The 126,577-nt window shown below is 34.0% G+C and overlaps 16 protein-coding genes, 1 long non-coding RNA gene, 1 other non-coding gene and 4 pseudogenes across 50 annotated transcripts; 15 read left to right on the top strand and 7 right to left on the bottom strand.

Annotated features, from left to right (window-relative positions):
• The first annotated feature begins 8,568 nt into the window (after positions 1-8,568).
• LOC111312706 (uncharacterized) lies at positions 8,569-13,967 on the top strand. The gene is made up of 5 exons (XM_022913226.2): positions 8,569-9,413; positions 10,245-10,306; positions 10,403-12,766; positions 12,870-12,978; positions 13,158-13,967. The coding sequence occupies exons 1-5, from the start codon at positions 9,275-9,277 to the stop codon at positions 13,790-13,792; spliced, it is 3,309 nt and encodes a 1,102-aa protein (XP_022768961.2). The 5' UTR covers positions 8,569-9,274; the 3' UTR covers positions 13,793-13,967.
• A 137-nt stretch (positions 13,968-14,104) lies between these two features.
• LOC111312705 (xanthotoxin 5-hydroxylase CYP82C4-like) lies at positions 14,105-17,181 on the top strand (annotated as a pseudogene). Its single transcript, XR_016346496.1, has 2 exons — positions 14,105-15,556; positions 15,867-17,181. The product of XR_016346496.1 is annotated as a xanthotoxin 5-hydroxylase CYP82C4-like (transcript).
• Positions 17,182-17,616: 435 nt separating this feature from the next.
• Positions 17,617-19,701, top strand: LOC111311390 (strychnine-10-hydroxylase-like; annotated as a pseudogene). The gene is made up of 2 exons (XR_016346177.1): positions 17,617-18,675; positions 18,860-19,701. The product of XR_016346177.1 is annotated as a strychnine-10-hydroxylase-like (transcript).
• A 2,976-nt stretch (positions 19,702-22,677) lies between these two features.
• Positions 22,678-27,029, top strand: LOC111312701 (strychnine-10-hydroxylase-like; annotated as a pseudogene).
• Positions 27,030-31,704: 4,675 nt separating this feature from the next.
• On the top strand, positions 31,705-34,384 carry LOC111312703 (glucan endo-1,3-beta-D-glucosidase-like). The gene is made up of 5 exons (XM_022913223.2): positions 31,705-32,053; positions 32,453-33,117; positions 33,208-33,531; positions 33,628-33,925; positions 34,014-34,384. The coding sequence occupies exons 1-5, from the start codon at positions 31,987-31,989 to the stop codon at positions 34,049-34,051; spliced, it is 1,392 nt and encodes a 463-aa protein (XP_022768958.1). The 5' UTR covers positions 31,705-31,986; the 3' UTR covers positions 34,052-34,384.
• LOC111312704 (protein LIKE COV 1-like) lies at positions 34,054-36,489 on the top strand. The gene is made up of 7 exons (XM_022913224.2): positions 34,054-34,225; positions 34,557-34,771; positions 35,086-35,138; positions 35,334-35,443; positions 35,667-35,834; positions 35,912-36,136; positions 36,245-36,489. The coding sequence occupies exons 1-7, from the start codon at positions 34,054-34,056 to the stop codon at positions 36,346-36,348; spliced, it is 1,047 nt and encodes a 348-aa protein (XP_022768959.2). The 3' UTR covers positions 36,349-36,489.
• Positions 36,490-37,776: 1,287 nt separating this feature from the next.
• On the top strand, positions 37,777-45,128 carry LOC111312699 (glucose-6-phosphate isomerase, cytosolic). 3 transcript variants are annotated; one of them, XM_022913220.2, is made up of 24 exons: positions 37,777-37,909; positions 38,128-38,210; positions 38,298-38,374; positions 38,484-38,565; positions 38,655-38,702; positions 38,855-39,010; positions 39,091-39,187; positions 39,296-39,338; positions 39,750-39,817; positions 39,932-40,016; positions 40,421-40,469; positions 40,838-40,910; positions 41,045-41,105; positions 41,733-41,799; positions 42,153-42,209; positions 42,299-42,352; positions 42,456-42,584; positions 43,185-43,248; positions 43,373-43,446; positions 43,605-43,658; positions 43,739-43,807; positions 44,026-44,115; positions 44,265-44,372; positions 44,870-45,128. In XM_022913220.2, the coding sequence occupies exons 2-24, from the start codon at positions 38,160-38,162 to the stop codon at positions 44,918-44,920; spliced, it is 1,707 nt and encodes a 568-aa protein (XP_022768955.2). In that variant the 5' UTR covers positions 37,777-37,909; positions 38,128-38,159; the 3' UTR covers positions 44,921-45,128. The 3 variants fall into 3 exon arrangements, with proteins under 3 accessions (XP_022768955.2, XP_089624405.1, XP_022768956.2); XM_089768279.1 differs by lacking the exon at positions 37,777-37,909 and adding an exon at positions 37,956-37,992; XM_022913221.2 differs by lacking the exons at positions 37,777-37,909; positions 38,655-38,702 and adding an exon at positions 37,956-37,992.
• A 472-nt stretch (positions 45,129-45,600) lies between these two features.
• On the bottom strand, positions 45,601-46,644 carry LOC111312700 (deoxyuridine 5'-triphosphate nucleotidohydrolase-like). The gene is made up of 3 exons (XM_022913222.2): positions 46,253-46,644; positions 46,071-46,162; positions 45,601-45,969 (listed from the first exon to the last, which is right to left on the bottom strand). The coding sequence occupies exons 1-3, from the start codon at positions 46,513-46,515 to the stop codon at positions 45,725-45,727; spliced, it is 600 nt and encodes a 199-aa protein (XP_022768957.1). The 5' UTR covers positions 46,516-46,644; the 3' UTR covers positions 45,601-45,724.
• Positions 46,645-47,335: 691 nt separating this feature from the next.
• On the top strand, positions 47,336-55,932 carry LOC111312697 (protein ESSENTIAL FOR POTEXVIRUS ACCUMULATION 1-like). Of its 2 annotated transcripts, XM_022913211.2 has the most exons (10): positions 47,336-47,466; positions 48,421-48,509; positions 48,735-49,655; positions 49,733-49,853; positions 49,942-50,076; positions 50,550-51,302; positions 51,495-54,198; positions 54,698-54,891; positions 54,988-55,047; positions 55,319-55,932. In XM_022913211.2, the coding sequence occupies exons 1-10, from the start codon at positions 47,397-47,399 to the stop codon at positions 55,705-55,707; spliced, it is 5,436 nt and encodes a 1,811-aa protein (XP_022768946.2). In that variant the 5' UTR covers positions 47,336-47,396; the 3' UTR covers positions 55,708-55,932. The 2 variants fall into 2 exon arrangements, with proteins under 2 accessions (XP_022768946.2, XP_022768947.2); XM_022913212.2 differs by lacking the exon at positions 49,942-50,076 and having other exon boundaries at positions 49,733-49,883.
• A 119-nt stretch (positions 55,933-56,051) lies between these two features.
• On the bottom strand, positions 56,052-60,713 carry LOC111312698 (uncharacterized). Of its 4 annotated transcripts, XM_089768301.1 has the most exons (4): positions 58,396-58,660; positions 57,640-58,035; positions 57,331-57,546; positions 56,052-56,448 (listed from the first exon to the last, which is right to left on the bottom strand). In XM_089768301.1, exons 2-4 carry the CDS (start codon positions 57,898-57,900, stop codon positions 56,374-56,376), a joined length of 552 nt encoding a protein of 183 aa, XP_089624427.1. In that variant the 5' UTR covers positions 57,901-58,035; positions 58,396-58,660; the 3' UTR covers positions 56,052-56,373. The 4 variants fall into 4 exon arrangements, with proteins under 4 accessions (XP_089624427.1, XP_022768953.1, XP_089624436.1 ...); XM_022913218.2 differs by lacking the exons at positions 57,640-58,035; positions 58,396-58,660 and adding an exon at positions 60,529-60,713; XM_089768310.1 differs by lacking the exon at positions 58,396-58,660 and having other exon boundaries at positions 56,104-56,747.
• On the bottom strand, positions 60,207-60,291 carry LOC149520607 (small nucleolar RNA R16). The gene has a single exon (XR_016326595.1). It is a non-coding gene; the product is annotated as a small nucleolar RNA R16 (small nucleolar RNA).
• Positions 60,714-61,469: 756 nt separating the features above from the next.
• LOC111310848 (DUF620 family protein (DUF620)) lies at positions 61,470-64,139 on the bottom strand. The gene is made up of 3 exons (XM_022910231.2): positions 62,995-64,139; positions 62,556-62,894; positions 61,470-62,239 (listed from the first exon to the last, which is right to left on the bottom strand). Exons 1-3 carry the CDS (start codon positions 63,289-63,291, stop codon positions 61,748-61,750), a joined length of 1,128 nt encoding a protein of 375 aa, XP_022765966.2. The 5' UTR covers positions 63,292-64,139; the 3' UTR covers positions 61,470-61,747.
• A 733-nt stretch (positions 64,140-64,872) lies between these two features.
• LOC111312696 (uncharacterized) lies at positions 64,873-66,858 on the top strand. Its single transcript, XM_022913210.2, has one exon. The coding sequence runs from the start codon at positions 65,599-65,601 to the stop codon at positions 66,712-66,714; it is 1,116 nt and encodes a 371-aa protein (XP_022768945.2). The 5' UTR covers positions 64,873-65,598; the 3' UTR covers positions 66,715-66,858.
• A 748-nt stretch (positions 66,859-67,606) lies between these two features.
• On the bottom strand, positions 67,607-72,970 carry LOC111312695 (uncharacterized). Its single transcript, XM_022913209.2, has 6 exons — positions 72,543-72,970; positions 69,624-71,572; positions 69,470-69,545; positions 68,500-68,891; positions 68,207-68,305; positions 67,607-68,040 (listed from the first exon to the last, which is right to left on the bottom strand). Exons 2-6 carry the CDS (start codon positions 71,523-71,525, stop codon positions 67,888-67,890), a joined length of 2,622 nt encoding a protein of 873 aa, XP_022768944.2. The 5' UTR covers positions 71,526-71,572; positions 72,543-72,970; the 3' UTR covers positions 67,607-67,887.
• A 2,688-nt stretch (positions 72,971-75,658) lies between these two features.
• Positions 75,659-78,105, top strand: LOC111312694 (outer envelope pore protein 24A, chloroplastic). The gene is made up of 3 exons (XM_022913208.2): positions 75,659-75,959; positions 76,060-76,416; positions 77,818-78,105. The coding sequence occupies exons 1-3, from the start codon at positions 75,762-75,764 to the stop codon at positions 77,896-77,898; spliced, it is 636 nt and encodes a 211-aa protein (XP_022768943.2). The 5' UTR covers positions 75,659-75,761; the 3' UTR covers positions 77,899-78,105.
• A 634-nt stretch (positions 78,106-78,739) lies between these two features.
• LOC149520606 (uncharacterized) lies at positions 78,740-80,112 on the bottom strand. The gene is made up of 2 exons (XR_016346483.1): positions 78,900-80,112; positions 78,740-78,824 (listed from the first exon to the last, which is right to left on the bottom strand). It is a non-coding gene; the product is annotated as an uncharacterized LOC149520606 (long non-coding RNA).
• A 163-nt stretch (positions 80,113-80,275) lies between these two features.
• On the top strand, positions 80,276-85,010 carry LOC111312692 (uncharacterized; annotated as a pseudogene). The gene is made up of 11 exons (XR_016346472.1): positions 80,276-81,095; positions 81,204-81,257; positions 81,368-81,467; positions 81,576-81,792; positions 82,079-82,132; positions 82,216-82,355; positions 82,757-83,327; positions 83,451-83,565; positions 83,684-83,733; positions 84,243-84,386; positions 84,489-85,010. The product of XR_016346472.1 is annotated as an uncharacterized LOC111312692 (transcript).
• Positions 85,011-85,836: 826 nt separating this feature from the next.
• Positions 85,837-88,208, top strand: LOC111312689 (putative membrane protein At1g75140). Its single transcript, XM_022913202.2, has 2 exons — positions 85,837-86,117; positions 86,202-88,208. Exons 1-2 carry the CDS (start codon positions 86,099-86,101, stop codon positions 88,043-88,045), a joined length of 1,863 nt encoding a protein of 620 aa, XP_022768937.2. The 5' UTR covers positions 85,837-86,098; the 3' UTR covers positions 88,046-88,208.
• A 2,116-nt stretch (positions 88,209-90,324) lies between these two features.
• On the top strand, positions 90,325-100,367 carry LOC111312688 (Protein kinase superfamily protein). Of its 11 annotated transcripts, none has more exons than XM_089768136.1 (19): positions 90,325-90,436; positions 90,578-90,856; positions 91,594-91,685; positions 91,797-92,012; positions 92,484-93,737; positions 94,145-94,317; positions 94,409-94,661; positions 95,114-95,206; positions 95,459-95,599; positions 95,681-95,773; positions 95,926-96,118; positions 96,202-96,287; positions 97,720-97,808; positions 97,928-97,979; positions 98,098-98,154; positions 98,624-98,773; positions 99,254-99,361; positions 99,674-99,755; positions 100,017-100,363. In XM_089768136.1, exons 2-19 carry the CDS (start codon positions 90,640-90,642, stop codon positions 100,049-100,051), a joined length of 3,384 nt encoding a protein of 1,127 aa, XP_089624262.1. In that variant the 5' UTR covers positions 90,325-90,436; positions 90,578-90,639; the 3' UTR covers positions 100,052-100,363. The 11 variants fall into 11 exon arrangements, with proteins under 11 accessions (XP_089624262.1, XP_089624272.1, XP_089624285.1 ...); XM_089768146.1 differs by having other exon boundaries at positions 99,254-99,328; positions 100,017-100,362; XM_089768159.1 differs by lacking the exon at positions 91,594-91,685 and having other exon boundaries at positions 100,017-100,362.
• Positions 100,368-100,653: 286 nt separating this feature from the next.
• On the bottom strand, positions 100,654-103,837 carry LOC111312693 (COP9 signalosome complex subunit 4). Of its 3 annotated transcripts, none has more exons than XM_022913205.2 (14): positions 103,688-103,837; positions 103,445-103,596; positions 103,095-103,198; positions 102,933-102,993; positions 102,677-102,769; positions 102,489-102,589; positions 102,132-102,240; positions 101,998-102,042; positions 101,841-101,909; positions 101,661-101,752; positions 101,529-101,571; positions 101,286-101,345; positions 101,074-101,133; positions 100,654-100,984 (listed from the first exon to the last, which is right to left on the bottom strand). In XM_022913205.2, exons 1-14 carry the CDS (start codon positions 103,815-103,817, stop codon positions 100,910-100,912), a joined length of 1,194 nt encoding a protein of 397 aa, XP_022768940.2. In that variant the 5' UTR covers positions 103,818-103,837; the 3' UTR covers positions 100,654-100,909. The 3 variants fall into 3 exon arrangements, with proteins under 3 accessions (XP_022768940.2, XP_089624311.1, XP_022768942.2); XM_089768185.1 differs by having other exon boundaries at positions 102,534-102,589; XM_022913207.2 differs by lacking the exons at positions 101,529-101,571; positions 101,661-101,752; positions 101,841-101,909.
• An 11-nt stretch (positions 103,838-103,848) lies between these two features.
• Positions 103,849-106,412, top strand: LOC149520605 (uncharacterized). 8 transcript variants are annotated; one of them, XM_089768191.1, is made up of 5 exons: positions 103,849-104,210; positions 104,467-104,543; positions 104,758-104,851; positions 105,203-105,275; positions 106,097-106,412. In XM_089768191.1, the coding sequence occupies exons 1-5, from the start codon at positions 104,036-104,038 to the stop codon at positions 106,116-106,118; spliced, it is 441 nt and encodes a 146-aa protein (XP_089624317.1). In that variant the 5' UTR covers positions 103,849-104,035; the 3' UTR covers positions 106,119-106,412. The 8 variants fall into 8 exon arrangements, with proteins under 8 accessions (XP_089624317.1, XP_089624323.1, XP_089624327.1 ...); XM_089768199.1 differs by having other exon boundaries at positions 104,097-104,215; positions 106,083-106,412; XM_089768205.1 differs by having other exon boundaries at positions 104,097-104,215; positions 104,736-104,851; positions 106,083-106,412.
• An 866-nt stretch (positions 106,413-107,278) lies between these two features.
• On the top strand, positions 107,279-113,678 carry LOC111312686 (alpha-1,6-mannosyl-glycoprotein 2-beta-N-acetylglucosaminyltransferase). Of its 5 annotated transcripts, XM_089768129.1 has the most exons (17): positions 107,527-107,645; positions 107,962-108,060; positions 108,415-108,614; positions 109,381-109,517; positions 109,595-109,705; positions 109,818-109,919; positions 110,114-110,222; positions 110,317-110,517; positions 110,746-110,914; positions 111,010-111,091; positions 111,178-111,271; positions 111,570-111,666; positions 112,041-112,134; positions 112,212-112,284; positions 112,734-112,907; positions 113,009-113,131; positions 113,336-113,678. In XM_089768129.1, exons 3-17 carry the CDS (start codon positions 108,417-108,419, stop codon positions 113,495-113,497), a joined length of 1,926 nt encoding a protein of 641 aa, XP_089624255.1. In that variant the 5' UTR covers positions 107,527-107,645; positions 107,962-108,060; positions 108,415-108,416; the 3' UTR covers positions 113,498-113,678. The 5 variants fall into 5 exon arrangements, with proteins under 5 accessions (XP_022768923.2, XP_022768922.2, XP_022768921.2 ...); XM_022913188.2 differs by lacking the exon at positions 107,962-108,060 and having other exon boundaries at positions 107,279-107,645; XM_022913187.2 differs by lacking the exon at positions 107,962-108,060 and having other exon boundaries at positions 107,505-107,645; positions 108,403-108,614.
• The last annotated feature ends 12,899 nt before the right edge of the window (positions 113,679-126,577 follow it).

Raw genomic sequence — 126,577 nt, 5'->3', positions numbered from 1 at the left:
TGTGTCTGGAGCTAAGCCATGTTGCGCCAACTCTCCAGCCGAGCCTTTTTTTTGTATTTTCCTTTATATTTTTTTATTTTTTTATGTGTTTGTTTATTTTTAAGAGTATTTTTGTATGAATAAATTTTAAATAAAATAAAATAAAATATTCAAAAAATATATTTTTAAGAAAAAATTGAAAGTATCAATTTTTCTTGAAAATAAAATTTTTAAAAAATATTTTTTAAGGAAAAGTTAAAAGTATCAATTTTCTTTAAAAATAAAATTTTTTAAAAATGCTTTGAGGAAAAGTTGAAAGTATCAATTTTTCTTGAAAATAAAAATTTTTAAAAAATGCTTTAAGAAAAAGTTAAAAGTATCAATTTTCCTTGCATAAAAGCATTGAATTTTTTCTTATAAAACCTAAAAAAAAAAATCTATATCAAAAGTCAAATTCATTTTGGAAAATTTTAATGTTAAATAATCCGACAATGAAGTATGTACAAGTGAAATAGTAGTTTTCTTGTATACTCTTGAAGTGAAAAAATTTTCTTAATTTTTTACCAAAAGTATTGGAGTCAATTAAAGATAATTTTTAATAATTAAATAATCGGTAAAACTTTTAAGGCTTAATGGATAATATGAAATTGAGCTAGTACCATCTTTCGATGGTCATTATGAGGGTGCTATAACCTTCCTCACTCGTAACTGAACTCCCAAACCCTATTCTGGTTAATAGACTCAAACTTATTCTTTTAGGGGCCTTTAGTTAAGCTTAGGTGTTCTTTGAAATGATAGATTCTTTAGGTAGCCAATCACACCTAAATAAAAAAGATTGGTGACAACTTCTTAAGTCAATGCCTAGCGGTAGGTCTTCGAATCTAAATGTTATGATAATGTGGCGACTCCATTGGAGATAACCGAGAGCCAAACCAACAAATAAATTCATGTTTTTCAAAAAGCCTAATAAAATTAAAGTTTTTGTAAGGATTTTTTTTCTTTCTCTTTCTTTTTCATTCATTTTATTTATTTATGTTGCAAACTATGTCATTCATATGCATAATATGAGCTTTATACCCAAGTTTCATCCATCTAGGAGGAAGTAAAGTATCTATGCTTTCATAAGGTTATAATGTCTCCGTAGTGGCTAGCGAAATACTCTTACTCAAATTGAATCATTTTTGTTGGTAGCCTATGATGGGTGAGGTTTGGATTGCCTTACTAGTCTGTGATGAACGATGATGTAAGAAACAATTTGAAAACCTTTAGTGGTTAAAACTCTTACTCAAATTGAATCATTTTTGTTAGTAGCCTATGATGGGTGAGGTGTGGATTACCTTACTAGTCTGTGATGGACGATGATGTAAGAAACAATTTGAAAACCTTTAGTGGTTAAAATTGTCTAAACCAGCATATAGTGTACACTTAAGAGGCCAACCCTAAGATAGAGCCCTTTCTACCCAATGATAGATATACCGTGAAACTATGACATAAGAAGGAACAAGTTGTGATTATCTAACCATTTTGATTGTTTGACTTTATGCATCATTTTCATTATCATATGTACATTGTGCATCTGCATCACTTTTATTTCATCCATGAAACTAATCATATTGTTTGTCTGATTTTGTGCATTTGCATCATTTCATTCTATGCATCATTTTTATGATCATGTTTTAACATTATCATTTGCATCATTCTCATTTCATCCATAAAAATATACATTCCATTCATGCACAAACATACCATACATAAAGCATATCATTTTTAATCATAATTATGGTATCAAGGTTCAAAGATAGGTCCATCAATCAATAATCTCACACAATCAACTCACTGGTACAATATAAGAACTTGAGTCAGATAGATGAAACAAGAAAATTTTAATCGTCTTAAAAGGATAAAGAAAGCACAAGAGAAGCTAGAAGGGAAGTTGAATAGGATTTTGAAGGCTTTGAACAAATTAAAAAAGAAAAAAGGTATAAAAGAAAGCATTAGTCAACAAGACCATCCATTATAAGATGTGGATGATCTACTGTACCTTCTTAATTTTGGGCCATATCAAGCTCAACCCGTACAAGGTCCATCATCCTAGCAGTTTATATATCTTGTAAGGTACACATATATTGAAATACCATTAATTTTAAATTCACCATAGTACCAGAGCTATATAAATCTTATTTTTACTGAGAAGATAGTAAAACCAGTATTAGTACCTAATTTGAATGATCCAAAAGAGAAAGAAAAGCTATGGCCAAATAAAAATGAGGCTTTAGAATGCTCAAAAGCTAAACAAAAAATAAACTTCTTAAAGGAAAGGTTACGAGCAGTAGAGGGTATTAGTTTTTATGGTTCAGTGGATGTTGCTGGACTTTGTTTAGTCCCAAATGTGATTATTTTTCCAAAATTTAAGATTTTAGAGTTTGAAAAATATAATAGTATAAAGTGTCTGAAAACTTACATTACTATGTACCATCAAAAAATGGTCACCCATACAATAATGAGAAGCTATTAATGGATGTATTTTAAGACAGCCTCACTAGCTCTACTGCTAGGTGGTATGTTCAACTGGATAAGACTCGTATCCGTTCTTGAAATGATATGGCCCATGACTTCATTAATCAATATCAACATATCATAAATTTAGCTCATGATCATTTTTTCTTACAGAATATGAAAAAAAAAGTGACTAAGTCATTTAAGAAATATGCCCAGAGGTGAAAGGATATAGCTTCTCAAGTGTAACCCCATTTGATTGAGAAGGAGATCACAGTATTATTCGTCAGTATTTTTAAATCTCTCTATTATGAAAAAATGATAAGAAATGCAACAAAAAATTTTACTGACATAGTGATCTCAGGTGAAATCATTAAGAATATCGTTAAAAATGATAAGTTGAAAGGAAGAAAAACTAAGAAGGCATCAAAAAAGAAAAAAATTGAAGCTCAAGCCATGAACTTTGATAGATAATTCAGTGGATATCAACCCTATCTACCCTAAGGTTACTCTCCATATTATCCTGCTATAAACAATGCCTCATACCAACCCATACCACAATCATCTTACTCATCCACATACCAACCTATTTTTGGCCCTCAAGCTCTCACATACAGCTTTAACATTCAATCTCTCGTAAGACTCCAAATTCATCTTGTTAGCCTGGCAAGTGGTTCACGAGAGCAATAAATTTTTGATGAAAAATTCATATTTGATCCAATCCCCATGACTTATACAAAGTTATACCGAGAGCTCTATAACAGTCATTTGATTACCTCCAATCGTGTGAAGCTGCTCAAGTCACCATATCCAAAGTGGTATGATCTTATAGCTCACTGCGACTACCACTATAGAATTGTTAGTCATTCCACTAAAAATTACACTACTTTAAAGCATAAGGTGCAATAATTGATCAAAGATGGAATGATAAGTTTTGATCAATGAAGGGCAACAATAACACCTAATGGTAGTGGCAATCCATTGCCTAAGCATAATGTCAATACTCTGAGTGAGAATCAAGAACACATTGATTCGAAAAGGTTTAAAAAGTTGTAATGAATTAGAGAGCAAGATATCAATAAAGATCTTCCACCTGATTGCACAGAGACATAATTTTGAAGAATGATGATAAGGTTGGTTGAAAGTTTCTTGTCGTTTTAGGATTTTTTTAGAGTAATGTTAGGATTTCTATTAGGCAATAAGATTTCATCTGTTATCATTTTAATAAAGGCAAGTTAATGCATTTCATTATATTTTCTCTTTCACTCAATCATTGTTTCATGCTCTGTTACCTTTTATAACTTTTCATTCATATTCTTAATTTTCAAATGATGAATGTTTAGACAATAATAACAATAATTCTGAGATTTAATTTTGAGAAATCATTAACATTGATATGAAGAGACTATTTGAGTAAAGGAAGCCAACTATTAACAGATGTAAAATTAATATATCTTGAAGATGTGCAGTCTTTTATCAAATCTATGAGCTTATTTTTGCTCAATAGATGATATTCAAGAAAAGTATTTACATTTGAGATGAAAAATGGTCATTTTTTTTTTACCATTTGAAAAACCATTCATTGTTATCCCTTTGAGCCTGCTATGATTTTTTTTTTCTAAAAAAACCCTGACCAAGGATCACCTTTCACATTGGAGGATAATTTTTTAGGAAGAAAGGAGCCTAAAGATAAAAAAAAAAAAAGTGTCTAAAAAAAACAAAAAGAAAAAAAAGAGAAAAAAAATGCCACACTTGATTTTGGACAAAGTAATATGAATCCTTTTATGATGAGTGAAGTGAATGTGAAAAAAGAAAAAGTTATGAAATAATGAGATAAAATGTCAAGTTACATCAAGTGATAATCTTTTGGTTTTGAACCCTTTTAATACATATTTTGAGCCTATTATATCTATTTTTTTCATGACCTTTCATCATGGCTTATATTTTAACCTTTAAAAGTCCATTTGGATCAAATGTGAATGCTCGAATTGAATGGTCATATATTAGGCTAAGGCATGCTCATGATGGAATGATAGAATCATGCTTGGTTGCTCTAAAAACTGATGTGAAAGATGGGTGAACAAATGAAGGAAGAAAAAAAAAAGAAAAAAAAATGAAGTGAAAAAAAATTAAAAAAAAAAAGAGACTCAAATTGAAAATTCGAAAGGGTGATTTAGGTAAAAAAATCTTTGAGCTAAAAGTTTGATAAACAATTCATATAGATGAGAGATCAAAGATATATAAATATCTCTTGAAGTTGGGGTAAAGTTCAATAAGCTTAAAGTTAGTGGAACGAGTTTTTGAAAAAAAAATCCTAGATTAATGTTTAAAATTGTTCGAATATTCATTGTTTGATATACAATTCCCCAATGACATCATCAAACTTGTTTATTTCCCTATTTGTTTTGATACCAAACTCGTTTTTCATTGATTGCCTTTTCTTTAATTCATCTTGTGTTTTCGTATCCCTAGAATGAATCGAGAAAACGTGTGAATGCATTATATTTGTCTTGATTTGGAATGATGATTAATGAATGACAATGTGTATAAAAGAATCTTGCATTCCTTTGAAAAAAAAATCTAAGATGATAAGAGAAAAATAAAGAGATGGTAGGAACATAAAAAATGATGATTTGAAAAAAGTAGTATGACCAAGTGATGAATATGGGGATGAATTAATTGACACAGCCTGTCAATGATGACTGAATAATAAATATAATATGGATCAATAGATGAAGTTTGTTTTAGAATGGTTAGGGCTGAGAAACCTATGAATAGTGATCAAGTGATGAACATAATGTAGATCAGAGGATAAAATTTATTTTAAAATGGCTAGTGTTGAGAAGCTTGTCAATTGTGATGAAAATATTATGGGTCAATGAATGAAATTTATGCTGAAATTTATAGTACCGAAGAGCCTATGAGTGGTGATTAAATGATATAGGGCAATGGACGAAACTTGTGCTGAAATTGTTAGTATTAAGAAGCCTATGGATGGTGATCAAGTGATGAAAATAATGATGATCAGTTGATGAAACTTGTTCCAAAGTGTTGAGAAGCTAAACAAGGAAGAAATGTGAGATGATGAAGTTTTGAAAACCATATTATCACACTTTGATTAGAATTTCATGACTTTGATATCCGCATTATATGCATTACATTAGCATTATTTTTTAAAAAAATGTTTAGAACTTTGGTTTGGATATGCATTTGCATCATGGCATTGTGAGAATCTGGATTGTTGCATTTGCATCATTAAAAAAATATTTGCATATTTGATCATGACATTCATTGTATGCATAATTTTAAATCACTTGAAAAAGAAATTAGGAATCTTTTGATGAGGATTGTTGAATTTCAAATGAGAATCTTTGAATTTCAAATGAGAATATTTGGATTTCAAATGAAAATCTTTAAGTTTTAAATAAGGATATTCAAGACGTTCTCAAATGCGAATCTTTGAATTTCAAATGAGAATCTTTGAATTTTAAACGAAAATCTTTGAGATGTGAAACCTTCAGAACTTGAATGAGAAGCTTTGAACTTTTAGATTTGAATCTCTAAAGTTCAAATGAGAATATTTAATGTTGGATACGAGTCTTGCAAGTTGCAAATACGAATTTTGAAACCTTATAGATCTGAATTCTTGCACATCTAAAATTTTATGAATTGAATTCTGGTGAAACTGAAATTCTGATAATTAAATTTCAGTGAATTCTTATGAAGCTGAAAGGTTCTTGTGAATCTAAACCTTTGACTTTCAAACTCAAATTGCAAATCTTTGAGTTTTTTATTACAAATTTCATCAGATTTGATCTATGACTTTGCTAGACATGATCGTTAAGAAGCTTTTTATTTTTCAAAGTTATAGTTGCTACTATTTAGAAGAGTAATTTATTTTTCAAAGTTGTGTTGCCTCTGTTTAGAGGAGCAATTTATTTTTTCAAATTATTTTTTCAAAGTTGTGTTGCCTCTGTTTAGAAGAGCAATTTATTTTTCAAAGTTGTGGTGCCTCTGTTTAGAGGAAAAATTTATTTTTCAAAGTTGTGGTTGCCTTTGTTTAGAGGAACAATTTATTTTCAAAAGTTGTGGTTGCCTCTATTTAGAGAAACATTTTATTTTTAAAAGTCGTGGTGTGTCTATTTAGAAGAGCAATTTATTTTTCAAAGTCGTAATGCCTCTGTTTAGAGAAGCAATTTATTTTCAAAAGTCGTTGAGCCTCTGTTTAGAGGGGCTTAATTTACCTTTTTAAAAAAAAAAACAAAAAAAAAATAAAAAAATGTCTCAAGTTGATTGGGTTGTCTACATCTTTGCACAATTTCTGTTTCACATAAAATGGGCAAAAAAAGGCAACTGTAGACACCCTAATCTGTCCAGGGTCTATATTTGATTTTTGTTAAAAATTTAAAAAATGCAAAGGCTGAAAAAAATGAAAAAATGGTTGAATTTGGGAATGACTGAGTTGAGAAATTTAAACTGAATTAGGGTTTAGAGTTAGAAGTCAGAAAAGATAGAAATCCCATTTGGTTTAGGGCTCTCGGATTGAAACCTTATAAATAAGGCCAGAGAACACACACGAAAAATACACAGAAAGACAGAAATCAAAAAATAGAAAGAGAAAAACATAAAGCAAAAAAAGTTGAAACTTTTTTTGTTAAAAAAAGAGATTTTTTTGAAAATTTCATATTTCGATTGAATTTTTTGGTCAGTTACCCAATTTTCGGCATTACATCCCCAAAAATTGTTGAACTTTTCGGTGAACTTTTAATGAAAAACTTAGATTCTGACCACATTTTTCAGAATTTGATGAAATTCAACCAGAGCTCATTCGATTTCTAGAGAAATGGGAGAGAAAAGAAAGGGAAAAGAGATAAAGGAAAAAGGCGATATGAGGCAGAAAGCTTGAACTTTGCCTTTTATATCTGTTTCAAAATGATATCGTTTTGGCATCTTAATTCAGCCTAAGATCCGCGCGTTTTACCACTGGACTACTCGACTCGTAGCGCGACCCATTTCAACTTGCTCCACAGTCGATCTTTGGAGCCGACTCGCGCCAACTCTCCAACGAGCCATTTTTTTTTTGTATTTTCCTTTGTATTTTTTTATTTTTTATTTGTTTGTTTATTTTTAAGAGTATTTTTGCATAAATAAATTTAAAATAAAATAAAATATTCGAAAAAAATATTTTTGAGGAAAAGTTGAAAGTATCAATTTTTCTTGAAAATAAAATTTCTAAAAAACATTTTAAAGGAAAAGTTGAAAGTATTAATTTTTTTTAAAAATAAAATTTCTAAAAATTATTTTTTTAATGAAAAGTTGAAAGTATCAATTTTTCTTGAAAATCAAATTTTAAAAAAATATTTTAAAGGAAAAGTTGAAAGTATCAATTTTTCTTGAAAATAAAATTTTTAAAAAAATGCTTTAAGAAAAAGTTGAAAATATCAATTTTTCTTATATAAAATCATGAGTTTTTTTCTTATAAAACCTAAAAAAAAATTTATATCAAAAGTCAAATTCATTTGAAAAATTTTAATGTTAAATAATCCGACTACAGAACCTCTACAAGTAAAATAATAGTTTTCTTGTATATTCTTGAAAGAATTTTCTTAATTTTCTGTCAAAAGTATTGGAGTCAATTAAGGATAATTTTCAATAATTAAATACTCGGTAAAATTTTTAAAGCTTAATGGATAACATGAAATTCAGCTGGTATCATCTTTCAATGAGCGTTATGAGGGTGCTATAATATTTCTCACTCGTAATCGAACTCTCAAATCATATTTTGGTTAATAGACCCGAATCTATTCTTTTAGGAGACCTCAGTTAAGCTTAAATGTTCTTTAAAATGATAGATTCTCAATCACACTTAAATAAAAAAAATTAGTGATAATTTCTTAAATCAATGTCTAACGATAGGTCTTTTGATCTAAATGTTATAACAACCCTAAATCATATGATTTGCAGCCTTGGTACGACCTTCATTTAACTAAAATTGGAGTTTTGTCTGTTGATTTCATCACTAATATTATGATTCCGCTTCACCCAATTGTGGTAATGGTGGGGTCTGTTAAAAGCTCCAAAAGACTGTTCCCATCGCTCTCACTAATTCTCATTTCTCACAACTTACCTTTCAAAAGCCTACCATTCTCATCTAACTTTAATTTTATTCTCTTATTTTCAACTATAAAATATCAACCAAACCGACAGCTTCAATGTAGAGTTCACAACTTTGTAATTTTGGAGACCAAAGAAACATTAAAGATGGTGAAAGAACGGGAAGATAGAGACCTTGTTTTTCCTTAAAATTCAAAGCTACTCCACCAAATCAGTGTCTCGACGCTGGGATATGCCCTCCCATCATGACATTTGCCTGTGGGATGCTGCCTATCGACCATCAGTTTGATGCAAAGGTCTCAGGCAACTAAAGGGAATCAAGAGGGAGTGAGAAAAATAAAAAGGAAAGATGCTGATAAAGAAAGCTTGGGATGGAAGCCCTTTGAATGAAACTTTCTGCTATTGCTTGTATTAGAATCAAAGTGAGGGATACTCGTGATGTTGCAGAGACCCTCCAGAGAGAGAAAGAGAGTTAACGTTCACGTCAAACTATCTAAGATAAATTTTCAAACTCCATTTTATTGCTAGGAAACTGGACTTCTCAACTCACCCAACTTTGAAAGAACCCTCCCAACTAGAAAAAGAAACAAAAATATTCCTGTTCCTACGTCATATCTGTAAAAAAGTAATTTGCAAAACACAATGTACAGAAATTCTATCTTTATTCTGGCTCAAAGAGAGTTGAATGCACCTTGATCGAATTCAGAGTACCAACATGGCCAAGAGATCAGATTTTGCACAGAAACTGTTAGATGACCTTAGGTTGCGGAAGGAGAGGATGGCTGCCTCTCAGAACTCAAAGGGCACGAATCCAATGGTCGCAGGTGAGTATTTCCCGAATTCTCTGCAATAAACATACACGGTGGAGCATGCATCAAAGAATTCCAACATCCTTTCAAGAAACTATAAGTTAAAACCCTGTAATAAGATTTTTTTTTTCTTTTGGATCATGGTTGATGGTTCTTGTTCAATGACTTGAAGACATTAGAAAAGCAGGAGGCATCACGGACTAATGCACGTTTCGAATCTAATTAGAGCGAATGGAAATCACGCATACAAATACACAAATCATGCAAATGCATTCAATTGTTGAAACGTGTAATTTTAGCACTAACGACTAATCTTTTCTTTTCTTTCCTTCTTGAGATACATTCTTCCCCTCTTTCTATCCAAGTTTGAAAAAGCAATTGTTAATTCTATTATCTTGCCTGCCGAAACCAGCCACGTGATTAAGCAATAATTCTTCGCTCTTGGGCGTTGATCAAAGAAGCTAAGAGAGTTTGCAATCTTTTGAACTTTTCTTTTAAAGGCAATCTAGTTTTGTCTATCACTGCACGTAAGTAAAACTTAAAAGATGAAAGAACTGTTTACTTCATGTAAGAACAGAAAGGAAAGGATTTGTGGATGAGTTTTTTCAATTAAATTAAACGGGGCAGGGGAGGTAAGCATAGAAAGCTGATACCTGAAGGAAAAACAGAAAATTTCTTTTAAATATGCTTACACAGGAGGACTTCCATCAGTTTCGTGGTGTTAAGTGATTGAACCATGTGTGAGGCTAGACTCATGACAATAAGTTTTAGCTAGCTAGCAAAACCCGTCAACAAGTAACAAAGATGCATAATTTACTCTGTTCCTTTTGTTGCGTGTTTGGGCAGATGCGTATGCTTACTCCAAGGCAGCCTATAAATCATCTAGGGAACCAAAGACGCTCAAAACTGTAAGTTTCCAGAGCTGAAGTATAAGTAATCAGTTCATACAACATATTAATTAGATATCACGATTTCCTCTAGTTAAAATGTTTGGCTTCCTGCAGATTGGTTTTAGAGCTGGAAGCACACAAACCAGACCTAGTGGAGGCAGGAAATCAGTCGCCACTGGGCAGGTATCGAATCAGATTGTTCCTTTTGAGAGAGACCTGAAGTCAGAACAAATAGGAGATCTATCAATGGCCCTGGCTTTTGCACTTGAAAATGGAGGAAAGCTAAGAAGAACAGATTCTTCTGGCAATAGTTCAATTTTCAGTTTTCTGCATAACATGGGTAGGAGACGGATGGACTATGGGAAGATAGAAAGAAAAAACAGTGTAGTAAGTAGGCATCAACCTTCAAGTAGCCAACTCCCTACTCTCTCACATCTCCATATCGAAGAAATATCAAGGGGTGCACAAAAGTTAAATCAGATCCTCCGAGCCTGCTCTAATGGCCTCAACTTCGACAGATACTCAATAGAAATTGGACGGGAACTATTGAAAGGAGCAATAGATTTGGAAGAGTCCCTAAGGATGCTTGTAAACCTGCAGGAAGCTTCAGAGTACTTGGTAACGCCACAGAGAAAAAGTCAGATAACATTGCTAGAGGAGGATGAAGATGATGATGATAACACTGTCAAAATAGCTGATCAGAAGCAATTGGATAGGCCAAGATTTTCTTTTGACAGACGCGCAAGAAATTATAATGACATTCAAGAAGTTGCAAGGACTGATCTCAGGCTGAGGCTGGCAGCTCTTACCTACTCTTCAGAAGTTACTAATTCCAACCATGAGAAGAAAGTTCTAGCTGCCTCGAATTCACATTCTCACAGGCGATCAGTTAGCTATGGTCCAGACATAAAAAATCTCACCACATTCTCCGAACAAAATTACTCAAGTTCAGTGCAGTCCAAACAACAAAAGTCAAGAATTCCAAACGTAATTGCAAAACTGATGGGGCTCGATGAGCTTCCGGGAAATGTAGATTCAAAGGTGACCACAAAGAAGTCTGGAACACAAAGAGTAGAAGGGATGATTACCCAGAAACCCGCACAGGAAAGTATCAAGAAGGCTGAACAAAGGACCAAAGATTCTGCAACCCTGGTTCTCCCACCAGGAAAACAGAAGGCAACACTAGCCAGCAAAACTCCATTGATTCAGGAGACAGTTACATCACAAGCAGGAAAACCTTTGACAATTAGAAATGGTAGCACAAGGATTGCTGTTAATGACAAATTAATACGTCGAAAGGACTTGGAAGACATAAAACCTGTGACAAGCTCTAGAAAGGCCAACATCAAGATAGACAAACAACAAAGTGACATCACCCAATTGAATCATAACTCCGGAAGCAGAAAAGAAATTCAGGAAAAGGGGAGAAACCAAGATAGTATAAAGCACAGGGAACAGAAGGGCGCTGAAAGAAGTGAAATCAAGGGATCAGTTTTCAAGGATGAGATGCAGCAGATGATACCCTATATGCATAAAAGATCAGAAGCCGCACTTACATTGCAAGAAAATCCAGAGTACAGTGAAAGCATGCTTCATGGCGAAAACAGATATGCAAACAAGCTTCTCCTAGGCAATCAACAAAGGCTGCAAAATAATCATGGTTTTCAACAGGTGCATATGCTTCAAAAATCTGAGCTTCAAGAGAAAAGGCGACAATCAGAAGAGAAGGAACAACAAAGTACCAAACAGAAATTGCAGGGGAAGAAACAACAGGGAAATGAACCAATATCCAGTAATTTCTCCAAACCAATGTCTGGTGCAACCAATTTGCAAAAGAAGCAGCCACAAATGAACCAAGCAGAAACTAGTAGGAAAAGCTCCACCGAACATATTGATGCAACACAGTCCAATGGATTCCCAGATGGTAGGCACCACAAAACTTCGGCCATGGATAGTAGTTCAACAAACTTAAATTTCAAAATTAAAGATTCATTAAAAAGAAACTCTGGTCAGCATTACTTTCAAGGAGATCTAGAATCTCAATCAGCAAAAGCTCGCATCCTGTTTGCTGTGGATGAGAAACCTGTTCAAGTTCAAACAACAATGAAGGCAAGAAGTGCTAAAGGCCATAAACATGAGGTCCCTCGAAAGATCGACGAAGTGGTGACTAAAAAAGGTGCAGGTGTTTATAACTTGCCGAGGACACTGAAAAATCAGAGTTCCATTTTGCAAGAGAGGAAACAAACAAGGCAGGAGAAACTTGCTATCTCAAGTGAAGCAGATAAAATGAAAGCCAACAGGTTCGAAGAAGTAGAAGCACAGATCATTAGATCCAACAAGTCAGTAGCAGGCCTACAATCATCAAGTGTAGCACAAGAGCTGCAGAAAGCAGCACATCAAAATTCAATTTTGTGCAGTCCTCTAGAAGATGAATACCAAAGTCTAAAGGAACCAAAAGCTTTAGTTCCAAAAGATAGCGTAAAATCACCATTACTAAAACCATTAACCAATTATATTAGACAAATGAAGTCACTTTCATACTTCTGAGTGGAGCTTAAATAATCCTTTTGATCTTATGCAGTGTCAAACTACAGTGCCAATGATTACAAAAGAACAGCAAGATCAAGAAGCTGATTTTGGAAGAGCCGAAGAAAGCGAGTTTAAGAACGGTGTCTCTGACCCACTACATGGTAAGTACAATTTTGCATTCCTAATTTACTTCTCTTACATTTTCAAAAGTTAACATTTACTCCTTAGGCCGCCACTACTCATGAAATGACTTTTCATTTAATTTTTGGTGGGGTGGGTGGTTTGGGAAGAGGAAGAAAGAAGAAGAAGAAACTTATCTGCTAAAGTTCATTGTTTTTAGGAACTCATGAAGAGAGTACAGAAATCTCCTACTGTCTACAGTCACAGAACCCAAGAACTTATACATCAGAGATGTCAGAGCCACTGACAGAGAGTGAAAACCACCTCAAGCAGATAGTGATGAAATGCCAACTATTTATGAGCACGGCAGAGGCGCTTTTCAAACTCAACATTCCTATCAGCATTCTTCATGCAAACGGTCACGACTATCACGATCAAGAAAGCAAGATCGTTTTAGACTGTGGCTACGAAGTAATGAAAAGGAAAGGAAGGAGGCAGGAACTAAGTGTTCACCCATTTCTGAAAGCACCCATCTCTTCAAAAAAAGCAAAATCCTTGGATGAGCTGGTCAAGCAAATGTGTAAAGACTTTGACAAGTTGAAGTTATACGGACGGAACGGGAGAGAAGATTCTCTCTTCCAAGACTACCTACCGAAAATGCTTGACGCCGATGTCAACAACAAGGAACCAGATTTGAATTGTATGTGGGACTTGGGTTGGAACAGCATGATGTTTGGGTTTCTTGAGAAAGATGATGTTATAAAGGATGTGGAGAAGTATGTGCTTAATGGACTCCTAGATGAGCTTACCAGAGATCTTTTCACAGGCAGAAGTGTTTCAGGCAGAAGTGCTTAATGGACTCCTTGATCTATTTTTTCTAGTGGCCCATTACGTTGCTGATGTTTGTAAATTTCATCAATCGTAATTGAAATGTACTGCTGGAGTGTTGCATCTAGGTTTTGAGTAAAACAGTGAAGAACAAATGACATCAAGTGATGATATGCCTTAGAAAATTGAGAAATTATTCCTACATTCGTGTTTGGTAACAGTTCTACCCCCCCTCCCCAACCTGGCTGCCAAAGTGCAAGTTAGAGTTGACTTTCTTGCTTTATTTCATTTTGATGTTACTATCTGGAGTATGACGTACATGGGATAAAACAGAACAAGCGGTAGAAACCTCATAATATATTCTTTGCAACATTAAAATTTTCTGCAGATGAAGTAATGAGTAGTTTCTGCCCCAGAACTACCAAAAAATGGATAAACCAGAACAAGTGGTAGAAGATCCATACCAGCAAGTCTTTCTGACCTTGGCGTAATATATATAATGTCCGAGTTGTTTTTCTTTATTGAAATAATGCAGACTCTAACTTTTAACTGGAATACTAAGCCAATGTGTGGCTCGGCAGTTTTCTATAGACTATTCTCACATTGGAGAAATTGTTTTGTCATTCTACTGAAATCTGAGGGATGAAACCGTCCCATTACTGTCGCACGGCTCAAGGCTAAGCTGTTAATTATATTCAAAAATATATTTTAGATATGTTCTATGGATATTGAGGGTGATATAGTGTATTTAATTAAATTCTCTTTTTTCTACTGTCATTCTCACAGATTCCTGTACACCGAGGAATAGTAAACAGATTGATGAAGTCAAGCCATGTTCCTTGCTAGAATTTGTCAAGCAATGGTATGCATCATGCTGACTTTAGTCGATTTACTGTTGGCTTGAACGTATAAATGGACATGAATTTTTTTTCATGAGTTACTGAACCATTGATTAGAATGGCTCCTCAACCAGAAGGTGCATGGCCAATTCTTGGCCACCTCCACCTATTGGGTGGCAGTAATCAGTTTCTTTACCGAACACTTGGAGCAGTGGCTGATAAGCGTGGGCCTGCGTTTACAATAAGCCTAGGCAGTCGCCATGCTTTTGTGGTTAGTAGCTGGGAAGTGGTAAAACAATGCTTCACAATTAATGATAAGGCACTAGCTTCGCGTCCTACTACAGTAGCTACAAAGCACATGGGTTACAATTATGCTGTGTTTGGGTTTGCGCCTTACTGCCCCTTCTGGCGTGAGATGGGAAAAATTGCAACACTTGAACTCCTCTCAAACCGCAGGCTTGAGATGCTCAAGCATGTTCGCATTTCTGAAGTTGACATGGGGATAAGAGAACTAGACAGTTTAAGTTATAACAATGGTTCCAGTCCTGAGCTTGTTGAACTTAAACAGTGGTTTAATATAGTTGTTCGAATGGTGACTGGAAAATGTTATTTTGGTGCTTCTGCTGCCTGTGATGATAGCGAGGCAAGAAGGTGTCAAAAGGCAATAAGTCAGTTCTTTCATTTAATTGGTCTTTTTGTTGTTTCAGATGCACTTCCACTCCTTTGGTGGTTAGATATGCAGGGGCATGAAAAGGCAATGAAAAAGACGGCCAAGGAGTTGGATGGTGTACTTGAGGGCTGGCTAAAGGAGCATCGTGATAGAAGGATTTCTGGTGGAATCAAGGCTGAAGGGGAGCAGGACTTCATTGATGTAATGTTGTCTCTTCAGGAGGAAGGTCACCTCTCAAATTTTCAGTATGATGCAGATACGAGTATCAAGTCTATCTGTCTGGTATGTTTAATTTGAAGAAACATGATAAATTTGAGCTCAGAGTTTGATTTATGATAACACTTGTTTGGCCAAAAACAGGACAATCGATGAGTGGGGTAGTTTATCCAAGAAGGTCTGATTATACCCTGTATTCTTAGAATGGTTCATTATTTTGGGGTTGCTAGTTCTTGACTGGTGTGGCATGCTCAAGTATTTAATTTTGTGATTATTGAGAATCACAAACAGTTTATACGACTCTTTATAGCTGATAAGCTAACTTTTGTTAGGCAAGCTTACTTCTACATTAACGTTCTTTTCAATTTTCATGTAGGCACATATCTTTGGTGACAGTGATACGACATCTGGGACACAGACATGGGCCTTTTCTTTACTTCTGAATAATCGTGAGATGTTGGAGAAGGCTCAAGAGGAATTAGGCCTCCAGGTTGGCCGGGAAAGGCCAGTTGATGAGTCAGATATTAAAAATCTTGTGTATCTTCAAGCCATCATCAAAGAAACCCTGCGCCTTTATCCAGCTGATCCTCTACGGGGACCCTGGGAAGCTATGAACGACTGCACTGTTGCTGGCTATCATGTCCCAGCTGTCGCGTAGTCGTAAATGTGTGGAAAATTCAAAGAGATCCAAGAGTATGGTCAAATCCATCTGCATTTTTACCAGGGAGATTTCTCACAAGCCATGCCGGTGTTGATGTTAGAGGTCAACAATTTGAACTCTGTCCATTTGGCTCAGGAAGACGTTCATGCCCTGGTGCATCATTTGCTCTCCAACAACTTCATCTGACACTTGTTCGTTTTCTTCATGCATTTGAACTGAAAACTCCTATGGATCAACCTGTTGACATGACCGAGAGCCCAGGTTTAACCATCCAAAGGCCACCCCATTGGACGTTCTACTTCAGCCGCGTCTCCCAGCTAATGTCTATGCCTCATAACCAAGGGTACGGAGGAGACATGGTGATGCAACTCAAGTAAAATAAGACCAACTATAATGGAATCTTTTAGTTGATATCATGATATGTTCTGTTATGTCTAATACTGTGGTTCAGTTCTGATGAAATCCAAAATAATGTTAAACTCGAAATTTTACTATAATTTAGTAACTTGTAGTATTAAAATATCCTATCAGTTTCTTGCCAGCCAATCACTACTTCCTTTCTATGTTTCGCCTTTTCAAGCCAATAAGAAAGGAAGATGTTGAATTTCATCATTCTGACGAATAGCATTATTTCCCCCTTAAATATATATAAAATGATGATCAAATTGACAAAAAAAAAAAAAAAAAGGCCTACTTTGGAAATAATTTAATTAACTGGCACTCAAACAAAGCTCTTAAATGAATATTGGAATATGACGACCATCGAAGATAGAATAGAATCGAATCATCTAAAACAAAGTTTAGCACAGTATCTGTGTCATGGTCGATACTTAAGTTTTAAATTTACGCGGCTCTAGGACTCAGACATTCACCCTTTCGACGTCTCGGATCAGCCTATCTGTCACGGTTCACATCCTTATGAGGTATTGTCCGCTCTGGCTCCCCTGATCTCACGGTTTTATCCTACAAAAGGTACCTCACAAGATTAAGATGATGTGAATCTTTTTATACCCCAGTGACCCTCCTATTATGTTCGATGTAGGATTCAGGACTCTTCCTTAGGTCCGTGATATTTTCTCACACCCAACCTCGTGACGTCCTCGTCACAGAGGCTGACCACCCTGCTTGCCTCCCTTGAGGTGCTTGGCGTGGATCGAACGGTTTAAGGCTGGCTCTGATACCACTTGTCACTGCTCGAGACTTAAGCTCCGAACCAGCGTGACTCCGGGACCCGGGCATTCACCCTTTCGGTATCCCAGATCAGTCTTCCGTCACGGTTCACACCCTTGTGAGGTATTGTCCGCTTTGACCTCCTGGTCTCAGAGTTTTATCCTACAAAAGGCGTTTCACAAGGTGGAGATGATGTGAACTCTTTTATACCTCAGTGACCTTTTTATTATGTTGGATGTAGTATTTAAGACTCTCCTTAAGTCCTTAAGTCCGTGACACCTGTGTTCAACTGCTGACGTCTTTTTTTTTTTTTTTTCCAAAGTAAATGATCTTTGTTGACTAATCAAATGATAAACACTCCCCAAACGCTATCATCCAGTAATCAAAGCCACAATGGATATTGATTTCTTCCTTCGTTACCTAAACAGTAACATTGCAGGAGTCTTTGCCATACTCCTTTCATGTTTCCTGCTAATTAGGTGATCTAGAACATCTTTGAAGGGCCAAAAACCACCAGAAGCTGCCGGTAGATGGCCTTTAATCGGTCATCTCCATCTATTAGCAGGATCCCAGCTTCCACACTTAGCACTGGGAACCTTAGCTGACAAGCATGGACCAATATTCACCGTCCGAATTGGCTTGCACACCCAGCTGTGGTGGTCAGTAGTTCGGAGTTGGCCAAAGAAATATTTACGACCTATGATGTAGCTGTGTCCTCACGGCCCAAACTTACAGTAGGAAATTACCTCGGCCATAACTATGCCAACTTTGGTTTCAGTCCTTATGGTGCATACTGGCGTGAAATGCACAAATAACAGCCTCGGAGCTTTTGTCAAACCGCAGGCTTGAGCTTTTGAAACATGTTAGAGCCTCTGAAGTAGAAAGCTCAATAAAAGAGCTGTACAAGCTTTGGACCGAGAAAAAAGATGAGTCGAGCCATGTTTTGGTTGAGATGAAGAAATGGTTTGAGGACTTAAATCTGAACGTGATTCTTAGGATGATTGCAGGGAAGACGTTTTTTGGTGCTGTTGTGGCTACCAATGAGAAAGAGGCAAGGCGATGCAGGAAAGCAATGGGGGAATTTGTCCATTTGGCAGGATTGCTTGTGTTAAGGGATGCAATTCCTTTTCTTGGGTGGCTGGATTTGGGTGGACATGAAAAAGCCATGAAGAAAACTGGAAAGGAATTGGATAGTATCCTGGAAGAATGGTTAGAGGAACATCGTAGGAAGAAAGAATCTGTTGGCGAGGTAGCTAAGGGAGAGCAAGACTTTATTGATGTGCTGCTCTCTGTTCTTGAGGGTATTGACCTTTCTGGATAGGATGTTAATACTGTCACTAAAGCAACAGCCATGGTAAGAATTCTTCTACCACCATCACTTAGGCCTTCTGACAATCTTAATTCCTATTAAACACGGAGCCAAAACATCGATTTTGTTAGGCTCAACCTTCTTTAAAGAAAATTTTTAGAATGAAATTGCTTCATGTGATTTAAGTTGATATTATCAATGGCAATAACACAATTGTGTTTTTCTGTAGATTTTGCTTGTAAGGGGCACTGATACCACAACAGTCACAATAACTTGGACACTTGCGCTATTGCTCAACAACCGTCATGCTTTGGAAAAGGCTTAGGAAGAATTGGACATCCAGATTGGCAAAGGAAGACAAGTAAATGAATCAGACATTGATAAGCTAGTCTACCTCCAAGCAATTGTAAAAGAATCACTACGTTTATATCCAGCTGGACCACTCTCAGGAGCACGCGAATTCTCTGAAGATTGCACAATAGGTGGCTACCTTGTGCCCAAAGGCAACCGGCTGATACTCAACCTTTGGAAAATTCAAGCAGATCCACAATTATGGTCCGATCCCTTAGAGTTCAAGCCTGAGAGATTTATCACCAGTCACCTGGATACTGATGTTAAGGGTCAGCATTTTGAGCTCATATCATTTGGTGCTGGTAGAAGATTGTGCCCAGGGATAAACTTTGGCTTGCAAATGACACATCTGGTTCTGGCCAGCTTGCTCCATGCGTTCGACATCTTGACTCCATCAAATGAACCTGTTGACATGACTGGGAGTCCAGGACTAACAAACATTAAAGCAACCCCACTTAAAATTCTTGCCAAACCGCGCTTGTCTCCTAGTGTCTATCAATAATCATCTTGAAGTGTAATCCACAGCTATTGCTTTTTTTACTTTAGCTAAAGTTGAGTCTGATATTTTTCTTTGTGATATCAATAGGTATGGTTCCTGGCTGAACCCAGTGTTTAGGATAAGAGGTGACAAAAGTTTGAGGTTCAAATTTTATTGTCTGTAATTCTTTTTTATTCTTAAACCTGACCTATACTATACTAGTATTTGTTTCTGTGCTCTAATCACATCTACAATTTCTAGATAATTTCTCGTTAAATTCAGCCATGCTTGCGGTTTCATTCATTTGCTCTTGGAACTCAAGGATAAGAACACGAAGTCAAGTCCACGCAAAGTTGATTTATAATTTTCTGGTTTATCTGTATGAGTATAATTTTGCTGACATCCTATTCTCTTTACTTTAAAGCCGGCATCTTTGTCATATATGCTCTCTATCACTCAAAACTATAATTTTCCCATGTCATGAACACTGGACTCTTTCCTCTTTGATCGCAAGCCGGGGCAGTTGTGTTTGGTGAAGTTCAAAAATTAATATTCCAGTCTCCTATGTTTTGTCTTTATTTATTCATGCTTTTAGCCGGAAAATGATGCTGCAAATTTGCTGCTCCATGTGTCTGTCAAGTGGTCATTTTTTATTTTGTGGTGTGACTTTTTTTTTTTTTAAGGATTATGCGATTTTTTTTTATTTTCTAAGGAGTGAGACCCGGTTTTTTATTCAACGGTTTTTATTGGTGGGATCCACTTATTTTTTTTAAGAGCTGTGCGCTTCTGCCTTCTTTTTTTGTTTTTTAATTGGTGGAATGCACTTCTTTTCAAAATTTTTTAAAAGGTGTGGGATCCCTTTTTTTCTTTTACATTATAATTTTTTTGGTTTTGCATCCACATTTGATTTTTTTCACCCGATTTTTTTTATTTTCCTAATTTATTCTTTTATTTATTATATTCAATAATTTAAAAAAACAAGAAATATATCTTCTAAAGATTTTTGTTATGAGACCCATTTAAACTAAAATTTTTTTACTTTTGTTTTTTAAATTTTTTCAAAAAAAATTTATTTTTTTTGTTTTAATTTTATTTTGAAACTCATTTGTTATGAAAGTACAGCACATATTTAATTTTTTTAACTTTTTTTTAATTTTTACATAATTAATAAATATTTTTTGTTTAAATTTTTGTAAGATCTATTTTATATCAATAATATAAAATATATCAAGCAATTTGATTTTATTTTTCATTGTTTTTGTTAATTTTTAATATTTAATAGTTTTTATTTTTTTATTTTTTTAATATAAATCATTAGATATTATTATTAAAAATATATGTTTGATTTTTTTATTTTTTTAATTTGATCATTTTTAATGAAAATTATATTAGTGGATTTGTTGATATTGCATCCAAATTCATTTTTTCCTTTTTTGTCTTTCATTTTTTTCGCTTTTTAAGGTTTTTTCTTTTTTTTTAAATTAAATCATTTTTCATTATAAAAAACAACGAATTTATATATTTAGTGCCTCATTTTGATTTTTTTCGCCTTCTAGCTTTTACACCATTAAAACATCAACACCAAAGCTATCAGAAAACAAAGAAACACAGAAAAAAGAAAAAGACCAGGAAAATTTTAAAAAAAAATTGAAAGAGTAAACAACTTTTCATCTAACTTTACATGCCCAAATTATATAGTAAAAATTTTCTTAAAAATGAAAATAAATTTTTGATATTTTATTTCATAAAATTAAAATTATAAAATTTTATTATGTTATAATTAAAACTTTAATCCTATAAAATACTCGATTTTTTGTTAAAATTTTCTTAATTGAACTATATAATTTATAAAAATACTTACTTAGGCTTGTTTTGATAAACAAAATAACAAACATTTTTAAAATGTTATTTTAAAAATTGTGATAATTGAATTTTATTCATTCATTTTCAAGATTTAATGGAAATAGTTATCATTAAATAAAAATTCATAAATTTTAATTTTATTATGCAATAAAAGATGGAAGATTTATTTTTATTTTTTAATAATTTTTTTAGGATTTATTTGATTATTATTCCCTCTACATTATCATCCAACAGTTAATCACTTATAATTTATTTTAACTTAAACATGTCGTGAATGACAAATTTGGTGGACCAAGCAACAGGCAAAAAATCACAAGTTTACATCAATAGATTTTGTTCTGCCTGACCGAAGCAACTCTTAAATTGGCCTATAGCCGTTCTTCTTTTTTTTTTTTTTTTTTTTTTTGCTGTAAATAAAAAATTATTGGGTATGAAAAGAAAAAGCAACATAATATTTGCTGTAAAAAATTCCAAAAAATATTTTTTTTGTTGTATATTTTCAATCACCAATAAAACGCATCAAAATAACAAATTCAAAATTTTCGGATTATGAAAAAGCCAGTATATAATAATATAAACCTAAGAATCAGAAGATCTTCAAGGCTCTTGGGTAATTTGAGGAAGCTAAACAATCAGACGTGGCATGGCTAAATAAACGCCAATATGCCCCAATACAAAATGGAAACAATTCGTAGAAAAATGGTTTCGGATTTGATGAGATCAATGACCCATCGCCATCCAAATTAATTCAAACATAGAAACTCGTGCGGCTCACATAACCACATAATTATTTCCCAAATATCTGTCAATATCGTGGGCCATGGAATTAGTCCGTGAAAAACATGGTTGAAAGAAAAGACAAGTTATCGTTGTGAAGATAATTAACCATTTGCATCTTCAACTACAAGACCACACTTCATCAGGATTGTCCTAACATTCTGATCAACCCCCATTTGTAGACCAATGCCTGTTACGATATTCTTAAATCAAAGTGTAGCTAGTAGTTAGTAGCTAGCAGTTTTTGATTTCAGTTGTATATAACAAATACATAAAGGAGCGAAAGGCCCTAAAGTCTAGCACAAATAATTACTTCAAGTTGAAAATGAAGAACTTTGTGGTGTTAATGCTTGCAGATTTGCTACCCGAGGCTTGATGTGTTTCCCGTTGCTTGCAAACTCAAAGTTGATAAACAAGCTTAATAGATAAGTATCTAGTTGTTAGGAAATACGCTTCGTAGCTCAAGTTCTATCCTGTTAAGCAAGTTGACCGTTTGCTGAGGCGTCAGGAAATCAAGAATTGACACAGGGCAAACTTTTGGGGCCCATATATAGTGGAAAGACATTGAATCTGGCTCAATGGAAGTAACTACAAATATCAAATCACATAGCAACCACATTAATTAATTTCTTGGATACTACATCCGCACCCACCTCAACGGACTAATTGTTTGTCTCAATGGATTTTCTTGGGTCTCAGTTGAGCACTCTTATGGCTGGTTTAGCAACCGTTCTTCTCCTTTTCTTCTATCTCGTAAGATGTTCGAGGGTTACCAAAAGCAAAAAGATGGCACCCCAAGCTGCAGGGCGTGGCCTATAATTGGCCACCTACGATTGTTAGGTGGGCCGCAGCTTCCTCACATAACATTGGGAGCCTTGGCCGAAAAATATGGTCCTGTCTACTCCATTTGGATAGGGATTCACCCAGGATTGGTGCTGAGCAGTTGGGAGATAGCCGAGGAAATATTCACTAATTATGACGTGGCTGTTACCAATCGTCCAGGAACAATAGCCGCAGAGAACTTGGGCTTCAACTATGCCATGGCTGGGGTTGCACCCTATGGTTCATACTGGCGCGAAATGCGCAAAATAATCAACACAGCGCTGCTCTCGAACCGTCGACTCGAAATACTCAAGCATGTTCGAGTTTCTGAAGCAGAAGTCTCTGTAAAAGAGCTATACAAAACTTGGTCCGAAGAAAACAATGGCTCAGGCCATGTTTTAGTTGAAATGAAGCAATGGTTCGGGGACTTAACTAGGGACGGCAATCAACCCGGTTCCCGTCGGGTTCCGGTCCGATCCGACCCTATGGGGTCGATTTTTTTTTTTTGAATTTCAGTTTTCGGATCAGGTATAATTAGGGAATAATCAGGATCGAGTCGGGTTCGGGTATGCCTAAAATCCAACCCAATCCGACCCGACATTATATAAAAAATTATTTTTTAATTATTTATATATATTTATATAATGATATTTTTAAATATTTTATATTTTTAAAAAAATAATATTTTATTAATTTCGGTCGGATCGGGTTCAAGTATTAAAAAAATCGGGTAAGATCGAGTTCGGGTATGCTAAAGCATAAAGTCGGGTCGAGTTCAAAGTGAGCAAAACCTGCTCCGAACCCGACCTGATGCCATCCCTAGACTTGACCTTAAATGTGATACTTAGGATGGTTGCTGGCAAGAGGTACTTCGTTTTGGAGCTAAAGGTGAAGACAAGAAGGCCATTGTGGAATAATGACTTAAATTTCATAAAAGATTTTTTAAAAATTAATCAGATATTATTTGATGGATAAAAAAAATTTGTAAAAAAAGAATTTTAAGAGAAAAAAGATTCTTAATAAGTAACTTTGATTTGCAAAAGAAGAATTCTAAAAGGAAATGAATTTTTAATTGATAAGTTTGTATAGTTATAAATAGGTAAAGCCTTTACAAGATTAAGTGCGAGAAAAAGATATAAAAGAGTTGTAAAATTTTATAAGAGAGTTGTAAGATTTTATGAGATAGACATCTCATAGAAGTATTAGGACTTTACGTCTTATAAGTGTATATGTTTGTTTGTGAGTGGATTAGAGGTGAGAGCATTTACATAAATATGATATATATGAGTACATATGGGTATGTGTTTGATTGTGTTGAAAGGGTACACATGGGTATGTGTTTGTTTGAGTTAAAAATATTTCATAGGATTAGAAAAAATTGAAAGGGTCTATGTGTATTGATTATTAAATGATTGATATGTTTTGATATATGTTTATAATTCTCTACAACTAGTGGATCTTGTTTTTCATTGTGAATGTAGGTCAATTGGATCGAACCACGTTAAATTATTGTTTCTTGTGTGTTTGATTGATTGTTTGATTTCGCTTCCATTGATATGATTGGATTAGAGGCTTTTTAGCCCAACAAATGATATCAAAGCTATGGTGATTTCTCAACAAGTAGTGTCGGAGCAAAAGGTTTGAGATATGGGAAGAGTAGAAGGTTTGAGTTATGTGAATAGGTAAATCTAGAGGCGCTCGATTCAAAAGAAGAGTTCGAGTTCAAATTTTAAAGATTGAGGATCGATTTACGTAAAATGTGAAGACACATAAGAGAAGATGATTGTGAGACTTCTATTGCAGATGGAGCCAAACATGTTTAGCTTGAAGACAGATAATTTGATAGAATTAGAGTCAAGGTGAAGATTGTTGAAAATAATGACTCAAATCTCATAAGAGATTTTTTTGGGATTGATCAAATATTGCCTGATGGATAAAAAAACTTACAAAAAAAGAATTCTAAGAGAAAAAAGATTCTTAATAGGTAAGTTTGACTTACAAGAAAAGAATTCTAAAAAGAAAGAGATTTTTAATAGGCAAGTTTGACTTGCAGAAGAAGAATTCTAAGAGGAAATGGATTCTTAATTGATAAATTTGTATGGTTATAAATATGTGAAATTTTTACAGGATTAGGTACAAAAAAAAGATGTAAGAGAGCTGTAAGATTTTATGAGATAGATACCCTATAAGAGTATTGAGGCTTTACGTCTTATGAGTGTGTATGTTTATTTGTGAGTGGACTAAAGGAGATTGAAAGGGTTCACATAAGTATGATGTATGGGTACATATGGGTATGAGTTTAGTTGTGTTGAAAGGGTATACATAAGTATATGTTTGTTTAGGTTGAGAATATTTCATAAGAGTAAAGGAGATCGAGAGAGTCTATGGATATTGATTATTGAGTGATTGATATGTTTTGATATATGTTTGTAATTCTTTACAACTAGTAGATCTTGTTTTTCATCTGTAGATGTAAGTCAATTAGATTGAACCACGTTAAATTATTATTTCTTGTGTATTTGATTGATTGTTTGATTTCGTTTTGACTGATATTATTAGATTGGAGGTTTTTAACGCAACAAATAGTATAAGAACTATGGTGATTTTTCAACAGGCCAGATGGTGCCAACCAAAAAACGATGAAGGAATGGTTTCATTTGTTAGGGGTATTTGCCTTGAAAGATGTTGTTTCTTCTCTTGGGTTTTTGGATTTGGGTGGGCATTAAAAGGGCATGAAGGAGACTGCGAAAGAATTGGATAATATTGCTAGTGAATGGCTGGAGGAACATAAGTAGAAGAGAGCTTCAGGAAAGGCTAAAGAATAAGACTTCATGGATGTTTTGCTTTCTCTCCTTGATGGTACTAACCTTGCAACCGAATTTGATGTTGACAAAATTAACAAAGCCAATTGCTTGGTATTGCTAGCACTTTCTTTTACTTCTTTTCTTTAATTTTCTTTTCTAGTAAGTGCATTGCTCTTTGGATGCCTCATGCAATTCTTTTTTTAGTGTTCCAAAGTTTTTTAAACATTACAAATGATCTGGCAAAACAGCAAAAATTAAAGGGTAAATGTTTTCTTAAATTTTTTGTAATTTTCAAATTTCTTTAAACATTATTGGGGACAAAAAAATTCTTTCAACATGTTGAACCTGTATGCGTTAGAACTTATTGAATTACGTTTGGCCCAATACATAAGCTGGGTCTCCTAGAATCTCTAATGTTTTACTTATAGGATCAAAAGCCCAAAAATAAGACTTTCTAGTTCCTACCTCTCAAATTTCTTTTCAACATTTAACCCATGTGGCCTGTCCTAGTTGAACTAATTTTGCCCCAATAAAAACACCCACATCTCAATTATTTGAACTAATTGAGGCTTTCAGATGATCTGATGTTACATATTGGCTCAAAAACTCAAACATAAGATTTTCTATGTTCATCTTCCTAGCCCTCAATTTTGTAAAAAATTGCATCTTTTTTTGCAGAGTATGATTACAGGAGGAAGTGACACTCCTAAGGTTACACTAACATGGAAACTTTCCTTATTATTGAACAATCTTCATTGGTTGAGAAAAGTTCAAGAAGAGCTAGACATCCATGTAGGCAAGCGAAGATTAGTAAACGAATAAGATCTTAGCAAGTTGGAGTATCTTCAAGCCGTAGTTAAAGAGACATTACGCTTACATCCGCCAGTACTTCTCTACCCACGATTATACATCGACGAAATAGTTGTCAGTGGTTATCATGTTCCACGAGGTTGCTGGATATTCTTAAACCTTTGGAAGATTCAAACAGATCCTGGGTTATGGTCGGATCCATTAGAATTCAAGCCAGAAAGATTCTTGACTACCCATAAAGATTTTGATGTTGGGGGTGATCAATATTTTGAATTGATCCCATTTGGTTTTGGTAGAAGAGTGTGCCCTGGAATGGCTTTCGGCCTCCAAATGGTACACTTGACGTTGGCTAGCTTGTTACAGGCGTTTGACATCTCGACTCCAGCAAATGCAACGGTTGATATAAGTGAAGAAGCTGGATTATCGAACATGAAAGCCACACCCCACTTGAAGTTCTTATTAAGCCTGGCCTTCCTTCTAAAATTTATGAATAACTTGAAAATTGAACATGAAAAATAATGTAAAAAGTATGTTGTTGTTTACCAATAAAATCCACAGCAGTCGATACTTTGATGTTTTTGGATACTTTTATTCATTATCCTTTCGAATTTTGCAAAAAGACTTGCATAAAATTTTGATGAAACTATGTTGTTTTTCTTTGTAGCTTTCATTTAACATACAACGCACCGATTTATTCCTTAGTTAAAACCAATTTTTTTATGGATGCATTTCATTTAATTATAATTATATAATTATCTAATTATTTAATAAAAAATTATATAAAATTTTATCATTTATAAATGATAATTTTTTATATAATTTTAATGTCAATTTCCACATAATTTTAAATTAATAATTAATTAATGGGTTAACTTCATAAATATACTTAATGATTAAGACCGAAATAAAAATATCCCTTGAAATTTAAACTTAATCACCATGTTTCACTATTTTGTTATCACCTATTAAACGACATCAGAAAGATAGTCAAAGGTAGCCTCCTTTTCTTGTTCCTTCCATTTTCTTTTCTTTTTCCTTCGAAACTTACATGTAGCACTTATAAATAATTGAAATCATTGCAAGTTATCAAGTTTTCTTTGTTTATGTAAGTTTAAATCATTAAATTGAAGATATTTAAATTCATTTTACAATTAAAAACTTGCTAAAAAAATTGTATATTTTAAAGCTTGACTCTAGCAAAAATCACTTTCAAACAAAATATAAAATTTTAAAATCATTAAACTTTAAGCGTTCCTCTTAAGTTTGTACATAAATATAAAAATAATTAAGCATATAACTTAATCACATCAAACATGTATAAAATATATCTCAAGCATTAAACACAATATCAACAAGCATATGTAGGCATGTATTTCTTTCAAAATAATTTAGAATCAATCAAGATATATCTATAAAGCATATAACAATTTAGCACTCAAAATTCATCAAGAATAGGTAATTAAATTCAAATTCATAAAAGTTTAGAGGTTATACATCTCCATTGTGTATATAAAGTTTCAATTTTAAATATCACATTGTAGCTCTTTACTCTAGCACATATATAAAAGACAATCTCATTTGATTTTCGATTTGTTTTAGGTCCTTAAGAGTCAGTCACCAAGTCTTTTGTTCCTTTAAAAACTCATACTTATCTAATTCTAAATGAGACTTTTATTTTAATAGGAGAAGTAGGTGAAGTATAACCATGAAAATGACAAAACTTGCATTTAATCATTTTAGCCCTTAAACTCTTGTTTAAAAGCTCTTGTTTTTCATTCATCAAAACTTCAAATTTCTTTTTCAAATCAACATTTTCTTTTTCCAAAATTTTATTTCTATTTTAAAAGGCTTTAAAATTCATTTTCAAATTGTCATTTTGTTTTTTCCAAATCATTTGTTGTATTTATTAAAAATTCATTTTCAACTTTTAATTTTGAAATAATTTTCTTATGTTTCAAATACATATTCTCAAACTTAATTATTAAATTATTGTAAGCATCTTGTAATTAACAAAAGTATAAGAGTTTAAATTAATAAAATTAAAGGTTACTTTCGATTCTTCAATAACCATGAGACATAGTGCATAATGGTTGAAAATTTAATTTTCATATAGCTCATCCAACTTCCTTTAAATCTCATTAGAAGTTGAACAATTTGACATCAAGTTGAAGTTGTGAAAATCAAGAGCTCCATGTAGTAAGCATTTGCTATTGGCATCATTCATCACTTACCTCATGTAGTTTGCATTATTTAAAGGAATTTCAAGTCCTTTTTTTATCACATTCCAAGCTCTAAAATCTTGAGCTATTATGAATACCTTCATCCTCATTATCCATTAACAAAATTCAAATTTATCAAATATAAAAGCTTTGAGGATGTTTCTCACCATCTTGGAACCTAAATTAAGCCATAAAATCTTTATTCAATGTGGTTAAACCTACAAAAATATATTAAAGCTTAGATATCAATTGTTAGTTTTTTAGGTTAGATGGTAATCTTAGTGGGGGTGAATTGATGGTAATCTTTACTTTTAGATGAGCTTACCAGAGATCTTTTCACAGGCAGAAGTGTTTCAATTTAATTGTAAAATAATAAGCAAAAATAAAAAGCTAAAACTATTTAAGCAAAATTGGTTTAATGTTTTAGTTTGTACCAGTGAAAAAACTTTTCCATGGCTTTTCCTCCTTATAATGTGCCTAAAACTGTGATTCTTATTTGCATTTTTTTCAATTTTCAATTGTTTGTATATAATTTCAGGTATCTTTTCTTTAGAAGCGTGATTTTATCTGTTTCTTTATACATTTTAAAGCATATTATATTATACCTAAAAAAACGTTAAGATCATATAAATAGTACAAATAAAGAAATATATCATAAAAATAGCAAAATTAAATTAAAAAAATCTTGATCTAGTGTTTCGAAGAACAAAAATGGAAGATCAATTTTTTACACGCAACATCTATTTTAAACTTCAAAGTTTTAACTTGAATTTTTTGAAGAATCAACGAATGTTCGACTAGGAATTGTGATAATTGATTAATGGTGTGATTGTTTACCGAGAGAAATGCAATAGGTATGCGCGGAAACGAAAAACAAAAGAAAAATTCGCCAATGAATTTCAGCTCCAAATTTTGGAACCAAATCACATGGAAACAAAGAAGGTAAATTCAAACTCTTTCTTCGGCGCGAAGAAACCCAGATGGCTGCTCTTTCGGGCTGGGACCAGTGGCAAAAAGATAAGCAATCTACGTGGTTCGACAATGGGCCTCTAATTTGGGCCCAAGACAAAATTTTCTTTTAACCTATTTAAAAATAATAAAACCTCTCATATAGTGTTTTCATTAATTTTTAAATATTCATTTTTTATTACACGGTAAAAAATAAAATAAAGGAAAAAAGTCCTCACATTAAATTTTAACTTTTTTAAAAATATTCATTATATCAAATATTCTGTTTTTTTTTAACGGTAACTTGCTTTTTTAGTGATTATTTATAAATTTTTTTGTGAACGAAATTAAATAGACAGATTGAAAAAATAATTGTAAATGTTAAAATTTAAAATTATTAGATATTAATTTTAAAAAATAAATTTATAAATTAATTGAGTTAAATTTTAAATTCATCCATTTTAACAAGTGTTGTAGTTGAAAATATTTGGATTTTATGGATTAATATATTATTCTTAAAAAACACTTTAATAGATGTAGATTTCTTAGTATCGGAAAGGAATACCTACTCAAATAATTTGGTGGATTTGGAAGGAGCTAGTAGAAAACTTAATTTTGAAGGTTTAACAGCTTACTTTATGTTTTTTTTTTTTTTTTAAGACTACCTTTATGCTTTTGTCCATGACTATCAGTATATGTACTGTACAATTACGTGAGAAGCTCTTCTTTTTCCAGTGGGTGTTATGATTGAATATGATTTACTTTCTTAGTTATGTTCAAAGCTCTTCTTTTTTGTGTGGTGGAAAATGTATTCTATCTAGAGAAAGAATTGTCGTTTCTTAATGGAGAAGAAAAAAAAAAAAAAAAAAAAAAAAAGACTATGTAACCTCCCTGAAAGACAGGATGTTGTTTCATTGCTTAAAGCATAGCTATGTCAAAAAAAAAAAAAGTTTGACATTTGAAGATTATATAATATTCAATATCAAGTTTTAGAGCACATTATAAAGCACATAATTGGATTACTTAAGAATCCAAATTTATAATTTTCAGATTAGTTTGGATTCCATTTCATCAAACTGCATCGTGGTTACATTTGAATGGTTCTGTTGATGCAATTGGGTTCAGTACTCCTTTCATTTTTGACTGACGGGACAATTATTCAATGATTGTCTTAGGGCAGTCAATTATCTTAATGTAAAGGAATAAAAATACTTTTTAATGATGGTTGTTTTAGGTAAATAAAAATTAACATAAGTAATTAAAATTTAGGATATGAATGTAAAATATTTAAATTTAAAATTTTATGATTTATTGTTGATAAATAATTTATAAGTTTTAAAGTATTTATAAATTTTTTTATGAATTGATAATTTATCTCAATTTTAAAAATAAAATATTTTTTATACTCTTAAACTAAAATATTATTTTTGAACAATAAATTTACATCCAAACCAAATTTTTATTATTAATTTTAATCACATTATTATAAATACTAAATTACACTGACATAATCATTACTTTCAATCCCACCAAAATCAATACCATTGTCTCTTCAACTTGAACCTTTAATTTGAGTTGGAGTTAAACCTTTTAGGTTATGACTGTTGGATTAGCTCGGCAGCTGTATCTGAGTCAACATTCATGATTTTGTTGGAAGAAAAAGTATTCTCATTTGTTTTTGTCTTTGGTCAAGATTAATCCTAATTATCAAGAAAAAAAAAGCTAATTTTGCTAGATTATTTTTACGTTAAACTGGTAAATTGCATGCACGAATTACTGACACAAAATCACGTTTTGATTTGGAATTTCAGTTATAGAGTTGTTTCCAGATTAACTGATTTCCGACAATGATCACGTATCAACCCGACAGAAGTACAATCCAGACGAGTCCGATTTGAACCAGAGTTCAGTTTAGGACCACAAGCGCAGAGAACTGGATACAATAAAAAAATCCAAAAATCAGGCCTAACGTTCAAAATGGAGGGCATTTGCGTCAAATGTCAAAGTGAAAGTTCTCCGGAATAAAGCAACTTTCGGTTCCTGTGCAGTGACACAAATCTAATCCCAATTCTAGGCTACGCTCACGTGATTGTATGAAATTACACCTGGCCCATTCAAAAAACATGGAGCTATTTTTTTTTTTCTCAAATTCTTTGCCCACTGGAAGTTTTCTTTTACGGTTCTACCCTTCGTCCCTAAGCTTTTCTTCTTTATTTATCGCTCCGATTCTTTCACCGATGATCAAACTTTGTAACGTTCAGAAACAGAGACCATCTCTTCAGTCATGGCCGCGTTTCGTTTTACTATAACTTTCCTTCTTCTGACTCTGTTAATGGGAGCAATTAAAGCAAGTAAGCTTCTAAATTTCCTTCTTCTCAGTTTAATTTAATCTAAGCTTCTGAGATTGTCTGGTTTAGCAGAATCTTCGTTTCCAACTCTATTGTTTTTGCTTTGTATTGGCCCAAGAAAAATGTGGCACTTTCGTGCTATCTTGTTTAATTTGCAGAAGGAGAGTTTTCACTTCAACTCTGGCTCTCTCTCTGTTTTTTAGTAATTAGCAAATTTTCTTTGAACATCAGACATGGAATCTGAGTGCTCCTTTATCATTTCGCTTCTTATACATCTATGAATAGTGGCACCAGTTTATTTTACACGTAACGGAGTCTCCAATTTCCAAGGAAATTTGTATTCTCCAAGTAGAAAAGGAAAAACAAATATTAAACAAGTCTAACGTACGTCTGTTTTTGCAGAATCCCAATCATTTATCGGCGTAAACTATGGCCAAGTTGCCGACAACCTACCGTCACCGGAAGCCACTGCAAAGCTTCTCCAATCCACTTCAATCCAAAAGGTTCGACTATACGGGTCCGACCCTGCAATGATCAAAGCGCTAGCCAACACCGGAGTTGGCATCGTCGTTGGTACGGCCAATGGTGACATCCCCGCTTTAGCCTCAGACCCAAATTTTGCCAAAAACTGGGTGAACACCAACATAGTTGCATATTATCCATCCAGCAAAATCATCCTTATAACCGTTGGCAACGAGGTTGTCATGTCGGGAGATAAAAATTTGATAACTCAGTTGTTGCCAGCCATGCAAAATGTCAAGAATGCTCTTGATGCGGCCTCGTTAGGAGATAAAGTCAAGGTCTCGTCGGTGCATTCAATGGCTTTGTTGAAACAGTCTGAGCCGCCGTCTTCTGGGAGCTTCGACCCAAGTTTTGGAGACGTGTTGAAGGGGCTCTTGTCGTTTAACAATGCTACTGGTTCTCCTTTTGCGATCAACCCGTATCCTTATTTCGCGTACAGGAGCGATCCCAGGCCTGAAACGCTGGCGTTCTGCTTGTTTCAACCAAATTCTGGGCGTTTTGATGCCAACACGAAAATCAACTACATGAACATGTTCGATGCTCAGGTTGAGTTCAATGTTATAAATGAACATGTTCTGTAATTCCCATTTAAAATGATTGTTTTGTTTAATTTAATGGGTTTATTACTTTGCCAGGTGGATGCTGTTCGTTCTGCGTTGAATGCCATGGGGTTTAAGAATGTTGAGATTGTGGTTGCTGAGACTGGTTGGCCGTACAAAGGAGATAGCGACGAAGTGGGACCAAGCATTGAGAACGCTAAGGCTTACAATGGAAACTTGATTGCACACCTTCGATCAATGGTGGGAACTCCACTGATGCCAGGGAAATCGGTTGACACATATCTATTTGCTCTGTACGATGAGGACTTGAAACCTGGACCAACTTCCGAGAGATCCTTCGGGCTTTTCAAGTCTGATCTTACCACGACTTATGACATTGGCCTCTCAAAGAGTAGCCAGGTGAGAAAAATTGCAACTAATCTTTACTCAACAATAATCATCTTCATACTGGTAGAGGCAGTGATTCTTATTTAAGTGTTTTTCTTTTTTACAAAGACTCCGGTGACTCCGGCAACGCCAAAGACACCAGTGACACCATCGTCACAGCCAAAGAAAGCAGCTTGGTGTGTTCCAAAGGCTGGTGTTTCAGATGCTGAATTGCAGGCGAGTTTGGATTACGCTTGTGCACAAGGGATAGATTGTAGTCCAATTCAACCAGGAGGGGCTTGTTTTGAACCAAATACAATAGCAGCACATGCTGCATATGCCATGAATCTCTTCTATCAAACTGCTGGTCAGAATCCATGGAACTGTGATTTCACACAAACAGCCATGCTTTCTTCCAACAACCCAAGTAACTTTAAATTTCTTAAAGTAGAATCTTTGCTTTACGTTACAATGACTCATACCGTGTCTAATTCTTTTGCTTTTACACTTTACAGGCTATAATGGTTGCACTTACGCTGGTGGGAGTACCTGAAAATGGGAATAATCGGACAGATGAATAAAGGGCAACAGGCAGCTTTTGCTGCTCTTATTCTCATTTCGTGGGCAAGGCATCGTCATCTTTCACAAGTGGTTGGGGGAGATTGGCAACGCCAGCATGTGCAAATATATAGGCACAAAGTCTTCTTTTTGTTCCTTTTATGTGAGAGTTTGTGATGCATGTGAAAATTTGTTTATTGTCAAGGCAAAAAGATAAAAGAAATGTTTGCCTATTTGTTTAGAAATTAGGAGACCATGTCTTGTTGTATATATTGTATGTGTAATTGGAGTGACTTTAAGATTTGATGCAATTTATGCACTTCAAACACATGCAATTAGAAAGCTTCAACTACGTCGTTCAAGGAAATAAAATATTGGAAGAATTTGGAACAACCCAACAACAAGCTGAGTCAAACCCACGAGTTTGGCTCAATTTATTTTTCAGTTAATATATTTCCCAATAATCCTAACAACCTTGATCCGATAGTTCGTTATACTAGCTCGAGGGAAGAGAGAGAGAAACAGAGACAGAGTCAGAGAAAAAGAGAGAAACAGAGAAGGAAGAAAAGGGCCAAAAGGAAGGGAAATGGGAACGAGAGATCGGGAGAGAGATAGGGAGCTGCTTATCCCAGTTGCAACAATCTCTGAAAATGGAGTCTCCAAATCCTCCGCCCCTACTGCTGCTCCTACCATGGCCTCCTCCCATGGCCGGGAGGTGCCTTTCTTTTCCTTCCTCGTTCATTCCCTTCTTTCTCGCGTTTTCTCAACTTGGATTGGTAAAAACTAAAAGGACATGCATGCAACGACGCAAAGATGATGATTTAATTTGTTTTATATTTTCTATTTAGATCCATTTATAAAAAAAAAAAAAAAAAAAAAGAAACTACTATAGAGAGAAAATGCAAACTTAAACCAGAAGGATTGACAACATTGTCCTCTTGTCATCATTCATGGTTATGAATATATCAGAAAGAGAACTCTTACAAATTCTTCTTTGTAACTATATTTTTCTTTTGCATTCTGGCATAGGCATTTTTAAAAGTAATCCGCAGCTGGGCTTCTAAAAAGTTTATGACAGGATGGTAAGTTCTTTTCATCTTGAACCATGCATTGCAACTTTTGTTGTCTTCATGGCATTTAAACTGTTAGTGTAGTCATTGAAACCACATACATTCAAAACTTCAATCGTGTTGAAAAAGATACAGAATCATCAAGCTCGAAATTATAGAGATTCTGTGGGTTGTCTTGTGATGAAATGTGATAGCATTACTTTGCAGTGTCATACTTCTTCCACTGGCCATTACATTCTATATTACTTGGGGTTTCGTTCATTTCGTTGATGGATTTTTCTCCCCGGTCTATAATCAGCTAGGCATCAATGTTTTTGGTAAGCAGAATAAACTGCCTTTTCTCGGATCCTCTTTTAGCTATTATGAAACTGGATATATGCTGCAGAAGAACAGTCTTCAAGCATTGCCATTTTTATAATCTGAACCATACGACAACGCATGGCTAAACTTTTAACAATAATCCAACCTTTTCGGATGGCAAATGATATAATTCTTGATTTTAGTGTTTGCTGCTTGAATGATTTGGCCAACATGATGCAGGTCTAGGATTTGCTACCTCCATCACTTTTATCTTTTTAGTAGGCGTTTTCATGTCATCATGGTGGGGAGCTTCAGTTCTTACCCTTGGTGAATGGTTCATCAAGAAGATGCCGCTAGTGAGCTATATTTATGCTGCCTCAAAGCAAATAAGTGCTGCAATATCACCAGGTAAGTCTTTCTATATATTTAATGGCTACAGCTTCCAACTTTTATAAACTCAAAGCCACATGGATACCACTTTGCAGATCAGAATTCTAATGCTTTCAAAGAAGTGGCGATCATAAGGCACCCCCGAGTGGGCCAATATATGTTTGGATTTATTACTTCTACAGTTATTCTTCAGAAGGGCGTAGGTGAAGAGGAACTATGCTGTGTTTATGTTCCCACAAACCATCTCTATCTCGGTGATATATTTCTGATTAGTTCAAGGGATATTTTGAGGCCCAATTTATCAGTTCGAGAAGGGATCGGTATGAAACTCAAACTCAAAATTAAGACTGACACATCCTTTATAATTATATATATATATATATATATATTTGTGGTGATTTAAATTTAGGTCCTCCCTTTTGTTGCAGAAATTGTTATCTCTGGTGGCATGTCTGTGCCTAAAATATTTAACACAGTGGATCCATCAGGCATTCCAGCAACAAGAATTGTCAATTTTGAAGCATCAGTATGAAAATGGATTAAAAATAATTACAGTTCATTTCTGTTTCCTATTTTATATATGTTGGAAAAAGCATATGCTCAATCATTCAAGAAAACAATCTTTTGAGAATGAAGGGACGAAGAGTTTGATCTCTGGCAAGCAACCAAATCAGAAGAGACTACATAGTTCCATTGCTCTCGAGAGATATCCGTTTAATTAGAAATATATATAGATAGGTACAATGGATGGTAGTTTAATTAGAAATATATATACATAGGTACAACGGATGGTAGTTCTTAGTTATTTGTTCATATTAGAGCTTCTTTCCTTCCTCTATCAGTAGGAAAAATTATTGTCTTTTTTCTTTTTCGCCTCAAAACATAATTCCGTTGCATGTAATAAGAAACAAAATTTTAGAAAGTCCTCATAATAGTATTACTTAAATTAGAAAGAGATGGATGCAGGGGTGTTTCAGAACATGAGAAAGACCTCGATAAGAATGTCTAATTAAGGAAATAACTACAAGAATGGCCTTAGAAATTGATAGCAGAAGTTTAACAATTCATGGAAAGCAAGTTTTAAGTTCTAACCAAAGTTGGGATCTGGTCACTTTGAACCAAACATCCTATAACAATATAATTTCATCAGTAAGAGACGATTTATGATCATAATAGATAACAATTGACAGACATTTTAGAAAGTGTTCATTCCTGTAAACATGAATCAGTTATGTAACTTGACAGTGGCTACCACTTTCAATAACTCCTTTATCGTCCAATGACTAGGATTTTCAGCAGACCCAGTTTCGGTCCCCGGCAATGGAATACTTTTTTTTTTCCTCTAAGTTTGGAATTCATCAAGAATGGAAATGGTATAGTTTATGTATGTGATTCCATTCTGCTATATTGTTTGGAAAATGTAAGAACACATACTCTATTTGAGACTACATTTCCTGCTTATTTGCTAGAAGCGAGGCCTTTGAAAACAAAAATGTAATAGACTAATAGTACTTTGTTGTCGTGATCCTTGAGTTGGTACTAGCGAAACTTCTCTGTGGCTTGGCTGAAATTTCGTCTGCTGAAACCAAGCAAACAAGCCAAAACAACCCACTTTCCACGGCAATCCCACTTTCGAGTTCTCTTGTTTTCTAAATAAATAATAAGATTGGAAAGTATAAATAATAACTTTCAAGTTCTCTTGTGTCTGGCTTTCACCCCGGATTTGATCCCCGGCAACGAAATACATTTTATGCGTTTGGGACTTTCTTTATGCGTTTTGGGCTTAAGAGAATTTTCGATGAGTCCAATCTCAGACGCGGTCGTTTAGACCGTAACATTTTTGTAATTCACATTGGCTTTGGGCTTTAAAGAATTTCGATGAGTCCAATCTCAGACGCGGTCGTTTAAACGTAACATTTTTGTAATTTAGCTCGCGGTTTCTCGGGCCCATCGGAAATCCGTCGCCCACGGAATGCAACCCTCAGAAGTCACAATCAAACAACCCAACTTTCAGTGACCGGAATTCCTGATCCGTATCAAATTGCAAGATGCCCTTTCGACGGACGTCACGGACCCTCACATCTCTCCACCACGTAGCCTTTTAACCTTTTATAGTCACATGACCTTCTAAGTCTCGCCAAAGCTTTTGCCAACTTCAACTTTTCTGCTTCCATTAGTTATTTCTCTTTATTCTTTTTCTCTTCATCATCATCTGAATTTCTTCCTTTCTCCGGTGTCTTCTCAAATTATTATTCGCGTTTTTCTCACACCGCTTCGAAATCTCAAGCTAATCAGTATCTATCTGTTGCAGATATTTGTTGCGTTTTAGTATAGGCTGAATTGATGGCTTCGACCACTCTAATCTGCGACTCCGAGCCATGGAAGGACTTGAAGGTAACTTTCCGGGCCACTGTCTAGCCAAGCTTATTGTTAAAAATAGCTAGAAAAATCTATTTGTTCAACACAAAATTCGTTTTATAGTCTCATGTCGAGGATTTCAAGAAAACTCATCTTCGTGATTTGATGAACGACAAAGAACGATGCCAATCGATGATGGTGTAAGATCCTCTGTTCAACTCTCACCATTTTCTCTGATTCGATATCTACACGAAGCTTGTAATAAAAAAATGATGAAATATTTGATTATATATACTTATAATTCTACAGTGAGTTCGATGGAATGCTTTTGGACTACTCAAGGCAACGAGCCACTCTTGACACCATGGATAAACTCTATCAATTAGCAGAGGTGAATTTGGATTAATTCTCGTTTCTGAAATTATGAGTCTAAATCATAATAGTTTTGGATTTTTTTAAAAAATATTTTTACATTTTCAGGCTGCTTCACTCAAACAAAAAATTAATCGAATGTACAGCGGCGAGCATGTAAGTCTAACTTTCTCTTTAGAGAAAGATAAGACTAGTTTTGGGTTTGATGTAAAAATTGGTGATGATATTGTAATAGTTGAATAGCCTTTAATGCCTTTTCATTTTTAGTGTTTATGACTTTGCAATTGTGTTTGGCTGGAATATTTCAGATAAATAGCACAGAGAATAGGTCAGTGCTTCATGTAGCTCTCCGAGCACCGAGGGATGCTGTTATATACAGTGATGGAAAGAATGTAGTTCCAGATGTTTGGAATGTTTTGGATAAGATCAAGGATTTTTCGGAGAAAGTTCGCAGTGGCTCCTGGGTGACTTATCAGTGTTTTCTTGTACATCAAATTTGAATACGTTATTCTTCTATTGCTGAGAAACAGGTAAATCTTGGCAGGTTGGAGCTACTGGAAAACCACTGAAGGATGTTATTGCAATCGGCATTGGTGGCAGTTTCTTAGGTCCTTTATTTGTGCATACTGCTCTCCAAACAGGTTATACTGGTGCATTTTATCATTAGTTGTGTAACCCTGTTACTTATGGCCTATTAAGAAACAAGTGTAGCTGATGTATTCATGGTTTTCTCTTGACAACTCTCACAGATCCTGAGGCTGTTGAATTTGCAAAAGGACGCCAATTGCGTTTGTAAGTAGTTGTTTATTATTGCAGCTGGTACTCTTTTGTGCCTACTTCCTTTCTTTCATTGTATTATAAGATTGTCAGTAGATGCTGCTTCTTTCCTTTTTGGTGAGGAAAGGAGGGGGAGGAGGAATGTGTCAGAAAAAGGTAGATTGAGGCACCTTGCTCTTTTTTTTTAATAAAAGGGGGAACACTTAGCTGCCACATAGGCCTTCTAAGACTGGCATTGGCATAAGTGTGATCAAGTAAAAAAAGCATTTTGGTTGTGGTGGATTCTCAACATAAAGTGCCTGTTGTTATTCTAACTGCTTGTCTGACATTTTCATTGTAATTTATAATGCCTGCATACATAATTAATTGTTGTTTCATTCGGTTATTCTGAAAATTCAATGTAATCTCTTGTTTGAATTGCCACAGCCTTGCAAACGTGGATCCCATTGATGTTGCTAGAAATATTGCAGGATTAAACCCTGAAACCACTCTTGGTAACGAGTTTCTTTTTATTCATCTGAAAGTGTGTTGTTTTTCTGTTGTCTAAACCTTTTTTTTTTTTTGCACGACTGATTCTTCTGATTTAATTTGGTTGTAATTTTATCTAGTTGTGGTGGTTTCAAAGACTTTCACAACAGCAGAAACTATGTTGAATGCCCGAACATTAAGGGAATGGATTTCATCTGCTCTTGGGTTAGTGTCATGATAACACTACTTATTTTTTCAACAACGTGCATGCAGTGGTAGTTTGAGATTCTGCTACTATTTTTGCCCAAATATTTTGGAACTATTTCTCAGCTTAACAATTAAAATTCAGAGTGACAAAACATTGAGCAAAAGAGAGGAGATGTTCTCATCTTTGAATGCTTTTAATAAGTGTTTGATTTTCTCAATCTTGTTAGGAATCATTCTCAATATTCAACGAATTAATGTTCATCTAAAATTTTCCTGGATTGGAGGGTTTCTATTTCTTATTGCTTGTTATAACTTACTAGATTTTTTGTGAATTATCTAGATTTTTCTCTCCGTTTTACTATGTTAATATGTGGTACAAGCATGCTTTCTTATTAAGCCACTTGTGATTCAAAATATTTCAGGCCGTTTGCAGTTGCAAAACACATGGTGGCCGTCAGTACTAATCTAACGGTATCAGCTTGTTCATCCATCTCTTTAATTGAATGATTAAGCATTTGCCATGCCACTACGTACATATTAAATTGTTTATTTTGGGATTTTGTGTTGCAAATCAAGCATTGCTGATGTGCTAGAGTACTGTTCACAACTTATTTTTGATGAAGTGAAAATGTTTATTCTCTTTTTGCTTGAAAGAGATGGCCTCTCGATTATGCATTCCTCTTTTTCTTTTTTCTTTTTTTTTGAATTTCCATGCTTCATAGCTTTCTATTTATTCCCTTTCTCCTCCTCAATTGCTAAAGTGCCAATAAATAAGGCTTCGAATTACATATTATATGCTAGCATTAATCCTATGCAGCTTATAAATGTTTACCATGCAGCTTGTTGAAAAGTTTGGCATTGATCCTAATAATGCATTTGCATTCTGGGATTGGGTTGGTGGTCGTTACAGTGGTAAGTTTTATTCCCTGTCCCCTTGCTTCTCTCTAAGCATCATTTATGGTCATTTGATTTCTATTGAGGATTGAGACGCATTTCTAGTTGAATTGTGGAAGGTGATTAACCTTGAAGTAAACTGCCATTTGCAGTTTGCAGTGCTGTTGGGGTGTTGCCTTTGTCTCTGCAGTATGGTTTCTCAATGGTAGAAAAGTATGTTAACGTCTTATTTTTTTGACCATATTGCATTCACTTTTCAAATTTTGATGACCAATAAATTATGATTTATAACATACATTAGGTGTCCATATATGATTGGTGAGACAGATTTGTGCAATTTTAAAACCAGCTTCATTGTTCTAAGGAAATACATCACCTTCAATATAACAAACAGAACTTAGGAATAAAAAGGGTTTTCTTTTTCGTTTTTCTCCATGGAGTTCATATATCATGAAATTCAGTTTTACTTGCTCCACTGAGAAGTGGTTTATTTCTCCTTTCTTGACAAATAGTTGTAACTGAAAACAATTTCTTAGTAAATAAAATTGTAGCATAATGGATAACAAAAAATGTTAGTCGCTAGTGCACAGATCTTTAAGTTAAATCATTATTGCATGATACAAAACAATTTCGAATACTATGAGAATCTGGAAATACTAACAAAAGTATGACAACTAAGAGTGTGTGATTTATATGGGGTAGGTTTTAATTTTCAACCGAACTCTTAATCCATTCTTCATTCGCCTTGGTGCTTTGGATAATTATTCATTCATGTTCTTCCTTTTATTTTGGCTTGTTTTTGATATATACTTGAATAAGCTTTTTATTTGTTACTTGAAGGTTCTTAAATGGGGCTTCAAGTATTGATCAGCATTTCCGTTCAGCTCCTTTTGAGAAGAATATACCTGTAAGTGCCTTGATGTAACATCTTCCACTGCAGCTGTGGTTCTTTGTTACTTATTAGATTAGCATAAAATTATCTACCAGCGGTATTATGGGTTAATGAATTTGAATAGAATCTATGAATAACGGTATGAAGGTTATGGTTAGTTAAAATCAGGATGGATTAGTCCAGAATAAGCTACCTCTTTGTATTTCCCAAAGTGGATATACTGGATGCTATGTTTCATTTAACCATGCATAAGACTGTTTTTTTTCATATAAGTTTGGTTGATAATTCAAGTTCTTTTCCAATTGGCATCTTGGTCTTCTTTATGGTTACTTTATGACATTGTATGATAACATTATTTGGAAGATTAGGTACTTTTGGGTTTGCTCAGTGTATGGAACGTTTCATTTCTTGGATATCCTGCAAGAGTGAGTATTTCTGCTTCTAACTTAAGTTAAACTTATCATTTACCTTTTAAATGCTTGCTACCCGTCATTAACACTTTACATGTATATAGGCCATTTTACCCTACTCCCAGGCCCTCGAGAAATTCGCTCCACATATTCAACAGGCATGTTTACGGGAACTCCTTTTTTCACTGGGCAGCTTTAGGTGGTGGGGGTTTGAATTTGTGTTTTTAAATCTTATATATTGCTAAATCTACTTCAATTCAGGTCAGCATGGAGAGTAATGGCAAGGGGGTGTCAATTGATGGTGTGCCACTTCCTTATGAGGCTGGTGAAATTGATTTCGGTGAACCTGGAACAAATGGCCAGCACAGCTTTTATCAACTAATCCACCAGGTGAATTGTTTGCTTTGTTTTGCAGAAAGAAGGATATTAGGTGATTTCTGCCTCATATAACATCTTAGACCACCTTAAATATTTGCGGTGCTAGTATAGTTATATGTCCCTGCCTGGTCCTAGGAGAGCTATTGATTTGCCTATAGGCAACCATAAATTTGGAAGCTTGTGCGTAAAATGAAGAGACTGGAAAGCTTTTTGAGAGACTTGTCAAGATATGGCACGTTATCTTAATTAGTTACCATGAAATAACAAACTGAAGTACTAAAGTGTGCTTGAAGAACTGGTTCAATAAAAGCTCCTTTTGAATGTTATTCATCAGAATATAGGTTCCAACTCTTGAGATGTCACTGAGTCATAATTTCACATATCTTTGTCCTTAGCTTTGATGGAAGGATTGTTTCTGTTACCGCATAACCTCAATGGCTTACCATCTGTGTAAATAGGTTCAGTTTGGTACTCTCAAATTATTGTGTCAAGTGGTAAAGGGTGGGGTTGGGATGGTTCTTCATCATTTGGTATTTGCAGAATCAGGCTCTGTGCTAAACCACATTGTGCTGCAGCTATAAGCATTTTAATTTCTCATTTTGACACCTTCAGGGACGTGTAATTCCATGTGATTTCATCGGTATTGTGAAGAGCCAGCAACCTGTGTACCTTAAAGGTATAATCCAATTTATTTCTGTATTGGTTGCTAACATTTTTTTTAACCAGTTGGTTGCTAACTTGAAGATCCCATATTTTGTTGTTTCTATTGCATTTTTGAACATGGTTATTATTATTGGCAGGTGAAGTGGTGAGCAACCATGATGAGCTCATGTCCAACTTTTTTGCACAGCCAGATGCCCTGGCATATGGGAAGGTAGGTTTTTTGCTTTCTTAGGTATCCATTATTTGTCCTTATTATGGAGGCCAATTTCATTTAAGTTTCAAGCACTAGAACATTTATTTTCTTTTTTCATGAATCGTTGCCTAAAATCTAAATCTATATCACTGCTGAAAAAAATTGATTCACTGCAGACACTAGAGCAGTTGCTGAAGGAGAATGTTCCACAGCATCTTATTCCTCATAAGGTGATTTACTTTCAGCTCTTCTACCAAGCTTTAGTTCATAATAGAATCAATTTCCTAACTTGTTCTGTTATCCTCCATAGATGTTCTCTGGGAATCGGCCTTCTCTCAGTCTTTTGCTTCCATCTCTTAATGCTTGCAATATTGGGCAGGTGACTGGTTTCTTCTCTTTAGATTTTAATTAATGAAGCATTTTTCTTGTGGCTGGTTATAACTGTTGAGGACTTTTGTATTATTGATATGACTCTGCATCACTGAGTCAATTACTACCTTGTAACTCTTCTAGCTTTAATTTTCAAGTACTAGCACGTAATGCATATAACATGTTTCACCTGTCTGGTCTAACACAATGACTTCTTGGCTATCTCAGCTGTTAGGAAGCTATGAACATAGAATTGCTGTGGAAGGTTTTGTATGGGGCATTAATTCTTTTGACCAGTGGGGAGTTGAGTTGGGGAAGGTATGTATCACCAAAGAACACTCCATCATGTTCTGTACATAAAATCATACTGTTCCACCTTCCAAGATGCACATTTTGGTGAATGTTTCTGTGCAATTTGTTTCTGGATTCCTGAACTTAGACTAATTGTTTTATTTTTGTAAATGCAGTCACTAGCTACTCAAGTCCGGAAACAGCTTCATGCATCACGTACAAAAGGAGAACCTGTTGAGGGCTTTAATTTTAGTACCACCACATTGTTAACAAGATATCTAGAGGTAAGACGAATTCATCATTACCCTGAATTGAGTAAAAATTAATCTTCTTTGTCATGGTTCTAAGATTGCTAAGTCTTTAAACCTTCTGTAATGACCAGAATATATATTGCTCCTTTTAGAAATAGAATGTTGACATAAATCTCAACATCATAATGTTCGGTTTAACAATAAGGTTTATCACAAGAAATTCTGCAATATATGTTAAGAAAAGAAAATTTCTTAATATCAGATATAATTTTCTTAATGGTGGGTAATTATAGTATTGGCACTTTCTCCCTATGAGCCATTAGCCAAAAATAATTATAAACCCTACGGTGTTGCAACAGTTCTAGAAGTCTAAAATCTAAATGCTTACTTCAGGAACCCTTATCTTGTTTGTGTAGTTTTGAGCAAGCAGTTAGAAATTTCCCTTGTTCTTTTAAAATGTTATTTGGGATAAGGAATTTTCAGTAATATGACACTCCACTGTTACTGAAAATTTATAAATTGCTTGACAGGCAAGTTCTGATATCCCAGCTGACCCACCTACTCTTCTACCTCGGATATAACTGGCTTGATGATGAAGCAGCTTCATCGCAGTATGCCTCGGGATTCTGATTTTGTTTTTTGATGTCTACGGAGGTCCATTGAACCCTACGGGTTGCAAAATGGATGTAATAAATCTATGTTAGACGTGGAATATTTACTTGAGGCTACCTATAGTAATTTCAAAATCATCCGAAAAATAGTTTGAATAAATGCACTTGCTTTACACAACATAGAATTGCCTAGTTTCTGTACCCTTGTTTATAACAGATGCAGCTAGATGAAATTTGCCAGCTTCGTAAGAACCATGCTCTAAGAAACAACATGGCGGAACCAAATTTGTCGAAGCTCAAGTTGGTATGCCTCGACTGTCCACTTTCTTGTGATTTTCTTATCCATTATCACATTTTTATAACTCAATGTGAAAATTGAGGGGAAAAATGAAAATGAATAAGACCCTAGCTTGTTGACGCGAAAGGTTTGTGCTATGGAACAACTTGAGGTTCCAAGTTTTTATCAGGACCTTGAGGCTTGAGCATGCTGCACAGGCCTTTCACGCTTAGTTTATCGACATAAATCAGCTATGGTCTATAGGCTAATCGAAAACCAAAAAAAAAAAAAAAACAGGGAATAGTTTGAAATCAAGAATTTATGTTAAAGTCAGTTAATCAAGAATTTTGATCTTCAATATAGAGAGAGCTCGTCACAGCAGAATATATAATTTGACCAATTAGAGGTTCGTTACAAAACAAGGCAGCTTTGTTAACCCTCTAAATAACCGCCACCTAATCCTAATTCATTCCATAGGAAAAAGAAAACCCAGAGATTTAAACACCAGTGGATCCAAATCCCCCAGCCCCTCTAGCAGTGGAATCCAACTCCTCAACTTCCAAAACATCAGGTGTCATGATCTTCTCAATAATCAACAGTGCAATTCTATCACCCACTTTCACTTCAAAGTCAACATCCGAATGGTTGAACAAAATAACCCCAAGAGGTCCCCTGTAATCAGCATCGATTACTCCAGCACTCACATCAATGGATTGCTTCCAAGCCAAGCCAGACCTTGGCGCTACACCCAAAAGAAATACCCAAATTTCGATTCAGTCAACGAAATCAATCAAACTGGATTATATAAAGTTAAGTTAAAAAATAAAGTTAAGAGACTTGTACCAACGCGACCATAGGTTCCTTCAGGTACTGAAATGCTTAGATCAGTAGGAACCAAAGCTTTTCCTCTAGCTGGCACTTTGGTATCCATTGCACTGTGGCAGACAATAAAAGGTTAGAAACTCCCATCAATTTAGTGTAAATCCAATGTTGTTTTCCATGAAGGATCAGGCTTGAGGATTTACCTTGAGAGATCGTAGCCAGCAGCGAGAGGGGAACCCCTTGAGGGCAACAAAGCTTTTTCAGAAAGCTTTTTGACTCTCAAAAGTGGGACTGGAGCTCGAGTAACTCCATGCACTCCATTTTGACTGAGTTTTGGGGCTTTTAGGGATGTCTCTTTGATTTCAGGGCTGTTGTTAAGCTGATCTGCTTGGGCCATTGTGAGAGATCTTGAGAACGAAAACGAAACAGACGGACGATTCCAACAAATGGGTTTGAAGACTAACATTCCTGGAGGATTGCGATTACATAGTTATATAGAAATAAAGCCGGGAATTTAGTCTCCACGAACTGGTGGTGCCAAGTCTTCCAGCCATTTCCTTTACAGCATGCGCACCCGGCATCACTCCGTAACGAGTAAGGCTCCATAACGATTGACGACGAAATTAATGGCAGTGAAATTTAAAAAAAAAATTTTTTTATTATAATTGGAATTAAAAATAATTATCATAATTACAACTGAAAAAAAAATTTAATAAAAATTTATATTAAATAAATTTTATTAAAATTAATATTTTAATTTATTTAATGATACGATAAATTTAATTACGTACTGTCACTAACTCTCCTGCCTGATAATTGCAATGGCTACGGCCTATTAAGCCCAAAAACCTTGATTTGTTTTCGGCTTTTGGGTAAAAGACCCAACCAACCCAATGTCCATCACTTCGCACCATGTTTCGACCCTAGCACGGTCGTGGCGTATTACGGAGCCATCGAATCAAAACACAGATAGTCCTTATCTCCTCTCATCACAACCTCACGTGCAAGCCACTGTAAGACTTATTCAGGTGCCGTGCTTCACGCAATTTGCAAAGCGCGTAAGTGTTATCCACCGGATAATCATAAGAATCTGTCCAAAGTAACGTATGCGGTAAGCCCGAATCTCTCCATAATTTTATCTTTTTACCACTTTATTCTTATAATTTGTGTTTTTTTCACCTAACTTGTATTTGTCCGCCACTCTTCACATCTTCTTTTGTTCACCCCGCTTAGCGCAATCAAGGCAAACGCACATATAAAAGGGAAAAAAGTATAAAAAAAACAGCATTAAGGGTTTTCCTTTGGCCTTCTTCTCTCTTTAGCTCTTTCAACTTTCACCGATCATCCATGGCTCATAGCTCTGCCTCCGATTCCCGCCACCAACTCACCGTCAACCCTCCCCACCCGGTCTCCAAAGGTATTTTACCTCGGTGCTTTCTTTTCCTCTACTCGCATTGATGAACAGTTTGCTTCATTCGTCTCTGTAAAACCCTAGCTCAGATCATTTCCTCATCTTTGTGCTCATTTCGTTGTGCTATTGAAGCATTATGGTAGATTCAGTGGTTTTACGAGATTGCTGGGGGTTGTTATTGATTTTGTTGCTTCGAAGTTAGGGTTCTTGGTTTATCATTTGGAAATGGCAGGTTTTTGTTGGTGTCATTTTTTGTGTCGTTTGGGTATTGAAATGTGAAGAAGAGAAATGATGATAGCTTTAAGCTTGGCGCACTTTAGTTACCGACTTTCCGTACTGATTATATATATAATTTCAATTTGAAAAGTGCGATGCGATAGCTGCGTACTGACGTTGTTCTATTTTATTTTAATTAATTCGACTCAAAACGAGTTTTGGTTCATTTCTTGCACAATATTCGTTCAGTCATTGAATTCAAGTACTAGGATTTATGTGATTGATCATATAAAAGTTGCAACATTTTTTATTCCATTGATCGATGCAACTTAACTTTTTACTGACAATTGATTGTTTAATTTTCGTCTTGTTAGCTGCATCTTGAATAGCTTTTACTGAGACATTCCTTTGGTTTATGATTAGTTTGAAATGCTGCATTTGAAAGTCAATTGAGGCTTTGCAAATGATGTTTTTCTACTCTTGGCGCTTTTGTTTTTCATTGTCTTCGTGATTTTGTTTTTCTTATTCAATGTTAAGTCCATGTGGCAGTTTCAAGAAGCAAGTTCAGTCATTTCTCAGATAATGAGTTTTTTTTTTTAAATAAAATAAAATTCAGTGCTTGTTTCATTGCGAGTGTACCTGTTTTGCACTATCATTGAATGTGACTTTAAGCATTTTAATTTCAAATACATGTTTTGAATATATGCCATGTCTCTAATTGACGCATCCTTTTGTTTTATGCAGATGTTCAAGGATCTGACAATCTTATTCCGCTTTCACCGCAGTGGCTTCTGCCAAAGCCAGGGGAGAGTAAGCCGGGAATAGGAACTATGGTATGTTATAATTGTTGTTGTTTTGGCTATATACTTCTATTATTTGACTCATGGTGTTCTTGTTCATTCGTAGTCTTGGGTTTTTATGTTGTGTGAATGCTTTGCCCTTCTTTCTATCATCAGCATACAGTTTTCTTCTCGAGAATTAGTTAGTTTTCTGATTAATATTCTTACTGTCTTAGATGTGCTTCTTTTTCCATTTTAATTTTTCAATCATCTGTACAGGAAAGTCATCCTGGCCCATATGCAGCTCATGGAAGTCGCTCCGATGTCGTAAAGCCATCGGGAAATGGTGAGGAGATTCATGATACCCTGAAGAAGAAGAACGTTTTCAGGCCATCCTTACTTGATATGGACACTGGTCGCCGAGACCGCTGGCGCGATGAAGAACGAGACACCCATTCATCTGTGCGCAAAGATCATTGGAGGGATGGAGATAAAGAGCTCAGCGATACCCGCAGGATGGATCGATGGGCAGATAACTTGCCTTCAAGACAATTTGGAGAAGCACGCCGTGCTTCCTCTGAGCGGTGGACTGATTCAGGTAACAGGGACTCAAATTATGATCAAAGGCGTGAGAGCAAATGGAACACACGCTGGGGCCCTGATGATAAAAACACTGAAAGCTCGCGTGACAAGTGGGCAGACTATGGAAGAGATGGTGATATGCCTCTTGACAAAGGGTTGTCTCATCTTTCCAGTCACGGGAAGGATGAGAGGGAGGGGGATCACTATCGCCCATGGAGGTTCACCTCTTCTCAAAGTCGAGGAAGGGTAGAGCCTCCTCATCACCAAACATTAACTCCAAGCAAGCAGGTTTCCACTTTTTCCTATGGCCGGGGACATGGAGAAAACCACCCTTTGACATTTTCTGCTGGCCGTGGAAGGGTCAGTTCTGGTGGGAACTCAGGGGCTAGTATGCCTTCTCATCGTCAATCTCTGGGAAGCATATCTGACAAAGGTGAAATTGACCATGGAGAGCCATCCCCATTAAGATATAGTAGGACAAAATTGCTTGACTTATACAAGAGGACTGACATGGGGATTTATGAAAAACTCTTAGAAGAGCTTGTACCAGTGCCTTCACTTACGCAGAATGAACCATTGGAACCTCTAGCTCTTTGTGCTCCTAATTCTGATGAAATGGTAATTCCCTTTTTTATGTACTGTGATGGTGAACTTTGATTTAGACTCTTCTGTTGATTTTATTGCTTTTTTGATAGCTTGTTCTGAAGGGAATTGACAAAGGGGACATAACAAGTAGTGGTGCTTCTCAGATGCCTAAAGATGGGCCTGCAGGGCGGAACTCTCTAGAGTTTACTCATTCAAAACGAAACAAGATTGGTATTCAACAAGTTCAAGATATATTATGCTGTAAGTTTGTGTTTATTTTGAGGTAGTGTCTAATTTCTGCTGGAATTTATTTACACAGGCAGTAGAGAAGATTTACCAACTGCTATTGATGATCATAAAGAGGATATTTCTGACGTTCCAAAGAGCAGTTATTCACAAGATTTGGCACTTGAAAAGCATAAGGGATACCCAGATACTAAATTGAAATCAGAAGGTATAATCACATAAATTGTTTAACCTGTATTGGTGATACCATTGGCAACCACCTTACAAATTATTTCATTGGATGTGAAAGGTATTCTCAATTGAAGTTCTTGAACCATAAGAAATTTTTTCATGGCTACATCTTTTAAAGAATTACTACACAGGGTTTGGAATAATAAAGAGGACTCAGGTAGCCAACCTGAATCAGTTTGTCTAGGGGATTATGGATTAGTTGAGTTTTGTTATGGGGAGGGAGATAACTAGTTATTGTGGATTACATTTGTTGGTTCAATGGATTGGTAGTTTAGTTTAATTTGATTCGTGATTGAGATTTTGTTCATGCTGAATTTCAGCTTTTTTGTTGTTTGAAGTTCAATACACTATACTGCATTCTGTAGATTTGACATACTACTTACCTACTTTATCTTGATATGCATTTTCTTGCTATGACAATTGATCTTCTATTCATTTATATTTTTGCAGCTATGGACGATAGGGGTTCTTATAGAAGGGCTGAAGAGGTGCCCATAAGTAGGGAATCAAGCATACAAGTGGCTAACTCTGTTAATCCCAGCACCATGTGGAGAACCTTCTCATTAGGAGAACGAACACATACAGCCACACATGATTGGAAGGAGATTCCAACTGATGTCAGGTCAAGAACCCCTGACATGAGCTGGTTACAACCACAGAAAGATATGATTAACCAACGAGAAAGTAGTGTGATGAATTCATCCTGTTCCAGAGATGAAGCAAATTGGCAATCTAGTGAGGATCCTATTTTTAAGAGGCAACCATCTGGAGTTTTGGAGAGAGAACCTGAACCTAGGAAGCTGCCTGCTCCAGAGGACCTTCTCCTTCACTACAAAGATCCTCAAGGTGAAATTCAAGGCCCTTTTTCAGGGATTGACATCATAGGCTGGTATGAGGCAGGATATTTTGGGATAGATTTGGAAGTTCGGCTTGCAAATGCATCCAAGGACTCACCATTTTCCTTACTTGGTGATGTGATGCCCCACTTACGGGCTAAAGCACGACCACCACCTGGATTTGGTGTGCCAAAACAGGGTGAACTCTCAGATTTGTCAAGCACGTCAAATTCTGGTAGCCTTGGGAAAGGTCATGCTGGTGCAAGTGAGATTGATATGATCAGAAATGAGTCAAGGCCGACAACAGAAGCTGAAAATAAGTTTTTGGAGTCACTCATGTCTGGTGGCATCAGCAATCCATCCCAAGGTTTGGTTTTTATAGAGACACATACATTTGTTTAGTTAATTATACTATAGTATAGAATCTTTGTTTGCTGAATTCTGTAGGTAGAGTTTTCCAGGATTGTAATCTATAAAGCTCTTCTCCACAGTTTATTCAATTTTCTTCTAGTATTTTCAAACAGGCTGCCTAATCTGTCTCGTATGGTTTTGTTTTTAGGTTTGCAAGGCTATCTTGCAAATAATCCTAGCAGCATTCCAGCATCTGGAATAGAAAATGAGAGTGATCTCTATATCTTGGCCAAGAGAATGACACTTGAACGGCAAAGGTCATTACCAAAATCATACCCTTATTGGCCAGGGAGAGATGATGCATCTGTGGTTTCAAAGCCAGAGATCATCTCTGAATCACCCACACCTCAAGCAAAGCTCCTCACATCATTGACTGACAACACTCTTCAGCCACCTCATTCACAAGGTGCTGATTTGATGTCCATCCTCCATGGATTACTGGACAGGTCTGCTCCAGGAGTAAATAATAGTGTTGGTGGTTGGTCAAATTTTCCTGCACAAAGTGCATTGGATCCTCTTCAAGATAAGATTGAATTACATCATGCTCAAAATTTTCCTAACCAAGCTCCCTTTGGGATCCAGCAACAGAGGCTGCAAACACCAACCCCACCTTCCTTGACAAGTTTGCTTGGTCAGACTATGGATAACCCATCTGGTATTCTAACACCTGAAAAGTTACTCTCCTCCACTTTATCTCAAGACTCCCAACTGCTAAATATGTTGCAGCAGCAGTATTTTATGCAGCAGCTACAACCCCAGACAGCAGTACCAACACAACAGATGTTACTGCTTGAGAAGATCATGTTGCTTAAGCAGCAACAGAAACAGGAGGAACAGAAACAGTTGTTACGGCAACAACAATTGCTTTCACAGGTTTTGCAAGAACATCATTCCCAACAGCGTTTTGGTGAACCCTCTTATGGACACTTACAGAATACTACAATGCCAACAAGGAGTGCATCTGTGGATCCCAGTCGACTTCAGCCATCATCACAAGATATGCTTCAGATTGGCTCACAGATGCAACGTCCAGGCACCCAAGATGAACATGCCAATAACTTAATGAATCTGCCTCCACAAGTTTCCAAGGATATTGGTTATGCTGTTAGTTCTGGATCCCCTCCTTTGCATCTACCACACCAGATGTTTAGTAGTATTAATCGTCAGAAGAGCCGGGGGACTAATGCCCCAGAACCAGTTAATGACATCCAACAGTCTTTGCCGGTGACAACAATTGTTGAAAGTTCACCCTCATTGGAAATGAACTTATCCTCTTCGGAGGCTTCTCTTGTGCAAGAGCCCCTCCTTGCTTCTGACTGCTATGCTCTTGCTGCGGAGCAGCCACTGGACTATGCTCAGAAGATTGTAACCCTGGTGAATGATGCAAATTGTGGAACCTTGGAGCACCTTGGAATTGCTACTGCTAGAACCTGTAAAATTGATACACCTATGAATGAGGGTATTCAACCAACTAGTGCTATTGATCAGCTGCAAGTTGAAAGAGAAAGAAGCAATGATCAGCCTTCTGTAATGAGAGAAGTTAAGAATGTTGAAGCTCGTCAGGTAAGAAAAGCTTCGGAAAAGAAGTCTAGAAAGCAAAAATCTAGTAAATCACAAGCTTCTGACCAGGCAAAGGGAGTTTCAAAAGCTTCCTCTTTGGTGCAACTGAAACCATCTGAAACTGAAGAGCTGGATATTGGTGACACTAACACTGCTGAAGATGATATTAATGGGACGTCTCCACGAAAGACAGAAGAGAACAAATCAAGAATTGCCCCCAGGGATTCTCACTATGCCAAAAGCTCTTCAGCTGCTAATGTTGGTGTGGGTGATGTTGAAACAACAGAACTCAAGGGTGAGTCCAGACTTTCTGGTTCTTTCCCAGTGCAGAACACATCCACGCAGCCTGGAGTACATGCTTGGAAACCTGCTCCTGGTTTCAAGGCAAAGTCATTATTGGAAATCCAACAGGAAGAACAAAGGAAGGCACTAATTGAAATGGCAGCATCAGAGGTTACTTCTTCTGTCAACTCTATGAGTTTGTCAACTCCATGGGCTGGGGTTGTGAGTAGTTTAGAACCCAAAGTTTCTAGAGAAAGTCAAAGAGATGCAGATATTGCTGAGTCAGCTGTTGTGAAACCTGAAAGTTCTGCAAATCCAATGAGTAAAAAGAGCCCATTACATGATTTGTTGGCAGAAGAAGTTTTGGCAAAATCCAGCGAAAGAGATGCAGATGCTCCTGACATTATTTGTGCATCTTCTGCGCACGATACCACCACAAATGTGGAACCTATTGATGACAACAACTTTGTTGAGGCTAAGGAAACTAAAAAGAGTCGTAAAAGGTCTGCCAAAGGAAAGGGCACCGGAGCAAAGGTATCGGGTCCTCTTAATGCTACTGATGTGGCTGTTGTTAGTGTAAGTCCTGTTGAGAAAGGCAAAAGTTCTCGACCAGCACAACCAGAGAAGGAAGTATTGCCTTCAATTCCTTCAGGTCCTTCTTTGGGAGATTTTGTTCCTTGGAGAGGGGAGCAAGTAAACCCTTCCCCTGCGCCAGCATGGTCTGCTGATTCTAAGAAACTTCTTAAACCCACGTCATTAAGGGACATACAAAAGGAGCAGAAGAGGAATTCCTCTGTCCAGCACACAAATCCAACACCAACTCCTCAGAAATCCCAACCAAGTCAGTCAACTGATGGTGGTGTTTTATCATGGTCCATCACTGCATCTTCACCATCAAAGGCTGCATCTCCCATCCAGATAAATTCTCATGCATCTTCTCAGTCAAAATATAAAGGAGATGATGACCTATTCTGGGGTCCAATTGATCAGACAAAGCAAGAAACAAAGCAGTATGTTCTCTTCCCCTACCCACCCCCCTCCCCCTTTGAGGGGGGGAAAAAAAAGGAAAACACACGCACACCCTCATGCATTAAATGTTTCTCTTGTGAAATATTTTCGTGCAATTGCTAGAGTGAGTTGGAAAGATGAGTCTCTCTCTTTTTATTTCAACTGCATTCTAGTCTGCAAAGATAACACACTTGTAAGCTATCCTGTTCTGCAACACCTTGTTATCCAGAGCAGCTAAGTACTGTGGTCAGAGGGTGATTTTCTTCTAGTAAAAAGAAAATTAAGATTTTGACTGCAACTTAACAATAATTATCCCAACTTTTGGATTCAGTATGGGAACTCTCTTTGCCATTTTTACTCCTATATGAAGCCACTTTGTAAATAATACATCCTTGCACACAAAGAAAAGTAAAAATGTTTATCCTTTCTAACTTAATATTTAATGAGATTCAATATTAATCACTAAATGGAGATATGAATGTTATGTTTTGTTGTAAACAGACCTGATTTCCCACTTCTAGCAAACGTGGGCGGGTGGAGAACAAAAAGTACTCCTGCTAAAGGAACTACTAGTGGGTCATTAAGCGGGCAGAAGTCCGCGGGTGGCAGACCTATTGAGCGCACTCTGTCATCCTCTCCTGCCTCGACTCGGTCTTCCCTTAAGGGGAAAAGGGATATGTTGACCAGGCATTCTGGTAAGTCATCCTAAGATGAGTAATGGTCTTCATACAAAAAGTTGTTTTCAACGTCTCATAAAAATGATGTCACATATGCATTTAACTTTTATGCAGAGGCTATGGATTTCAAGGATTGGTGTGAGAGCGAGTGTGTTAGGCTTATTGGGACAAACGGTATGGTATTTTGCTATATGGTTTCAAAATTATGCATATTTTAGGTAGAAGACAATGGTTGTATATCCTGTTTTCTTTTGGAAAAGTGTTGATCACATAAAATTTCAATTGCAGCTCCACTTTTCAGTGTATGATGATGTCCTAATAATTGCTTGTCCTTTTTCTAGTTATGTGAATCTGTAAATTAAGTTTTCTAGATATAAAGCTGGTTGAATACTCATTGATTTATGACATTTTAATGTTGTGTCATTTTTCTTTTTTTCTTTGCTAGATACGAGTTTCTTGGAATATTGTTTGAAGCAATCTAGGTCTGAGGCTGAGATACTTTTAGTAGAGAACCTTGGATCATATGATCCTAATCATGAGTTCATTGAAAAATTTCTCAACTATAAGGAGTTGTTACCAGCTGACGTGCTTGAGATTGCCTTTCAAAGTGGACATGACAGAAAGTTCATGGAGTTGGGCGCCGGAAATGTGATTTCTGGCGATATAAGCGTTGCTGACTTTGACCAAGATCTTGCAGTCGATCTAGATGGGTCTTCGAAGGGAGGAGGCAAGAAGAAGGGGAAGAAAGGAAAGAAGGTGAGCCCGGCTGTTTTGGGATTTAATGTCGTCAGTAACCGCATCATGATGGGTGAGATTCAGACGGTAGAAGATTGATAATTGTGACTTCTTTAGAGACGTCATAACGGATGAGTTTCAGACGGTAGAATATTTTTGAGATGTCTCGTTTTAATACATTTGGCTTAACTGTTTATGTACAGGTAGGGTTTTTTCTTTTTCTTTCTTTTTTTACCTCCTTATAGAGCAACAGCAGCAGCAATAGAATCTGCTCAAGCAATTTTGTGATGTCAAATGCGGTAAAGTCGTCTATTTTTATTATGATAGCAAGTCTAAACTTTGATCACAAAAAAGGTGATGATGCTCTTATATGTGGTAGTGTTTAGATGAATTCTTTCACCAACCAATCAGGTCATCCGTCTAGAAATTTCAGATACGAAGGATACAATAAAATACTGATTTCTCGCAAACCCGAAACAAAAGGTATCAGTACAATGGACGAGGCAAATTTTGTTCCTCCATTTTGTCCAGCAGGTTCACACTGAAGTTTCCTGCCCTCCACTTGACAACAAATACTTTTTTTTTTTTTTTTTTACAGTTTTAAATCTAATACTAGAAAACTCCATCCGAAGACTTCAAGCTTCCAACGACTTATTCAATGATGGAAGAGGTAAAATTGGACACCAGCTAATTGCTATTTCCTCTGAACTTGAAGCAGTATGAGATATTGCTAGGTGCGAACTGGGACTGGACTGGAAATTCCAGTTATAAGGTAGTCCTAGCTGCAGCTATCTTCTTTTCATTAGCTTGTTTGGAAGTCTTTATCCCTCGACTGCTGCTCTGGATATTATAACAACATGACAAATATGAGAAACCTGTTTGTCACATGATACATTGAGCAATGATTTGTTTACAATCTTAACACAGCAGAGAAAACTTTGTTTCAACATTGCAAACTTGATATTGCAGAAAGTAATTAACCGCCCCAAATTTTTAGGTTAAGATGATGGGTTTAGCCTAGCGGCTCATGTCCCCACTTTGGGGTTGATCCTGCAGGTTCAGTTTCAAATCTTTCGACTTCTGCTTGGGTTTTCCCTATAACCTTAGAAAAAAATGATGGATTTAGCATATTTAGTGCCCTGCAAAAGCAGTAGTCATTAGTAAAACTTTTCAAGCTGCCTTTTGAGAAAAAGCAATGATGATTTGATTTTCTGTTAGGAGACAGACGTCCACTTTAATATACTATAAACGAATCTAATATGGACAAATCTTGGAATCTGTAAATTTCCAGGAAATGTTGCTTAAATCTGAAGGGAACGAAGAGAGGAAAACAAAAGCAACCTTAATCATTAAAAAAAATCCAACATCTACAAACTGGTTGATGGAAAAATTAAAATAAACCATTTTCAGTGAATTGCTGGATCCTAATCCTTATTCAGAACAGTCACTCAAATTCTCCAAATCTTTAGATTTCAAACTTCAATAGAAAGTCCTATAACAAATTTCAAGTCACTGAAAGGTCTAAAACAGAACTCGACGAGAAAAAAAAAACCCACAAAAACGCAGAAGAAAAATTCAACACAATCCTTCTCTTGTTTTCTTTTACCAGGAGAAAAAAAAAAAAAAACCAAGCTCTAACCTTTATTTCAATCACTTTCAAGGCTACGAGGCAGATCAAAATCATATAAAAAGATCAACCAAAAAAAAGAGACTGAGACTAACCTTTGATTGAGCTGAGGCCGAATCAAGATTTAGGGAGGGCATAGATAATTTAGCAATCTCAGACATAGCAGTTTCTCGAACTCCAGGAACATCACTTGATAAATATTCATAAGCAGCCTCAAAAGCTTCAAGCCAAAACCTTGGCAAACGAGCGCTAGCGCTATGCGTATAAACATCCCACATCTTCCTCACCACCTTCTCTCTTTCCTCCAATTCCTATTAAACAAAACGAGTCAATCCAAAACCAACAAACCAAGAAAATTAAACAAAAGAAATGCAAAGAGAAAAAGGAAAGCATTGATTGCTTACGAGGACGTCGAGATCGTTATGGATAGAAAAATGATTGTCATCAGAGAATCTAGTAAGATTAGCAGAAGACCATTTGAGAGAAACAGAGCCAGTAAACAGGGACCAGAAAGCAAGCAAGAGAGTTGCAGCCAATACCCAGAATTGATATCCACTTTTACCAAAGAAACCAGCTACAGGGCTATCTTTCTTAACACTACCTGTTGTTTGTTGCGGTGAACTCATTGGAATTGACAGTGTTGTGGGTGAATCTTGGTCCTTCATTTTCAGCTCTCTCAACCACAATTGTGAAGAAGTTCCCTTTTTTTGCTAAAAAAGCAGTGAAGGGTAAGAGAGTAGAGAACAGAATTCGTTGTCGGTATTTTTAGAGAGAGAGAGCAGAAAGTCGGTGAAGTGTCACTGTAATGGGAGGAAAAGATTTGTGGTAATCAAATTAACATTAAATTTAACTAAGAATTTATTTAATGAATACTACTTACTAGTATTAATATCGTTTTAGGGATCTAAAGAAAATTTTCCTATATTTTCAAGCTAATACTGTAAGTGAACAAAAAGTTAAAACCACGAACTCCAAGTAAGGAAAGCGTAATCTCGAAGAACATTACATTGTCCTTATTTTCCGTACACAACCTCAAGTAACAAAGCTGATGTCTTAGTCAATGTCTGTTTTTAACTGGTGGTTTTGAGACAATGATAAAGTAATTGTTTATACGAAAATTGCAAGAAGAAAGGACATATCTTTGTTCCCTGCTTAACTACCTTCACGGCTTCACCCTTTCAGGGTCGTAGTACAAGTCACTAGAAACCAGAAGATTTCAGCCCTATATGGGCCAGGCTTTGTCTCATGTTTACAGCTACAGGTATGAGTTAGAGCTACTTTGCTATCCAGTTCAACTAAAAGATTTAAAGACCCAGGTCCAGTGTTCTATAGAAGAGCATCCCAGCCCCACAAAGCCCCATAATGCCTATCCAACAGTGAGAGTTAACAGTTGTTGTCTTGTGGATTCCACGCGCTAAGCAGCAGTTACCAGCAGCCACCGTTAGGATTCCAACTAGGGAGCACGCCCCCATACGTCGGTAAAGCCTGGGTTTTTAGATTAGCAAAGATTTTAAACCCACATTTTCTGCATCATAGTGCCTTCAGCTAGTGACTGCCTGTTCAAATTTTTGGAGTGAAGATTTACATTTTATTGATATGGTCAGTAAAATAAGCCATCAACCCAATGCATATCAAACTAGAACATCAATTTTGTAATGATTAGTTTAAACAAACACAATCAATCAAAGCGATGAGACAAATGTGACCCGTTGGACAAATCTTAGGATGAGCGTGAAGCGTGCTTGAGTGCGTGTGTAAATAATGTTTTCCTATCAATAATTCATTAATAGAAGACCATTAAAATACATTCCAATCTGTTTGAGTAAACAAAATGGTAAAACTTAAAGCGATAAAATTTATCCACAATCGCATTACTGCTCATTTGGCCGAGTGGGCAGTACCATAGCAGAGGTTCCCTACCCTACTGCCGCTCAATTTTTCATTAACCTAATCAACACTTCATATATCCTGTTACCAGAAAAAAACAAATCTCAGGATTGCCTTAGAATTAAACATATGACCCAGCCAAACATAGATGTTGATAAAGATTATACAAAGCTGAAAATCCAGTGGGGCAGATCGACAGAAACTGCAAAAGTCTCAACAATCTTACAATCTTCACCTAAAAAAACTTCTAGATAACACCAACATGGTCATAAGGTCTTTGCAAACACATACGTTCTCCCTTAAATCCATGTACAAACACAGTTTAGTAAGAACAAGTTCCATAAGAGCACTTGTTAAGATTTATTTAAGGAAATATCTACATCCAAAGCGAGAAAAATGACCACAATAATTGAACAACTGCATTTAGATTATAACTTTCCATAACTTCTACATAATTGAAAAATGAACATAATTTTCCATAATTGAAAAATTACCAATACTCTTAGGGTGCTTGATAACAGAACTTTAGATGCTTATCAATTATCAAAGACAAGTACAGAAGAAATCAGGTGACATTTGTCTACCATGAAGAACCAGAAATCAAGTATTTACTACACCCTCAAGAGACATTCCTGGTAAAATCAAGAGCCATCACTTAAGTAAAACCTTTGAAAATCTAAATCTTTTTCAAGAGTTAAATTTCAACATAGAATCATATAGAAAGATAGATACTACAGCATTGCTCAGAAGATGCATAAGCTTATCATAGGCTAACTCATATGTCCAGACATAATTAAAGCAACTTCATCATTGCATAAAGAAGTAAAGATTTATTTTCAGCTTCAAACCATGAAATAAAAAGGAAAATCAGAAAACAGAGAAATGATTAATAACTCAGAGAAATTCCACAAGTGGAAAATTGCAGACATACAACATGGCATCAGATTCAGACCGCCCGTCTGCTTCTTCTCATCATTGAAAATTCCAAATCATCAATTCATAAAAAAAAAATCAAAGTTTAAAACTTTATAAACAAAAAACTGAAAAAGGGTAGAAAAAGATCGAGCTTTAGTCCAAAAAAAGCCAAGGCATCAGATAATAAGCGGAGTTTATCAGTCTACATTCATGTTTCAGTGTTTAGGATAAGAAATTTCACATCATTTGCCTTCACTTTCAAATTCAAAGCATAAATTCACAAAAAAAAAAAAAGGGCATCAGAATATCAATAAGCGGAAATTAGAATCTCCAGGGTTCATCAGAAAGAAGGATAAGATAAATATTCATCTCTTGCCATTAACAATAAAAAAGCAAAAAAAGCAACAATTTTTTAATAAAAAAAAGAAATATGGGTAAGTCCATTTGACACCAAGGCAAAGAAATAAAATGCGATGGGCTGATAAGCTAACCTTTTCAATATCTGCCTCCGTTATATCTCCTTTAGCGTTATTCATTTTTTTGCTACAAAAAGGAGAGGGTAAAACAGATGCAACCAAAGAAAATAATTTTTAATTTGATTTTTGTAAAATCCAAATTAAAAAAAAAAATTAAAATGGAAATTTCCAGGAAAATCGAATCGGAGAAGCAGATCAAAAGAAAAAAAATTATATACAACGAATCTGAAAGAAAGGAGAGCTAAATCTTAGGAGGCGGGGAGTTGAGGAAGAAGACTGGACATTAGAAGTTTAAATAGAGTTTACAGGAATTAGGGTTTGAGAAGTGTCGAGTCGAATGTTTGAGTCGGCGGCGACTTTTATTTGGGCCCTTTTGATAAAATTATGGGCTGTTAGGGCTTTTGGCCCAAATGATCCCAGAATATTAAAATTTAATGGAGATGGGCCGACAAGGGCTTACACGTAGATCTGTTTTAAGCTGGGCCTAAACGGAATAGCCCATTTTTGATGGGTTTGTTTCAGTTGAAGAGTGGTTCGTGACTCCCTTGCTGGGCTTTGACCAATTCTACACTAGGCGGCTGGGTAACATTAATTTTGAGTACGAACATGAAAGTGTTTTGAGAGCGGAAAAAAGGCCGATCGCGTGAGAATGAGAATAAATAGTCCAACTTATTAAAAGAATATTAAACTTGATCTTGCTAAGGAAGTCAAGCAAGTTATTAAAAGCATAGGAATTAAAAACTTTGCCTTCTTTTAAGAGTATAAACTTTTTAATGAAGTTTTTCATTTAATGATAAAGGAAATATTTTAATATTTTAAAATTATAGGTTCAAATCTTATAATATACGAGTTTGGTTTAATTTTATGTTGAATTTAACATTTCCACAATAAAATGTTTTATTGTACACAAAATATTATTATAATACCAAAATATGTATATTGTTTTTTGACCCAAAACAATAAAATAAAATATTATACCACAAACTCGAAAGTGTTCTAACTCTTTCCAGGGAATTGAAAGGTTTTTGAAGACACAATCAACCGCAAAAATAATGATCTGTCTTGTTTAATTCAGTAAGCTTAATTAACTAGACTTGAAAGAATGAAGCGATTCTCAAATTTTTCCTATATATATGTACACGCATTGTTCTTTAACTTTTCTTTGAGTTTTAACTTCTAGCCCCTAAATATATATATATATATATATATATATATATAAAGGAAATCTAGCTTATCATTGCTCTTCTTGCTCTCTCTTGAGATCAGCTGGAGGCAGGAACGTTTCGGTGGACAACCCACAAATATTGAAATCAACCTCATCAATCCTCCAAGTTTCTTCAATCTTCCTCTTGTGGTTATGTGACTTTCCATATCTGTAAAGTGTTGTCATAGTCTTTCCACTATGTGATATGTTGATGCCATCAATGTATTTGTAATCTTGAACCACAGATTCCACGCTGGTCTCCCAAAATACGCTGTCGTTTCCATTGGGGGGCTTCATCTTGACCAGCTTCTTATCCTCTAATTTGACAAGAAGTCCTGTTCTTTGGCTGAAATATCCCCAGATTGTGTGATGGATTATTTCTGTTTGAGCTGAACTTTGAGATTTGAGGGCGTTTGAAGCAGTTTCAAGCTTGAGTATGAAACAATCTTCATTGTTAATTGCCTGCTCTCCTATGCAAACTGCATCTAAGAATAAGCTAGCTGTGCACCTGGGGTCCAATCCCTTAGGAATTCACACAGTGAATATCATGGAAGTTAAACTCAATGCAGCAGATGATAAATGTTCTTGTCATGCTCTTCTCTGATTTGACAATGTGTTTGATTTGATTAAAGAACTAATCAAAAGAAGAAAATCTTTGGGCCAACAAAAAGACTGAAGTTATGGATTTCACAAATTTCAGGAATTGTCATTGTCCCACACAATCGTGAATCCGATTCTATGACTGATTTTTGTTTAAGTTTCTTGTCTTTTTAACATCTTGTCAGCCACATTCATTTCGTCAAGACAACAAACAAACTATATATCTGAAGTAAAGTACCTGGAAGAATCGGCGTAGGGGTCGTGGAGGGCCTCTATTTGCATGACCGGGTTGTGAAGACGACTGGTTCCAAGCAACCTTACCATCACTGCCTGCACTAACCTTGAAACCAGAGACAACTAGTTCTAAATACCACAAATCCGGGTTCTTTTGCCATAATACGAACCCGCCAACCTCAAAATTGCCTCTGGCATGCACGCTATCATCACCCTGCTGCATCTCTGAACCCTGCATTTTCACCTGTCCCACTGCATACATGCTTGTCACTGAACTCAATGCCAAATGTCCTCCGGTAGCAGCTACATACTGCTCTACTATATATTTTGCGGTAGAAGATTCCTACTTATACAACAAGAGTCTTGTTATTGATGTTCATATGAATTCATGAACATATATAGAATTCTTGGAATTAAGGAAGATATGGGAGAGTTGTACTCACAATAGAGCAATCTTTGAGGGGCCTTGAAAGTGTATAATTCTCTAATTGGACCTGACATGGGATGAGAGGAGCACCAACAATCTTAAGCAAAGCCAAGAACTCATTGTCTGATTTAGCCTGGAGATGGGTTGACTTATCAAAAGCTGATTGAGCTTTCATTAAAGCACGCATATTTTGCCACCGTAAAGCCGCATTGCTACCCATTTTGGTGTACATCTCTTCGGGTATAGGCACTTCCAGGACGGTTTCCAGGCCATCTTGTTTATCAAGATTAGGACACAGCTTCCTTATCATCATGGAAAATTAGGCTCCAAGCAGGAGGAAAACGAGAATGGAGAAAATGAGAGAGAAAGAGGAAAAGGAGCCTTGGAAAGAGAAAGATTTTTCCTTTCTCTTTCCCTCAAAGGCTCTAAGCTTGACGTTGTTCGAATGGAAACCCTCTTCCTTTTGCGTTCTCAATTAAGTTGATTATCTCCTGGAATGAGATAGAATAGGAGATTTGGCTTTGAGGAAGATTTTTGAGGCCTGAGGTGCCCCTTGCGCGTAGGTCTCGTCGTGCAAGCACGATTTTAACGGTACGTAATACGTTTAATTTTAGGATTTGGTAGATGGCTGACGTGGATTTTATTCAAGTGAAAATACCTTTATTTTAAAATAAAACTCAATAATACTCTATTTAAAGAATTAAAATTAAAAAATACCTTGAGTCGGGAAAAAAAAATTCTAGCAGCAGCAGGGGAGAGCAGTCAGAATGTTTAGGAAAAATCGTGGTCTCAAATGGATTCCCATTTTTTGCATGCAATGAAATCAATCAGCTTGAATGGCAGGCTGTAATTGAAGAGGTTAGGCTGCAACATGGCAAACTAGCAATCAGAGAGACAGGTGATTATTATATTACATGAAATGAAACCTGTTGAAAGTTGACGACCCCGTGAAAAATAAACGAGGAAAATCCTTGTACCTGAATTTCTGTTTGATTTAGTACCTTGGCATGACCACCAAATAATTGGGCATTTTGAAACATTAACTTGATAGGCCAGCTCCAACTTTGCATGGACCACATCGCTATTAATATAAATTAAAAAAGTGGATTCATATTTCACACATGGATATCTAACTAATAGATAATTATGTTTCCATTAAGAAACTTGGCTTAAAATTCAAGTATAGACAATAAACCTCATTAATTTCTCGCCTTGGATCCTACCTGAAAAGAATTGAAATCCTAGAGAGATGCCATAAAATTGAATACCAATACCTATGAGAAAAATATGAGGATAAAGCAACTCCTATTTTAATATGTTTTGAACTTGGAATTTGAGATCTCCTATCCATCAAAGTAACAAGTTATTTGATCATCAAATTCCTACGAATCCAACCAAATTCTCTGATTACCTGCGTTGATAACTAGTCAATTTAAAACTGTAGCAATGGCCCCAATTATGAAAATGGTCCATTAAAAAACGACTGCCTACAGCTCATTCTGTTTGGTCAGGAACTTTGGGCCTAGGGGCTCTATCTTAAACCAACAACAACCCATGGTGTCCTGTATCTTGTCTGCCGTTGATACGGAGTTAGAAAGAGCTTACTCAAAAGTTCTCCAGCCAGAATTAGTTTTAGTCAAAAACTTCAAAACGCGTGTGCATGTAGTGGAATTTTCCAATTTGTTTTTAGTGTTTAATTTGTTGTCCACGTGTCATACTAATGCCGATATCGTACATGCCTTGCAGCAAAGTCCTTGAGTGAAAACGGAAGGCAGAATTCATAAAACACTCATGACAAAACGTTGGGGGCCCTGAATTTTTAGCCTCTTTCTATTTGGGGGCTTCCGTGGAATGCTTCAAAATACGGCTGGGTACAACCATTTTGCTCTGTCAAGTCCTCCCATTCCATCTGAAAATCCCATGGTAATTTGTTGAAAGAAGAGCGAATAATTTCTTGGGTTTTTATATGAGGTTTGCCTGAGTTTAATTCTAATATAATGAAGGCCTCAAGTTTGTGTGGCTAGTTATACATTCTCATTGATTCAAAGCTCCAGTGATTGCTATGGTGTCACGTTTCATGGTCCAAAGTTACGATCAAATTGCTCAAATCAGTTTGTGTCAGCATTTAAAAGCTAATTGTGACCGTTTTAATTTGCACCATAAATCTAGAAGGAAAGCTTTCACTTCCAGTAATTACTCCCCATTATTTGTCATGATGTTGAGAACAAATCGACAGAAACTCAACCTTTTCCCCTTGGGGTTGGAGCGATCTTACCATTAAAACAAGCAAGACAATACAAATAACCCATTTGAAAATTTACGATTTCACTTAATCTGTCAAGCTTATTAGAGAGAGAGAAAGAGAGGGAGAGAGACTCTCGCTAATGTAGAATTTTACAAAGCAAAAGCTGATGTTTTTTACATTGACCACCCACCTAATAGGCAGACGTTTTCGAACCCAACGTTTCACTAAAGAATTTTACGTAGCTTTCAGAGTGTAAATAACTGATATCATCACTTAGATTTGGTCAGTTAATTATGTGGGAAATTGGGAATAGAGATCTTATTATTTTCTATATAGCCGGCCTTTTCTCTATTATATAATTGTCTTCGACGCTGAATGCTTGAGGACTTTGTAAACAGAGAACCACCAAAGTTTTCGGAGATGGCTAAACGTTTCAAGTTCAAATTTTCTCGTGTTATACCCTCTTTTCAACTGTGTCGATCGAAGAAAGCTTTCAATTTGCCGGAGAATCCAGGCCCGCTAATTCACCGGTTATCTCCGGTGAATCCTAAAGCATTAGATATTAGCTATCCGAACTTTCCTGGCCCGCCTCCGTCGACACCAGACGACTCTTTTATCAAACGCCATCTGTCACCAAAGATAGCATCAGTCAACTGCGGCTGCCGAGGAAGAGCATTGACTCAGTTCTTTTCTCCGGACGTTAGTTTTGAGTCACCTGACAACTCGTGGAAGAAAGAAGCAACTCGGTTGCATATAGTGACAAAAGCCCACAATTCCAAGCTTCAAAGGAAGACAAATGAAGAATCATTTTCTGATGAGAGTAATGGAGATATAGTACCGGTTTTAGTGAGCAAATCCGAGGTCAAAAAGAAGGAAAAGATCAAGATGGAGAAAGTGAAGGCAATTGCAAGTGTTTCATCACGTGACAGTGGATGTTTCAGTAGCGAAGGAGCAGCCGAAAATGAAGAGACTGAGACCCTAATCTCTACTTCAAGAAGCTTCTCGGATGATTCATCCTTTGAGTTGGATCAATCACTGGCTGAGGACTCCCACATGGAAACCAAAAAGAACAAGAAAAAAGTAAACAACACAAAGAAAATGAAGAGACTGAGAAGCTTTGGGTCAAGGAAACACAGAGGATCATCAAAACCAAACGTTTCAAAGTCAAAGACAGGAGATGTGCCCTTGGAAAATGAAACTCCAGGGAGAGGTTCAATGTTGCGGCGGATGATGACACCGCCGAGCACGGCGGAAGGAAAGGTGAGGGGGAGCGTTGCGGTTGTGAAGAAATCGGAGGATCCTTATGAGGACTTCAAGAGTTCGATGTTGGAAATGATATTGGAGAAGCAGATGTTTGAGCCAAAGGATTTAGAGCAGCTGTTGCAGTGTTTTCTTTCTTTGAATTCAAGGCAATACCATGGAATTATTGTGGAGGCCTTCACCGAAATTTGGGAAGCCTTGTTCTGTGATTACCCCATGAATGTCCTATGATCAGTGATTAAACAATTAATTAATAATATATGATGTAATTCTTTATTCATGGATTGTTGAAAATCTGAAATAAAAAGGTATTAAATTATGTTTTAAATGAGATGTTTGATATTTTCCATAAAAAAATATTGAGTTATTTTGATGAAACAAGTCCTGCTTTTTAGACCTTTGAGGTTCATTAGGTTACCTTTAAAATTGAGTCAAGTCAGCTGACAATAAACCATCCAGCCTGCCCTCCATGCATGGAAAAGAAGTTTGAAGGAAATAATTTCCAATTTAATAGCTTTTGCATCGAATTATCCCATCATTTCCAAGCATTTAAGGTATTTGTTTTGAACTGAAAGGAAATGAATGAACGAATTTTGATGCACTTTACATAAACATACATATATATACACACATTTCTTAATGGGCAAGAAATCCAAGCTTGAAAAATTTTCTTTTCAAAACTCAAAAGAAGTTCCTAGCATGATGGGATGCACCAGTCTTTTAATTCACGACAAAGAGAACAACATTAACAAAAATAATTTGAACAAGCAATAAGACTCACCATGTTTAGTGGCTGGAATTTGGAGGTACACTGATGTAAAATGACCTTAGTAACAGTTTCCAGTTCCACTTAGTCAGCTAGCCATGCAGATGAAGGAAGCAGGACAGCAAGATTTAAGCAAAGTAATTTTTTAAAAAAAGCATACATGCCAACCCCAAGAGTTCCGACTTCAGAATGGAAAATAGGTTGCAGAAGAGCCCTTTCCTATCCATTCTTAACACAATATAATGCAACATTCATGAAAAAATGAACACGACCAACGACAGCAGCAAAATATCTAAAAATTAAGTAGCCTGAAAACAAATAATCACCCTTGCCGCAGCCAAAAATGAAGGCTTTAAGTTAGATATGAAGTCCCTTATTTCCTTCCCATTTCCTTAACTTTCATTCCACAGATGCCAATCTCCTATTTCTGGCTGATAGGAAACTCAATGTTATAGACTTACAGCTATTCCACTCATGCAGGTAGTGAAAACAATCCTCAATGGCATCACAGTCGTGGTATTCATTTGCTGAACTTCAAGGTGGAATTGAATAGGCATTTGAGAACAAGAGGGTATTTAAAGATGTAAATATACAAACAGGAGATGCCTCATAACTACTCAACTAGTAGTCTGTTTGTTTTAACTGCCAGACTCTAGTAAAGAAGCTGTGCCCATGTCATCCTTAAAAACCTTGACATGACAAAGCTTTCCACCAGCCTCATCAGCAAAAGTAATCTTCCTTTCTTTGAGGATTACACGTTCAGAAGCAGCAGCATTTTCCTCAGTCATTCTCTGCAATTAAACCATGAAAATAATCAGTAAAACTCATAAGGCATACTTTCTTCCTGCTTCTAAAATCTTCTGCAATCCTATCTATCCCCTACCCCCTCTATCCCAATCTACTGATAATTCTTCTTAGCTTTGTTCTGCTTCCAATAATATGAAAAGAGAAATATACCATGATTTTAACAAATCGGTTGCAATCTTTTGTCATCATAGCAAGCCATTTTCTTGCTTTTTCTTCAGCTCTTGTTGCATTTTCAATGGCTATCCTGACCTGCCAGAGTAGTCAAGTTTAGTTAGATATATAACTTCATGCATCTACCCAGATATGAATGACAATTTAAAAGATAATATGTATATCATTACTGAAACTTCAAAAAGGAAGAAGCCACTGAAAAAAGAACTGTAACAAAGTTATGTGTTAAAACTTGTTCAATGATAAGCAAGAAGGTTTTACAGTAAACACACCTCATCAGCATTTTCTTTTGCAGCTGTGGCTACAGAGGCCTCCAACTCCAAATGCAATTTTCCCTTCACAATGTCTTTCATCGACTTCAACTCTGTTGTCAGTTTTGTTGCTAAAGATTCAATATCCCGCATTTGTCGCTGTGTGAATGCTATCGCACTTTGTGAACAACGTTGGACAGTGGTGCATGCACCACTAACACATTGTACTGAACGAGAAGGATGAGTAACCTTGAGAATGCCTTTAGGAGGGGACCCTTTCTTATCTTGTTTTGCTTTTCCCATGATTGACTTTGGCTTGATAGTGGCTCCGTCTCCCCTGAACCAGTCAAGCCCTTGAGCTCTTAAAATTCTATGATTGGTCTGTTTACCAAAATATAGCTTCCCCCTACATTCTGATAGTATCACAACCCAATCAATATCAAGCAGATATGGAATGCAAAAGAATAAACTAGTCTCCATAAATAAAACAGGCATGATTCAGTAATATTTTAGAGAAAAAAAAAAAACTAGCTTTGCTTAATTTGCATTTGTAAATCATGAAAATTTTGATTCAACAAGTTTCTTCAGCTTTCTTCAGCTTTCTTAATTTAAAAGCAAGATGTTAGATGTTTGAGAATGAACATAAATTATATGGAAAGAATTAATTGGACATAATATCAACAAAATCTCTTTTTTTTTCTCCATTAGCCACAGTAATTTTTTTGCTCTAAACGCTTAAAAGTCCATTGCATAAACATGAAAGAGTAATAATATCAGTTATAGTGGAACAACTCCATTTTAATAGTACTTTTTCCTGGCTCACTTTTGCTCATAAAACATATGTTTCTCCTGGAATTCTACCAGGCTACCACTTGTTTGTTCCACAAGTTATGATGAAGCAATCAATTAATACTGATAAGAGTTTCAATATCATGAAGACCACTTTAAAAGGCAGTGCATATAAGTTAACATCCCAATTTAGCTAACTTACGTTGATGCTCATTTTCATTCATCCCAGTTAACTCCATACCCCGACAAAGCCTCTCTTGAGAGGCTGGAGAAATGGCCTGCAGTCAAAGCATTTGGTTAGAAAAACTTCAATAGAACAAAAGTAGACACTTTAAAGCCCAACATATTTTGCACACCTTTCTGCTTGAGAGAAGCCTTTCAGGACAATGCTGCTGCTTCATTTGATGATAATCTAGAGGTCTTGGCGATGCCATAGACTTATCAGAAGCATCTAAGGAATTAGTTGATATGGAGTCAGGCGACAGGGATTGCTTCCCTGCTGAAGGAGAATCACCAGAAAGAGGGATTGAATGTCTCTCAAGATTCACGCACAAGGAACCCCAATACAAGCCATTGTCACCGGAAGGACTGATGGCAATGTTTCTAATATTAGAAGGCCAATCATGGGTACTTCTGCTCTCAAAGGAGCATGGACTACCTTCATTGATATTTTCCAAGCATTGAAGGCTAGTATCCCTGTTCATCTCAGGCACGTCAATTTGGCCATATTTGCTTGTCTGCCGAGCCATCTTGTGCTCAGAAGAATTACTTTTAAAGCTATCATGCAAATCAGGACTATAATCCTTGCTTGGAGATGTTGACTCTGAGGAAACATCATAGGGTAGCGGATAGAGGGTATAACTTTCTTTTCCAAATTCTTGTAAGTCTGAACATTGGTAACTGATCATTTCTGGACTGTCTACCTTCACAATCTCCCAACCAGAAAAACTAGCACCAAATTTAGGACCAACATCTTCAATAGATTCATAAGACACCTCATTTGAAACACTGCATATAGGTTCTTCTATGGGACAGAATGAGACCCCTGTTTCTAAACCACAAGCAAATGAAGCAATAGTTGTCTCAGGAACTTGAATTGAACTATAACAGCTTGTCTGCCATGGCATCTCTTCCTTGTGAGAATTACTTTGCCATCTTTCGTGAATATCACAGCTATAATCCTTTGTTGGAGACATTGGCCCTGAGGAGACATCATAGGAAAGGGGATGAATGATATAATCTTCTTTCTTAAACTCTGACAAGTCAGAGTACTCATAACTTATTATTTCTGGATTGTCTACCTTTACAATCTCCCAACTAGAAACCCCCACATCAAACTTGGGCTCAAAATTCTTCCTATATTCATAGGACACTTCATTAAGAGAACAGTATTGAGGTCCTTTTGTAAGATAAGGCACCTCAGTCTCCAAAATATGTACATTGGTAGTTTCAGGAACCTCATAAGATACAGTAACAGTAGAATCCACTTGCTCACTGCAACTAAAATCAGAAACAGAGGTAACACTGAAAATAGTACGGCATTCTGAGTAACCAGGCTCAGGATTCTCAAGTTTAACATCAATAGTTGCAGGCCAATCCCCATTTGGTTGGAGTAAGCCTTCATCACTATTAACCTGATCAGATTTAATTATGAACATGTCATTGGGAGATGAAGCAGAGGCACTCTTCCTCGAAGGCTTCCTCTTACTCTTAGCATTCTTGGATAGTTTAGATTTCAAAATGATGAGAGGCTCTTCAAGATCATATCCATCATCCTTGTGCTGAAAATTGGGTAACTCATGTTTCACAGGAGAGCAAGTTTCCACAGTTTCTTTATTTAAACCAACAAAGTTCACGCGTTTTCTTTTCTTTGTTTTGCATCTGTTCTTAATCTGTTTCAACGTCATATTGCCAAAGCTATGATCATCCAGCTCATTATTTCTTTCACCACCATCATTGTTGCAGTTAAAATCAGAAGCTTCTGGTTCAGTTTTGACTTTCATTCCTCTAACCAAAGAGAAGTCTGGGCTCTCTACCTTGACCACATAAGATTCATTTGGTGAGCTCTCCAAGTCATCCCTTAAACAAATTGTTGGAACTTGATGGGGATATCTGGCATCTCTTAAATTGTATATTTCTTTGATTTCCTTAAATTTGAGCGCAGGTCGCCCACGAGTATCCACATTCATGGACTTTGCCACTGAACCACCTTTAATGGCCTGGACAAAATGCAAATGGGTCGAGCTCCTTAGCTCCATTAAATAGTATAGTCGTTGTTACTAGCGTAGATGGCTTGAATGCTTGCCTGCAATATGTTAAATTTTCATTTCTTGAGAAGCTATTCATAATTAACACTTTCAAAATAAAATACCTTAGCATCATAAGGATATAACATTGCAAGCCTAACTTTTCTACATGAAAATAGAATCTCCCATTTCTCCAATCCTATCCTAAAAAATTAAAAAAAAAAAAAAAAGCAATAAAATTGAAGGTCAAAAAATAGCGAACCAAATTAATGATAAGATACCAAAATTCAATAGCAAGTTGCACATAAATATCATATCAGATTTGTCTTCATCTGCCTAAAGTACAGTGGAAGCAACATTGTAATAACTAAAATTATGCCCGAAAATCCGAAATCTCTTACTCCTCAATGAATGACCCTAAAAGGGGTCTCCCTCTCAACCAACTTCCGAATGTCAAGGTAGTCTGTCTTAGAAAATGACTTCTGAGCACAAGAATGTCGCCACAGACAAGACAAAAGAAAACAAAATATGATATTTACACAAAAAAAAAAGTTTATTGCTAAATGGCGCTCCCTAATTTTGAGGCAATTTTGAAAATATCGACAACCTAAAGAACACCCAAAGTTGAAACTACAATCCGGCATCGCTAGTTCCATTGGTAAGATCGGAAATTCATGGGAAACCGATGCAACAGCTAATAATACAAAACAGTGCATTGCCCTTTTCAGAGGCATTTCACAAAAGCAAACGATTTATTCCTTATCGAGCGAAAAAAAAAAAAAGTAAACTATTCAAGCTATTGTCTTAGCTCACTGAACTTCATTTCCAAAGCTAAATCAGATTTAGAATCGATACCATAACTAGCGAAAAATTTTGAAACAATAATGTAAAGAACAAAAACAAAACAAAAAGTAATATCCATAATCTCCAGATCTACGAAGTTCGATTGTTGCATAGTTGACCTCCGATTTACAAATCTATATAATCAAACCCAATGGGAAAAAAGAAACAGATCGAGCACCAACTCACCTGAGATTGGAGACTTTCCAACGCCAGATAAAGAGAAGAGGATCAAACGAGGAGAGGCTCGTGAAATTGCAGTTTCGTATTAGGTAGAGCGAATGAAAGAGAGAAATGTTAGGGTTCGCTGGTGAAATAAATTGGGATTTATAAACTCGCGCCAAATTGTGTGTGGCGGGAACTGAATGAAGCGGCAAAGCCTTGAACGAATCTTTTACGAAATCGAAATGGGTAGCAGCAAAAGTCTGAGTTTGCATACGACGCGCGCGTATGATTATCGTGAAGTCGTGGTTTTCGAAAATTACCGTTGATTCTGACTTTGGATCTTTTCCGTATTCGGCTTTCGCGCGTTAATTGGGCTCGCACGCTCTGAATCGCCTTATTTGTTCGGGTTTAGGTGATCATGGTCCGTCGCCCTTTGTAAGTAACTTATACTACCAATTGTTTTTTAGAAAGTTTATATTAATTTCTTTTGTAGCTCCCCTTATACTCGGTGATGGAGGGCTGACTTAAAAAAGATTTTATAGCAATATAATATTTTAAATTAAAAAATAAATATTAATGGTTTACCAAGGTGAAAAAACACGGCTTTGTTCCATGACAGTGTTCAAGTCTTTAGGCTTTTATTACTGCATATGACTTTGTTAATTTTATCCAGGATTATATTAATGGTTTAAATAGGTTAAAATTTAACAGTTCATCAACTTAAAAATAAGTTAAAAATAAATTAATTTTTGAATCACTCGACATAATATTAAAATTAGCATTTAAAAGTTATAAATTGTAAAAAGTTTATACAGATAATTTTTTTTTCAATTAAATAGATATAAATTTAAGAATTTAAATAGATTATAATTTTTAAATAAAACAAATGCAACGGTAGTTTTTTTTTTTTTTTTAAGTGCATGAAGAGCAATGCGAAATGATGTAACCAATGATCATGTCTACCTTTGTATTAACCTATCGTACAGTTCTTTCAAAAAGGAGGAAAACATGATACTATTTGTCTGGTTGATGCGTGTCATTTAATTTGCCCATGACTACTGCTCAAGCTTGATCTCTTTCAGTTCATACTAATTAAATTATTATTTTATTATTTTATACATTGTAGATGGAGTTTTATTTGAAAAAAAAAAATCACATGTCCTTTTAGTTATTGTATTAATCAATATATTATAACCCATGCGATATAAAAAATAATTCTATTTATTTAATATGAATGTGCATATATATACAAATTAATTCATTTTCAAAATTATATCTATACAAATTAATTTATTTTCAAATTTATATTCTAATATTTAAAACTTATAACATATATAAAATTTATATATTATATATATATTGACTTATTATTAAAAAAATAAACTTTCTAAAAACAATATGAAAAAAATTATGTTTTTTGTTGGATATTTTTAAAAAATTATTTTTATATACCTATAAATTTATATAAAATAAAAATAAATTATGCTTTTCTTAAAAAAATAAAAAGATATATTATTGAATGATAGATTAAATAACAAAATAAATATTAACATACTTTCACTTTAATAATCTTGATTAAATTATTATGCAAAATATGAAAATTGTTAGAAAATATATGAAAAAAATAAATTGAAAAAAAATCATAAAAATGAAAACTATAATAACAATAAAATATATCTTGAAAAAAAATTATAAAAAAATTGTAATAGTAATAGAATATACCTTAGAAAAAAATTACTAAAAATTTTAAACACTTGATGTATAAAACATTACATTTGTAATCTTAAATTTATAGAATAATTATTTATTAGCAATTATGATTAAATATATAAAATTTAAAAAGGATATAATAAGTGATAAAGATAGTATTAATTTTTTTGCATTTATTTGAAATATAAATTTGGTAATTATAGTTCAAATTGATACAATCATTTTGATGGTCTTATTATTTAAAAATTTAAGATGATAATTTTTTGAATTTTCAAAATGTTATATAAAATTGCTTAAACTTTTAATATCTTACGTAAATTTTTTAAAAATATAAAATTTTAAATCAATATAAAAAAGATTATTGAAAGATTTAAATAAACTTAATATTTGTAATTATTAAATATGTTTGAAATATTTTGATAATTAAATAATAATTTAAATAAATTTATTTGATAAACAACTAAAACTATTTATCAAAAAAATAAAATCTATGTTTCATATTTTTAAATTTATAAAATATATCTATAAATTAATTTGATATTCAATTATAAGTTGAATAATTTTGATATTTAAATAAATTTAAAATTATCTAATTTGTAATTGAAATAAATTATCTTATTATTTTTAAAAACTATTTTATGTATCATTTAAAATAATTGTCTATGTAAGCACCTATGTGACAAAATTATTTATGTATGTTGTTATATAATATATATTAGATTACTTATTTAAATACACTCTAACCAAATATACGATAACTCTTTAATTATGCCGATGAAGTATTGAGACATATGAGACAATACATTTTTTTAAATAATAACTTTACAAACACTCAAAATTCATTCAATAATAAAAATAAATTATCAATATTTTATTGTATGAAATCTAAGTTATAAAATTTGTATTTATTATGATTAAAATTAGAACATTAACATTATAAAATATTAATTTTTTTAAATCCTCTTAGTTGAATGGTGTAGTTTATGGAAAATGCATACTTAAATTTATTCTAATAACACATATTTGAGCAAATGATATTTTACAAATTCAAGCAATTAGACTTTATTAATTAATTTTCAAGTTTTAATGGATATAATTATAATGAAATAAAAAGTTTATAACCTTAATTTTATATAATAAAAGGTTGATGATTTATTTTATTTTTAATAAAGTTAAAGGATTTATTCGGGTATTATTATTATTAATTTTTTTTAGTATAAAAATAAATGATTTAACAATACAAGCGAAGGAAAATAATAATAATAAAAAGTTAAATAACGGGCTTGTGGCCCATTGTTCTGCCTTATTAGTTTGTGATCCTGACTCATAAATCCATCATCTGCTACGAAGCCCACTGGAAAAACCCAAGGTTCAATCGAAGATTCGAGCCATCGAGCTGTAAAAAGGTCCGCCGAAGAAATACAAAATTTTCTGGATGCAAAATTATTAAAGGAAAAAGAAAAAAAAAAAAAATCCTCGACAGGTTCACCAACATCTCCCTCTTGTCTCGGTTCATTGTGTCTTCCGAAAGAAATGAAGGCGTCTTTGAAAGGCAGATACACTAATGAAAAGAGCTGCGCGGCCGTTACTCTAGCCGTCAACGCCGGCGATGTCAAGCTACGCGCTTCCATGACTGACGCCACGGTGATCAGCGGCCCTAGCTTGAACGGTTTGACTTTGGCAGTTGAAAAACCCGGCTTCTTCATCATCGACTATGACGTCCCCAAAAAGGCACGCTTAAATTGAAGAGCAAATTTCCTTTAATTACAACTTCAATTAATCATTGAATTGTTAATTATTCGACTTTTTGTATTTTTTTTTGTTGGAATAGGATTATCGATTTCAGTTTATGAACTCAGTTAGGGTTGCGGAGAAGCCGTTGAAGCTTACTTACATTCACAGCAGAGGTGATAACCGGACAATGGTGGACGGGGCACTCGCGTTCGATTCTGCTAATAAAGTTTCGGCTAATTACGTGCTTGGTACGAGGAACTGTAAGCTCAAGTATAGTTACGTGCACGGAGGGGTTACGACTTTCGAACCATCTTATGATTTTGGGAAGAATGCGTGGGATTTTGCAATTTCGAGGAGAGTATATGACGATGTTTTTAAGGCGTCGTATCAGACGGTGAGCAGGGATTTGGCTTTGGAGTGGTCGAGAAATTCCAAGTTTACTGGTACTTTTAAGGTAACTAACCAGAAAATTCTTTATTTTATTTTTTACTGAATTTTGAGTGTTTCCATTGCATAGTATAGTCTTGAAATCTGCCATTTATATTCTGAAATTGGGTTTTCAATTTGAAGGCTTGATTGGTTCACGCTTTTACTTTTTCTTCTATTAATACAAAGGAAAAAGGCAAAAATAAAGAATGAACTAAAAAAAAAGGACAAATAGCAGAAAGCAAAGGGAGCCTAATTAATTTAGCTCTGGAACTTAGTGATTGATATGGTTGAGGTATCTTAACTTTAGAGTGCAGAAGTGAATTAAGGTTCATAGGATAACTGTTTAAACATTTGGTGGTAATGAACTATTCATTTCATATGAGGACGGATTGTTCAAGAAATTGAGTGCAAGAATGAAAGCTAAAGTAATATAAAGATTAAAAAGTTTGAATATGAGAAGACATTTTCTGCAAGAGGGTGCTTCTCTAAAACACGGCTGACTGGTGTGGTTCTTAGGATGATAAGTAGATAACTGCTGCTTCCTTGCATTCCCCCATCACTATAGAATTTGCTGTTGTCTTGATTCAGACTTCTGTTGTATGAAGAGGTGTTGTATGAAGAGGATATAAAATGTAGTCATTGCAACTCACTGCTGGAGTGCTACTTGAAATGTGAAGAGGTTGAAGCAAGCAAGGCTTTGGATTGCTTGATCATTTTTCTTATGTCTTTCTTGGATGTGCATGTTACTTCTATTTGTTTAAGGCTAGGCTTTTATTGAATGAAACAGGAATTTGGAGCATGAAATAAAATGTCAGTGTTTCTCATTATTTTCAACTAATTAAACAATGATATCGAAGATAATGTTAGGTCATGTTGCTTTAAGGCAGTAACTCTGGTGGTTTATTGGGAGGCTAGTCATATGATGCATTCTTTATACTGCATTAGTGTGAACTGATACTTTTCTCGGCCTAAGGAGATTGTAGATGGTCATATGTGTTCTATGGTAAAGAATGGATGTATTGTAGAGAGGAACATCCTATATTGAGATTTACAAGAGGATCCTTTGCAGTGAAGGGAGACAAGTTTCCAACTAAGGTTGCTTTCTTTGCATGGGAGGCAAATTAGAAGCGAATTTTGACTATTAATAACAACACAGAAACAGGACAAAATTCTGCCTAATTTAATAATGTTCTATATAAGACAGCTTTAGAATCAATTTGTAGTCTTTTTCTTACTTGCCTTTTCAGATAGCTTTGGTAGTGCAATGTTAGCTATTGAGTTATTATCTGTTGGTTAGAAATCTAGTTTTGATAACTTATTACGAGTTCTTGACATGATGACTCTTTAGGTAGTGATCTAAGAACTTGACTTAATGTACTTTATCCCTTGCCTGTGTGATTTCTAACCATGATAATTTTTTTTTTAGATTTCAGCATCCGTCAACCTAGCTGAAGAATCTAAGATCCCCAAATTTATTGCTGAAAGTACTTGGGATTTGGAAATGTGATTTGCTGTTCATCAGTCTTATCCATTTGCATATTTGAATTATATACATTTGGATGATAAACAGCTTACTGGAAGCTGCTTCTTCAATAGTTTCAAAACATAGTTTTGCTTCTGATTACCGGGCTAATGACAGCTCTATTGTGTTGGTTGTACCAAAATTATACTACTCATTTATCAAATTATGAATATCAGGTCCCCAATCTTGCAAGTCCTTGGTATTTGTTAGAATTTGTTTTCCCTTTTTAGGATGAGAATATGCCGGTCATATAAATCCAAAAGAGAGGTGCAGAGAGATACTTTTAATTTACGAGGCATTTTGGTTTTGGCATGTGAAGTGAAGATTGAAGAAAAGCACGCAGGTTTGTTGCTTAAGTATATGTGCTGAGAAGTGAGAACAAGCTTGTTAAAGTTTAGCTTGCATATATTTGTCCAAGCCAATGCATTTGCAAGATCTCAGCATAATTTGATAAATGATTACCGTGATCGGGTCCCCATTCTTTCAATTTCTTATCATTATTTTTATTTTTTTAGCTTTAGCACTTTTATTTTAAGAAAATCAACATGCTCAAAATGCATTAGTGTGAAAAAATTAAAGTCTAATAGAAATCTGACTTGCTACCAATTTTGCTATAAATTTTAAGATAAACCTAGAAATTGAAATGGTCGGAATTAAAAATAAAAATTGAAATGGTTTAAACTAAAGATTATCACTAGAATAAAAAGAAAAAATATCTATAATGAAAGTTTTCGAGCGAAGATAATTGAAGAAATAGTTTCCCTTAGGTGAAGAGTCTTTTTTATTTTTATTTTTTCGCTTTATTGTTAAGCGTGACAACTACACATACCAAATATTAAGTAACTTTTGCTATTGCACGTTAAAATGAAAGAAAATGATATAGCAAACAGAACAAGCCTTTCATTTTGATACTGCACACAAACTTATTATATATTAAAAAAAACCATTGACCATCAAATAAACAAAAAGAAGTGTTAGGTACATACCTGAAAATGGACACAGCTTCATCAATATTTCCTGCAAACAAACGTAGAAATCATTGTCAAGAAATATTTTTAAAGGTTTCACTTTTTTTAAACTTGAATTCGATTTGTAATGATCCTGTTAGTGAAATGAAATAGAAAAAAAAAAAAAAGCTGATTGTAAATCTTTTGATTTTTGTTAGATAATTCAACCATAGAAAATAAAACATCGTTGCTTTGTAAGAAAATCAACAAATTTACGTTGACTTTTTAAGCCAATGAAAGAAGTTTTTTTTTATACCGATATTAAGATGCCTCAAACTTAAAAAAAAAAAAAAAAACTCTCCCAAACAACAACTCAACGAGGAACGAAAGAACGAGACAAAAGGCTATGAATAGATGGATTATGCATTAAAAAAAATAAGTGGATGTAATTTCGTTCTTATCCTAAGAGGTAGACATGTCTATAATAATTGATATTTTGATATTATCTTTTATTTATGGAAACTTAAAAATATTATTAAAAAATTATTAAATTTTGTTAGTTCTTAAATTTGATAGTTCATTAAAATAATAAAAAAAAAACGCTCACAAACAATAATTCAAGAAGGAACGAAAGAGAGAGACAGAAGGTTACGAATTGTTGATTTACGCTTTAAAAAAATAAATGAATGTAATTTCGTTTTTATCCTAAGAGATAAACATGTCTATCACAACTAATATTTTGATCCTATCATTTATCTATAGAAATTTAAAAATATTATTTATTTTGTTTAAATTAATAATTCACATAAATAAAAATTTAGAGATAAAATTATGTAAGTTATAATATTTTTATTTAAATATAAAATTTAAAAATAAATTTAAAAATCATAATTATTGACAAGATATGTTCACGTCAATATGTGTGCATACATATTGATTCCAACCAACAGATGCTTTCTTTTTATTTCCATTAATAATATGACAGTTTGGATGCTTTTTTTTTTTGTAATGAGCTGATTATATATATTTCATATATTTTATAATAATTATTTTCGAATGCAAATTTTATTTTAATAAAAAAAATAAGATAATTTTATTCTTATTCTAAAAAGGATACAGATTTTTCATAAAAAGTGTTTGAACTTATATTTTGTTAGTGAAATTTCAAAATTATTATTAATAAATCTATAAATTTTTTTTGTGTCATAAAGTAAATATTTATTGCACAAATAAAAATATATGGAGGTAAGACTAATTAATATATACAAAAAGGATAAAAAAAGCGAAAGAGATATCATTAAAATTTTAATAAAAATTATATATGAATTTAGAAAAATAAAAAATATATTTAATATATTAACACCAATTGTGATATTACAATTGAAATATTTTATAATTCACGAACTATTAAATCTACTTTTAGGTTGCATTTTGAGGCCTTTAAGGCCCTTCAAAGAACACTGAGAAACACCTATGCGGCCCTACATGATACCGCGCCGTAACAACAAATTTATGCGGTTTAAATTCAGTAACGATCCCAAACCAAATCGCGCCCTTTACCGATTGCCCCCAAAACATTTAAAAACATTTGCCGCCTTGATCCCATTACATCCACTTTTACCTCCAGTTATCAGTTTTTCAGGAACCAGTCTAGATCGCATTTCGGCATTTCGTATCAGTAAACAAAATCAGTACATTTTCTTCACCGCCTACGTCGAAGAGAAAAAAAGAGCCGCCCAGATGGAAAGCGACGAGGATCTAGAATTAGTTTCACCTTCCATGGACACATCTTCTCCTGTTCAAGAAAGGAGGTTAAAACGACTGAAGAAGGTGAAAACGGTTGCGGAGAATCCATCCCAATTTGAAGCCCTAGATTTCGATATATCCGACGGCCAAGCTACTGAGCAGCCGATATAGGGATCTGGGTCCAGGTTCGAGGGTTCTGACGAGGAAAATGAATTGAGTTCAGGCTTTGATGAGTTACGTGTCCAGGAAAACGAGTTGGGTTCGGTTGCTAAGCGCACGTTGGATTTTGATTCCATGACCAAGGACGTTGATGGAAATGGTGAAGATCACAGTCAAGAGATGGGAATTAGGGATTGGGAAAGGGAGGAATCGGAAAAGAAACGGCCTAGTTTTGATGACTTAGAGAGTACAGAGAAGAAAAAGAAAAAGAGAGTGAAAGACCTCGCCGATGAGGAGATGCCCATGTTACCAGAAAGAAGAACAGCGAAGGTACAAAAAATATTTCTCTAATTTTAGTCTAGTAAATAACAATATAACATAATCTTTATGTTAAATTATTTGTAAGCTGATTTTTATCTGGTTGCCCTTTTTTTAAAGGAAAGACGAGAACATCTTGCCCATTTCGTGCTGGATCTCAGAGACTGCTGCGAGGTATTATAAACAAGCTTGGTTTATGTTTATGTAAACTTATGATTGTAATTTCATAACTGAGTTGAATTAGTAATATTTTAACTCCTTAATTGTGCATTACTTTGGGCTAGAAACTAGAGATGCTGCATTTAGACCAGCACCCATTGTTCAAAAACCCATATCATCAGTTTTGGAAAAGATCCGAAGAAGAAAGCTTGAGGTTTCAAAAAAGTGAGTAGTTGACTTTTTTATTTTGCCTCTTTGTTGACTCAGACTTGGTCCTCTTAAAGAGTTAAAGTTCTTATATAGGTGGTTATAATAAGTTGTCACATTTGATAGGACCTGTTTTGTTGTTGATGACCATGATGATAATTCAAGCAACTATATGGTGGAGCTTGGATTTGAAAATGTTGCTAACGAGGGAGGCAATGATGGAGCTGTGGAAGTTGAAAGTGAGGAGGCTATTTCAAATCATGGGATTTCAGATACCTTGACTTCTGATGAAATACAGAATGTTGTGAATGTCTCAAGTCATGAGAATCTTTCACCAAAGATTGTAAGTTATTCATATTATATTTTGCCAATAAATCTGATTATTGCATATTGGAAATTTCATAAATTTTGTCAGCTTAAGGTTTGCAAACAATTGTTTAGTAGATGTTAAGCTTCCATTGCATGTCTATGAGCTTGCATCCTTTTGAAGTTTGGGAATGATGTTTCTCCCAATGATACTTCAATTATATGTGATTATTCAGTCTCATAAATTAAGCTCAGATGAGTCTTTGCATCATGTTGGGGTAGACTTCTATGTGTTCTGATGGTGGTATCTGTGTCAATTACAGGCTGTTGATGAGGAACCCAAACAAGCGTTTCGAGCTCCTATAAATGATACTCAGGTTTCTTTTCTCCCTCTCACATCTCATTGGTTAAAGAAGTGCCACTTATGGAATCTAATTGCTTGTCTCTTTGAATATTCTAGGATCTATTTTCTGATTCTCAAACAAGTAACTCTAAAGATGAGCTTGCAGAAGAGACCCCTAATAACCCTTTAGAAGAAGTTCTGGCACCATCCCTGTTTGCTCTGAACTTAAAGCTTGACTCTGCACCTCTTGATGACAAGTGAGTCTTATAATTTTTCTTTTATTTGTTTTGAGAATGATGTCATTTACTTTGAGTGGGCTTATGATCTGCAGTCTTAACACCATTAGTTCTCAGGATAGAGCTTCTGTAAAGAATTTTCCTTCTTTATGACAACTCCATCTATCAGTGTTTTGCCACATATTTTCAAAGGTTTTATATTTGCTTATTCTTGTTTAGCCATTGGAACATGCCTACTAGCATTTTATTTTTTAAGTTAGATTTACATTTATTCATGAGAATTAACTCGGAATTGGAATGAATTTGTGATACATGAAGGCAACTTATTTTGATTATGTCTCGTAAAAATTGAATCAATCATTGGTCTTCATACATTATGTTTGCTCTAATATGTACAGTTTTGTCACCTTGATTTTTTGTAGTTCATCTGATGAGGAGGACAATGACAAGGAGAACATTGATCCCTACCTGCATGAGTCTGTTGATTTGTCTCCAACACCTAATGGTGACCCTGTTAAACCATTTGTTGATGAAGAAGCTGAAGAAGAAGATGACAGTGACAATGACTTACTTCGCTTCCAAGATGATGGCAACGAAGAAGATGAAGATAGTGAAGATTTAGAAGAACTTAGGGATGTGATAGCCACTGGATATGAAGAAAAGCGAAGTGATATTGAAAGGCGAATGGAACTCCATCAGAAGTTGCTTGACCAACAGGATGCTGCTAAGACAGAGCAATTATTGTGGAAATGGGGTCCAAAGCATAGAGAAACAGCCTTGCTTGATGAGGAAGGACTTGAGGAAGATGATGAAGATGAAGAGGATTTTCTTGAAACTACAGAAGATTTACCTCTGGTAAATTTGCGCATGCATATAAAAAAGATAAAGGAAATGATACCACAAATGTTTACAGATAAGGATGACATGTACATATCATCTGATGATGAGGAAGCAGAAAAAAAGCTTGTTGAACAGTGCTTGTCTGAGAAAGCTGTGAGTATTAGCAAATTTAGATTTGAGCATAAATAACTTTTTTTCTGGTCCATAAGTATGTATCTTTTATTGCTTTATTGCTCTGATCATGAGATAGGAACTGAATTAAGTGGCATGGAACAGAATCAGCAGGCTGAGCTTTTGCCACCAACAGAGGATGCAAGGTCCAAAGAACTCTATGGTTATATAAAGAAGGTGAATAATATGCCTGACACCAGAAGAAAATCCAAAACATCATGTAAGATTCTTATCAACGAATTTTTCTCAATAAAGTTATTTGCATTTCCCCAGCCCAGGTTTTTTTGCTATGAATAACATTTCCTAATGGCTATTAGCATTGCTCTCGATTTTGGCAGCCTTTTCTAACATGCTGTTCATGGGAAAAAAAGGGAATGTGTCCTCAAAAGTAAGCTATTTTCCATCTTTGGATTTTCAGTAGGTTGGCATTTATTATAAGAAACTCTGATGATTTGAATAAAGTGGCAGTTAATATATGAAAAGAAGCCTCTAACCTTATTATAGTTCAGCACACATAATCTAACAAATTATTTTGCCATGATTTCACTCCCAGATATGCTGGATAAGTGCGCTTCATTCACATTGTATTTGACACCATTCTTCACTACCAAAAACAAAGCAAATAAATGCTCTTTATGCAAGCTTCTTTGGCTTCTTTTATATTTAGCATCTGATTTTACCTTTGTTTAGGGCTATGTCCTTTATCTCCCTGATAACATTTGTCCTTTTCATCTCAGACATGATAGAATCCTCTCTTTTAGATCTTAACTATAGTGGGATCTTAGTCATCTTTTGCTTTTTGACCACATGCCTATGTGTAGATGAGTGGAAGATTGTGGAACTGAATATCGATTTTCAAGAACTAAAGGTATCGTTTGTCCTTGGTAACTATTGCAGTCATCTTTCATAGGTCGGGGGTCAAATTGTTCCATACCATCATCTCGCAAGCATGGATCATGCATCTTACGTTCTTTTGTATTTGAACGTGAAGACAGCAATACCAAAAGCACAATCACAGTGGCAGAAAATTCTTCTGATGTGGTAGGCTTATTCACTGCAATTTTTCTAGCTTTTGTCATTTTATATTACTTTTTATTGTCTGTATGAAGTTTGGTAAATTGTTTTGGTTCTTACCATATTCAGAACCAAAGGGATAATCGGCCAACGAAAACTGCATCGGCCAAGTTTAATAGCAACTCGCAAATCAAACCAAGTTCTAAACCCAGAAAAGATGAAACGGAAACAAGTTCAGGAGCTCAATTATTGGAAATATTAAGGCGTTCCTCACTGCAAACAAGTCACTGCATTGGTAATAGTATTGTTGACCACACTGAATCCATATTTGCTGCATTCAAATTGGAAAAGAAATCTATAGGAAATAAAGCCAATGTTTCTATAAAGACTTTCTAGATTATTCAGCACTGAGCATTTGATATCACATGCAAAATGCAATTTTCTGCCAAAGCTTAGTTCTTCTTGATAAATTTATTTGCGTTCATCTTTTGCTAAATTTGGCCCTGTGGATGAAATGTTGGAGGTCCCTATCCTGTCCTGATGTTAAAAGCATAGCCTAAGCCTAATCTTTCAAAAAAAAAAAAATTTAGGGATAATGTACAAATTTACTAAGTATTTATGTTAATGGTTAAATTTTTTATTAATTTTTCAGCTGTTGTAATTTTATCCTTTTTTTAGTTTTGTAACAAATTTATTATTATATTTCAAATTAAGAACAATTAAAGGATATTTTATTGCAAGTAATTTTATAATTAAAAAATGGTCGGTATAATCAATTGAAAATGTATGATGTAATGTTATATGTAGTAAAAAATGTTACAATGAAACAAAATAAAAAATAAAAAATTGAATTATATAATATTATATTTAATAGGAAGTATCATAAGAAATTTGGATCTTAGTTTTATGATTATTTTTTAATTATATCATTTTCAAAATTAATTTTTGAATTCTAAAATGGTTTCTAATTTAATTTTTATTGAATATACTTTAATTATTTCAAAATTTAAAATATGATAGTAAATTTGCTTCAAAATTTAAAATATAACAATAAAATTTCATATTAATTAAAATATTAATAATGAATTTATACCATCCACATAAATATAATGTTATAATAATAAATTTGTAACTTATCCATAAAGTTATAAATTCTATTTGGAAAAATGGGAACCAATTTTTCTTCTAAATAATGATGTTGCTCTTGGCTTGATGGCTTCCCAGCAAAAAGGAACAGTAACCAAACGCTGCGTTTTCTAGGAGCCCAAACCCAATCGAAAAAGGTAAAGATGAACTGCGGGACAAACACATCAAGGATATATGGTTAGGATACGGTCAAACGTGGTACTCAATTTTTTAATCAACGTGTCGTGCTACAATTGGGTTTCAATAAAATTACAGGTAAGATAACCTGACTGAATCATTCTCTTTTGACATGTTTTTTACCGTAATCTATTTAACTCATTTTACATATTTTCTTTTGCTGGAAATCCGAATTTCTTGCCCTAACTCGTCGTACAGAATACAAACCCAAGTCAAAACTCAAAACGTTCTCACAGCAGTGTCTTTGCTCACCATCTCTCCAATCTTCCCACATCAGATTCATCAAATCTAACATAGATTCCAGCCGAAATTCTCCAAACCCAGATCCAAAAAATACAAGATCTGCTACTCGGACAGGTTTTGATTTATAATGGCAAAACATTGAATCTAAAAGGTTTTCAAGCTTTTCCTTTCAAATGGCAAATCCCAACAAAGGCAGGTTTTTTCTCTTCTTTTTTCTTTTCATTTTTACTTCTCTGCCACTTTCTATAGCTTTTGTAGACTCTAACTCTGTCTCAGTCCAAAACGAGCATGGAAATGATCAGATTCTTCACCATGAACCTGGCCCTAGTTCACCTGATTTTAATCTCCATGAAGTTTTATTACATAAACTTGAGGAATTAGTAAGAAATCTTAGTGAAGTGGTTTCTAGATTGGAATCAAAATTATCAGAGTCTTCTAAAGCTGATGGCAGGCATAGTGCTGACAGTTCAGGGTCAGGTTTTGGAAAGAAAGGTGAAATTAGTCAACCAAAATATGATGTTAAAGCGAATATTCAAGGAGTTGGTGTTAGAGATGGGGGAAGAGGGAGGGCTCTTTCAGTTACTAAGTACAGTCCGTTTTGGTCCGAGAGGTTTCAATTCATGTCAGCTGTGAAATTAGATTCTGATGCAACATGCATAAATGTTTTGCCATTTCGTGATTACGAGGGACTTAGCAAGTATGTTGCTGTTGGTGATGAAAGAGGAAGGATTTATGTGTTTTTGAGGAATGGGGATGTTGTGGCTGAGTTTTACACCAAGTGTGAGTCGCCAATTATGGCAATGGTTTCATACATGTCTGTTTATAAGAATGAGAGCGTTGTGGTTACAGGACATCAAAATGGCGTGATCTTGGTCCATAGAATTTATGAAAGATTAAATGGAGAAGAGTTGGGTTCACCTGTAATGGAAACTGTTGGTACACTTGTGACTGCTGAAAGTGGGGCAGATGGGTTGCCAATATCTACATTGGAAGTTCATTACATTGGAAGAATGAGGTATATTTTGTCTACGGATCTTAGTGGAAAAATCAGGGTTTTTAGAGAAAACGGAACACTTTATGGTTCTGCCATGCCAACAAGTAGGCCGCTTGTGTTCTTGAAGCAAAGACTTTTGTTCTTGACAGAGACTGGTGCTGGGTCATTGGATTTGCGAAGCATGAAAATTAAGGAATCAGAATGTGAAGGGTTGAATCATTCTCTTGCTCGGTATTATGTCTTTGATGCAATAGAGCGGTCTAAAGCATATGGTTTTACATCTGATGGTGATTTGATTCATGTTTTGCTGCTGGGTGATATCATGAATTTCAAGTGCAGGGTTAGGTCCAAGAAAAAGTTGGAAATGAATGAGCCTCTTGCTTTTCAGGCTATGAAAGGATATTTGCTTATTGTTGATCCAGAAAAGGTTTCTGTGTATAATGTTTCTACCCTGCATTATGTTAGGGCTGGTGCGCCACGGCTTCTTTTCTCTGCCGGTTTGGATGAGATCAGGTCATCTTTTTTAACTTATCAAGTGATGGATACAAATAAAGAGAGAAGACAGGTGATGCCCTTAATAGCCAGTGATCGTGAAAAGCTTGTTGTTCTTGGTCTCGGAGGTGAGTATGTAGGAATGTATCGCTCTAACCTGCCAATTTTGAAAGGGGAATCTAATACGATGCTATGGACCAGCCCTGTGCTGTTTTTCATACTTTTCTTATTTGGGGCATGGCAATTCTTTGCAAAGAAGAAAGAGGCACTTACTTCATGGGGACCAGATGACCCTTTTAGCTCCACATCGGCTACGAGTGGGGCTCCATTAGGAACTAGCACTGGAGACAGGTCTTTTATAGATTCCTCTACAAGAGGTGCTGATATGGCGGACATGAGAAGCAGTGGTCTTCGAGGTCGAAGGTATGCATCTCCTTCTCGATATCCAGGTGGAGCAACTGGTTCTTTCCGGCCGAATTCTGCAGATCCCAGCTCTAGACCTGCTTCTGTTGATCCCAATTATAGGGCTGCTCCGGAGCTAAAGTTTAGGGGTTCAACCCTGGAATCTACTGGCCTTCCTAAAAGAAGAGAGAGCTTATTTGTGAACAGCCAAGTTGTGGATGACAACAGTTAACTCTTAAAATCAGTTGAGCTTTAGCTTCTACTTCAAGGGGGGTTCCTTTAGATTGTCCTTTGGCTGTTCATAAGATATTGTGAAGCCATTTGAACCTGCCATGTTGTATTTTTAATCTTTAGTAACACAAAGAAATAATATATGCAAAAATTTCAAGCATTAATCCTTTTTGAAGGAAAGTTCTAAAATTTCAAGCATTTGTCTTTAATTTGCAGTTGGCATAGAGGAGCATTCTCTCAGCAGAAGTGCCTCTGTTTATTGGTTCCAGGGAACAAAATATTGTAAATATAATTAATATTAGATCAAATACTTAAAGAAAAAAAAATGAAAATGAAAATTTGTAATGCAAAAAAATATATATATATATATATTAAGTGTTAATATTATGAATGATTTTTAAATTATAATTAAATATTTAATATGACATTTAAATTTTAAAAATATATTAAAAATTTCATATATCATATTATAAATTTTTAAAGTTCAAATAATACATTAAATATTTTATTATAATTTAAGGTTATTTATGACATTATCCTATATATTAAAGTTGAGAAGGAATCAATACATATTTAGATGTTGCTTATGGAAGAGAAGGACAAACCTAAATATGTTTTGTATTTGGTTTAGGAAAGTTTTACTCACTAATGATATTATTATGTCGAGTTTATATCTTATGTATGAACAAAATTTACGTGAAATTTTTTAAATAAAGTTTATAGTTTTTTCTTAAAAATGATTTAAAAAAATTTTAATGAAAATTTTAAATTGATAAATTATCGAGTATAATGTAAAAATCAATAATATATAAAAAAAATTATTAAAAATATTATTTATAATTTAAATTTAATTGATACTTATTTAATAGTAAAAATTTTTTAAATATTTTTACTAAAAATGTTTATCTAAAAAATATATCAAAATTTATTAATTTTTTTTAAATTTTACATATTTAATTTATGTAACGAGATATTTCAGTTTTAATTTTTAATTTTAATTTTAATTTAATTATTTCTAATAAATAATTTTATGAACTTCATTTAAAAAATTTCATATAAAATTTTTTCCTTTGATGTATAGTATATAAATTTTATATACGATTAATAAATCAAATAACATCAACTTATTAATAATCAAATATAAATTTTTATTAGCATTAAACACACAAAAATTTAAAATTTATTAATGAATTAATATTATTTAATTCATTAATAATATAAAAAATTTATAAATTATCGATGCATCAAATATATACTTTTTTATTACATTTTAGTGGAGTTTTTTCTTGAAATCTTTAGAGCCGCTTAATAAACTTATGACCTTGATAAAATTGCCGATTTATCATTGAAATGAATGATATGTAAGTCAAAAGCTGCGATTAATTACGTGTTTTTATTAGAGAATTTGTCAAATTCCATTATGAGAATTCCAATATTTCAATTCGTACAATTATTAAATTTTAGTATACGAGCACTTCATTTAATTGTTTTTATTTTAAGTTACCCGAGGAGAATAGAAAATTAGTGTGGGTGCAGATATTTTTGAATTTAAAATTTTTAATCATATTTTTTCTAATCAAAACAATAACACTAACTTAACCCTAAGCCTTAGATTCAATTAGATTTAATTGTTTATATATGATTCAGATTCTTTAGTTTTTCAAATTCAAAAAGCTTATTCAACACGTAAACACTTGATTAAATAATTAATACATTTAAAATTTTTTTGGTAAAAATAAATTCGAGATAGATAAATTATTTAATCTTTTGAATTAAAATAAAATATATCGTACCTAATAATTTAAAATAATTGATTGTAAATCATGCATTTGATATAATCTTAATAAATGATCATCAATAAAACTTATATGATTAAATTAATCATTCATCGGTACACTTTAAATTAATTATGCAGCGTGGGGATATGGCTAATCAAAAGCTTGACCAGTGAATGCTATTTTGAAAATATAAAACTGAAGTTTTAAGGATTTGAATTTATAACTTTCACGTATTTTCAATTTAAAAATTCAAACTCTCTTTGTAAAAGGTAAAGATTGTGTTTTGAAATATAATTTCATTTCTATAATGAAAATAAAGAAATATATTCATTTCTGATTGATAAAAATAAAAGAAAAAAATAAATATAAAGTTTAAAAATAAAATGACAAAATCCAGAAGTTGTCCGTTGAAACCAAGCAAAAATTTATCCAAAACATTTATTTTTCGTTTTATTTTTTTGGGTTTAATTTTAAATAGTATCTATCAACCGTCATTGTAACCGAACCCGCTCCACACATCACGAAAGCTGGCTTTTCCTTTTGCAACTAGAACGAACAACCACGCAAAGCAACAACAACGACTCCTTCCTTTCGCCAACTAAACACTCTTTCAGGTGCTCCATTTTCTGTTTCAACTTTTTCCTTTTATTTTATTTTTCTGATTTTCAAATTCTCTTTAATTAATAAATTTTATTTCGATTTTTTTTTTGGGTTTTTTTTTTTTTTTATGTTTGTTTCTATTTTTTTTAATGAAGTGCTTTCGGTAACCTGAACGAAGCTCGAGTTTGAGGGTTTTAGTATTGGATTTTTGTGATTGATGGCTGATACGAGACGAAACGACCACGTTTTCTCGTCGGAAGTCGGGATTCCTTCCGGATTGAATCGGATCAAAACCCCGCGAGTTTCTTTGAAGGAACAACCGAGTACAAAACTGGGCGAGTTGAACGAGTCAAGGACTTCGAAGCCTCCTTTGAAGCAGCAACAGAACTCAGTCGCTCGTGGACAAGGAAAAACATCCGGTTTCTCTAAAGAAGGTCTGAATGTCTTCTTATTTTTACTTTTTTTTTCAATTTTAGCTCAGACGTCTTTGTTAAGGTCCTGTTTGTTTCCCGAGAAAACATGGAGAGAAAGAAAACGAATTTTTAAATGTCAGTTGAATTTTACTGATGGTATATCAAACGTCTTCAAATCATTCTAGAGCTTAAGGATGATTAAGAACAAAAACAAAAATTAGGAATCAAACATAACCATTTTGCAAAAAAGAAGATTGTCATCCGTATACGATGAATGCCTACATGAACGTGAGTTAAAGTGATTATAGTATTGTTGTTTGCTAGGTCTCTTTTATTTAAATCATGTCAAATGGAAATAGTTATCCATCAATTTCATCAATTCGTTCCATTGCTTATGCAAAGAGAACTTTTCACCTCTTAAAACATGAGTCTGAAATGGATTCCTGCAACTTTAATGGTTCGCTGTGCCATTAGTTCTTAGGCTTATTTTTCAGGTGACTTAGAATTTTTGGTATTACCAGAGTTTGTGCTTTGTACTGAGAATACTACTGCTAACCCCGTTATCTTAGACCAGTGAATATTTCCAAGGTGTTTTTTTCCTTTTTGTTTTGCTTTAACTTTTCCAAGTTCATTCTCTTTTGTTATCTTAACCTTGTCCTGAGTCTTTTGTTTACCCTTCCTTATTTTCTAATGAAGCATTTATTATTCAAAGCAAAATTAATGTGTATTTGTTGCTCTTTCTGGTTTCAAATTTGTAGTGGAACAAAAAGGAAAGAAGATAGCACAATGGTTTTCATCATATATTTCAAGGAATTCCACTCAAGCCTTCAATAATGTTACAAATATTGATGTGAGATTTAAACTATGCCGATTTTTCTCTAACATCATCTTGCAGATTGGTTTCATGATGTACTTGTCTTGCATTAAATGTACCTGAGAAATCGTGCTGCCAAATTTTCAGGGTGGTGGCTCAGAAGTTATGACACGTGAAAAAGAGGAAACTTCAAGGACTAAACTCGGTTACACGGAAAATAGGTTGGAAGGAAAGCAATCTTCAGCAGAGAGTGCATGCTCTAACATAGTGTCAAAAGGTCTAAAGAGTTTTTCACATGAATTAGGTCCTAAGGGTGGTATTCCATCTGCCCATCCTCGAGCCCACAGTTACAATGATTTAAAGGTATTGTGCTGCTATTAGTGAAGAAAGAACTTGGTTATAACCTGTTTTTCAATTCCTTATTGAGTTAAAAAAAAAAAAAAAACATAATAAAGGATTTTGCAATATATTTTGAAAATTTTAATTTGTATTACTTAGTACAAAGTTTTTTTCTCTTTCCTTGAGAGGCTTCATCTATATTGCATGTTCAAGTAACGACTTGATTCTCATATTTGTTTCTGAATGTCATTAATCATATTTTGGTTAGTTTACTCTACCAATAGAAAAGTTTGACCACTTTAGATTATCTGGATCACTATTAGTACAATTCTGCATGAGAAATGATAGTAGGGCATTAGGTCATCTTAATGGAGAAGCTGGTGCTTATGGTTGTGTTGCTTTGCCACAATGGCAGTTCTATTGGACTCTTTCATTTCTGATTAATCAGCTAATTTTTCTTTTCCTTTATCTCTCTTTTTATGAATTGATTGTTAGGAACTATTGGGTTCATTACATTCAAGATTTGATGCTGCTAAAGAGGTGGTGGACACAGAGCTGGCTACTTTTGCTGGGGATGTGATGGATGTTCTTCAGACCATTGACTCCTCATCTCCAGAGGGTCGCAAAATGGCAGAGGATCTTCTGTTTCTTGCTCAACAATGTGTTGAAATGACCTCTTCTCAGTTTCGCATTAAGTGTGAAACAATAGTTCAAAATTTGACTGAAAAAAGACAGCAGTGTCAAACAGTATTGGTGAAGTGGTTGTGCACGCGCATGCTCTTTATTTTGACACGCTGCACAAGGCTATTGCAATTTCAGAAAGAGAAAGAGCCGATTGACAAGAAATCTCTTAAAAAATTTAAGAAATGTTTAGAAAGCATTCCTGCTGTTGAAACGAGTTGGGTTCCCACTGCTGCAGTTGCTGATTCTCATTCAGCTAATGCTATATATCAGGAGGCTGATGGTGAATACAAATTGCAGGGAGAAAATAAAGTGTCTTCTTTCCCTGAGCCAGCCGGACGGCATTGTATAACTTCTGGAAAAGATTCCACTATTCTTGAGAAAATTTCACCTACACAGAGATCTCGATCTGATTTTACTTCACAAGAGCAGCAATTTTGTCAAGCTGACGGCAGTTTTCTAAGAAATTCAGTTAACACTTCCTGTTGTAGTTCACTTCATGAGCACAACCATAATTTTGATGGTTCACATATTGAGCCTAAGCGAACACTAAATGGGTCTGACTCAGTAATCTGTAGAATATGTGAGGAAGCTGTTCCTATTTCTCATTTAGAATCTCATTCTTATATATGTGCATATGCAGATAAATGTGCACTAAATTGTATAGATGTAGATGAACGGCTTGTAAAGCTTGCAGAAATATTAGAACAGATTATAGAGTCACGGAATTTGAGCTCATTTGGGAGCCCTGAGAATTCAAGGATGCAAAATCTGAGCTCTGCAGTCATATCTGAAGGTTATTCTCCCAAGATAAGTGAGTGGCGAAACAAGGGTGTTGAAGGAATGTTTGACGACATACATGAGATGGATACTGCCTGCATAGAGGATTCTCATCCATCCTCTATTGACTTTAAGGGCCATTTAGGCATGAGGCTTGGAAACTATGGAGCATCATCCTCAACTGGGAGCATGACATCTGTATCCTCTACCAATACTCCAAGAGCAAGTCACTTTGATTCTTTCTGGTTGGAGCATAACAATCCTTCTGAACTAGAGGACATGCAACAGGTTTGTTGAACTAGAGGATCTCATATTTTTTGTATTTGATATTTTCATCCCCGTATTCTTGCTGCAAAAATTATTCAGTGTTTTTGCCAAAACACTAAATGAAGTCTTCTTGACTCGTATGGAACTAATGCATTTCTTATGCAGCTCTGTTAAGTTAAAGTAGGATCACTCTATTATATATTCACCCAATTAAATAGATAACTATAATGAGTAGGATAATCTGTCCATCTTTTTATTTTATGATAAAGATATGTTTGCATATGTCTAAGTATACACTATCATTTTTCTGATATATTCCTTTTATCTTTACAATGAGCTTCTGTGTTGCATCTAATGCTATTTTGTAATGTGAAAGCGTGATGTTACTTTTAAGTTTAAATCAGTCCTTTTGTTATTGTTTCTGGCAGATGGTTGACCTTTCAGATATAGCCCGTTGTGTAGCAGGAACAGACTTGTCCAAAGAAGGGTCTCATGAGTTTTTGCTTGCTTGCATGCAAGACCTGCAAGATGTTTTACAGCATAGTAAGCTTAAAGCTCTTGTAATTGACACTTTTGGAGGCAGGATAGAAAAACTTCTAAGGTAATACAGTGTTCAAGAGTAATATTTTTGAGACTGAACACATACCTCAATGCAGTGTAGAGTTCATCGAGTTTCTTAACTACTCATGCAGGGAGAAATATTTACTTGCTTGTGAAGTAACACATATAAAAAGTCCAACGAGTTGCAGTGAACAAAGGGAAAACTCTAGACTCTTCTCAGATAATACATCTCAAAGTAGTACAGTGTCAACTCCTTTAAATATGTCCCACAAAGAGAGGACAACAATAGATGACTTTGAGATCATCAAACCAATTAGCAGAGGTGCCTTTGGTAAAGTCTTTCTTGCACGCAAAAGGACAACGGGTGACTTATTTGCAATAAAGGTAAAAGTTCCTTTTTTTTTCTCCCACTGAATAAAGTGAACATTTAGTCCTGTCCTCTTTTGTACTAGAATCTAGAATGTCTTAGATTAGTTTCATGTATACGACAAGGAAAATGCAGGATATCTATGAATGTAGAAAAATCTATTATAATACTTGTTTCAGTTTGTAAAAACTGAAAGTGACAGAATCAAGTGGTTGCTTAATTGATTATGCTAAGAATAAATTTTGTAGTCTTTGCTCGGTCAACACATCTCTTGGGTTATTTGATTGCAATTTGATTTCAACAATATGATTTCTTCTGGCAGAACATACCAGTAATAAGTTTAATTATAAGTTTCAAGCTTTTATTTTCTCATGAAGCATTCAACTAGTTCATTTTAATCTTGAGCATTTTTTTAAAACGAGAATTTGGTTTTAGTTTTTAAGCTAATGTAATTTTGCTGCTTATGCAGGTTCTCAAAAAATTGGATATGATACGTAAAAATGATATTGAGCGTATATTAGCAGAGCGGAATATACTCATAGCAGTTCGAAACCCTTTTGTGGTAATAGCTAATTCTAGCATGCTTTGAGCTATAACATTCTTTTTTTCAATTTAAATAAAATGCATTAACTACATTTTTCAAGTTTACCTTGTGACTGAGCATTGAATCATGCGATTTCTCTTTTGTCTTGACCTGCTTATCCTTGTTATGGTTTATTGTTTGACAAAGATTGTTAATGTTTGTAACTTTAAATTGTCTTATTGTCTTAGAATGAGGCTAGTTGAATAAAAAGATGTGAGTTGGTCATTTCAGGTCCGATTCTTTTATTCATTCACCTGTAGAGATAACCTCTATTTGGTTATGGAATATCTCAATGGTGGTGATCTGTATTCTTTGCTCAGAAAAGTTGGATGCCTTGAGGAAGAAGTAGCTCGTACATATATTGCAGAACTGGTTTGTACGAACTCATTTTCTATCATGCATGTCCAATCTAATTCTTGTATGAACTTTTGTTAAATTATATCCGAATTTCAGGTTCTTGCTTTAGAGTATCTCCATTCCCTTGGAATTGTACATCGCGACTTGAAACCAGACAACATACTGATTGCACATGATGGTCACATTAAGGTCTGCTGTATGAACAATAAATTTTTGTTTGAGTAAATTATATAGCTGATCAAGAAACATTTGATTTCTAGTATGAATTACTCATTCTGCATATCTGCGTTAACCTTATGTTATTGTAATGATAATGAGCTAATTGTTGCTTACATTACCAGCTTACAGACTTTGGGCTATCAAAAATTGGTCTCATAAACAACACAATTGAGTTGTCTGGACCTGAGACAACTGGAACCACTTCATTAGATGCTTGTAATCTACAAAGCCAACAAATAGAGGGTAGAAGTCGACACTCGGCTGTTGGAACACCTGACTACCTGGCCCCTGAAATTCTTCTTGGCACTGAGCATGGTTTGGATTCAGCCTGAGATCAGGTTTATTGTAAGTCCTTACTAGATGAGGCATTTGATATTACAACATTGATGTTCATGCAGGTTATGCTGCGGACTGGTGGTCAGTGGGGATAATCTTGTTTGAGTTCATAACAGGAATTCCACCTTTCACTGCTGAACACCCTGAGGTATATATCTTCTTGAAGTCTTATTTTCATTCACTCATATCCTCACTATTACTAAAGTAATATGTGTTGGGAATTGATCATGTAATTAACATGTCAACACAAATTATAAAATTTTAACAACTCCCAAATCCTAGAATCACATTGATAAGAACTTACACAATCATGCACACCAACCGGCTAGAGCAAATTTTGCATACCTTGGGTAGTTGTGTGCGGCAAACAACGAGAAGCTCCAAGCTTGGTTGCTGTAAACCTGCAGTTGTTAATGTCAAGTCCACATGAACAAGGACGAAAGAACCTTCACCAAGGTTAGGTAGAAGTCTCAGCCGAATTCTTATGCCAGTAATAAGCACCCACATGTTAGCTCAAGTTTACCCAAACTTCAACCTCTGAAATTGGTTGCTAGCTTCATAAGCAAGAGCATAACCATGTACCAGTCTCAATAGCTTCTATGAAATCCATTTCTTGATAAAGCATTGACTAGAAACAATTTAGGAAAAATGCATGCTTTAACAAAATGATGATCTCATAATTACAACATATTGTAATTCTCTTGCAAAGCATATTTATTCCAAGGACTTTATCTAGGAAGTAAGTAATGTCAAGCATAAACAAACTTGTACATAAAGAATGCCTTAGTCAATTATGGTAATGCTTAATATGATATGTATCCCATAACCAATCCAACTGGTCTTAGGGCATACACCAACAATATGTAACTTTAATGAAGGTATTGAATTATTATGTCAGTTTATGGTCCAGCAGAATCTTGTGTCTGTTGGATCTTGATGTTGATGTGGGATCTCTTTTAATTCAATGAGCTGCCTCTCAAATTTTGAAAAAATGATTTTACTGCCCAAAACAAAAACGTTTCTGATATTTAAATTAAATCTTGAGAAGGGAACACATAAAAAGACCTAATTTGTGTTTCGAAGCCAAGGCTAAGGTTTGTTTTATAACTGCAAATGGCTGTTTCTATCATCCATTGTTCTCTCACACCATATTTGTTTGATGTCGAACTAATCAGCCACTATGCTTTATAATAAGTGCAACATTTATCAATTTCTTCACGGTTTTTGTGTATTCCTTTGTTTTCATTGAACTAGGTGGTGACTCTGTTTATCAAATTAATCTCTTGGAAATATGTTGTATAAGTGATGCGAACTTTTCCGTTAAACTTTAGTTGATTGAACGTTGTTTCATCCTGCAATTATTAACCGCCACAATATGTGATTTCTAACTACCATGTATTATTTTTAAGAATTTTATGTTCTTTGTATTTGTTCTCTGGAACGTAGTATACATACATACATACCTTTTTTATTAGTTGAACTCATTCCTTTTTGGATTCCTTCTTATTAGCGTAATGCTATGTAAAAAATGTTGGCTGACTAGGAATGCTCTCTTTCATGCTTTTGTCATGGCCTTGCAGATAATTTTTGACAACATTCTGAACAGAAAAATTCCATGGCCATCTGTGCCTAGTGAGATGTCCTATGAGGCTCAAGATCTAATTAACAGGTTGATTTTTGGCTTTGAGTCTTAAGATATATTTTTAGCTTGTATTTTATTGACTTAATCATGTTAAGGGTAAAGTTTATTCACAACAACTTATTCAGTACCAATGCATTTTCTTACAGGTTTCTTATACATGATCCCAATCAGCGGTTAGGTGCAAATGGATCAACTGAGGTTGTACTTCACTTTCTAACTTTTCATTTCATTGGAAAAGCAAAGTATACCTTCCATTTGCTATTAAAACTTGAAAAGGTATTCTTGTTACTGTAATTTAAGTGGGACCATCTTACAGGTAAAAGTGCATCCTTTCTTCAATGGAGTTAACTGGGATAGTCTTGCACTGCAAAAGGTATGAATCCACAGCTTTAATTCTATCTTTGCCTCTAACAACATGGTTGACTGTTATATTTCCTTGTTAATGCAATACGTGAAGGTTTAGCAGGTGCAATGTGTTTATATTTTATATTTGCATATGGCTATCTTAGTTCATCAATATCAGATAATTGTTTTTTGTCTTATTCTGTTGGGCTTTATACCCATTGTCTATTGATTATCCTGTATGCTTAAACATTTCTACGTGTGTTGATACAGTAATTTCTTCTATTGTCTGCCTAAGGTGTAAAAATCGTTTTAACTTTTCACGTTTTATAGATGTCTTCTTGCCTTTTTATGCATGTATTTGCGTTTACATAACAGCAATAGTACTCTGTTAACTTGTTGAGAGAGGAAAAGGGAACATGGTTAGGAGAATAGAAGAAAATGTTGATTTGTCTTTGATGGAGATCCAATATTAACATGTTAGCTTTAACTTCTTGCAGGCTGCCTTTATACCACACCCTGACAGTGCAGATGACACCAGCTATTTTGTATCACGTTTTCCTCAAATTTCCAGTGGAATCCCTGATGAGAACGATTGTAGTAGTTCTGATACTGAGACTTGTGAGTCAAACTCAAATGGTGGACTTGAGGTAATTCACTAACTCATGGCCCATGCTATCTTCTTGTGAATCAAATTGAAAAGTAATATTTTTGGCTTACTTCAGATGGATGGACATGTGGGCATGTGTACTTGGATTTGGTTTTAATCAAGAATTATAGTTTTGAATGATGCCACAAGCATCTTAATTTGAGATTGCAAAAGTCTTCCCTGTAGAATTTGATCTTATAGAGCACAATATTGAAATTTGATCTTTGTAACCAACTCCATTTAATGTTTAAGGCTTTGTGTTTTTATTGTGCTTGAGTTTACATTATATATATATATATATATATATATGTTGCAGTATAGTTCTATAAATAGTCTATCTAGTAAAAGGCTGCAACATTCATCCTTTCTGTTGGAAGGTTTTCTAGAAAAAAAAATTTCTTCAATTTGGATGTCGTTGTCTGCTGCTGCTGCATGAATGTGGCAATTCTATCCTGATCATCCCTTATTTCCTTTGTTTCAGATGGATGAATGTGGTGACCTAGCGGAGTTTGATTCTTCTCCTCTTAATCTCTCATTGATTAATTTCTCTTTCAAGGTATGGCACTCGGTTTTCTTGAGACATACAAAGGTAAATGCACTCGTACATTTGTAGTGATTGGTATCCCTGAAAGAGTAAATTAATAGTGATAATATGTTATTCCATTCTTAGTCGAAATCCGTTCAAGATAAAAAGATATCATCCAAATTCTTGTTTCTGCATGTTTGTTATTAGATCTGTCTTATGATTTCCAGAAACTGAATACCATCAAATAATCAATCATGAAATTTCCAAAAACATAGTAGCAATCACGACATACTCTCATTATTCGAATGTTGAAAATTGTGGTTAGTTTATAAAAGCATATGAGCTCCTTATTCTTAAAAGGTTGTTCAATTGCAGAATTTGTCACAACTGGCATCAATAAATCATGATGTGCTCTTACAATCTGGGAAGGATTCAGCCAAGTGCTCCCCATCCAGAGGTTTAGGGACATAGTTTGAGTTGATTCCAGTGCCTTTTTTTTTTTTTTTTATCATTTATGAAAGGGAAAAACAGAGGATTTAAGAAACTGTAAAATTAGAACAAATTTTACAGAAAGAGGAAGAGGATCTCCTTACTTTCATTTCTACTTGTTCAATACTCACAAGTGCTGCACTAAAAAGAAAGCAATGGTTTTAAATTGTTGATAAATATGGCGATTCTGATATATATGGCTATAATAAACATGATTCATTTTATGCAGTTGAACTCAAAATCTCAGTTACTCAGATCGGTTGACCAAGAAATCAAATGAGACTGTCAAAAATTTGCATCAGATGTTCTTGAGCAGCTAAGCAGGTGACTCATTTGAGCCCGATTGAAATAACCACCTCTGCTGGCGATTACCGGCATTTTATAAGCAAGACGTAAATTGGGGCAGAGTTATTGCATTAGATAGTCATTCATTCAAAATTTGCCCGATTGCTGGAAATGATTGTCGGGTCCACGTTCATGTTCCTTAATGTACGGTCCAGAAAGTAATTTTGTAGACGACTAGTTTGGTTTAAGAGGCTTTTTCTATTCGTTACCTCCTAAAACGTGAAAAGTAGCATAAATAACTAACAATTCAAAATATTAATCCTTACCAATTCAACCAATTTATAAATCTTATACGGTAAATATTAATCCTTACCAAATTCAACCAACATAAATCTTATAAACTAAATATCAATCCCTACCAATTCAACCAACATCTGTTGACTTTGTTAGATCATATCTCTCAGTTGTGTATTACCTTTTTCTCTAATAGGGGCAAGGAAAGAGTTGCCGGTATTCTGCAACTAAGTTGAGGACATTAAACGAATTTCTAGCAAATCTCGGATTGATGTAGGCATCATAACTGATCAATAAGGCACATTTCTAAGTAAACAGCTGAAAAAATTAATGAAAATAACAATAACAATTACAGAAACTTAAGTTGATTATCCAAAATCCCATGCCTACCTAACAGACAATCGAAGTTACAAAAGTAAACACCAAAGAACGAAAATTGGCATAAATGAGAGGGGATAGACGGTGTTCTTTTATGCATACAGGTTAAGGATAAAGTCAATCCTTCCTCTTCTAAGTTTCTTTGTTATTGGCAGGTGCACTGGATCAGACAGGAACTGCCATGCCCTTCTTTACCATGCTATCTAGTATATCATTCAGAGCTTGACAAACACCAACTATCTGCAAAATCATACACTAAGATAAAACTAAGAAGTTGCAAAAAGACGCACACATTGGCCATAATTAAGTCCATACTCAAGATTCATTACCTGTTGATCCCATTGTTTCAGCTCTTCAGTGTCATCTTCAAAATGTATAACCGCTTCCACCTGATGCATAAGATTATTAATTATATATATAGATCTTAATAAACACAATTTATGAGTTAGGTTCTACTTGAGGATCATAAGAACACAATCATAAGATCATTGAATCCATAAAAGCAGGAATTAAACAAAATAATGCGGCAAGAAATTGAAACCTGGTCAATCGATCCCCTCATTCTATCCTCATAAATCATTCTTGACGCTATCTTCTCAGCCTGTAAAGAAATATCAGCCAATCATCTTCTCCATTAACTACAATATATGAAAATATTTCCTCATAAGACAGAAAAGACCAGAGAATCAAAAACCACAAGCAGAACAAGTAGCTTAAAAAGGTTGTAATGACAGCCGCTATTGTTGCTTAATTGGACCAAAAGGGTGCCACAAAGAAATCATACCTTACGAGGAGGAATGCCCAGCAAAGTACCCAACTCATCAAAACTATTACAAAGACAGCAAAATTTTTTTTAAAAAAAATTCCAAACTTAGAAATAAGATAAGATGGAAATCAATAATGTTACGTTTCTAACCTTATATTTGTGTAAAGTTTACTTGCACTCAGAAGATTATGCTCTATCATGGCTCGGTCCAGTACAGTAAAATTGTCAGGAAGCAGTGCTTTCTATTGGGAAACAAAAGGTTAATCTAAGACAGGAGAATTTACTTTTATTGTAAATGTAACATCTAGGACAGTTGAACCTTTTTTTAACCTGATGTGGTTTCAGTTCTTCAGCAAATGCATCAATTTCGGGTTTTCTTAAAATTCTCTCCAAATAAACCTGTCAATTTCGATATAAATCCCCATCAAATGGACAACAATATGCAAGACTAGTGCATGCAGGGACGCATGAGAGATAGAGAGAGAACCTTTTGTAATATTGGATAAATCTTCAAATTGGAGCACCGTTCATCCTGAAACATGTCCCAAACCATTAACATAATTCGACTCAAACAATAAAAGGAATTTCTCATATTACATACCATCAAGTGAAAGTGTTTACTTTGTAAAGGGTGGCAAGAACACGAGAGCGTTGAGGACCTGCAGCAGCTAATATTGTACAGGTTACAGCGGCAGATAGAGGTTGCTCCAGCGCATCCTCATCAATTGCTCTGTAATAAGTGAATATTGATAACTTTTGCACCATAATCCCTCAAACATATCTCATAATTCAGAAAAGAAGATATGAGATACAAGCAAAAATTGATAATTGTACATGGCATGCGAAGCATGATCATTATTAATGTAAACACCATGTACAGAGTTAAGGTGCTTTTGCAAATTTGAGCTAATAACTGCTTCCTAAATGGAGACACTAGCAAAACTTTTATATAAACAAATAGAACCTAAAATTACATACTCATCTCCTATTTGTCGCTTCTCAATTTGAGATATGTCATAGTACCGCAGTGCTGCTTCCAAGAACTTCCTCTTCAAATCCAAAATCCTTGCATAACAGACCTGAAAACAAGAAAAAGAATAAAGTAAACAAACAACTTCAGTTCCAGCTCTAAATTTACAATTATTGGCCAAAAACCTATGCCAAACCTTGTACTGTAAAATCAATACTTCATGCTGACTATTGCTAACCAAGAATGAAGCTTTATTAATAAAAGCTTCTGCATTAACAGCATCATCATCCTGTAAAATATTCAAGCAATGGTTGCAGTCAAAGTTCCAAACTTATTTTAAGTGTCAGCAATAGAATAAGTAGCCACATTACTCCTTGGCATTCTAACACATCCAAACTTGTCTAAATCATGCTAGCATTCAACAAAAACAACACCAAAATGAAATTCAATACCTCAAGATATAGACGAGCAATTTGGACACATTTTGACAATCTGAACGTGTCGTCAATAACCCTGATAGCCAGTTCATAAACATATAAGTATCATCAATAGGAACAAAAGAAAATACGCTTCAGCCATCATTAGAAAAATTAAAGAGAATCTTACTGTCAGACCTCATTCCAGAGTCTAAATCAATCCCACTTAGCATCTGCGCTGCTTTTGACCACTGTTGCTCAGATTCATACAACTCAGCAAGTTTCTCTCTGATAACCAATACCTATACAACTCATACAAAATAAACAGGATTCGTTAAAAATAAAACAGGAGGCCAAAAACAAAAAAAAAACACAAATTTCCCTTTTGCAACCAAATGGAAGCCATGCCGCGAGCAAAATTTAAGCAAAAAGGTACAATAAATAAAAGGCCGAACAATGTGGTATCGAAAGGTGAAAAAGTACTTCCAAACAGAACAATTTTCCCAGTACCTTTCAGCAAGGGGATACCAATCAAATCTAAAACGAACCTGTTCTTCGAATGAAACGACACGAGGCTGAATCTGAGCAAGGGTATAATGGGCAATTTCCTTTTGCGCATCTGGCTCCAATCTCCCTAATTCTTGTGCGAAAGTTTGTAGAAGCTGCCTTGATACCACCAGTGGAACATCGTCCGATAACACTGAGACAAATATTAATCACCAATTAAAATAACTTAACCTAAAAAAAAGCCCTAAATAACCGCATAAATCAAGCAAAAGCAAGGCAATTACTATGATCAATGAATTTCTTCGCTTGAACGATATCGTTTGATGAGAAAACAGTTGATAAAATGTGTTTGTATTGCTCAATTTTCCGCCTCTGATCTACGATCGCCGAGGCGTTTGCTAAGGCACTATCCATTGTCTTTCGATCGCTTCTTCAAAATTTTCGAAGCCCTAAACCCTAATATTTTTTTCCCCTTGAGACAGGAGAGAGATTTTCTTTTTTCGCACTGTCCACCGTTTATGGTGGTTTTATTTTGTGTTCTGCTACTGAGACACAGTAGGGTGTTACACAGTATGGACAGCTCTTTGTCTGCGTTACCAATAGAGCGAATTAGTAACTGACACGTCACTAAAATGGCATTTACGTCCTTTAAATTGTCAACGAAAAGTATTTGCTGTCTATCTTTGACCGTAACGCCAAAGGCCACACTTTTTTTTCCTCTTTGCTATAGTTTAGCAAATCTCAGAGAATCTCTTCACTCTCGATTCGATCACACCATTAACGCAACCGTCAACGGCCCCTGCTTCGGTAAGGTAAGCTTTTTGATTCCTTTATTCCTGGAGGTTTTGTTTTAGCTTTTTGCTAAGTTGTTTAAGAAATCAGAATTAAACTCTCAATAAAATTAGCGTAGAATTCCTTCAATTTAACCCTTGCATTTAAAATTTTATTTTCATTTGATCCAATGAACCTAAGCTACCTCGCCGTGGATAATTCTGAAATTTTGTTCAATTTTCGTTTTAACTGCTATTGATTTTATTTTGTTGTTGTTGGGTAACAATTTCAGTCTGTCTCCTGGAAATAGTGCTTTTCTTTCTTGACTGGTTCAAAGAGCACGAGAGTGAATTAAGTAATATGAATAAGGTTTGGATGTTGAGTTATTGAGTTTTCTCACTTCTTTATGATAATTCAAGTTGCATCTGACAGAAATTGAATCATAAATTAAGATGATTTCAGCTTGTAGTTTAAGGCATTCCATCACTGTAATGACTTTGGCCATGAATTTGAATTTTTTTTAATTGATCATTTCTTGTGTGACTGTAATGATTTTTACAGGCATCTATTGCTTTATTTATAGGGGTTAGAGATGAACTGGGTTCAGCGCAAGATCTATCTCTACAATGTCACCTTTGGACTCTACATGTTGGATTGGTGGGAGCGTTACCTTTTCAGTATCCTTTTTCAGTTTTAGGGATTTTCGGGATTTGCATGCTGTAAGGATTGTTAAAATATTTCATTTGGATGATTCTATCTGTATTCATCGTTTACCTAACAAAAGGATCAAACATGGTCATTTTGTGGAAGCCTGTGACTGAATTATGCTGATATTATTATACAAGGAGCTGTCTTGTACTTTCTGATTGGCTGTTTAATTTGATAAAGTTTGAACTTTGGAATTTTGAGAAATTTTGGCTTTCTTATCTACCAGTTTAGAATAGAGTCAAAGGATCCTATTAACTTATTTGTTCATCACATCAGTTATTAAGATAACATCCCACTTGTCAGTTCCTAAACCATGGCAGATATGTTGGTGATTGTGTTGATGTGGTTCATTTTCTACAACAGCTCAAAATATGTAACTGAGGTCTTCAAGAGGTAGATCCTTTACCATGTCCTCTGGCTCCATTTCATTGAAATATTTTTGGTGCAATAGGCAGAAACTTTATTGTCTAGAACTTGGTTCCTCATCCTAATATTCTTTGCAATCTTTACCATATTGTACCTTGCTTGTAACAGAAATGTGGATTTAAGTTCTTTCTAAGTTTAAGAGTTTGGTTCTTCTTTGCATCTTTCTGTTGAATGTAATACTAAATTTTACTTTGCTTTAATCATTGCTTTTTTGGAAATAATTTAGAAAAATTGTGGGATAATAAAGTTTTTATAAGCTTGTTAGAGATTATTGAAGCTGATTGACATGACCCAAAAAATTAGGATTATAAAATCAAGACTGTAGATAAACTAGAATAAGATATAGCTAAATTTTCCGTTCTTCACTCCTTCCTCCTTGAAAGCTTTCATACATTACTTAAATCAGGATTTGAAAATTAATGTTCTTTCCTTGCTGATTGTCTTATACATGTGGAATTGCATATGATGTTTCAAAATATAGTTTGAGGTTACATACTGCATATTGTGGCCTTATTCATGTGATATAATTTAAATTTAAAGAGTGCTTTTTATGTCATTGCTGCTGCAAAAGATTGGAACTATGTTTACTACGTTGTTGTATCCCTTGCCAAAACTTTATTGGTATTTCTCTGTATTTGGATTTTGTTGGAAAAAACCATGATATTTGTGTGTTTCCTCGATGGCTAGTGCAATGGTTAATCTTATTGGTAGTTTGGCATTGACCATTATAGTGAATACAATATTATTTATTTCAACTTTTTCCCCTAATTTCAGGCATTTATCCCAAGGGTGGGAGTTGCATTGGCATGACAGATTGCAATGGTGATCCGAACGTGAAAATTTTGAATTATTTGGTGGAAATCTAATTTGGTGTGGATTTACATACTACTTTGTTAGTATGTAGTGAACTGGTGCTTGTCTCACCTGTATTTTACACTTTTTCATAGCTATTCCTTGCAAAATATATACAACATTGGCACTGCTGTAGTTTTTGTTGGTAGTGTCCTAACACAAAGCTTTTGTGTTCCACTTAATGATGCAACATTGTATTTCCCTTCTCTTCATATGAGCTTTTAACCAGTGGTTTTACTTTTTGCTTTTGGATGATGTAAATCTCAAGGGCTAACAGAGATGAATATTTATGTCTTGGTAAGTGCATGTGATGGTGTTGCTTCATATAAAATCATGTATACTCATAATAGCTATGATAAGATGAGGATGTACTCGTATATACTCATAGCTATAAAATCATAATAATATGAGAAGAAAATGAACGTAGGTGAGATAAATATACTTAGGTTAATATGTGGTAAGATTAAAAAAAACAAAATTAGAAATAACAAAATTCAAGAAAAATTAAAAGTGGTTTGAATTGAGAAAAAGAAGAGAAAAAGTTGTTTGAGATTTTTTGAATATGTGAAACATAAATTCACCAATTAAGAGGTAGATTACGAAAAACGTGAATATAAGTAATAAAAAATAATATAAATGTTAAAAAAGTAGATGAATGAAAATGTTATTTTTCATAAAAATGAATAACGTAAAAAAATTCAAAATTATAATTTAATATGAATTTTTTTTTAGTTTTTGTATGCGATCAATTTCAGAATTATGAAATATAAAATTTAGTTTGTTATTATTATTATACTCGAAGCTATAATAAGATCATCATATACTCTATTATACAAAATCACCTATTTTTTTTCATTTTTGATGTAATTTATTCTCAAAGCAAGTGGAATAATTCTCATCCTTGTTTTCAGGTTTTTTCCAAATTTTAACATGGTAATTATTTCTTTTGTTAAGTGGTAAAAATTCTTGGATTTTATTTAATACTTTTTTTTTTCAAATTGATTCCAATAAATTTATTTACATAAAATTTAACGAATTAATGAAAAATCACGTTTGCAGAATCTCTTAAAGATTTCAAATTCAAGGCTAAAAAGGAGGTGCAGTTCGTTTCGCCACTTATACAACCGTTGTTAACACACTAGCTATTATGAGTCTTTTGGCTATTGAAATGAAATCACCCAAAAAATCATTCTGAAAAAAGCATTAATTACAAATTTTCTAATTCGGGCACTCTTGATGCTAAACGATGATACGGTCAAGTAGCACTCCAAGAGGAGGTGTGTAAAAGCAAAATTTGGAGTGGAATTATCATTTCTCTTTCCTATAATTAGCAACAAGTTTTGTTCACTCTCGATAAAAAATACGCGATCATTTCCATCAGGCGAATTTTGGCTGTCTACGAAATCTCACAAACAGGAGATTTCAAAGATCGTTGTAATTGCAAGAAGCGCACTAGCGTAACTGCTCCGAAAATGGACAATCCTGGTTGGTCTCCGTATTTGTTTTCCTTATGTTTCTTTATCTTCACGAACTTGCGTTTTTATGGCGGTTTTTTCATTTTGCTCTTCTTCCAACAGTTTAATATATTAGTCTCCGAATTTTATTGCTCTGTTTGGTTGCTGAGAAAATCGGAGGGAAAATGAAAAAAAAAAAAAGGAAAAAGAGAAAAATGAACTTGGAAGCTTACGCTTCTAAGCTTACTCAGTATAATATTCTTCGCTTTTTTTTTTTTTTTTTTTTACTTTTTTTCTGTTGCTTTTCGATTATGTTCTCTTTTTCTACTTTATTGCTTTTTGTTTAGGGGAGATCTATGGCGGTTACTCAATTGAAAGCTGTGTTATAGCCTTATAAGTTCCACCGATTGCTATTTAAGGTTGAATTCAGAGGATACTAATTCTAGGTATCGTTAAATCATGGAATATGAGTTTGACCGTGATTTCTTGACTTAAATATATTTGAAATATGGGTGGATTATCTGTGAAAGCAAAACCAAGCGAACTTAAAACTGTAATGTCTTACCAGCATATTTGCTTCTTGATTACTCGTGAAAGAGGATGATCTCAAATGCTTTATTTGGCTAATTACACTCTCGACTTGGTTCTTGAAATGAATGAGTTAGGGTATTAAACCAAGCATTAGGATGGAAAAGTTTCTTTAGTCAGTCTTAACTTTATCTTGTCGATTTCAATTTCCTCAACATTCCGAATATAAAATTTGGATCAGTATTTTGACAACTTAGAAGGAAATCTGCTAGATATGGTTGTGCCACCGGTTGAAGGTGTTGCAGGGGGAGGGACAGCATATGGATGGAATGATGGTGGTTTCCATGTCTCAAATCCACTCAAGGGCTCAATTGACCCCACAGAAGTTCTAACTGCTGATTTAGTACACGTGTGGTGCCTCCCGAGCACAGCAAATGTTGGACCACAAGAAGTGCCTAGAAATTTAGAGCCTGTAAGTCATTGCCACACTGTTTTATTGTTGCTGTTGAATATTTAATCAGAAATTCGATTTAGGAATACATTCATGCAGGTTCAAGGGGTAGATTTGGATCTTTATTTTACCTTCTTTTTTTCTTTTGAGCTGGCTTACAACTGTGTTTGCTCACCCCATGCATGCAAGCACTAGTCATGGTTGATAGTTTGGCCTGTTGTTTTGATTTAGGCTTGCTTGTTTATATATCAAATTATGGTTAATCATTAATGCATGCATGTTTATTAACATTTTATGTTTGTATAGAAAATAAAAGATTGCTTTCTTTTTGACATTCATTTCATCCAAATAGAAATATAAAATTTATTTACTTCCCATACTACTGTTGTTCAATTCTGTCTTCATTCTTGTATCTTTATAGTCTATAGGGATAGGATTCACACATCTTTGCTTATGCACACTGCAGGGTGGAGGAGGTTTGAAGGAAACTTCAGGATAGATTTCACAATGTATGATATGTATATTAAAATCTTATGTTTCCTTCTCAATTAGATTTCCTTCTGGTAGTGTGTAGCCTGAAAAGAAACACTTGCGTTTTTTGGGTGCAGTTGTTTTATTTTTTAATATCCTTTTTCTTTCATTTCTTCTCTATTTTCTTTTTAATTTTGTTTTTGGGGCCCATGGGTTATAAAGAACAAATTTAAGGAGTGATTACTACTAGAAATGACTCACATGTTCTTTGAGTAGATATATTGCTCTGACTTCTAATGTTTTTTTAATCTTGAAGATAAACCTTCTGGCAGCTAGAAATGAGAGGGAAAGTGTTCAAATTGCCATCCGTCCAAAAGTTTCTTGGAATGGTTCTAGTGTTGCTGGAGTTGTGCAGGTTCAGTGCAGTGACTTATGCTCACCATCTGGTGATCGGTTAGTTTCTAGACAATTTTGGCTCTTTATATGGCGTAGTTTTAGATATATTCTTGCTAATATTTGACCGTGGACAGGTTGATTGTTGGCCAATCATTAACATTGCGCCGGGTGGTTCCAATATTGGGTGTACCCGATGCTCTTGTACCTCTTGATCTTCCAATTAGTCAAATAAGCCTACAACCTGGGTACTACTCTGTTAATGGCTTCATAGTGCATGTTTTGGTGGTGTGAACAAAAATGAGTGGCTTCTTATTTCTTAAGACTAAGATGGTTGTTTTTGTTTTTCCCCTGCTTCAGGGAGACAAGTGCTGTCTGGGTTTCAATAGATGTGCCAAGTGCACAGCCCCCAGGCATATATGAAGGGGAGATCATAATTAATGCTATAAAGGCAGATGCAGAGTAACCATCTTTCCTCCTTTACCCTTTTTACCTTTAGTTTTTATTCTGTCAATTGGAGTCAATAAATTGCAGCTGTTAAAAGGGTGTGCTTAATATTTTGTATGGGCTTTTGCATGAATTGAGTAGTTTTGCTCTATTATTTCATACTTGTTATTATAAAAATGTAATCTCAAGAATTCATTCCGATTACTCAGATCGTCATCACAATGCTTGGGCAAGGCTGAGAAGCATCGACTATTCACAGAACTTCGTAACTGTCTTGATGCTTTGGAGCCCATAGATGGAAAGCCATTGGATGAAGTGGTGAATATCTGAATCTATTCTTCTTTGAGTCCGTATTACATTTAAGTTTTGCTTCTCTTTTTTTAAGCCGTTCATATGATTAATTGCTTTTTAGGTAGAAACAGTGAAATCTGCCACTACATCTTTAAGAAGAGTTCTTTTGTCTCCATCATTTTCTGAGTTCTTTTCGGATAATGGGCTAGTTGATATGATGGATGAAGATGCTATATCAAACCTTTCAGTACGGGTCAAGTTAAGTTTGACAGTATGGGACTTCATTATTCCAACAACCCCCTCACTTCCTGCTGTCTTTGCTGTATCCTGTATTTTTGTTAAGTTAAAGTCTTTCTGTATTCATAATAAGTGTAGGCTGCCACCTATATGACCAAGAACACAAACTAAAGGTTTATTCGGTCCTCACTCCTCACTATACCCTCGCATAATAATTCATTTCAGATTATATTTGGAATGGCTGATGACAAGTTATGGATGTTTCATTTTCTCCTTTCTGGAGAACTCAGTGTGTGCTTAACCATGTATTTAGATATCTGATACTGTAATTGAGGATCGCTTTGGTGTTGAACATGGGAGCAGTGAGTGGTATGATGCATTGGAGCAGCATTTCAAGTGGCTTCTTCAGTACAGAATCAGCCCATATTTTTGTAGATGGGGTGATAGCATGCGTGTTTTGTCTTACACATCTCCCTGGCCAGGTAACAAAGTGAATTGTCATTAATCTACTTTTACAGCAGTGATTGCTCTTGTTTTTCCCTCTTTGATATATATTTTACCTTGTCTGCTACTGCAGCGGATCATCCAAAAACAGACGAATACTTTTCAGATCCACGACTAGCAGCATATGCTGTTCCATATGGTCCAGTGGTCTCCCGGTATAGAGTTAGTTGCATGCTCACTTCTCTCAGGTATTTTGGTAACAAAAACTGATGAATGTCCATGACTTGTTGATGTGCAACAGTAATGATGCAGCAAAGAATTACTTGCAGAAAGAAGTTGAGGTATTGAGGACAAAAAGTCATTGGAAGAAAGCCTACTTTTACCTGTGGGATGAGGTATTATCTCTTTTTTAATTGGCAGAAAAATTAGCTGTTATATGCCATATTAATGAGATATAATATCCTGGGAAGGACGTGATGTCTCAGCTTTTCTCTATTTATTATTTTTGGCCTGTAAAGTGACGCCAATCATTTCTGCATCTTTATACTTCTTTTTTATGTGCTATAAGTCTTTTATGTTCTTTGTTGTATGTCCAGTAGTTGATGTTGTTTCAGTAATTATCAAATTGATTGCTGTTTGTTAGCATTATGTGATAATCTTGAGATATTGCTGAGAATGTAATTCTTTCTGCAGCCACTAAACATGGAACAATATGAGTCTTTTCGCAACATGGCAAGTGAGATTCATGCTTATGCTCCTGATGCTCGTGTTTTAACCACTTACTATTGTGGTAGGACTTCATGCCCTACTTTGTTCAATTTTCTATTTAACATGTCAGCTGCCTCTTTCATAAGTTATAATTTGCCCTTGAGCAATTGGTTGTGAAATGATTGAATGTGCAATCAGATAGTTGGAGCCCAATAACATAGTATAAAGTTTCTCACTTTGTTAGGGTAATTAGTCATTTTTGCATGCGTTAAAGAGGTGCCATGGTCATATGGCTGACTGTTAAAGGCTTATTGGTCTGCTGTTCCATTTGACCTGCTATGGTATTGAAAATTATGTATTTCAGGAGTCTTTTTGCTATTTTTACCTTATAGAATTAGCAAGGCATCCTTCTCTGATCAATTGTGATGGTTCACCTGGTTTGCTTCTTTCATGCAGGGCCAAGCGACGCCCCTCTTGCACCAACTCCTTTCGAGGCTTTTGTAAAAGTGCCAAAGTTCCTACGCCCTCACACTCAAATCTATTGTACAAGGTATCTCTTGCTTGTTATAGTTCAAAGGGTTCTTCCTTATCCTGAAGAATAATTAAAATTTTTGTTTTTGCATGCAGTGAGTGGGTATTTGGTAATCGAGAGGATCTTGTTAAGGATGTTATTTCTGAATTGCAGCCAGAAAACGGAGAGGTAATGCTTACTGTTGGTTTTTGCCTATTTCTCTGTCTGTGTAGGTGTGTGGAGGGGAAGAGGGTGGGATGAACCTAAACAAAGCTCTCTATAGTTCATTTAATTATTTTGTTATGATGATTTTTCAAATTAATCATTTTCTAATGATGCTTGGTGGGATTTAGCATAAAAGATTTCCTCCCATCAAGATTTTAGGATTAAGGCAAAATGTTATTTACTTCCCTTTCATCTAGTGAAGCCAAACAGATTGCTACTGGCTTCTTCATCAAAATATGTGATGCATTAACCACCGTTTGGGTCGTGCCTCTGTCCTGGCAGTGTCCAACATTCTACTTCAGAGTTGCAGAGTTCTTATTTTGTATTTTGTAAAAGCAAAACTTCTAAACCCCAACATCAAAGCTATGGGCACTATGAAAGGTTATGCTGATGGGAGTGAGCTTTTATTTTAGGAATGGTGGACATATGTCTGCATGGGTCCATCTGACCCTCATCCAAATTGGCATCTTGGAATGCGAGGAACGCAGCATCGTGCTGTTATGTGGCGTGTATGGAAGGAAGGTGGAACTGGATTTCTGTACTGGGGTGCCAACTGCTATGAGAAGGCGACAGTTCCCAGTGCAGAGGTATTCACTTAGCATCTCAAATCCGTAAATATAATAATTGAATGGCATTTCTGAACTCTCAAAATTTTTTTCCTGAAAATGCAAAATATGCCTTTGTGCAGATAAGATTTAGGCGGGGCCTCCCCCCAGGTGATGGTGTTTTGTACTACCCAGGTGAGGTGTTCTCGTCTTCAAGTCAACCCGTTGCTTCACTTAGACTAGAGCGCATTCTCAGTGGCTTGCAGGTGAATCAAATTTCTGAGTCAATGTTTGTCACATTATTTTACCTTCTATTTGTGCAATATTTGCTGCCATTTCTGAAATTTAGTAGTTTAGAGGAATATGAAGAGAAAATAACTGAAAGATAGTTTAGGTATAATAAATTTCTTGTTATCAGCTTTGCGAACCAGTTTTTGTTTGCTTATATATTTTCTTTAACGTCGATTCAGGACTTTGAATACCTGAAGCTTTATGCCTCAAGGTACGGAAGGGAGGAAGGACTTGCCCTTTTAGAGAAGACAGGTGTTTATTTAGGTCCCGAGCGTTACACCCTCGAACATATGGCAATTGATATAATGCGGGGTGAGATTTTCAGCACTTGCAGATCATGAATCAGTATTGTTAATTGGCTTGTGTCTTCATTTTTGTGATAGCATTTTCCTTCCATAGAATAGAGACTTTTGTACTGCACACCATGCAATGGTAAAGACAAACTTGAAAACACTGCCGAATCTTCAAATTTGGGCCTTGGTCTTTAGGTCCTAAAGGATTTGCCACCTGGTTAAAAGAATACTCCTAGTTGTCAGAGTCGTTGCTTTTTGCATTAGTTCCGAATGGTTACTTCAAAAATGGACCCAAACCCAACTTTATTGAAAGTTTTTTGAAGCTGAATCCATAAAATAAAGTGTGGGCTTGGATTCACGTTATCTTTGTTGCAACTCACTGTCCAGGCGTGATTTCCAACTTTAAGAATTCTCCTAATTGAAACGAGAATCTTTGGAGGTTAGTTAAAAGCCAGCCAGCCAGCCATTCCTTGAAAGCTTTTTTCATGTCATTTTCACCGGCCGTTGGTACTTAACCAAAACATAATACTTAATCTAGTCCGACTTAAAAGGATACAATAACATCATATTTAATGTAAAGAAAGTTTAGAATTAAAAGTTGAAGATGCATTTTGAAAGAATTTTAACATATCAAACTCTTGCAATCTCCTTATTCCTTATAACAAAATCATGCAACATGTACAATAACATCCATTGAAAAATTTTAGTCAAAATTACAGGCTTCAAATATTTAGGTTCAAAAGTTTCGGAAATATATGAAAACATGCGAGGAACACTTCTGAAGCATATATATATATATATATAGGCCCTTAAAATCAGTTCAAAAAAATGATCAAACAAAATTTGAAAATATCCAAAACCGACAGGACTATAAAAGTTTGTTTTTTGACACATGAAAATAGGGATGAGATTCCACGTGTGTGGGTCTCACGGCAGTCAATTAAGTTATGATAGTAGTAGGAATGGTCGCAGGCCAATTGAGAATAGTCATGCAGATATGAAGTCGGGGAATAAACTCCTTTAGCCCTAGACCTGGTGCTGGTGCTATAGATTTGCAGATATTGTAGGGGTGGTGGCAACTGGTAAGCAATAGGAAGACTTAAAAACTTTGATGCAAAAAGCTAAAAGCTATTGACCCATCCATTCCAAGCCAATCTAGTTTCTGAATCTGACCCCCCACGATCGGCAAATGTCACAATACCTAAGTTGGCTCTTATAGTTGTAGGGGCAAACCTTTTGTAAAGGAGAAAAAAGTGAGGTGGATGATGTGAATGTGGCTGTCTGGATTCAAAGTGGGGACCTTTTGCTGCTTATATTGCCATTGGAATCAGGAAAAAAGAAAAGGAACCAAAAAGTTTATCAAATTGCTAATGATTACTCCAGCAATTGTGTTTCAATACTGCTACTTTTTGACAATTGATCATCACCTCACATTTCTATATTTGCTGTATGTTACTTGAAAAAAATCCATGTTGTTGGGGATGAACACAATCCTAAAATCCTAAAGCTCAGGTTTTCTTCGACCCGAAACCTGTTACAAAAGTTGATTGCTTCGTAATTTAACTTGTTGGATACCATCCTAAATTTAGGTGTAATAGAATGATGCTATTGAATTAATCAAAAATTAATTTAAATAAAAAAAATAAATCAAAAGAGAAGAAGATCAATACTAAAAGAGAGAGATATGAGAACAAAAAAATTGAGATTCTTATTCATGCCTCAAAATGTGCATATACATAATAGTTTATAATTTGTGAATTACAACCTACATTATAAACAGTTGTTATTTTAATAACTATTATTCTTATAATTAATTAATTATTAGCTTAACAGCTTGCACCAAATAACTCTATTATTAATTCAATTGCATCATTTTTACTGTTAGTTTCTTTTAGCCCTTTATTAGTATCATTGTCAGCTTCTAACTTCATCACATTATCCTTATTTTGAGAGCATCCTTGTCCTAAGGATTAAAAGTGAAAATTGAGATTTAAGGATCGAAAAATCTTCCCATTTAGCATTCCCTAGACCCAGATTAAAACACTCCACCAGTAGCTAAGTGATTGCCTTGTTATTTCTCTTCACCATTCGCTTATCAAGCACAGCAACTGGATATACCAGTGGTTAACCATTCTCACTTGGGTTATACTGGGGACATCTTTGGTATCGACTTTTTTCTTTAAGAGGCTAACATGAAAAATAATATGCAACGTTGAAAATTCTGGTAACTGTAACTTATAAACTATTTTTCTAATCTTTACAACTATAAAATAAGGACCATAATACTTTGATGAAAGCTTTAAATTTTTTTTAACGCAATAAAAGTCTATTTATAAGGCTGTAGTTTCAAATACACCATATTCCCCACCTAAAACTCCCTTTCAGTCCTGTTTTTATCAATATAAAACTTCATCATGTGTTGAGCTTTTCCTAATTGATCAACTAGTAGCTTACTCAAATTTTTTCGTTCGTTAAACAAGTTTTTCATAGTTGATACTCTTGCTTCATTACTAACATTCTAAGAAAACCTAGGAGGTGTATATCCATGTAAAACCTGCAAGGGACTATTTTTATGGCAATATGATAGCTAGTGTTGTACCACTAATCAACTAAAGGTAGCCATTGAATCTAAGTTTTGGGTTTAAAGAAGCATATACACCTTAGGTATTGCTCAAGGCATTGGTTCAACCTTTCAAACTGGCTATCTAACTCTAGGTGATAAGCTATTTTGAACTATAAAGAATAACCTAATAGCTTCATCTCCTTGCCACACAGAACTAGTGAAAAGTTTATCCTTATCTAATATAATAGCCTTTAGAGCTCCATGAAGTTTATGAATTTGACTTAAGTAGGCCTTAGCCACATTTAAGGCAGTGTAAAAGTGAGAAAGAGGCAAGAAATATGCATATTTGATAAATTTGTTAATGATGACCATAAAATAATTGAATTTCTGAGATTGAGGTAGTCTTTCCATAAAGTCTATGGTGATCACTTCCCAAGTTTGTGTAAGAATTGAAATCGATTGTAGTAAACTATGATAAACAACATGCTCACTTTTATTCCTTTGACACATGTCACACTATTGCACATAATCTTGCACTTATTTATCATCTTAGGCCAATAAAAATAGAGTTTGAGTCTATAATAGGTTGCTTGGATTCCTGAATGACCCTTCTGGGGTGAATCATGAAGTAGTTACAATACTTAAGTTATCAACAGACCTTGACTTTTAATATAAACCTTACATTTATACCTAAATACTCCATTACTAAAAGAATAATTGAAATCACTTATAAAATTTATAGTAAGAGTTACGATCTTCTCTTGAGTAACTATATCTCATTCATAACTTTGTTCCACTTTAGTTACCCATTTAGGCATAAAAGTGGTTGACTGCAAAACATATAGCCTTTTTTTTTTCTTCATGTTGCCTTGATAGAGCATCTGCCATTATATTTGTTTTACCTTTCCTTATTTAATAGTGTAATTCAAACCCAACAATTCGGTAAACCCTTTCTTTTTAATAGTGATAGTTAGCTTATGCTCTAAAAGATATTTCAAAGCCTCATAATCAGTCTTAATAATGAATGGTCTACCTTCAAAGTAATGTCTCCACTTAAAAACTACCATCAAAATAGTTAGATACTCTTTTTCATAGACAGATAAATCAGTGTGTCGAGGACCTAAGGTTTTGATAAAATAGGCAATAAGCCTTTTTTGTGACAAAATTGCTTTAATACCTGAAGAACAAGCATCCATTTTTAGGTAGAAAGGCTTCAAAAAATCTAGTAATACAACTACTAGGTCATTGTTCATTGCTTCTTTAAGTTGTTGAGATGTTGTTGTTGTATTTGACCAATGGAATCCATCTTTTTTCAACATGTTTATCAAGGGCTTACGTATCATTCCATATCCTTTAAAAAAAAATTTTGTAGTAGCCAGTCAATCTAAAAAACTCTTTTATAGATTTAAGACATTTAGAAAATGACCAATTCATCATTGTTTCTACCTTAGCAGAATCAATTACAATCTCATCTGTTGAAATGATATGACCAAGATACTTAACTTATTTTTGACCAAAGAAATATTTGTTTTTCTTGGCAAATAAGTGATGAAGTCTCAACACTTCAAAAACAAGTTTCAAAAGTAAGACATGTTCCTCAAGAGTAGTGCTATAACCTAATATATCATTAAAAAAATACTAACATAAACTTTCTTAAATATTGTTCATTAATGATTGAAAAGTAGTAGGTGCATTAGTAAGTCCAAATGGTATTACCTTGAACCTATAATGTTCCTGATAAGTCATAAAGTTTGTTTTAGGGATGTCCTCAGCTTTGACTCTGATTTGCCAATATCATGACCATAAATCAATCTTGGAGAAGTACCTAGCATCCTTCAATTCATTTAACAAGTCTTCCACTACTGGAATTGAAAACTTGTCTTTAACTGTCATTGCATTAAATTGCCTGTAGTCAATACATAGCCTTCATATACCATCTTTTTTTCTTACCAATAGACAAGGTGAAGCAAATGGACTCTTGCTAATCTAAATAATAGATGAAGAAAATTTTTTTTAAATCTATCTTTCCACTTTAAATTTTTGATGATAAGAAAACTTATATGGCTTCAAATTTACAGGCTGAGACCCTTCGTTGAAAGGTATACTATGGTCATGTAATTGAGCTAGTAGTAGTCCTATCGGTTCCCCAAAGATGTCATAATAAGCAATGAGCAATTCTTATAGTTTAAAAAAGTCTCTTCTTTCGTACAATCTACACTGATCATATAAAGCTTTTTATTCATGTCTGGGTCCTTACTAGCCAATTTTTTATAATTTTTTTCTAGTAATGAGCTTAACACCTGGTTACTTTTTACTTCATTTCATTTCACTTGTTGACCTTCTTTCTAAAAAGTCATAGATAGCTCATTAAAATCAAACATCAAAGGACTATACATTTTCATCCAATCAACCCTAAGAACCATGTCACTACCTCTATTAGCAGTATTCTTAAATCATGTGAGAAAATATATCATTGCATTAGCCAGGTTAACTCTTTACATCTTGCACTACTGTATAATCTCTCTCTATTAGCTACTATTATAATTAAAATAGTAATCTTCTCTAGCTTCACTCCCTCTCAAGCCCATTTAGAAGTAACAAAACTATGAGTGCTACCATTGTCGATAAGGATATAAAGTGATTTTCTTTTTATCGTTCATTTCATCATAAAAGGGTTATGCCCAACACTACCTATAAAAGCATTGATAAAAATTTGTAAGTTTTTAAGATTGTCTTATTTCTCAACTCTTTCTGATTTTCCATTACCATCTGCATGTTGTCTTCTTCTTTATTAGATTCATCGGTAGTAATGGTGTTTTGTTCTATATGCATAGCCTGGCATAAACTTTTCACCACACTTAAAACACAAATTCTGTAGCCTTTTTTGCTCAATAAACTGTTGTCTATTTGGTATGAAATTGGTTGGTTGGTTTGGTTTTGGTAGGTTTAGGATAAGAGCCAATATTAAAGGTAAACATAGGTTTGGTAGTTTTCTTATATCTTTTATTTTCAAATTCAAGTGATAGTTCATGTAGTTTGGCTTGTCTGTAGGCAGCAGTAAAGGTTTCAATTTCATTAGCCTTCACTCTAGGTTTGATATCGTCCTTGAGTCCACTTATAAAGCTATAAACAAAGTACCCTTCAGTCAAATATAGGTTATATTGCAACATATAAGGTTATAACTTTTTAAATCGTTCTTGATATTCATCCATAGTAGTTTTTTAGGCCAATTTGTTGAACTCCTCTATTATGTCAAAACAGGTTTTGTCATAGAACTTTTGACACAAGTCATTAATAAACACTGACCATGTTGCCCTTTCCTTTTGCATATGATATCCGTCAAACCACACCTTAACCTTTTCGACTAAGTACATAGCAACTATCTCTAACTTTTAATGATCAAATATTGAAAATATGACAAAGTATTTTTGGCATTTTTTAAGCCAATAGCTTACATTAAGCACCAGCAACTTAATCTTAGGTCTAGGTGCAAATGCATTCATAACAGTTGAAGAACTACTATCAAAAATGAAATCTACCTATTTAGACTGTTCAATATTAAATTGAAAGGTATTATCATTGATTTCATATTGTTTATTGGCTAATAATCCTATTTCACTAGACTTAAAAGCATTTTTTTCATGATCATCTATTATTGTGATTTCAACAAGCGCCTGACCTCATTTTTTAAACTGAAATATAAGAACAAATGGTTGGCTACTGGTCATCTCTTCTAATTCTAATTAAGTTTTAATTACCTTTCTTGGATCCAATAGTTTAAGTACTTGATTTATACGTTCATGATTTTTAATAAGCTGGGACTTAATAAGCTTCGTTTGTTTTTCCCATCACCTTGAAACTATTGAGTCAGCAATCATTAGAGTTTTAAATTGCCCTTATATCACCTAAAATTTCTCTTGTTAAGCATCTAGTTTTGCTCCGTCAATCGTGGTTTGTTGTTTCTTAAGTTTTCTCATATTAAGGTAGATCTAATAGGCTTTGATACAAATTTTGTAATAGAATGATGTTATTGAGTTAATTAAGAGTTAATCTAATTAAGAGAAGAAAGAAATAGACCAAAATAAAAGAAAATAAAGACAAAAAAAAAAAAGATATGAGAAAAAAATTAGGTTTCTCATTCATACCCCAAAATACACATATACATGACAGTTTATAATTCATGAATTACAATTTACAATACAAACAGTTATTATTTTAGTAACCACTATTCTTATAACCGACTAATCATTGATTTGATAGCTTACACCAAATAACTCTATTCTCAATTCCTTTCCATCATTTTTACTACCAATTTCCTGTAATCTTTTACTGATATCCTTATCAGCTTCTAACTTTAGGGTATAACTTTTTCCTTTTTCCTATTTTTACAATCAAAGCTCTTTATTTTTCTTGTTTTAATTAATTTACCTTTTTTCCTCCATTTCAATCTCCATAGCCTAAAGGGGCAAAGACGGGAACAGCCAATATGTGGTGTTGATACATAACATCAATCACAGCCACCATGTTAGACAAGTAAAGCGCAAAACTCGCACTAGGAACTTACCCTTTATGCTTGTCCACAAAGGTATAAAAGATTGATTCATTTTCTTACCTTTTTTTTAATAAAAAAAAAGTAGTGTAATCACTAACCCCTTTTTGACATACATTCATAAAAGAGATTTTTCAAACTATAGATTCTTTTTTTTTTTAATTCAAATATGAGGTGTTTCGAAAATGTTATTCTTTTATCAAAACATAGCTTAATTTTGTTTAAGATAAAATAATAGCCCTAATGTCTAATAGTAAAGAGGTTGTAATAAATGCATGTTAATGGCATCTCCCTTAAATGACACTAAAACTGGTGATTTATTAATATTATTTTGGTAATATAATCACAGTATTCTCAAACTTATTGAAACTTTTTTTTTTTAATAATTTTAAAAATATTCAAGTCGTTTGAAAATTTAAAAAAATTAAATTTAAATTTTAAAATAATTATATAAATTAATTAAATTAGATTTATTAGTTCATGATTTTAGTTTTCCTACTATAATGACCAATTTACTTTACTCTAGAATTAGGTACTTGGAAATATGATAAGCATTCCAAATGCTATAAACAAAACTTAAATAAAGTTTTTAAAATTAAATTTTTTGAAATTTTTAATAAAAATTTTAAATTTATAAATAAATAGAGTTTAATGTAAAAATCAATAATATATAAAAAAATATTAAAATTTTTATTTATAATTTAAATTTAATTGATATTTATTCAATAATAAAAAATTTATCTAAAAAATATATCAAAATTTATTAAAATATTTTAAAATTTTATACATTTAATTTGTATAATAAAACTTTTTACTGTATCAATGTTAATTTTAATTTTTATTTAATAATTTTCATTAAAATATTTCACAAATTTTATAACTTAATCTAAATTTTTTCCGCACGGAGGTAAAGAAAAGGCCAAAAAAAAAAAAAAAATCTTATCCACGAATGCAAAGCCACTTTTGAAACACTTGATTGGCTCAAATCTAACGAAATCTCTCGCTAGCCTATCCCAACCAGCTAGCATATAATGCTAAATTATTATTTGCCAAAAAACTGCTTTGCTAATATTAGCCACATCAATCTTGAGTTTGAGCCGTTGTTTTATGCAATAATAATAGTTTTTTTTTTTTTTTTCTCTTCCAAAGTCATTTTTCCATTGACGATGGAACCCAATTAATTAATTTCTTTGAACATAATCAAAGCCAATTTCCTTTTTTTTTTTACGAGCTGACTCTTGACTATGAATAAAACCATAATTAAAACCTAGCCCAGAGTCCTTACCTTCCTAATATTCAATCATGGGTCTCTTTGATAACCCATTCTCAACCTTTTTTCTTTTTTTCTTTGGTGCTAATGCTTTCCCAAAACGACATCATAACCTTCAAAAGAAAGAAAAAAACAGGATTTGACTTGCAAATTTAAAATTATCCTCTTTAATTTTACATAAATTGCCATATTTGCATATCGTAGAAATTAATAAAATATTTTATTTCTAGTTTAAAAAAGGTTTATGTACTTGTTGGGGTTCTTTTGAATTTGTCAAAAAGAGAATTTGACCGAAGTTAAGTCGTTGAACTTGTCAGATTTATTGAAAAAAAAAGTCATGAGAGATTCCGAATTAAAATTTTGATTGTGCATTTTGTTGGAAAAAATTCACGTATTTTTTTTAATTTTATTATTAGTATTTGATTTTAACATTTGATGTAAGATAATTTAATTTTAAAAAATGATATAATTTTAACAGTATTTAAAGTTTTAGAATCTAAAATTTACTTTTTCTTGTGATACTTTAAGATTTCAGGTAAAAAGTAACATTATTTTTAAATTTGATCTGATTAAAAAATTATAAAATAATAGTTATCATTTTGAAAATCATGTATAAAAATGAATGTAAGTCAATTATTGATTTTTACAAAAAAAAAAAAATGGTTTATATATAGCGTTTGACACGAAAAATGCGTTGAATAATCATTTACAAAAATTTTAATGAGATTATTCAATACATTTTTTACAAAAAATATCTTTAATAATCTATTTTAATTTTTATGAAATAATTATTCAATATATTTTTGCTAAAAATGTCTTGAATAATTTCTTTCAATTTTTCATTAGGGATTATATAAGGAGTTTTTTTTTCATAAAACGCTTTGAATAATCCCTTACAAAAAATTTAATGTGATTATTAAAAATATATCTAGCAAAAAATATCTTCAATAATCTTTTTTATTTTTGTGAGATGATTATTCAAGGCGTTTTTAATAAAAAATGACTTGAATAATTCTCAAATTCTAAACCCTACACTCATAAAAAATTAAGAGGATTATTTAAAGTATTTTTAATAAAAAAAGCTTTCAATAAATCATTAAATTTTTTGTAAGGTATTATTTAATACGTTTTCTAGGCAAAACTGCCTTGAATAATCCTTTTAAATTTTTATGAATTTAAGATTTAAGGTTTAAAGTTTATAAATTATTCAATGTATTTTTGGTTAAAAACACATCCAATAATCCCATTCAATTTTTTATAAAATATTATTTAAAATTTTTTCTAGGCAAAAACATATTTAATAATCCTCTTAAATTTTTATGAGTTTAAGGTTTATGGTTTATGAATTATTCAAGGTATTTTTTACCATAAATACTTTTAATAATCCCTTCATAAAAATTAAAAAGGGGTTGTTCAATGTATTTTTTATCACAAAGGCATTGAATAAACCCATTTAATTTTTTGTAAGGATTATTCAAGGTATATTTTGATCAAAAATACCTTGAATAATTTTTTTTAATTAAAAATTAGATTATTTAAGTTATCATCGTATAAGTTAAGGAGATTATAGTAATTATTCAATATTTAATATATGTGAATTTTTTTCAATCAAACGAGTGAATTTGAATATGAGATGTTTTAAAAATGAAAAAAAATTTAGGATATCACATTTTTTCAATGATCACATTTTCCTCTAGAATCAATAATTTCGTGAACTAAACACCCATTGAGATGTTTTAAATCAATTAAGTATATAAGAGAAAAGAAAAAAGCAAATAAAATGAGAAAAGAAAAAGAATATTCAGTGTAAATTGTAAAATATTTTGCATACTTGATTTTATTTTTGTTGACTCTCGTTCATATTTTATGAATAATAACATGATTATTTGTATAAGTGCTTGTTAAGGTTTAAATCATGTTTGATATATATATATATATATATATATATATATATATATGAATGTTGATAATGTGATCATCAACTTATAATGCTAATGTGTTTTCAAATAAAATATAATTGTCAAACCCTTTTCAACGTTCATACTTTTGCTTTGGTTGCACATGCAACTTCGGAGCCCTACCAAATCATTATCCTTAGTTCAATAATTTGTGGATTATGACTATTAATACACAGACCAACTTCCTTATAAGACAATGAAGTTAAATTACATATAAAAAAAAAAGGCCAAAAACACAATAAAACAAATAATTTTTTAAAAAAAATTTTAATTTACTTTTAAAATTTTTTTCCTATTATATATTTAATTAAAGAAAATATTACACATCTAAATTTTTTTAAATTCATAATTTTAAATATTTATTTAAATAACATAATCAACTTATTTAAGAGATAGTTAATTTAACCAAAAGGCGTCGTCCATGAAATGGGGGGCAGCCTTGATGAAATTGTCCGGCGTTTGAATGGTAGTGGAGGCCAGTGCTGCTTACTCGAACTCAACTTAAATCACATGCCACTCATGCTGAAATTGAATCTCTACTTGTGCAAAAGTCGTTGCCCTTTTTGTATGTAAAGACAAATTTTACTTTGCCTTCACATCTAAGTTAAACCAAGTTTCTTCATTTGGCACTATACATGAAATTTCAGTTACCTTTTTTTTATTAGTAGGTATTTAAAATGGCAGTTAAGTAAAGAATTTAATATAGTAGTATTATTTTGAGGGATCAACAGTTATATAATTTATTAATAGAGTGTTTGGTTTTTAATTTTAATGATTATAATTTAAATTTTAATAATTTTAAATACTAAAAAAATTATTTAAAAGAAAAAAATCTAAACAACAAAAATGGTTATCTAAGATTTATAAAACTAATTTAATTGATAAAGAGAAAAAATCATTTTTTTAAAGTTTGATTTTACAAAGAGTGTTACGAATATAAATCTTAAATGTAGATATAATAATTTTAAAAAATATAATGATACGATTAAAAAATGATAAAAAATATAAAAATGATGTAAAAAATAGTACGACTAAAAATATATCAATGTATAGATTTAAATAGCAAAAAAATACATTTAACAAAAAATATATTTTATATTTTTTCGATAAAAATTATAATATATAAATTTTATATAAAATATTATATAAATATATAATATATTAATATTTTACATTATATAAAAACAAAAATTATCAAATATACTTGAATGTAACATGAAAATCTAGGAGACTGCTTCTTTAAAATTATCATAAAAGATTGAAATCAGACAAAAATTAAAAATACTCTCAACGAAAAAAAAACAAAAAGCCTTAATCATTTAGGAGGAGGTGATCTTGATCTTGAATCTGAAACAGCATGAAGCCATGACAATTCATGAAACAGACAATCAAAGCCCTGAAAAAATTGCAGGAGAAACAAAATTCAAGGATTTTACCTGTAAAAGCACATGAGACCTTCAAGGACATTTGTCACCACCAAAATCCTGTAACGTGCGGGCGGCTATTGAGACAATCAAAGACTTTCTTTTTTAAAAAAGCTCAGAAATGCAGCTTTATTTACCAAACTTGCCACTCTAAATTAGGGTTGGCAGTCTGAATAACGTTCTTCGATTCGAGTTAATATTTTAGAGTCAATTTAAAAAAAAAAAACGAGTTTTGGATTAAATAAAATAATAATAAAAAAATTGGAGTATGGTTTTAAGTAAATTTATGTATATATAATTATTTTTAATTATTTATTTAATTTTATATTTAAATTAAAAATAATATTTTATTAATTTTTAATTAAATCAGATCATATAATTATATATAATATGAAATTAAATCAAATATAAAAAATTATTAAAAAAATTTAAAAACAAATAAATTGTTCAATCTCTAAAAAAAATTATATTTTTACAAAAAAAATTCAAGAAAATTAAAGCTATAATTGTCATTTTGACAAAGGAACATGAATATCCTCCGGTATATATAGATTAAAATGGAAAAAACAGCTGTTTCAACACAATTAAGATTGGACAAAATTTGAGCATAATCACGAGAAAGCCACTCATTTCCGGACATAAAATCTTTCAGGTTTTGTCTCATTGCCTTGGTCGTCCTTATCTCCTAAATGGCATTACACTATTAATGTTTCTACCTATATTTTAGAGGTGTAATCAAGTAGTATTCTGTTGCATATATTGTCAGTGTTCAAATAAATTTCAAGATAAACAGTTATCTATTTAGTTAGACAAGTCATCATTTATGAAATAATTTTTATTTAATACATTATGATATTATTAATACATCGAAGAATGATATTTTATAAAAAAAAATAATTTTAAAAAGAAAATATGCTTAAAATTATTTTTTACATAAGATAATATTATATTATTTTTTGATAATATATAATATTTATATACTAATAATTTATTAAATATAAATTATTTTATAAAATATAAAAAAATAAAACATTCAACATTTTCTCATTTGAATTTGCTTTCTTGCTCGTTATTTTTTTTTTGTTTTTTTATACATTTTAATTAATTTGAGCGATGAAAGGCATCTTAAAATACTATCTTCTGCCTTCTCTCACTTTCTGCTCCTGAGGCAATCTTTCATCGAATCAGGAATTTGCATTAACACTTGCTAGAAAATCACCTTAAAACAAAACGCATAATCTGTAAGCTAGGACAAAGACAAATATTCAGTTTATTTTCTCTTCTCCAAATCCGAGAAAGAAAAAAAAAATGTTATACTCTTAACATAATTATTATTACTCAGTTGAGGAACACATACGTTGAAT

This window comes from Durio zibethinus, chromosome 1 (assembly GCF_047325235.1).
Source record: "Durio zibethinus cultivar Kanyao isolate XHJ-2024 chromosome 1, ASM4732523v1, whole genome shotgun sequence".
Lineage (NCBI taxonomy): Eukaryota > Viridiplantae > Streptophyta > Magnoliopsida > Malvales > Malvaceae > Durio > Durio zibethinus.
This window is presented reverse-complemented; position numbering and strand designations above follow the sequence as displayed.

What these genes read in the sequence shown, in the direction of transcription:
- LOC111312688 (XM_089768136.1), top strand. Translation starts at nt 90,640, where the DNA reads ATGGCTGATACGAGACGAAACGACCACGTTTTCTCGTCGGAAGTCGGG. An exon ending in AACTAGAGGACATGCAACAG is followed by an intron (nt 93,738 to 94,144) that starts GTTTGTTGAACT and finishes TGTTTCTGGCAG; the next exon opens with ATGGTTGACCTTTCAGATAT. An exon ending in TTTTCTTGAGACATACAAAG is followed by an intron (nt 99,362 to 99,673) that starts GTAAATGCACTC and finishes GTTCAATTGCAG; the next exon opens with AATTTGTCACAACTGGCATC.
- LOC111310848 (XM_022910231.2), bottom strand. Translation starts at nt 63,291, where the DNA reads ATGATGATAAGGAAGCTGTGTCCTAATCTTGATAAACAAGATGGCCTG. An exon ending in CCCTCAAAGATTGCTCTATT is followed by an intron (nt 62,895 to 62,994) that starts GTGAGTACAACT and finishes TTGTATAAGTAG; the next exon opens with GAATCTTCTACCGCAAAATA. An exon ending in CCCTACGCCGATTCTTCCAG is followed by an intron (nt 62,240 to 62,555) that starts GTACTTTACTTC and finishes TGAATTCCTAAG; the next exon opens with GGATTGGACCCCAGGTGCAC.
- LOC111312698 (XM_089768301.1), bottom strand. Translation starts at nt 57,900, where the DNA reads ATGAAGGACCAAGATTCACCCACAACACTGTCAATTCCAATGAGTTCA. An exon ending in ATAACGATCTCGACGTCCTC is followed by an intron (nt 57,547 to 57,639) that starts GTAAGCAATCAA and finishes TTTGTTTAATAG; the next exon opens with GAATTGGAGGAAAGAGAGAA. An exon ending in CGGCCTCAGCTCAATCAAAG is followed by an intron (nt 56,449 to 57,330) that starts GTTAGTCTCAGT and finishes TATAATATCCAG; the next exon opens with AGCAGCAGTCGAGGGATAAA.
- LOC111312700 (XM_022913222.2), bottom strand. Translation starts at nt 46,515, where the DNA reads ATGTTAGTCTTCAAACCCATTTGTTGGAATCGTCCGTCTGTTTCGTTT. An exon ending in GCTGGCTACGATCTCTCAAG is followed by an intron (nt 46,163 to 46,252) that starts GTAAATCCTCAA and finishes TGTCTGCCACAG; the next exon opens with TGCAATGGATACCAAAGTGC. An exon ending in AGGAACCTATGGTCGCGTTG is followed by an intron (nt 45,970 to 46,070) that starts GTACAAGTCTCT and finishes TTTTGGGTGTAG; the next exon opens with CGCCAAGGTCTGGCTTGGCT.
- LOC111312704 (XM_022913224.2), top strand. Translation starts at nt 34,054, where the DNA reads ATGGGAATAATCGGACAGATGAATAAAGGGCAACAGGCAGCTTTTGCT. An exon ending in CCTCCTCCCATGGCCGGGAG is followed by an intron (nt 34,772 to 35,085) that starts GTGCCTTTCTTT and finishes ATTCTGGCATAG; the next exon opens with GCATTTTTAAAAGTAATCCG. An exon ending in GCTAGGCATCAATGTTTTTG is followed by an intron (nt 35,444 to 35,666) that starts GTAAGCAGAATA and finishes AACATGATGCAG; the next exon opens with GTCTAGGATTTGCTACCTCC.
- LOC111312697 (XM_022913211.2), top strand. Translation starts at nt 47,397, where the DNA reads ATGGCTCATAGCTCTGCCTCCGATTCCCGCCACCAACTCACCGTCAAC. An exon ending in TATGTTGACCAGGCATTCTG is followed by an intron (nt 54,892 to 54,987) that starts GTAAGTCATCCT and finishes ACTTTTATGCAG; the next exon opens with AGGCTATGGATTTCAAGGAT. An exon ending in TAGGCTTATTGGGACAAACG is followed by an intron (nt 55,048 to 55,318) that starts GTATGGTATTTT and finishes TTTCTTTGCTAG; the next exon opens with ATACGAGTTTCTTGGAATAT.
- LOC111312699 (XM_022913220.2), top strand. Translation starts at nt 38,160, where the DNA reads ATGGCTTCGACCACTCTAATCTGCGACTCCGAGCCATGGAAGGACTTG. An exon ending in CGATGCCAATCGATGATGGT is followed by an intron (nt 38,375 to 38,483) that starts GTAAGATCCTCT and finishes ATAATTCTACAG; the next exon opens with TGAGTTCGATGGAATGCTTT. An exon ending in GAATGTACAGCGGCGAGCAT is followed by an intron (nt 38,703 to 38,854) that starts GTAAGTCTAACT and finishes GGAATATTTCAG; the next exon opens with ATAAATAGCACAGAGAATAG.
- LOC111312696 (XM_022913210.2), top strand. Translation starts at nt 65,599, where the DNA reads ATGCTTGAGGACTTTGTAAACAGAGAACCACCAAAGTTTTCGGAGATG.
- LOC111312693 (XM_022913205.2), bottom strand. Translation starts at nt 103,817, where the DNA reads ATGGATAGTGCCTTAGCAAACGCCTCGGCGATCGTAGATCAGAGGCGG. An exon ending in AAACTTTACACAAATATAAG is followed by an intron (nt 101,572 to 101,660) that starts GTTAGAAACGTA and finishes TCTTTGTAATAG; the next exon opens with TTTTGATGAGTTGGGTACTT. An exon ending in TGAAACAATGGGATCAACAG is followed by an intron (nt 100,985 to 101,073) that starts GTAATGAATCTT and finishes ATGATTTTGCAG; the next exon opens with ATAGTTGGTGTTTGTCAAGC.
- LOC111312686 (XM_022913186.2), top strand. An exon ending in CACTTCCTGCTGTCTTTGCT is followed by an intron (nt 110,518 to 110,745) that starts GTATCCTGTATT and finishes CCATGTATTTAG; the next exon opens with ATATCTGATACTGTAATTGA. An exon ending in GCATTCTCAGTGGCTTGCAG is followed by an intron (nt 113,132 to 113,335) that starts GTGAATCAAATT and finishes ACGTCGATTCAG; the next exon opens with GACTTTGAATACCTGAAGCT.
- LOC111312703 (XM_022913223.2), top strand. Translation starts at nt 31,987, where the DNA reads ATGGCCGCGTTTCGTTTTACTATAACTTTCCTTCTTCTGACTCTGTTA. An exon ending in TGAACATGTTCGATGCTCAG is followed by an intron (nt 33,118 to 33,207) that starts GTTGAGTTCAAT and finishes TTACTTTGCCAG; the next exon opens with GTGGATGCTGTTCGTTCTGC. An exon ending in GCTTTCTTCCAACAACCCAA is followed by an intron (nt 33,926 to 34,013) that starts GTAACTTTAAAT and finishes TACACTTTACAG; the next exon opens with GCTATAATGGTTGCACTTAC.
- LOC111312695 (XM_022913209.2), bottom strand. Translation starts at nt 71,525, where the DNA reads ATGGAGCTAAGGAGCTCGACCCATTTGCATTTTGTCCAGGCCATTAAA. An exon ending in GGCTTCTCTCAAGCAGAAAG is followed by an intron (nt 69,546 to 69,623) that starts GTGTGCAAAATA and finishes CTTTGACTGCAG; the next exon opens with GCCATTTCTCCAGCCTCTCA. An exon ending in ACCGATTTGTTAAAATCATG is followed by an intron (nt 68,041 to 68,206) that starts GTATATTTCTCT and finishes GTTTAATTGCAG; the next exon opens with AGAATGACTGAGGAAAATGC.
- LOC111312694 (XM_022913208.2), top strand. Translation starts at nt 75,762, where the DNA reads ATGAAGGCGTCTTTGAAAGGCAGATACACTAATGAAAAGAGCTGCGCG. An exon ending in ACTATGACGTCCCCAAAAAG is followed by an intron (nt 75,960 to 76,059) that starts GCACGCTTAAAT and finishes TTGTTGGAATAG; the next exon opens with GATTATCGATTTCAGTTTAT. An exon ending in AGTTTACTGGTACTTTTAAG is followed by an intron (nt 76,417 to 77,817) that starts GTAACTAACCAG and finishes TTTTTTTTTTAG; the next exon opens with ATTTCAGCATCCGTCAACCT.
- LOC111312706 (XM_022913226.2), top strand. Translation starts at nt 9,275, where the DNA reads ATGCACCTTGATCGAATTCAGAGTACCAACATGGCCAAGAGATCAGAT. An exon ending in AACCAAAGACGCTCAAAACT is followed by an intron (nt 10,307 to 10,402) that starts GTAAGTTTCCAG and finishes GGCTTCCTGCAG; the next exon opens with ATTGGTTTTAGAGCTGGAAG. An exon ending in TGTCTCTGACCCACTACATG is followed by an intron (nt 12,979 to 13,157) that starts GTAAGTACAATT and finishes CATTGTTTTTAG; the next exon opens with GAACTCATGAAGAGAGTACA.
- LOC149520605 (XM_089768191.1), top strand. Translation starts at nt 104,036, where the DNA reads ATGGCATTTACGTCCTTTAAATTGTCAACGAAAAGTATTTGCTGTCTA. An exon ending in GTGGGAGCGTTACCTTTTCA is followed by an intron (nt 104,852 to 105,202) that starts GTATCCTTTTTC and finishes AAACCATGGCAG; the next exon opens with ATATGTTGGTGATTGTGTTG. An exon ending in GTAACTGAGGTCTTCAAGAG is followed by an intron (nt 105,276 to 106,096) that starts GTAGATCCTTTA and finishes ATTTATCCCAAG; the next exon opens with GGTGGGAGTTGCATTGGCAT.